At 42.8% G+C, this 102,326-nt stretch overlaps 6 protein-coding genes and 1 long non-coding RNA gene across 12 annotated transcripts in view; 3 read left to right on the top strand and 4 right to left on the bottom strand.

Moving 5' to 3' along the window:
- Nucleotides 1-12,270: 12,270 nt before the first annotated feature.
- Nucleotides 12,271-17,771, bottom strand: LOC139611550 (uncharacterized). 3 transcript variants are annotated; one of them, XR_011686327.1, is made up of 4 exons: nt 16,015-17,771; nt 15,438-15,568; nt 15,206-15,339; nt 12,271-14,792 (listed from the first exon to the last, which is right to left on the bottom strand). It is a non-coding gene; the product is annotated as an uncharacterized lncRNA (long non-coding RNA). The 3 variants fall into 3 exon arrangements; XR_011686326.1 differs by having other exon boundaries at nt 12,271-14,789; XR_011686325.1 differs by having other exon boundaries at nt 12,271-15,339.
- A 9,024-nt stretch (nt 17,772-26,795) lies between these two features.
- On the top strand, nt 26,796-33,802 carry wdr45 (WD repeat domain 45). Its single transcript, XM_071465703.1, has 11 exons — nt 26,796-26,954; nt 27,089-27,204; nt 27,774-27,848; nt 27,939-28,043; nt 28,233-28,338; nt 28,436-28,530; nt 28,766-28,845; nt 28,934-29,142; nt 30,089-30,190; nt 30,279-30,424; nt 31,997-33,802. The coding sequence occupies exons 2-11, from the start codon at nt 27,156-27,158 to the stop codon at nt 32,104-32,106; spliced, it is 1,077 nt and encodes a 358-aa protein (XP_071321804.1). The 5' UTR covers nt 26,796-26,954; nt 27,089-27,155; the 3' UTR covers nt 32,107-33,802.
- Nucleotides 33,803-34,474: 672 nt separating this feature from the next.
- LOC139611234 (L antigen family member 3-like) lies at nt 34,475-36,700 on the bottom strand. Of its 2 annotated transcripts, none has more exons than XM_071465705.1 (3): nt 36,541-36,700; nt 35,600-35,728; nt 34,475-35,504 (listed from the first exon to the last, which is right to left on the bottom strand). In XM_071465705.1, the coding sequence occupies exons 1-3, from the start codon at nt 36,588-36,590 to the stop codon at nt 35,390-35,392; spliced, it is 294 nt and encodes a 97-aa protein (XP_071321806.1). In that variant the 5' UTR covers nt 36,591-36,700; the 3' UTR covers nt 34,475-35,389. The 2 variants fall into 2 exon arrangements, with proteins under 2 accessions (XP_071321806.1, XP_071321805.1); XM_071465704.1 differs by having other exon boundaries at nt 36,508-36,632.
- On the top strand, nt 36,269-56,740 carry LOC139611232 (cGMP-dependent protein kinase 1-like). The gene is made up of 22 exons (XM_071465702.1): nt 36,269-36,408; nt 37,563-37,649; nt 38,697-38,933; nt 39,721-39,859; nt 39,944-40,010; nt 40,105-40,204; nt 42,391-42,504; nt 46,748-46,853; nt 46,948-47,011; nt 47,172-47,249; nt 49,646-49,740; nt 50,510-50,575; nt 50,704-50,778; nt 52,241-52,337; nt 52,430-52,569; nt 53,376-53,465; nt 53,595-53,736; nt 53,822-53,985; nt 54,722-54,844; nt 54,935-54,997; nt 55,099-55,165; nt 55,245-56,740. Exons 3-22 carry the CDS (start codon nt 38,708-38,710, stop codon nt 55,341-55,343), a joined length of 2,115 nt encoding a protein of 704 aa, XP_071321803.1. The 5' UTR covers nt 36,269-36,408; nt 37,563-37,649; nt 38,697-38,707; the 3' UTR covers nt 55,344-56,740.
- Nucleotides 56,741-60,539: 3,799 nt separating this feature from the next.
- Nucleotides 60,540-65,998, top strand: stc1l (stanniocalcin 1, like). The gene is made up of 5 exons (XM_071466218.1): nt 60,540-60,738; nt 61,432-61,574; nt 61,669-61,776; nt 61,874-61,977; nt 65,213-65,998. Exons 1-5 carry the CDS (start codon nt 60,624-60,626, stop codon nt 65,502-65,504), a joined length of 762 nt encoding a protein of 253 aa, XP_071322319.1. The 5' UTR covers nt 60,540-60,623; the 3' UTR covers nt 65,505-65,998.
- Nucleotides 65,999-70,319: 4,321 nt separating this feature from the next.
- Nucleotides 70,320-87,047, bottom strand: fgfr1b (fibroblast growth factor receptor 1b). 3 transcript variants are annotated; one of them, XM_071466216.1, is made up of 18 exons: nt 86,416-86,838; nt 83,752-83,900; nt 80,577-80,732; nt 78,283-78,384; nt 78,020-78,192; nt 77,807-77,930; nt 77,205-77,395; nt 75,242-75,386; nt 74,960-75,150; nt 74,727-74,872; nt 73,750-73,871; nt 73,550-73,660; nt 73,275-73,465; nt 72,788-72,910; nt 72,637-72,707; nt 72,380-72,517; nt 71,451-71,556; nt 70,320-71,184 (listed from the first exon to the last, which is right to left on the bottom strand). In XM_071466216.1, exons 3-18 carry the CDS (start codon nt 80,686-80,688, stop codon nt 71,110-71,112), a joined length of 2,121 nt encoding a protein of 706 aa, XP_071322317.1. In that variant the 5' UTR covers nt 80,689-80,732; nt 83,752-83,900; nt 86,416-86,838; the 3' UTR covers nt 70,320-71,109. The 3 variants fall into 3 exon arrangements, with proteins under 3 accessions (XP_071322317.1, XP_071322318.1, XP_071322316.1); XM_071466217.1 differs by lacking the exons at nt 83,752-83,900; nt 86,416-86,838 and adding an exon at nt 86,900-87,047; XM_071466215.1 differs by lacking the exon at nt 83,752-83,900 and having other exon boundaries at nt 86,416-86,837.
- A 13,698-nt stretch (nt 87,048-100,745) lies between these two features.
- kctd9b (potassium channel tetramerization domain containing 9b) overlaps nt 100,746-102,326 on the bottom strand; it is a 5,016-nt gene continuing 3,435 nt past the window's right edge. Inside the window, exon 12 of the mRNA XM_071466706.1 lies at nt 100,746-102,090. Within this exon, the coding sequence (XP_071322807.1) occupies nt 101,974-102,090 (117 nt within the window). The 3' untranslated portion in view covers nt 100,746-101,973. The remainder of the gene's footprint in view (nt 102,091-102,326) is intronic.

The raw sequence follows: 102,326 nt of genomic DNA, 5'->3' as shown, positions 1-102,326 counted from the left end.
CAGTTTTATATCATTACAGCTGTTTATTATTTAAATGTCATTTATTATCTGTTTATTCAGCAGCTTCCACAGGAGGAGTCAGAGGTGTCAAGAAATACATTGACAAAATCTGCTTATAAATTCATTACAAACTGGTCTCAGGCTTTTGAACCCTAAAGTTTGTGGTAGTAATTTAAATACTGAGGCACCAGCATATGAGACGCAGCTGGAGGACAGGACGGAGCTGGAATTCAGCATCATGTGTTGGATAAACGACCCGAGTCTGTGCAGAACTACAGCAGCAGAACAACTAATACAGAAACTTTAACATTACACACATTTTAATACACACACACACACACACACACACACACACACACACACACACACACACACACACACACAGACAGACACAAGACTGTTGCCACGAACCCAACAGAGACAAACTAAAAGCAAGCTTGACAAACATTAAATGATGATGGCCATTAATTCCAGATTACTGTACAGAGCACATAAAAGTCATCCATTAAGGTCAGCCAACATCAGGGCGGAAATGAAAGCGGTTGCCAGTATTATTAACCACAGCGAAGTGAGATCTATCATGAAAGAGAAAGCAGCTGAAAATGCCAAACCCCAACTCTAACAAACACAATTAATTTCTGTTTACGGCTACAGATAAAGATGAAACGCACACAAACATGGAAACTGACTCACACACATGACTTTTCTAAGCCTGATTTTGTCTATTCTGATTAACTATTCACGTTTCATACACTGTATGTTTTTCTGTTACTACTAAGATCTTTTTTTTCCCCCGTGACGCTTCTGTGGGAAAATAGTAATAAGTCACAAAGTCAAAACATTAGCTTCAGCCGGATCCATTAGATGGAGAGGAGGAGGTGAACCAGTCGGAGGAAGAGGCGCGAGGGGAAAACAGAGGTGAAACATGGGGGAGTCAGCTGTGAAAATTAGACCTAAAATAAGAGGATAAAAGGGAGCTGGTGCAGTATGGATTTAATAGGATGCTGCAGCAGAGAGAGTGTAGTGAACTGTATGAAACAGACAGAAGGATTAATGGAAAGCATTTGTCCTGACTGTTGTGAAAAATTATGTTATTGAAAAAGACGTAAAAATGTTCAGAGTAAATGTCTTAAGGGTTAAAGGTCATTTCACTGGAGGGAACAAAAAAATAAATAAATACAAATAGTCATCAACCTTGAAAAAAAAAATCTTGCTCTTGTTACATCATGCTGTAACAACACACAGCAGTGATACGATGTTAGAATAACAAACCTGTTTAAACCTTAAATTAACCCTTTTTCCCCTTTTTTAAAGGAGCTATTTGTAAGTTTTGCTATCGCTACATAGCTAACGTTAGCATTAGCAACTGTTTACTTACCAGTCTAGAAGAGGGGTTACGAGTTCAAACTTCAGTCTCCAGAGGTGGAAATCAACCCTCTTGTTTTGCTTCTATTTCTATCACTTATTTTCTTCTACTGAAGTTAGCATGCTAACCAGCTAGCCTTGGCCCAGTCGGACTGTCTCGTGGGAATGCAACGGTGGCTGAAGCTCTTGTCAACACTGGTAAGTAAACAGCAAAACTTAAATATAGTGTCTTTAATGCATCAACAAGGACTTACGTGATAGAGTGGAGGTTCTTGAACACAACCCTGCTGCTGACACAGCCCCCGTCCCCGTCTCTCTCTGGTCTTGGTACCAAACCTGCAGACACTCCTTATTAAATTAGTGCAGCAGAGGAAGCTGCTGGTATGGACCAATGTGTGTGATATAAAGTTAGAGTAAAGAACACACACAGGTGGTCAGGTCAAGCGTTGTCAGACAGGTGAGGGTCCAGAGAGAAGTCTGCTGTGGTTCAATATATTTTATATTGTTTTAAATGATAGTTCATGGTTTTAATAACCGTCAGAGTGATACCACAGCCCTGAACATGAAGCCTTTTAGTCATTATTCCCCCTGAGGGAAATGATCCAGAACAAAAGTATAAATGCAACACTTTTTTCCCATTACGAAATAAAAAATCTAAGATTTTTTCTCCACACACACACAGAGGGTTTATTTATTATATTATTTACAATAATAAATAATATAATAATCTGTCAAGATCATCATCCACCTGACAGGTGTGGAACATCAGGATGTTCATTACACAGCATGATTACTGCACAGGTGTGACCGGGGAGGTCACAATGAAAGTCCACTTTAAAATGTGCAGTTTTAATCACACAAAACATTTCCACAGATGTGGAATGTATTGAGGTTGTGTGCGTTTGGCTGCTGATAGAGGCCTCGAAATGAACATTTCACCTCCACAACAGACTGTGTCTGTACATCCAGCCTCCCGCTCACCACACGTCACCCACCCAGCAGGGTTAAGATGATCTGGATCTGTGTGTACGACAGCGTGATCCACTTCACACACAATCAACAGCTCTGTATGGAGGAGATGTGTCGCACTGCATGAGGCAAATGGTGGTCACACCAGATAGTGACTCATTTTCTGACCCCCACTCCCCAAAAAAAATTTTAAAAATGCAAAAATGCACATATGTAGCCTAAGTCATGTGAAACCCACAGTTCAGTACCTAATAAATGTCTTTCATCAAAATAAAAGTCCATATTTTAAAGTGGCCTTGTGTTGTGACCAGCCCAGGTCACACCTGTGCAGGAATCACGCTGTGGGATCATCACCCTGATATGACGCACCTGTCAGGTGGATGACGATCTTGACAGAGGAGAACTTCTTACTGACACAGATTTAAACACATTTGTGAATGTCTCCTGCAGTGCGACACATCTCCTCCATTCAGAGCTGTTGATTGTGTGTGAAGTGGATCACGCTGTCGTACACACAGATCCAGATCATCTTAACCCTGCTGGGTGGGTGACGCGTGGTGAGCGGGAGGTTGGATGTACGGACACAGTCTGTTGTGGAGGTGAAATGTTCATTTCAAGGGCTCTGGTGGACAATGAGCAGCCAAACGCACACAACCTCAATACATTCCACATCTGTGGAAATGGTTTGTGTGATTAAAACGGCACATTTTAAAGTGGTCACCCGGTCACACCTGTGCATTAATCATGCTGTGTAATGAACATCCTGATGTTCCACACCTGTCAGGTGGATGATGATCTTGACAGAGGAGAAGTTCTCACTGACACAGATTTAAACACATTTGTAAATGTCTCATGCAGAAAAAAATCTTTTTTTTATTTCAACTTGTGAAAAATGAGAGTAAAAACAAAAGTGTGTATGTTTTTCTTCGGTGAATCTGCCGTCTGGACTCCTATAAATATCATATTGTAGATGCTGCTGCGTTTTTAGTCAAAACAGTTCTTTATTTGCAGAATTGTCCAGTGTTGAGCTTCTTTTCTGACAATATCTTTGTTTTCTGGCTCAACTTTATGAGTGTTGCTGTCAGACTGATCCCTGTGACCCATGTTTATTGCAGCACTTTCATTAAAGTATCCTGTGTGGAGCTGTAGTGACAGAGCTGAGAGTTTCATCTGTGGCTGTGACGCTGTAAGGAGGCGTTGTGGGTGGAGGGTCGTCCACTTCACAACTTTAACGCAGCACCGCAGTCCCACTTTATCATCTGAGTAAAGTTTATGAGCAGAGTTTTGGCTTCAAACTGTGTAAATTTGAAATTTAAATTGAGACATGAGCGCAGACTATTTCGGTCTGAAGGAGCACTGCTCACACTTAAAGCCAGTTAAACTGAACGTGTGAATTTATGCACAGAAAAACAGCTTTAACCTCGTAAGACCTGTTTGTGGGAGTTTTAGGACACAGCTACCAGACAGTCCTCTGAGATTATTCTCCTCTTTCCACCAGACGTTCGTTCATCTTAATTGATGTATTAATTATGGATAATCTATTTAGTCTTTATTGCTCCTTTTTCCTCTCGCCTCTTCTTTTGTCTCCAGGAAACAGCCGTTTACAAATGTCTTTTTCTCTCCTGCAGTTTCTGACACAACAGGCACATCAGACAAATGATTCACTCCCCAGGAAGATGGGCGCGATTTTTAATAGGCCGCCATTAAGAGCACTGCCCACACCCTATGATGTTCTTCTCTCCCATGGGACCTTACGTGGGTGCTTTTAATTCTGCTTCACTGTGGAAAGCCATTGTGCTGCTGTCTGTCACTGTGACTGGTTCCATTCAAAGTAGGTAAACGCACCGCAGGAGCCAGAGAGCTGCCGGAGTATAAACCTGCAGACACGTCACGCCGCTGACTCCCAACACTTCAAACACACACACTTTACTTTTAATGTGAAAGCTGGGTACACTCGCAACATACCAACAACTACCCTCAGTCTTTGGCCTGGGAGCTTGGGGAAGTAGTGACCACACTCACAGGGCTGGTTGCTTGGCAACTTTAACCAACCAGTCCTCCAACCTGGACTTGTTCCAACACTGACCCATAGCAGTGTCTCCTGAAATAGTACCCGTGCAGCGGCAGGTGTCCCAGACCTTGGTCATTGTGGTTACAACACAGACTGTAAATAAAATGGGGGGGGGCGACTCCTCTGGTTGCAAACAGAGTCTGATTGTATTGAAGTCTATGGGAAAATGTCTCCACTTCTCACTGATTTATTACCTCAGTAAACGTTTTCCTGATGAGTTTATGTCTCAGTCTCTAGTTTCAAGTCTTCTTCAATACAACATGATGTCAGTTTTTAAAATTGTTATTATTATTATTATTGTTATAACTATTTGGCTTCAAAACAGAAGTTCACAAACCACTGGGTGACTCGTTGCATTGTTCGTTCCAGTGCTCTGATACGACCTGTAGGAGAGTAGAACATACAGGTGTACCAACCTTCGCCGCCATGGCCACTGTCATAGCTTGTTTAGGTCTAGGAAAAGATTATGGTTTGGAATGAACTGAAATCAAAGGCCTCCACTCTGCTGAACGCTGATGTATCTGCAGCTATTTGTAGGTACGTATATGTTTTATGCATTTCAGCTGAAACTGTTTGTAATGTAAGAAACTGAAACGGCTGACTCACCTCCTCACACACAGGTGACAGAGTGCTGCGAACTACAGATGAACAAATGTGCTATGCAGTGGCAGTGGTATTAGATTCACACACACACACGCACACACACACACACACTCATCACACTTCCTACAAACCTCGACTCTCCGTCTCCCACACTCTAGTAATTTGCCAGCTGCTCTTTGGAACCTTTCTGGAACAAAAAGACAGAAATTGCAGGTCAAAGGCAACAATTCACACTGGATGTTTCTTCCCTCTGTGTAGTCTGAGTGCTTCTAACCAGAAAATGCTCTCACCACTTCTATTTGCCAGTTGTTTTTTTTTATTATCCCTGCTTTCACATTACATAATATTTCAGTCAATTTCCAGGAGGAGCTTTTGCAGAAGAACTCCTCACGCTGCTGACACATATAACATGCTTTGTATGCAGATGAGATGGGTTTTCATCTAGTGATAAAGTATGAGAGAGATTTGTGTTTGCTTACAGTCACGTGTCAGTGTGTTAGTGGTCATCAGTGTGGTTTTACATCTACCTTGTGTGCACTAAAAGACACAGCTGTTCTGATCATTTATTTATGTTATGTGCATGCTTTTCAGTTCACTCCTCAGGCTATATTTACAGCTACTTATGTGCTTATGTGTGTGTGTGTGTCCATTGACACGCCTACGGCTGCTTAACAAAGCACAAAATATTACAGTGGTGCTTCAGCATCTTAAATTACATAAGGTTGAGTAACTGACATCAGAGGTTAAATAGTTTTCTAGTCTGAGTCAAACTCCAGAAACACAGCAACAAAGAACAATGATATAAAAGTTTTATAAATGTTAATTTCTTCCTTTATATAAATTTATATAATCTAGCAAGGTCATTTACTCCATTATCTTTGATTGATTATCAGTTCTAGCATCTCTTTAGGAGAATTATCTGTAAATAAAAACAGCTCAATAATTTTTTTTCCTAAAAATGCGGAGAGGGAAGATGAGGAAGACTTTTTTTTTTTCCCAGAGTAATGTCTGCAACCTCCAACCAAGGGTTGGGCAGCTTTTGTGTCGCCCAAAGAGGGCAAGTCACTCATTGCTCCATCCATCTGTATTTTCCCAGAACAATTTTCTTTTTTCACACTAATCAGTTGCAATTTAATTGACCAGTAGTTATTAGTTCATTTCCTGGTCTGTAATTTGTAGTTTCTTCACATATCAGACAGATCAGATTAAGATTTTGCAGGGACGATCGTCCCACCTTCCTAAACCATCTGCACACCTGTGTTGCACATCAGCTGGGAGGAAGAGAAGTTAGACAGAGGCTACACATCACACAACACAAGTGTAAACATGTTGACAAAGTGAAGCAGAGCAGAGGATGTCCCATCTGCAGCCCTGCCAGAGAGAGCCGGTCACGTCGTGATTAACTTTAATGTGGCCTCCAGTTCTTGTGAATGAAGTGAGAAAATCACTGAGCCAGTTCTAATGTGTTGCTTGCATAAATAAATGAGAATGAGGAGCAGGTCATCTAAAGCATCTGAATAAATAATAAACAAGCAGGACCGGCAGTGTCTCCATCTGTCCCCGCTGAGACAGACCTGCAGTGAAGTCTGAGAGCGGCATTGTCCTCATCACTGATTGGTCACATCGTGGATCTAATAGCAGTGATTACATGGACCACTGAATACTGCAGCAGTGAAATAAATCAGTGAGGTGTAAACAGACAGATGTGCTGTGCGCCTTCAGAGAACATCTGTCTGCCTGGTCTCACAGCTGATCCGACGTTAATATCTGAGTATGATCCTCAGATCAGGACCTACCTGGATTCCTCTAAAACGAGTACAGACAGAAACTGCACATCAGAGTCATAAATAAATTACAGTACCATGAAATCACCTTGTGAACCTGCCTATAGAACCATCCCAGTGTTTGAATTATGCTCCACATTAAAGCCATGAACGCTACGTTAATGCAGGTTTGTGGGTTCGTTACTTTTAGCGACTCCTGCACAGGATCAGGTTTTATGGCCTGGTGGAGCTGGAGGCTGCTCCTTATTCTCCTACACTGGGATTTAATTATATACACAAGTTTCTACAGAATAAAGGGGGAGTCATGTTTATTTTCCCACCACTAACCTTCCATGTGGCTCGTCCCATTTGCACCATGTTTAGGCCTCATTTTCAGAGGCAGAACAAAACTTACGTCGCCTCAGTGAACCCAACACAAAACACAACAAACCTCTGTCTCATATTGTTGATGAGAGAGATGTGTTTTGGTCAAGCATGAAGCATGACGCCAACACTAAAGAGCTAAAAACTACAGTTCCTCTAATGACCACTAGAGGCTTAACGTTGAGTGTAATTGAGGGCGTGGCCTCTTTGAGTGACAGGTAAGTTGGAGTTAGACACTGTCAGGATGGCAGGATGGTGACAGTGGAGCAGCTCACGCTGACCCTCACAAACCTGTGGGTCACATCCGTCTTTAGTTACAGTCTTAACACTCACAAAATAACAAAAAATTTACTTCAGGCTGGAGAGTCTGTGTTATACACACACTGCCTGCATCTGAAAAAAGCCACAGTAAGGCAAACACACACACACATACACACACACACACAAGCAACAAGGGCAGAAGGGACGCACACTCCCTGAGAGCTGTTTGCGATCAGCCTGTGGCTGTCACCAGGATCTACGATGTGTGTGTCTGTGTGTGTAGTTCACGTCTGACCACTGGTTGTCCATTTGCTGTCATGCCCACACATAAAGATATTTTACGGACTTGTATGACCCAGCACCACACACCGAGGGCCGGCTACGATCCACAGACGATTTCCCTCCTCCGTTATCTCCACCAACACAGAGCAGATCTCCATAATAACAGAGGACGGTTCAGGGCCAAACGTAGAGCAATTACCCAACCACAACACCACAACGCACTCAGGGCTGCAGTTAGAAGCTAATATTCCTCCTGCAGCTGACAGTGTGAAATGTGCAAATGCATGAAGAAATAAAGCAACATGAAAAATGATCAGAAATATCCATTCATTACTGAGACTGCTGACCCAGCTCGCAGAGGCACACAGTGAAGAAAATCACTGAGGAATAGATTCAATCTCTCTTTATCTTCCCTCAGCCCTCCACCGTTATCTTTTCTCATCTTTACAATCTCTTTCTCTCCCACTGCTTCATCTGTTTGAGTTATTCTTTCATCACAGCAATCATTGATAAGGTGCTGTAATATAACGTTTCCTCCTCGGTCTCGCTCCTCAGCTTAAACCCTCCCTGTTTCTCATCACACTGTTTAACCAACTATCGTCATGACTGTAGTTGAGGGAGCCAGTGGTGCAGCTAGAGGAGAGGAACAGGAGACGCACAATGACCACAAAGAGACAAAATTACTACAAAGCCACACAAAATGAGCACAGAGACACAAAAAGATACACAAAGGATAAACAAAATGATGCTAAAGGTACAGAATGACCATAAGGAGACGCAAAAACAAATGCAAAATGTCAGAAGTTCACAAAATGTCTACAAAAAGGTGCAAAATGACCACTAACATACACAAAATGACCATAAAGAGATGCTAAATGATGCAAAATAACCACAAAAGTACACAAAATGTCTACAAAAGGTGCACAATGACCACTAACATACACAAAATGACCATAAAGAGATGCTAAATGATGCAAAATAACCACAAAAGTAATCAAAATGTCTACAAGAAGGTGCAAAATGACCATGAACAGGTGAAAAAACATTACAAATTGTCTCCAAAGATCTGCAAACAGCCACAAAGAGGCACAAAAAGACCACACAGACACACAAAATGAACACAAAAAGATGCCAATTACCTCATAATCTCTCCATGGGTGTAGGATATTTGGAATTACAAACAGCAGTTATTCATCATTGTATATAATGATTTGTGACTCAAAATATATATTTAATCTAATATATATGTAATGTCAACACATTTACACACTGAGAGTAAAACTCTGGCCCACGTGCTGCTGCTTCCAGCCTGGAGCTGTCACACACAGCTGAAGGTGCGTTTTCCTTCTTGCTCTGCAGGATTAAATGTTTTGTAATAATCTCTTCTAAATGTAAAAATCCATTTTTTAGCACCACAAATTTCCCACGTGCAGCATTCCCCTCGCAGCGGTAATGGATGTGTGCACAATGCAGAGAAAATCGTGGGAGACACACAGCGGTGTTGACCATTTCCATTTAATTACCTCGGCTTTTGAGTGAAGGGTACAAGCTGGCATTTCCACGGCTTTCAAAGAGCAGAGCGAGCAGGCTGAGGAGCTGCAACGCTGCATCCATAAAGACAGCTTTATTGTGTGCCGGCTTTTCTGTGTCCAAAAGGTGAAGCTGATTAGAGGTTTGTGGTGACCTGCTGTCAGCACACAGCTGCTGACTGCTGCCTCTCCACTCTGCTGTGGTGTGTGTTTATGTGGCAAACAGATCGCAGTGTTCTGGGTCCATGTAAATGCTTATCGGTTTAATTTTACAATTCAAAAATCAAAATAGCCAATTGACAGATGCAGAACGTGTCTGCCCCCTGGGACCGTCAGTCCTTCACACGTGTGCAGTTTACAGTGATGACAACGGCTGCTCCAACACCACAGACTTTTTCCTCCTTGATTTGATTCACTGGGAGTCAAAAGCAGCTTCTGTGTCTAACACTGGAGTCATGACACAGTCAAATCTGAAGACTCAGACATGATGCACACATTTTAACATTCAGTGGGACTTAAACTTTCAGAGGATAATATCATTATCTTCACTATCCATCACAAATAAACTCGCTTAGAATCACAGAAGACTCTCCTTAAACTGCAGGATGTTTTCTTCAGTCCAGTGACAGTTGCACTGCAAACAGGAAATAGTTAATTCAGCATGTTTACATTTCAAAAATATAAACAAAAACCAAACAAAGTGGCTCAAGTTGTGGCCCACAGCATAACGAACCGAGTCTGGGACCAAATTATCGGTGTGTGTTGTAGGCTTTGTCTTTTGGATTATTACAGAAAATGAACTGTGTGACAAACAACAGTCGCCGTAAACTTGACCTTTGACCTTTGACCAGTAAAATCTAATCAATAGGTCTGTGAGTCCAAGTGAATGTTTGTACAAAATTTGAAGAGGTTCCTTCAAGGTGTTACTGAGATCACATTCACAAGGTCAAAACTGTGTTTCATGAGGTCACCTCGACCTTGACCTTTGACTTTTGACCACCAAACTCTAACTAGTTCATCCTTGAGTCCATGTGAACATTTGTGCCAAATTTGAAGAAGTTCTGTTGAGGTGTTACTGAAATCTTCAGGTAAAAAGTCATCATCCTCACCAGCTGGTGATCCAGGTGGAAGACAAAGGAATGAAGAAGCTGCATTGTTGTTACTCTACACTGCAGAGCTTCAGTGAGTCCCAGTGTCATGAGTGTGATTGTCAAAATGTAGATCACGAGTTTGTCACGTTTAAAGCTGCAGCAGAAAATTCTTTTGGATTTAGGACCAGTGGGTACGTTTGAGAAACAAGCAGTAACTCTGTCACTGGAGAGTCAACTTCCCTAAATCCAACAGATGTGCTGTAATGAATTCTCAGAGAAAGAAACTTTACTCAGTGTAAAGTGCAGCATCTGAAATGAGCGAGGTTTCACAAAGTGTGGTCAGTCTGGAGGCAGGAGGTGCAGCCGCTGCAGCTCAGCCCGAGGCTACGATGAGGAGAAAGAAAAGAGAGGTGTCAGATCAATACCCGCCTGATGGACAGAGCTGTGGGAGGCTGAAAGCGAGGGAGGAGGAGGTGTGCACACTTCACTCTCACCCGTGGTGGACGTGAGTCAGTCGTCATTAGATCGGCAGTGATGGGTGAGGAGGTGAGAGAGCCTCGAGATGGAAGCACAAAGGTTGGGATGAAGGGAAGAGGAGAGGGAAACGTGGAAGAGTTGGATAACTGTCAGCTGGGACGAGTTCAGCTTCAACAAAACATGTTCAACTTTCTCTTCCTGTTGGGTTTCTGCACAAATGTTCATTTTTGCAAAATCTGCAAAAGAAAATTCAAATTAATTAACATTTTAACCCACAACTGTTGTGACATTTATGACACGGTGGCATTAACCTCCTGTGACCCTCACTGCTCATTGTTTTCCCAGACACCCAGAGCCTGACCACTGCTCTAGAGCTGCAATGATTTGTTGATCAATTGATTAGCATAATGCTAACTTGAGCTACATTTAATAATGAGATTTTTCTTTTTTTTCCCCATTTATCTTATGGGAATCAAACACCGCTCTCCTGCTGACAGACGACCTGTGGGCTCGTTTGTTACAGGACAGTCTCCCAGAGCCACAAGGACCTGACACAGTGATGCACGGAGCTCCAGTCAAAGCTGAATCGATGGAAAACCATGAAAACATGATGGAAGTCTGACATTTCTGTTGGTTTTGTGTATTAATGTGAGGAAGGTTCCCGCCTCCTCATCATCGCTCCACATACATCTGATGGTTTTGTCTCTTAATGTGCGTCATTTATATTTTTATATATATATAAATATAAATATAAAAGTCTGTTTCTATTGCACTTTGTCGAATTTTGCTTTTAAGCATAAAAACCCTTTTTGGATGTTTTCTGATGTGTAGGCGTCTCCACTTGAAGCACAGATTGAAAAAGAGTTGGATGGAAGCCCACCTTCTGTCTCCCACTGTAATCTGCACCAGCTCCACATTTGCATGAATCATGACTATTGTCATCATATGTGAATGATGAAATGAAGGGGGGGCATTGCCTCTCAGCCCGTCTGCATATTACAGATCTTGTTGGGAAATCTGGTCACTGTTTTTTCCCAGACTACCCTGCTGGAACGTATATATTACATCTCCTCCATTTATTCATGGCTTTTCTGTGGCCACAGACATCTGCCAGGTCACTCTGAGAGATGGAGGCAAAAAAGTCATTTAAAATCAACATGCGCAGCAGAGGAAGGACAGATTGTGCTCTCATGCTTCCCTCAAGGAATGGAAAGAAAAGATCCATCTGCTTTTTACTTTGCTGTGACTGTTCTCTTTGCATAGAGGTATTGTATCACTTACAAAGGTTTGGAGGTGTGCATGTTGTCCGTTGTATCACTCACACAGGTTACTGTGAACGAGCCTGTGGCATCACGTTTATCGCTTTTAATGAAATTTACTCTGAAAGTGAAGGAGCTACGAGCGAAGACGCTTCTTCACTTCCACTCAGAGAAGTCAGAGGTAGAAATAACAGATCTCTGTGAGTGTCCCTGTTGCTATGGGTTTGGGTTTAATGACATATCTTCCTGCTAGCATGCAACAACAAAGATGAAGAGTCCGCCACCATGTTAGCAGCTCGGTAAGGCTGATTCCAACAACCTGCAGGTGTTTGAGTCTCTGACAGACTGAGTGAACACACTGGACAACACACTGAAACCCTGCTCACAGTTCTGGAGGTAGACCACCACACAAACAAAGACCTGCAGCTCGGTCTGGATGGAGAGGTCAGAGGTGAGGAGGACCACTGAGCTGAGTGAACTCTGTAAATGAAGCTAACTTCAGGTAAAGACAGCGTCAATCACAAATATCCAACATGTTTAATCTTGCTGATGGTGACTCCAGACCCTGACCCAGACTGGAACAGATCCAGTACAGGGTCCCATTAGTTACAAAGCAGATTATACTGTGTATCAACACTGTGAAAGTATCAAAGCCTCAGTCCACAGAGAAATGCACACAGCCTGTATTCAGAAACTGAGCCTTAAAACCAGCCATCAGGACTTCTGGAACTTTGTGATGTCACAACAGAGCCCTCAGCCCCGCCCCCAGCAACACCCACCTGGACCCACCCTCCAACCATTTTTTGTGGTTTTTTTTTGTTGTTATTTTAACTTTATTCACAAAACAGCACCAAACATGGCCCCCTGTGGGCATTCACCGAGAGCAGCCCCCTGTATCTCCTGGTTTCAGTTTAAGTGAACCCTGGTTATTGCTATAATCTCTGCATTAAATGTCCTAAATGGACTGAGCTGCCCTGAGGGAGGCGCAGACAGTTTATCATTAAATATTTCCTATTAGCTCTGCGGGAGAAGTTAAAAACTCAGATCACATATTCAATCCCTAGGTAACTGCTGCTGAATCTTTAATGCTGAGGTGCAGCGAGTTTGAGCTGAGGGTGTTTCAAGTCCCACTAGTGTGACTCCAGTCCCTGATCCCTCTGAATACTGCATGTCCACATTCTCATTTATTCTCATTTACCTCATTTATATTCTCTCCTCTTCCCTTGTTCTCTCTCCATTTGTGTCCCACATACCGCACATACACAAAGTCTGATTTATAGTTGTGAGGAAAATACACTTTCACTGACCTCACAGGCAAATGTAAAGTATTTAGGTTGGAAATCAAACTTTCCACTGTGCAGAAAACTTTTCTGGAACTCTTTCTATGTATTAATATTTATTAAATCTGCTTAAATCATCATTATACTGGCTCATCCCATTATCTTCTGCTTTCATTAACCTCTCATACGGAGCTGCAAGGAGATGCAATATGACAAGAAGACAATGGGAGAACTCGTGATGGAGGAGAGCACTATAACGTTCTGCTGGTGAGATAATGCAGTCAAACTTAATAAGCTCCCATTAATATTAATATACATTCTGCAGTTCATTGACGCCTACACAGCCACATTTATAAGGACAGAAAGTGATATTCATGAAAAATATGATCCTTTAATCAATCTGCAGGCTTTAATACATCATATTTTTTACCTTTATTTGGGACATGGTGTTCTCGTTTGTGTATTGGAGAGATGCTTTGCACTGTTCGACACCTGCATGTGCATTTCTCCCCCATCATAACTGCCTAGTAAAAGCAAGTGGCTCGGTTTGCATGCCAACTGTGCAAACACAGTAACGAGTGCAGGAGCAATTACAGCACTGTCTGGATTTCATTTACACACCCTACGTGAGTTTTTGATACACTTTTCAACGTGCGCCCTGTCCTCGCCAGGTTCATCTGCAAACAGTAAAAGAAGAGCGACACATGATGCTGAGGACTCACGAGGAGGCTCTTAAGTGACCATCACGTCTCCTGGGAATCAACGTCACGTCCCTGTCTGCCTAATTTGTCAAAAAGGGTTCAAAGTCCACTGTGTCAGACAAATGTCCTCTCTGCTTTGCTTGGTAATTACAGTGGCTGATCAAAATCCTGTGTTTAATTATAGAATGGACTCTAGTAGGGTTGAGTTCAGGGAATTAAGATCCATCCGCTCCATTTTCTTACCTGCAGGATCAAGGGATTGTAGCTCAGTGTGTGTCCGCTTGCACTTCATCACTGCTTCCACACAACTGTCTTATGTAGAGTAATTCAATCCTGGTTGATTGAATGAAATGAAGTGTACCAGTATCAGCAAGTGTGGTTTAATACTCAAGATCAATATCAAGATGCAGAGATACTTATTGCCGCTTGGGGGAATTTGTCTTGTGCTCAGAGCTACTGCCACACAGAACCTTAATAACAAATACATAAAGGCAATGTTACTACAGTCATAGAGGCAGAGGTTCCTACACATTTTCAACAAATCAACTTTAATTAAAATGCAATTGCAACAATTGAACACTAGAAGGACACTCAGAGAACGCAAACCTGCACCAGGAGCAACGTCAAAAAACAGACACCAGACTTCAGAGAAAAAAGTTCAAATTCATAGTAAATGATCTGGTTCTGCCCCAAAGGTTGACGGGTTCTTTCCTGGCTCATGTCCCATCGGTGGCTCGGTGCTTTTTGCATAATCCTGCTGACAAACAAACAAACAGACAAAATCTCTGTTCTAACAGACACATCAAACAGAGCATCAAAGCATTTTGTTGTTTAAAGTCTTGACAGAGGATGGAACAGATGAGTTTTTGTGTTTAGTTTACACCTTGATGCTCTGAGCCAGACGGTAAGAGCTCATATTCAGAGGATGTGAGTCATTCACTATTGTCTGTGCCTCTCAAAGCTCAGACTTGTTGTATAAAGACAGAAGAGAGTGGCATTGTTTCCTCCCTAAAACCTCCATCGCTGCGCATTATACATTCTGTACAACGCCTGTACGTCTGAGCTGAGATTTAACTCTAACTGGCCAGAACTGAGGTTTTGAGAGAACAGGAGAGCTCACACATCCCCGGAGAGACACTTGTGTTGTTAGGCAGGTACTCAGATACTCACAACCTCCATCTGATTTCATGCTGCACACACAGCTGGGAGTTTCCCTCCCAACAGCAGGACACAGGAAAAGAAGCTGGTGATGTCTCTGAGGGGCTGGAGGTCACTCTGGCTGCCGCTCACTCGTCCTTTACTCCCTGGAAAAAAAGGAAAATGATTTACTGCTGATAAAATGCAGAAAATGTCTGTAGCTTAACAGACGTATTTGTGATGAATGGTCGCAGTCAGTGCTAACCTCAGTCACAGATAAATTGTTTCCTGTGGCTGCCTGGCAGTAAAAGCCACTTTGCATTTGCCCAGCTGAAGTGTTCTGAACAGTGAACGGCGAGGCTGACGTCCATCAGCTGAGTCTCACTGGACTACAGGCTGCATTGATCCCAACCAATCCAGCACGGAAACGAACACAAAGGGATAATTAATGAATGTAAATGCACTGAGTGGCTTTTGAAGATAATGGGATTTGATGGAAACATTTAAATTGTTGTTTTTATAGCAGTCTGGTTTACAGTAATATAACCAGATCTGCTTTCAGCTGCAGCTGTTTCCTTACTTTTCAAGCTAAGATGGAAGTTTACAGTTCGGCTGTGTGGCAAAATATTTTTTAATATAACTGAACAAAGCAGACGGACAGTTCAACAGTGATGCTCCTGCTGCTTTAAGGAGCTAATCCTAAGTTTTTTACTATTGCTACATAGCTAATGTTAGCATCAACAGCTGTTTGTGAGTTCAGCATCAAACAGCTGTCTCCAGAGGTGGAACGCAATGCTAACGTTAACTATTGTCTTTTCTTCTAGTGAAGTTAGCATGCTAACCAGCTAGCATCTGATAGCACTCCCTGTAGCCTCCAGTCTGCCCTGAAGACGTAGCTGCTCTGAGGACGTGTTACAACCTCTTGTCTTGTAAACACAACGATGGCTGAAGCTCGAGCGACAATCCCCACCACCTGCTGCCTGGTGTACACAGTGACGCCTTTAAACGTCTGGGTTTAAAGCCTCTGATTTAAAAAGCAAAGATCAAATCCTTCTGTACAGTTACAAATGTAATTTTCCCCTTTGAACAAAGTGATGAGAGTTACACGAAATTATATTACAGCTAATATTAATAAAAACATCAGAAAATGAAAATCACAGTGGGCGCACGCCTAAGTAACCTGAGCCTCCGTGTATTTACATGGCTTCAAAATCCACAACCAGTTTGGTTTTTAATTTTGCCTTAAAAACTATTTGCTGTTGTATCGAAACATGATTTCTGGGAGACAGAGCTGCATGAGGAGACTAACTGGAAATAAAAACTATTATTAGAAAAATAATCCACACTCAGTTAAATATTTTCCAAGATTATAAACACAGCATTTCAGATTGACCTCATCAGGCAGTAAATACTTCTCCCCTCTCTCCCTCTGCTTTGGCAAAAGAAACTGTCCTTAAACAGAAACAACCTTCACTTTTTATCTGCATCACATCTTCATAAGTTTGTTCAGCATCAGATTTGAAAATTATCTCTAGTTTTTCTACGACTTCTTATATCTTTACATTTCCCTTTGTTTAATATCACAGAATTTACCTGCAGGTCAAATCAGCAGTGGACCCACCCGTGGCCTGAGTGTGGAGAATATTAACGTGGTGTATTAAGAGTTGTAGTGGAAGCCAACATTGTGTGTTTTATGTAGGTTCCAACGTGAATGTGAATGGTTATAGTGAGTCATTCAGTAGACCCAGACATCCTGCAGTGAGCAGCTGCATTGTGTTGATGTGCTTGTGTTTCTGTATTTCCAGAACTTAAGAAACCATATGCACATCTCAAAGTCCCTTAAGTGCCCGAATGTGCATCACTGATGATGTAACTTCTAATTAACAACTCAACACGAGCGCTCTCGTCGCCGGAGGTAAACCTCATGATACAGGTTAACCAGGACGATCAGCGATCATCTCAGTGACGCAGGTAAACCCCACGAGACTAAGTTGAACTCGCTTCATGACACAAGCTTTCATGACATCACGAGCCGCTAATTGGCTTCCTGTGTTTTCAGCTGTCACGCAGAAGGTACAGAGACCAGAGCTGCAGCTGAACGAGACCTGCAGCTGCTCAGTTACAACGAGGCCAACAGTTGAGCGGTGAAATGATTTTTATTTGGTTATTGTTTAGAGGAGACCTGGCTGAGGCATAACTCACTGCCTCGCGTGCAGCTCCAGTTTTACAGCCTCTATCTGTCTCTTCCCAAACTTGGTGAGGCGATAAAAAATGAGCTGCTGCTACTTCCACCATTGTTTGGAGAATGTCTTCAGCCTTGGCTCTGCTCTGCCTCTGCAGCCACTGAAACGAGCCTCACAGGGCGGCCACAGACAGCACTTACTCTGGTTTAATGTTTCAGTTTGCAAACACGAGTGAGTCAGTGATAATATGACTTATATGTCAAACCAAGTGTTACTTTTTTAGGATTTGTGCTTATTCTATAAGTATGTCTTCTTATGCAATAGCAATTTCTATCTTCAGATTGATGTTCCCCCAAATACTGCATGTGCCGACTCTGCAGTCTGCTGCTTCGGACGACTGGCGCCTTTTTATTCCGGTTCCATGTCGCTTTGTGGCAAGCATACGCTCACCCACCTGTCACTCAAAAGAGGCCACACCCTCAATTATACATAATTTTAAATGTTTATGTTTATTTTTAATATTTCTGCTGTAAAGTAGGACATGTGAACATGGGAGTCTACAGGGACTGGCTCACTGCTGGAGCCAGACTCTAGTGGTCATTAGAGGAACTGCAGCTTTTAGATCTTCACTGTTGACTTCATGTTTCTGCTCCGGAGGTTGAGGCTTGGTCGGAACAGTTCATATAATATTTTCTCAGCCAGTACGAGCTGGGAGTTAGGGGCGGAGTCAGGCCCTGCCAAGATGGCGACGGTGGAGCAGCTCACTCTGAGCTTCAAAACCGCTCTTCAGAAACCTGCGGGTGAGGTCACAGAGGCTGCGTCCATCTTTATTTACAGTATATGTGTACAGCACTTTACACACACACAACAATTAACATACAACTATGACAGACAGAAATATATGAATATGACGCAACAGCGACGGGTCAAACAACATGAAAGTACGACTCAGAGCCTCTGACAGCGATGGAAAAACAGCCTGAGGTAAAGACCGAGCCCCTCTGCAGCTCAGGGACCTGTACCTGCACCCAGGGGGCAGAACAGTGAAGTGAACACTATTCGAAGTAAGAGTCAGTTTCCCTGGAGAAAACTTTTTACATCACAGATTGTTTATTTGGCAGCGTTATAGAGATCATCATCACCTCGCTTCCTGGATGTGATGCTCATCTCACTTTAATCGTGTTCATCTCTTCCAAGTGAGATTGATGTCATGGGAAAAGCAGATCAATATCCATGTTCCCCTGGGGAGGGAGATTAATGTGGGATGAGGAGCCACTTGAAAGGCAGTTAAGTAGAACACTTCCCCCCAAGGAGATCATTCACATCTTAATTAGCTGCTAATGGGACAGAAAGTGACACAATGTGTGTCTGAAGCGTTCATATGTTCAAATGTGTGTACGTGTGTCCTTGTGTCATATCAGCATTTAATAAGATTGAAGATCCCTGTATGAAGTCTCAAGTGTGCTACAAAGAAGCTCCGGTCTCTGAGAGCCATGAATTAATGATGCCTGGTTCACATCTCAAGTCTTAAATGAGGATAATGTTAGTGTTTGTACTCTGCATGATCTGCCACCAACTACACAGGCATCACAACAGAATCCCATGGAGGTGTTTAACCCACTCGTGTGAATGCTTAGTTTGCAGCGAAGTTCAGCATCTCACAGTCACTTCTGACCACATTTCACTGATCGATAATCACCCTCATCGTCCATCACGGTCTGGTTTTCCTCCACCTCCTCCTTTAGTACCAGGCTGCGTGCTGTGTGCACTGCTGAGGAACACGTCCCTGCCTGACAGCTGTAATCCAGCAGTGTAGTTCTGTCCTCCTCTCAGCTGACGGTTTATTTGTCATGTACATGAACAGTTGGTGTAGTGAAATGCACTGTAGTGTGCTCTTCAGGCAAAAATAAGAATTTGAGAAAAGAAATAAAAAGGATAGAGATTTAATACAAAAAATGATAAGTGCAGCCTATGTAAAAAAAACAAAAACACATCACAACTGTAAAATGTGCAGAGAAGTGTCTGTTTTCTGTCACTACAACTATTCTTAATAAGGATGGTGTGAAAAATCACACAAATTCTCAGAGTCATAACTGTATCACAGATTTTAATTGTTAATAAATGTCAAACTGCAGGATAAAGTTTCACAGTAATCCAGTGATAGTCACCTGGATCTCGTCTTGTCTCTCCGACATGGGTGAAGGACCACCATCAATTAAACCTCTCCAAGACTGAGCTCTTGGTCACCCCAGCCAATCAGTCTCTTCATCACAATATCAACATCAAAATCACCTCCTCATCTTTTACCCCAACCGAGGTCGCAAGAAACCTGGTTGCCATGTTTGATGACCTCTACACGACAAAAGAGAAATCAGGCCTTAGATGTATTGACTCAGTATACCACCCAGCCCTTGGCTCAGGCCGTGGTTATCTCTCACCTCCACCTCTGCACTTCTCTTCTGATGGGCCTCCCTTGATGCACAGTGAAACCTTTCAGATGGTCCAGAATCCAGCAGCAGCCCGTCTGGTCTTCGCTCAGCCTGCATCAAGTTCAAGGCACTGATGCTGCCTTCAGAGAGACTTCTGGGTCTGAACTCAGCCACTCAGCCTGATGCTCCTTCTCCTCCACTGTGCTCCTCTGATGGAGGAACCAGCTCCTGCAGTCTATCAGAGCAGCCATCTTCAGAGAGCATCTCCTCTCCTGACTCCTCCAACACCCTGACATGTCGAACCAGCTCTGACTGTGTAACTTTGGTGCACTTCTTTACTTGACGTTCTTTACATATTAAATTGATGCACAGTAGTCTCAGTCAGACTCTGAAAGCCCCCACTGCAGACCCACAGAGGACATTACACAGCCCTGTTAACATCATATGTAAATTGTCAATATGTCCATGCACCCAGGTGCTATTTTTACACCGTGATTCTGATTCTGCTCTAAACTCACCTGCATAACAGATTACCAAACAGTTTCCTGTTTCCTGTGGAAACGAAAAGAGCTGCCACGTACATCTCTGAAGTGGCCCACTCAGAGATATACAGTACTCCATGGTATTGTCAGGAATATGAGTCATATGCTTATACAACATCCAGTCTTACAGAATCATTAGTGTGTAAAACTGGATAAAAAGGGACCATCTTCCTGTCTTTGTGAGCGCGTCACTCTTGCTCTCCTCTGTAGGCCTGCGCTCGGAGCTGCCGGGGCAAAGCGGCAAAACACCGACTGAGCTCCGACTCAACGGATCAGGCCGCAGAGAAGGAGTGGGAGGACACTCCATTGTTTTCAAAAACAGTTTGTCAGACTGTGTGAGTCAGCTGCTCCTGTCATGTAATGGTTAAAAAAAAGCTTTGTGTTTTTCCTGCACTGAGGCGATGTTTATGAAGGTGATTAACACCGATTAGTGCTCCGGGGAGAGGACGAATGGCATCACACATCTCTGTGATGGAGGGCAGCTGTTTAACCAGCTGTCCTATTTCTACAGCACCGACACAGCACACAGCAGGTGGCCGTAGGTAAAAAAAATATTCTGCCACTATAAAAAAAGAACAGTGATTTGTAGTAACGATAAGAGCTCGGCGCCAGGTCCTCACTCCTGCCAATGCATATTAATCTGTGAGTGTGCGTGCGTCCATTTGGATGAGTTATTTACATTAATATGTGCTCCAGATATCCTGTGAGCACTAAAATCAGATTAAACCAGATCAAAAGGCTAATTGAGGGTGACATCATAGCTCGTTAGAGCAGAGGAGACATGTAATAAGACTGTCTACTGATATTTTACACCACAACTTAATCCTTGATTGTACTTCCTGATCCATGTGTCCTGACCCTGAGCAGCTGTGGCTCTGAAAGTCAACACCGATTTGCTGAACTATATGATGTCAAGTGTGCAAGAGAAAGCCCATCTCCAAGAAATTAAATTTATATAGCTGCTACTACGTTACAACAGCCACTGCAGACCCACTGGGAGCATATTTATGTCTCTAGCAGCGGTGGGTGATTTTAGTATCACCTGTACTGGGCAGTGATTTTTTATCCTATCTATTTTTAGCCCCATTTATTTTTTTTTATGCCCCCACGCCAGTGACAGGCAGCACCAAAGGCTTTATGTTTTTGGGTTGTCCATTTGTCCCATTGTCTCAGTAGATGAACTGATGAGATTTAGGTGGTCAAAGGTCAAAGATCAAGGTTATGGTGACCCCACGTTGTTGTGAATGCAATATATCAGGAACATCCAGAGGGAATTTCATTACATCTGGCACAAACATTCACTTGGACTCAAGGATGAACTGATTAGAATTTGATGGTCAAAGGTATCATAGGTACCATATTTCCTGCATCGTGACTGGTTGTATTTACTTTCCTAACATTTAGCTGAACCATCTTTGGAAACCTTAACTTAAGTGTTTTTGTTGCCTTAACCACAGGAGATTCATGGGATTCAAGATATGTCACCATCCTCCCATTTCACCTCCCTCTGACTTGGGTGAAATACGAAAATGTGGCACATTGCATGTGAACATAATCTAGGCAGCAATCACAATGTAATTTGGAAAACAAATGAACAGTATATGAATGTAATTTTCAGGAGACGTGGTTGGCAGGATAGATACTGTGCGTGAGGCAGTATAGTAATCACAGGTAATTTCCTCCTCTGCCTTTAGGCAGAACAACACTCAGACAGAGATGAAAATGTCTGTCACTCAACAGGAAATAGGTACGATAAGAAAAGACTCTGGATGGATGGATGGATGGATGGACTGATGGATGGATGGATGGTTGGATGGACTGATGGATGGATGGATGGTTGGATGGACAGATAGATGATGGATGGACAGATGGATGGATGGATGGATGGACAGATGGATGGATGGATGGATGGATGATTGGATGGATGAATGTAAGGTTTGGCCCCTGTGACCACTATCGAAGCTTCTGCATTCATGTTGTTTTTCTGCTGACAGGAAATCGTCATGGCAACATGAACACTGCACTGGTTCTAGAGGAAGATCAAGGGTTGATTGATCCTTTGGTGACCACAGCAGATTTAGCTGTCATGATACCTTTACATGGACCAAAGTGTTCAGGGGTCAGGGGGAAACCTGACGTCGTTCAGGTTAAACAATGATCAGGATTCCTACTGAGGGGTGTCATGATTTGCCATTTTATTATTGAATTTGGACACTTTCTTTGGACTGTAATGGGACTTTGTTTGGATTTTTGGTTCTTCCTGTCTTCCCCTTTGTCTTTGTCAGTTTGTCCTGTTTTATTTCTGTTGTTTTTATCATAAAGTTTGGTTCAGCTTTGCCTTTTTCCTCATGTGCCAGTTTGGTTTTCCAACTGTTCCCTTGTGCTTTTGTTGCAGTTACTCTTTGTGCTTCCCTTTTGGATTTTTCTGTGTTAGACCCCATAAACAGTTTTCTTATGCTTTGGCTTTTGTACAGATTAAACAAATGAGCTATAACATGAGATTTAGAGGTGCTAAATGTGGACAGTTGGGCAGATTAGGATCTGAACATCTAACTCTGCCATGAAATAAAACAACATATTTTCCAAAATGTCAAACAATTTTTTAACTAAATCATCAAACATAACCACAAACTGATTCTTTTTGCTATTTAGTGTATTTTTCTTCAGAAACATTGAAGGAAAACAGGAGTTAAGATTAATGAAACCAGGCAAAAGGATACGTTTGTGAGAGCTTACAACAGAAAAGGAAGGAGATATAAGCAGCAGTGCAAACTTGTCTATGGCACAGTGAGGAGTCAGAACGAAAGCTTACGTCTTAATCTTCTCAAAATTTGGTATTCAGTTTTCTAAATTAGCCTCTGGCACTAATGAGACCTGCAACACTGTGGATGCCTCAGAGTGCAGGAGGTGAAATTCAGATTTTCAGAAGTGGGATTCTTGTTGTCTACTCTAACTGGAAGATAACACACTTGTTAAGACTCGACCTTTGGCAATTACTCAATAAAATGTCTCATTTCTTTTCTCTCCAGCATTAATCATCAAAGACTATTAATTTATTTCCACAGAGCTCCGTTTGTGAACTTGCTTTTTGGCCTGTTTCCATTTTCCTCCCACCTCATTCATCATTTTTACCAACAGTTCTCCACTTACTTGTTCTTGTACTTTCTGTCCATTGAGCATGTACTTTTTTCCATGGCATAAATCTTACAGGAACAGTCTGATGGACCATATAGGGCAGAAGTTTTCAAAGTGTGAGAGAGTTGAAATGGGAGCATGGTGGACTCTGTGAGGAAAGAGGGACAGACGCATTCAGGTAGTTCAGCTAATTGCCAGGTTTCCGTTGTGCAAAGTTTAACCAAGTTTGGAAAAAATCAGCATAAAGAAATGCACACACACAAACACACACAAGAGTGTCCTTTGCATCTTATTAATGCTAATGTTTTGGAGACTCATCACAAAACTGGATAGCTTTCATCATTAGCAACAAATGCTCTCTGTCCAAGCAATTAGCTCAGTCCCCAAAGGTTGGATCTTACTAATTAAATTGGCAGCCAAACGCTTGAGCTCGCCTCAAACAAGGCGTGCAAGAGGCTACAGAATGTGGCAGATGGCAAACCAGGAAAAACTGCAATCTTTAACTTCTCAGGGTTTTTATTAGAGGTGTTTGATTTGTTATTCAGAAAAAGTCTGAGTGCTAACAAGATCATCAGTGATTCATCTCAGGTCAACAACTGAATATATCTGTATCTTTAAGTCTCTGCCACCAGAGCACAAGGGTATGTTTGATTTTTATTCCATCATGTGGCCTGTTTTCTATTATTTCAGTCATTCACTAAATTAGAGAACATTCAGCCCACAGCATATATCGCCTGCTGTCTTATGCCCTGATCACACCAAAAGGTTGTAGGCTTACTGATAAAAACACAAGCTGGACAACAACATGCTAGTGCTAGTCAGTCACAGCTAGCTGGCTCAACACTGACCGCTGACGGACTAATCTGTGACATCTCACATGTACATCTCACAAAACGTTTACTCGTGAGAGGAGTTTTTCCTCATGGTGTCCAGAGTGGATGTTTACAGCCTGCACCTCCCTGCTACACCCTCGACCCACATCCTTCACACATTAAAACAACCTTCACATGCTGCATTTACTGCAATTATAACCTCAAAACATTAATTAACTTTGCCAACATGTAAAGACTGAACCACAGAATAATGAAAATGAACCTGCAGCAAATTCTGACTGATGACTGCAACCTCAAACATTTCTCAGATCATTTTCAAGTCCATAGATCAACCTAGATTTAATCAGCTCCCATGTGAACGTAAACACAAGGACATGATCTGAGTGTCAAACTGGAAGGTAATACGTCTAGGTTAAGACCAAAGAACTGACAGAGGGTTCAAAGAAAACGGTGTGATACTGGACGTGTAATAAACATGAGGTACTGAGCGGAGGGGGCCGGTTTATCTTGTATTTGCTGTTCATTAGCTGGTTTATTATCAGAGACAGCGCACATTAATCAACATTACTGTAAAAGCTGATTAGGACAGGATAATTAGAAATACAGGACAAACAAACAGTTAAAGCTGATGCAATAAGCTAGCAAAAAAAAAAAAAATTTTAAAAATGGCCCAAGTAGTGCTACAAAAGCCTAAGCGTCCCATAGATGGGTCGGGAATGAGGGGCCCATTGTAGCTGATATTGCACTTTAGTGGTTGAAATTCATAAACACCGGTTGATATGGAGCCGTTTTGGCAGGTTGTTGTTCCAGTGTTGTTGTTGTCTTTAATCATACACATGAATCTTTCCTGTCTCTACCGTCCATAACATATGACGTGAACCTCAAGTTATCCAGACATCCATTTATCATGGATTTCAATTTGCGCAGGTCTTCTCCACCCTGAGGCCATTTTTATTGGCCTTTTTGCAGGGGGAAAAAGATGAAGGAATCTTTAATGGTGCAAGAGCAGCAGTCTGTAAATTTTCTGAAATGACCTATTTGGGTGACATTAAAACAATAGAGATGCTTTGCTAAATATTATAATGCACTACATATCTGATATGTGGCATTTGGGTGTCATCAAATCACCTGCTCCACTTTCAGTCAGTTGAGTTCAGTCTCTGCTCTTGTTTCTGCAGGTAAATCAGTCTGTGTCATGATATTATGGTTAAAAACAGGCCACAGTAAACTGAGGGGGGTGAGAAATAATGTAGCAGGTTTGTGGTTCTGTAATCATCTGTGCATCTGACAAACCCACAAACAGGTCACAGTGTGTGACCTGCTGTTTCTGCTATTTTCAGCTCTGCACTGTACTGTCATAGGTCATGTTGTTCAGCTGAGATCGCTGTGTTACAGCACTCTGTTGATCTTTAAACAACCTTTCTAATTTAATGAATAACAGACTGTAAAACATTTTGTTTACACTAACATTTTTTTATTTTGTCCCTTGAGAGCCGGCATTAGTCAGGACCTCAGTATACCGGACGCTGGAGCTCTGAAAACTGTCTTTCACTTTGGACACACACTTGTACGCCTGGTTAATTAAACCTGCAGTAACTTATTGTCCACTTGTTTTCAGTAGTGATAGTGAACACAATAGTGAACACAACACTGACATATCATCAGCTTCTATATGTTGAACGGTTTATTTCCACATCCAGCAGTTACAGATCCACATGATGATTCGTGTGTTGTGGTGTTTTTGTCGCCTGATGGATCTCAGTGCAGTGCTCCCTCTCTCATGGCTCAGTGTTTGGTCTCCAACTCTTGGGGGAAATTTCTGGCTCATTAGCTGCTAAATGCTCCACTATGCTATGAGTGTCTTTTTTGAAATATATTGAGCATGAGATATATGGTTTTTTTTTAAAAAAGAATTTTAATTTCATTTTATCTTAAGATAAATGTGCAAACAAAATGTTAACTTGCATAGTTGGTGTTATTCTCTGATTTGTGCGTTCATATTTTTGAACATATTCTGTCCAACATGACGGTAACAAGCTTGTGTCTGGCTGATGCCTCAGAATCTCACTGTTTATTTGCTGTGTACAATGTGACAATAATAATAATAATAATACACTACTACCTTCCTGTAATTTATAAATGTTAATAAGACATTTCAGTGATAGCATATATATATATATATATATATATATATATATATATATATATATAAATATAAATACAAATATATATATTATTTTTTCAAGGAAGTGAAGCATTTCTGTAAAAATAACCTTGTAAGAGGAAAGAATCTTGAGTAAATATACAAAAAATAATTAAAAGAAATCTGTTAGTGTCTTTAAAATGATGTACCTAAGGCCAGCCTGTGTAAGTTATTAGCTTTACTTATTTCCAAATTATTATTATTTTCTCTTAAACGTGTTTGTATTCATATTTATTTGATGTATTCCTTTATTTTAATTTAATTTTAACCGTAGAAAAGAGTTTTTAATTTTTTATACAGGGGACAGGAAGACAACCGGAAACACGTGTCGATGACGTCTCTGTCGGAAAAACAAAAACAAACCTTCGTCTTGCAACATCAACGCTGTCGTGTTTCGCTCTGTTTTCCAGTTTTCCGTTTTTAAAGCCTCGTGTCGACTCGACTCGACGTGTTCATGGTGAGAACTCACACATTAGAAAAGGAGACCAGCTGCGTTTCCGCCGCTTTTATCCGATGCTAATGCGCAGCTAGCTAACCCAGCTAACGTTAGCGCAGTGTTGCTCAACCGTCTTGTTTTTGTCTCTGTCCCAGGTCGTCGTTCGGGGCCGGTGAAGCTGTAGTTGACCGGTACCGGCTCGGTGACGGTGGTTTAGCGGCCATGGCTCAGCAGAGAGGAGTCAACAGCCTGCAGTTCAACCAGGACCAGAGTAAGCAGCCTGCGGAGATGACGGAAGTCTCTGTTTCTGCTGAGGCCACTTCACCGTCAAACACATCTCACCTGTAAACCACCTGAGCCAAACGCAGAGGTTTAACAGACAGGTGGCTGTGAAACCTCCGCCACAGTTCCTTAGGTCTTTATTAAACCCTGAGAAGACAGAGGTGGTTAATTCACTCTGACACCCCCAGGTTTAGTGTTTTACTGTATTTAACTTAGCTGGGAAAATGCTTTTATAAGGTGAATTAAAAGCTGCATAAAGAAACTTAAAGACACAATCCAAAGAAATACAGAAAAAGTTGCCCCAGTTTTAAACCGAAGGAAAACATCTGATATAAAATTGAAATTAAAAAAAAGAAATTACATTTAAATTAGTTTTATTATTAGAAACAGTGCATTATCATAGTCCTAAGCTGCTGAATCATGTTGCCACAATTATAAAATCTTTTAAATATTAACTTTAACTTTTTTTAAATTTTGACATTAACTTTAACAGTGTACCCTGACTTGTTGAGTTTACCTATTTCAGTCTTGTCTTTCTCCCTTTTCACCAATCACAAGGCTGTTTCTGCTGTGCTATGGAGACGGGGGTCAGGATCTATAACGTGGAGCCCCTGATGGAGAAGGGACACCTGGGTGAGTGGACTTTACTGCTTTTTTTCTACATGCAGTTACTGTGTTTGAACAACTAAATGTTAGACTTACTTCTGTCCATTTGGTTTTCAGACCATGAGCAGGTGGGCAGTGTGGCCCAGTGCTCCATGCTGCATCGATCCAACCTGCTGGCCGTAGTTGGAGGAGGAGTCAATCCCAAGTTCTCAGAAATATCAGGTAAGTTCAATGAAGACAAGAACTGATTCAAAACTTTATTTAAATTCCCTGTAAAGGCATGCACCGGTGATTGTGTCTCGCTGGAAATGGCCACATATATTTTGTTAAGATGAAAGAAAGAAGAAAATCCTGTTTTCCGTTGCAAGTGTGAGGCTCCATATTTTTGTGTAAACAGCTGTTTAATTTCAGTGCTGATCTGGGACGACGCTCGGGAGTCACGAGACCCCAAAGACAAGCTGGTCCTGGAGTTTACCTTCACTAAACCTGTTCTGGCTGTTCGCATGAGGCATGACAAGTGAGTGTAGTGTCACCGTACACACACACTCCTCCTGTAGTTTGTCACTGTGCAGCTGCATGAAATTAAACTGTTGTCATCGTCTTTGTTTCACCAGGATCATCATTGTGTTGAAGAACAGGATCTATGTGTACAGTTTTCCAGACAACCCTGTCAAACTTTTTGAGTTTGACACCAGAGACAACCCCAAAGGTAAAGAGTCTTTCTCTTCTTCTGTTTATTTTTTTCCATCATTAGCTGCTGTTCAACTTCAGAAATTCTTTTATGATAGAAAACTGAGAAAAGCAGGAAATCCTCATATTTGAGAGGCTGAAAACAGCATTTTTTTACCCCTTTAGCATGAAGATATTTTTGCTAATTGCAGTATTTCTCTGTTTGACTGACTAATCAATTAATCAACTAATCTGAATGTAACTCTTTCCTCCAGGTCTCTGTGATTTATGTCCCAGTCTGGAGAAACAGCTGCTGGTCTTTCCAGGTCATAAATGTGGCAGCCTGCAGCTGGTTGTAAGTTCCAAGTTTTCGTCTTAAGAAAATATGTCAGTTGTTGTAATTTAAATTAATCTAAAAAAAAAAAATCTATTGTTTTTTTCAGGACTTGTCCAACACCAAACCTGGAACATCATCTGCCCCTTTTACCATCAACGCCCACCAGAGTGAGATCGCCTGTGTGGCTCTGAACCAGCCCGGCAGTGTGGCGGCTTCGGCCTCTCGCAAAGGAACGCTCATCCGCCTGTTTGACACCACGACCAGAGACAAACTGGTGGAGCTGCGCAGAGGAACAGACCCGGCAACCCTCTACTGGTACACACCGAGGCAGTGATGGATTCTGTGTGTGTGTGTGTGTGTGTATGAGTCCTCAGTGTGTTGTGTCCATTTTGCAGTGATTGGTCAGCTGCATGTAACTTGAACCTTGTGTAAAATCTGTGGAATGTCCCTTTAAAAATTTCCTCTGGCAAACTAATAGGAGGCTTTTATTTTGAAGCAGCTGCAGGAAATGAAAGGTGTGAGCAGGCTTTGTTAGTGCATCTGTTCTTCAGTAAAATCATGACCGGCACCATTTGATCAGTGGACCACTTTAAATCATTACCATTAAAACCAGTGGAGTAATGAGTAGTGGAGAGGCAGATGACAGGTTCGTACTGTGGTTTACGAGGACCAGCTCACCTCCAGTACCTCAGCAGCTCCTCTGTTACTTGTTGTGCTGTGAAAATGATTTGCAGCATAGCAGCAGGCCTTGAGCGATCGTGTCTGTCTGACTGGTGTTGTTGTTTCCCCTCTCTGTTGAAAAGCAGCAGCGTTTGTGTTTGTTAGGGGTGGGTGGGGGGAGGGCTCACATAAGAATCATGATTCTTACCCTTTATGATCCTGAATCGATTCATGGATGCTAAAAATCCATATGTTGTTAATATGACAAACAGTGGGACTCAGAGCAGCACCTCATCTTCTCCAGAGGGAAGCTGTTGGTTTTAAATATGTAATAATTACCACACACATGAAGTGATGTAGGTCAGTGAACTTCCAGCAGTTAATCTCACTTTTCTTTGTATTTTCCCCTTTGGTCAGAAAGTGATTCTTCATCATGAGCAGTTAGTTTAGCTGCCAGATATGTTTCCTGTTACATTTCAGTGGAGTGGGAACCTGAATGTAGTGAATCTGTCTCCATGTGTTCCGTGGGTTGTTGAGTTTGTGTAGAAGTTCAGTTCTGGCTCTAAATGTCTTTCCTGTTTGCTTCGTTTATTCTCTGCAGCATCAACTTCAGCCACGACTCCTCCTTCCTCTGTGCCTCCAGCGACAAAGGCACCGTTCACATCTTTGCACTCAAAGACACCAAACTCAACCGCCGCTCAGCGTAAGACCGACGTCTGTAAACCTCTTCCACCCCCAGACTGAGCGTTTCTTCACCTTAATGAGTCTCTTTGTGCCTCTTCCTCCCACAGACTGGCTCGTGTTGGGAAGGTGGGTCCTGTGATTGGTCAGTACGTGGACAGTCAGTGGTCATTGGCCAGCTTCACTGTGCCTGCTGAGTGTGCCTGTATCTGTGCTTTTGGAAAGAACACGTCCAAGAACGTGAACTCTGTCATCGGTGAGGGTCACGTAAAAACACTGATTCATACTTCAGCTGTTCATGACACATAATCCTCAGTGGACAGGTGAAGGAATCAAATATGAAACAATAATATATGACAAAATATTGATCATTTAGTGATTATTGTTACTTTTATAAGATAACTAGTAAATTCTCAAATATGGACAGTGACCTTTATTGACCTCAGACGCAGAGAGAACCAGGATTTTATTTGAAATGAGCTTACATTTACAGGTTTCCACATGTCCTTGAAAATCTGGAAAACCTGGAACATGGTTAACCACTTTTCCAGTTGTGGAAAACACATGGAAAATGAAAGAAATAGTAGGCTACTATTTGTGTCATTGATCAGGCAGCAATGTTTAATATATTTCATAAGAAAAAAGTGAGTCAGGTTATAAATTCAAGTTGATACATTTCATTTACCAAAATAATTTCATAATGAATTAAGAGATGATTTCATAGATGAATGAAGCCCAGTATAAACTGCACTTCTGTGAAATCAGACTTCCACAGACAGGAACATGTTGGTGTGTGAGGTGATTCCTGTCCTGGAAACGTCCTGGAAAAGGATCTGTAGAAAAGAGAGGGAACCCAGATATATCATCAACATAATGCGGAAATGTGATGATGAAAATGTTGATACGGAACATATCAGTAAGGTTTTGACTAATAACAGTACTTCATTTTTTCACCAGGATGTCACAGGTTTGGTTCAGGTGTAGTGTTGGTCCACAGTAGAGAGACAGAGCTCCAGTCACAGGAGACTGAGAGGAAATCTTCACCCTGAGAATCTGCAGGTTTCAAGTCTGGAAAAGCTTTGAATTCAGTTCCCACCAAAAACAGACGGAGAAAAAACATTAGGTCTAAAGTTTGAAAGGAGACAGTTCATCGACTCGTCATGGACACGTTGATTTTTGCAAAAACTTCAATTAACAAATAGATTACTATTATTATATATATATAATATTATCATTTTGTAGGACCCCCTGACTGACAGAGTTGTTTATGTCACTTCACAGAAAACCTCTGTCTCAGGGGCCTCCTGACCCCTCAGGCCCCTGGCCCTTCATATATGGGTTTAGGTCAAGTTAATAGATTCCTTTTACTATGAGGAATAATTGTTATGTACAGCTGACATAAATGTGTTGTAAATGTCAGTATAGTTCATGTACTTACACAACTTTAGGCCTTAAAGTTTGAATCATTTGACTGTCAATCATGTGGGAAACACTGAGGAAATCTGTTTATCTTCTCTTTGATTGAAGAACTGTTAAATCTATTTCATTAACACCTAATTATCTTTTATTAATGTCAACATGTTCATTCTCTCCAAATGACTTTTATCATCATCTGTCTTCTCCTGGCTCACTTCAGATGTGGCGCCGCTCCAGTGTGACAGTATCCAGTCATCGCTGGGCCAGTCACGGCGCTGCACGCCAGCAGCGAGAGCTGTTTGTGCCACAGACACACGAGCTCCAGATCGTGTCCTTCACTTTGTTGCATCACACCACTCGACTCAGTGTTCCTTGTTTGTAAAGTGATTTTTTTTATCCTCCCCTCTTGCAGCCATATGTGTGGACGGGACCTTCCACAAGTATGTGTTCACCCCCGATGGAAACTGCAACCGAGAGGCCTTCGACGTGTATCTGGATATATGTGATGATGACGACTTCTGAGGCCGGAGAGAGAAACCAGTTCAAAAACAGTACTGGAGGACGAGGACGAGGAGGGGGATGAGGATGATGAGTGAAAATAACTGAGTTAATGCTGATTGATCTGTTTTTGAGACAGATGGAAAATGGCCTGAGACATTACCAGAGACATGTGGACGAACTCAGACTGGATGCTGAGGCCTGTGTCATCAAGTCCTGTGTGTTTGTCTGTAACAGTGTGGATATAAATACAGTTTTCTATCAGCCTGTAACCTTGTTGCATCATGAGTCTGAGGGGCTGACGTGTAAACGTCCCTTAAATGATGAATACACTTCAACCTCGGAAGCTCAGTCTTTTGTGACTAAGTACATTTATTTGTGTAGCACCTTTAAAGAACAGATGTTACGACAAGCTTCACAGCTACATAAAGAAATAGGCTAAAACACAAGTGTACAATAATAAGATGGTAAAACTGTAGAAAAACAAGTGGGTTTTGATTTTTACTTGTGAGCGAATCCTGGCTGAAGTCAGACTGACAATAAAATTCATTTTTGCTAAGAAATCAGCAGCTTCGTCCCTGCTGTTTTTCTGCACTTCAGAAGAACTGTTTATTTTTCTGCTTTTTTGTTCTCCGGGAGAAGCAAACTGTGAAGTGTAGATAAGTGTATTGAGTCACATTTGGATTTTTATCTGGACACGAAACATTTGAAATAAGTGTAATTTTCTTTTAAGTTTCCAACAAAATTTACAGGAAACCAGCAAAAGAATGACACAACCACACAATGATTACCGTCAGAGTTAAAGAGAAAAAGATTGAAGCCAGTTTAACAATGAGTCATATTTTCTGTGTTGCAGGTGGTTGGAGTGGAACTGAAGCCCTGCGACTAAAGATCATGTTAATTATGGATTAATTCCTCATTATTTTCTCAGTTGGTCTGATTCATTATTTGGTTTGTAAAGTTTCAATGACGCCTTAATTAAGATTATTTTATCAAAAACCCTTAAAATGATTAAAATAAACTACAATTAGTAAAATAATGAAATCCTCATATTTGAGAACCTGAAGCTGTGACTTGTATTGAAGGAGTCACAGATACATGTGGGTTAATGTAAACTAGAAACACAAAACACAACTTTAGCAAATAAACTTTTCACCACTGATTGAAATTCCTTTGTTTCATAAGGCTGAAAAAACAACAGATTTGCCTTGACCTGAAATGACTTGAGCTTATTTACTTTGTTGTTTCTCTGCAGCTTCTCTGTGTTTACTCTGCAGATGTTCCTCCAGATGTGGCCCTGTGTCCTTTATTAAACTTTACTGAATCACACTGACCCACCTCTGGTACCTTGACATTTTAAACGCTGACCCCGCCCTCGCTGTTACTGTGATGCAACCTGAGGTTTGCTGCTTCTGTTGTCTCACAGTGGCCGTTTACATTCGGCTCTTACAGCCTCTTGTCATTTGTGCCAGTGGGACGATGTTCAAATGTCAGCGACGATGAGTCACTTGTTTGGAAACAAAACCAAAAAATGCACTTTTAATAAGTCACACTCAGAACAAATATGTGTTGATATCAGAGCAGCTGATAAAATACAATCAATTCTCTATATTCACTCTTTTCTTATAGAGTGAATTTTGATAATTTTCAGTATGTTTGTTTTAGGTTTTTTCTCTGTGCTCATATTTGACTCTTTAAACTGAATAAAAGTAAAATCTGATTTGGTTTAGTGAACTTTTTTGTGCTTTATAATATAACCTGATGCTTTAATTGTGGAAAAGTAACAAAGTCAACCTCTGCAGGATGAAAACATCCTGATCATCTCCAGGTTTCATTAGGACTCTGCCAGTCTGAGGCTCAGTGTGAAACTTCTCTTCCTTTATTACTCTGTCAGTCAGACGGAGGAGTTTATGAGACGCTCTGAGAGATAATCAGTCGATAGATTGGACACGTGCCCACATCCTCAAAATAACTGTCTGACTATTCTGATAAATGAACGTGATGTTTTTATCCCCTCTCTCCTGGATAAAGACACATTTCTGAAACCAGCTGTGGGTGAGCTGTTGGTCCTGCAGCGCCCTCTGCTGGTCAGTCACTGCGTCACCACAGCCGCTGATATTCACTGGTTCATCACTGGATGTAATGATGTGGTTAATCATGTATATTTACAATAATCCTGTTTTCACCTTCTGGCCAATTACATGTTTCTTGAAGTTATAAAAAAGATAATTACTCCTCTGGATCATCATTATCATTATTACTGTTTTAATTACTTTTAATGAAAACTGTACAACACACAAACTGAACTGAACTTCACCACCAAACATCTCACTTCAAAGTTTAAGGCAGCAACTAATTATTACTTTTATTATTGATTAGTCTAACATTTAACCAATTCTAAGTGTTTATTAACCGTAACCCTCCACAGGAGGAGTTAACAAATATATTAATAAACAGTTATAGACCATAAAACTACATGATAGTGGAATAAACCATCAACTTAATGTTTTTGTATAAAGTGTTGTTTATTAATCTGGGAATTATTTTTCGATTAACTGTTCATCCTATAAAATGTTCGACAGTAACAGCTTCAGATGTCGTGTTTCATTGATTTAATCTGACAGTTTGTTTACGCTCCAGTGCAGCTGATGTCTCTATAATCTGTCAGGAATCTGAAGATAATTACAAAAATAAAAAGACAGTAGAGATTTTATTTTTACACAGGAAGTGCCCCTCACCCACTTGCTTTTCTTGCTTTTCTTCACTGTGATGTCTGAGCTTCAACATAAATCTTAGTTTAACACCTGGATTTATGACATCACAACTAGTTTGGGGCCCAATCAGGGCTCAGTATGAAACTCTAAGAATGTGATGTGGAAACTTGACTTTTTAAGTAAAGTAGGAGACGTCTTGTGTCCAGTACTTAAACTGAACATTTACAGATTTATACCTTCTACGAGGAGTAAATGTAATTTTAATCATTGTTATCGACATAATCAAACTTTTTTTGTGGAGAAACAAAATCAGACACAAATTATCATTCAAAAAACAGTACTTAAATGTCTGGAAATAAAACCCAGCCCCAGTCTCACCACCTGTTCCTCAGTTCCAGTTAAAAAAGAAAACAGATTTTACTGTTTACAACAAACTAGAACGCGGTTTCAGCTGCCAGTTAATCACACGTCCTTTATAAAATCTCACTGTCAACCCGCTCCAGGTGCCACACCTGAGTCGTGTCCCAGGATTGAAAAGTCCAGTGGAGGATGTTGAGATCAAAGAATCAGAGTCCTGAATCATCTGTGATGCTTCACTGAGAAACAGGGGGCCCGAACATCTGCATGGTCTCCACGACGAGGGACAGGTGATCCAGGAACGAGTTCACAGACACTCGGAGGATTCGAGCTTCGTCTGCGCTCCACCTCCTGAGACACAGCGACACAGAGGTGAAATAAAAAGACACAGACACCAACACTTTGACTGTGAGCTAAAGCTGAGGAGCAGGTACAGTGTTTCTCACACAGACAGCGTGCTGCCCGCCACCGTGAGCTGCTTGCTGATGCCACCTTTCCTCGGCTCTCGGTCTGGGGACAGGGAGCGCAGAGCGATGTCAGCCTCACGAGACGATGGGAAGGGGACGTCCAGAGAGCTGCAGGAGGGTCAAGGATGATTTCTGGAGATCACTGAGATCTGGGCAAAACTACCAATTATTTTCTCGATCAATCTTTGGTCTCTAACATGTCAGAAAATGGAGAGAATTTCCCAGAGTCCAAGGTAACGTCCTTAAATTGCTTTTGTTCAACCAACAGTCTAAAACTCAAATATCTTCAGTTCACCATCATAAAAGATTAAAAAATATTCATATATGCGAAGCTGACATGGAGACCTTTGTCACTGGTTTTCAAAAAATGACTCAAAACAGATATTCGATCATCAAAATCATTGCCAAATAATTTTCTGTTTACCGACTAATCAATTAATTGGCAAGTCACTGCAGCTTTGGACAAGAGCCTCAGGGAGGAGAAAGAGCCACATGATTGGCTGCACGGATGAGCAGGTGCACAGGTGTTCCCAGTAAAGAGCTCAGCGAGGGCACACTTTCAGAGGACCTCCTTATTTCTGCAGAACCTGCTTGAGAATAATCATGTTTTGAAGTTGTCTTCAGTATCACAGTGACCCAGTGACAGCTGTGTGTACGTCCACGGCTGCACCATAAACAGGAAGTGCTATCAGCTAATTCGGCACACTTCATTTTCCAAAATGTAAATAAATGTAGGCTAACAACAGGTGTGGTGTTGTAGTCCACAGCGGAACCCAGAGAACACGGAGGTAACTCATGCTACTGGTTGAATGGTTTAAGTTACTGTTTCATGAATTAAAGTCAAAACAGGAAATTTAACTAAACTCTGACACATAAACAAGACTCACAGGTTAACATCCGCAGCTCGTACTAAAGGATACAACTCCAGTTTTCCTGATTCGTGGTTTGTTTCTCCGCCCGACGCCGCCATCTTGGCTGTTACTTTGAAGTGACCGGACAGGAAGTCAGAGCTTTTCTTCCTGTGCGGAGGAGACGTGATGACGCACTACCGCCACCAGGCGGCGGAGGGATACAGCTGCAACACGACCGCAAACCAGGCGGGAGTGAGGGGAGATAAAATAACACCCAATATGATCAAAGCACTTTTATAAGTGGAGGTGGAAAAAATATTCAGATCACCAATGTCACGATGTGAAAATGTACTTAAATCATCAAAAGTAAAAATACTCACTGTACTGAAAGGCTCCTTTGAGCCTCCAAGGTCCTGAGTTAAGATATCAACATTATCATTTGAATTAAATAAATAAACAAAGAAAACAAGAAATGAAGGAAACGACTTTCACTGACATTAAAAAGTTATAGGCCAACATTAAAACTTAAACTATGTAGGAGAATTCTGCCAAGAAGTGCACCAGTGCAGCTGCAGCAGCCGCAGTGTGTGCTGTTCACAGCCCAGGGGTCAGAGTTCAGGTGCAGTGAGGAGCATTTCAGGGTCATTTGAAAATACTCTCTGAGGTCACGTTTTAACAGCTCCCTCCTCCTCAGCTGAGCACAGCAGTTCATCTCGAAGCTGGAACTGGTCTTTTTTTACTGGTGTTTTTAATTGTAATGTCTGTGCTGTTCGTTGGTTTTGCTGCATAATCTGAAGTCTGCATCTCATCAAAAACAGATTACACATCAGAATATTTTACTTTTCCCCCGATTTCAGCTTCCAGACTTTCAACTTAAAAGAGTGGAGTGACTTTTATTTTGTAGTAGTGCTGTCAAACTCAGCTGTGCCTCCATCCTCTGACGCTCCCTCCCTCTCTCTCCCTCTCTCTCTCTCTCTCTCTCTCATTAATCGCTGTTGTTGGTCTTATTTTAATTAGGACAATAACGTCATCTCTACGTGTTCATTTCTAAATTGTTCTAATAACCTGTGCATGAATTTGTTTCTCTGGAGAACCTGGTCGAGCCACAGCCCGGAGCGACGGGGCGGACTCCTCCTGGTCCAGCGGCGTGTCAGCGGTCGGTCCGTGCAGCTGAGCAGGTGAGTACGTGATCAGTCAGTGGGCAACTGTGATTATTGACTATAACCAGGGTATCAATAAATAATTGACTGGACACCTTTACTGGGACAAATCGAAGTAGCGGGGCAGAGGACAGATCAGATCAGGACTGAAATCTCGCTGAAGATGTTCAGTTACAAGTTCTGTGTTACAATTGTTAATTAATTAAAACATGTACAATCTGGAAAATGAAGGAAGAATTAAAAGTAAAATTAGTCAGTGCAGAGACTGATCATTATAATTATCTTATAATGACTCATGCATTAATGTGTCTTTACTGTTGTAGTTGGTTGAGGTTTAATTATTTCTCTACGGGTCTGAAACTACTGATTTTGCTTGTGGACTAATCTCCTGAATTTTATCTTAATCGATCCAGCTGATTGCTTGGTTTACGTTTGTTTTTGTTTGACCAGTTGCAAAAATATTAAAGTGACAGGGTAAAAAATACATTAAATTAATAATTAATAAATAATAATTATTTAAATAATGACAGGAAAAAACTAAAATGAATTAAATAATTATCAAATAGCTATTTGATTAATCAATTAATCATTTTAGCTCTACCATACATTACTTTATGCCAAATAAGATCTTTTAAAGTGCAATAAAAAGCACAACATTTCCCTCTGAAATGAAGTAGAAGGGTGATAAAAAGAAAATACACAAGTAAAGTACAAGTACCTCAACAGTACTTGAGTAGATGTGCTTCACCTGTTTCTGGGGAACAGAACAGTAGAGTAAGCCTGGGAAGAAGGATTCACCTTTTCTGGCTAATCCAAGGTAAGTTTATTTGTACAGCAACTTTCACTCACGCCAAAGCAAAGAGAAGTCGACTGTCGTATCATTTCAGTTTTCATGTCCTCGGACAGTCTCTCCTGGAGACGTTCACAGTGTTGAGCTCAGCTGTTCACAGGAGAAGTGGCAGAAACAGTCGAGTGAAGCATGAAGAAAGGAGCCGTATACACAGGCTGCAGTCTTCACCTGTCCTCTCTCATCCCCACAATCTCCCTCCTGTGTCTTCTCTCCAGTACATCTGTCAATGCTCGTGTACATGGCGGTGTCCAAAAGTGCAGGCACTCTGCGGGATCTTCAGCTGGCTCTGCAGCTGAAGATCGAGGAGCTCCGGCAGAGAGACGCTCTCATCGACGAGCTGGAGCTGGAGCTGGACACTAAGGATGATCTGATCAGACATCTGCAGATAGAGCTGGACAGGCATCGCAGCGCCTCACAGCGCGCAGCCAACTCTGCAGACGCCCCAAACACAGGTGTGTCAGCGCAATTACCACACCTGCCAGTTCAGGTGGATTTCAGAACAGCTTACACGGCTACAAAATAGAGTAGGGCTGGAGCCAAAGCTATTACACCTGCTCAGTGTTTTCACAGTTATACACAGGGCTTCAGTATCACAGCGGAGACAACTCTCACAGTTTTGGCCTGATGCTGTCAGAGGCTGACAAAGCAAATGTAGAGTCTAGATTAGTTTTCTTGTTTGATGAAGTCAAAGAAGTGTGGGTGAGCTGTTACACACAGATTCATAGTTTCTCAGGATAAGTCCAGCACCATCAAAGCCGTCTCTACATTTTTATTTTCAGCAAAGTCCAAGTATCTTTTCCTCTGAGTAAAAACAATCAAAGCTTGACTACAGTAAAGCAGGGAACTGCCCACGGGTCCCGGGAGTCCCAGGTTTGATCCACACATCACTTCTGTCTACACAGTTTGATTGATCACGAATCTGTTAGAAATTTGCTCCACTGAAGTAGAATATCAAGCATGTTGGGTCCTCCATCCTCCATCTTGTTGCTCCAGGCTTGAAGAGGGACTCAGAGTCTAGTTTTAAAACCTGAACAGTTTTAGTTCATCCTGTTTGCTCATTTTTTCTAATGTGTGTTTGAAGATATTCCCAAAACCCAAAGATATTCAGTTTACAATGATACAGACCCACGACATCGACAGGTGTTGTACTGGGCCATTGTGGTGAAGAGGGTTAGGGCGGACAAACATCTGGATGTGTCTGACTGACAAACATTAACTGTGGTCTCTCTGGATGTGTAGAAGGAGCAGCAGTTCAGGTACCAGCAGCACCTGATGAGCCTCAGCGCACCAAGAGACAGGCCATCTCAGCGGAGCCGACAGCGCTGGACCCCTCCCAGCTCACTGACGTTACCCTCACTAGCTACTGCAAGACACAAGAGTAAGTACAGGGAACCATAAGACACACTAACACAGACACACACTGACAAAGAATGATCGTTTGGACCTTTTTGTGTGTTTGCAGGTCCAGTGAGCTGATCCAGAGGGCTCTAATGGACAACGACTTCATGAAGCATCTGGAACATGGGCAGGTAAAGACACACCTGTGCTGCTTTTTAACGGTGCATCATCCTTCTCGTGAGTCTGATTTATAAAACCACCCCACTTGTTGGCTGATGTGTGCAGATCCTCACCATCATGGACTGTATGCATCCCACCAGCATAGCCAAAGGCTGCTGCGTGATCCAGGAGGGAGATGACGGCTCGACAGTCTACGTCCTGGAGGGTAAGGCTCTCTGAATGAGATAAATGGGATAAACATCTCTGCATAGTGTCGCTCAGTCAGAGTCAGCACATGCACCAGTTGGTACAGGTGTCACCAGCAGGTCTACTGCACATGGACTGAACACTGGCTGTAATGATGGTGCTAGAATATCAGTGTTATTTAACAGTATCTTGGATAGTCAATGTTACTGTTATTGTTGTGCTAACAAGCCAGCATGTTATCAGTTAGCTCACTAGGTCACCAACCAGCCCTGTGAGTAGTCACTATGTCACCAAGTTTCTACAATAGCATACATGGTCAAAGTCAGTCAGTTTTTCAAAAAGTCAAGTTTTCAAGAAATTAAAGCAAATACAGTCTGTTTGAACTAATTCAGACACAAACCATGTAACAAACTGCAATGTTCACCCCTTCAGTGGAGTCTATTTATTTTCCTTATGGTGTCATACAACTGAAAAAAGTTGTCACGATCCTAAAGCAATGCCAATGGGCTGCATATCACAAGCTAGCTGTTGGACCCTCAGATTTGCTCTGGTTGTAAACATAGACTGTAAATAAAGATGGACACAGCCTTCGTGACATCACCCATAGCTTTCTGAGGGGCTCAGAGTGAGCTGCTCAGCTGTTGCCATCTTGGCAGTGCCTTAAAGATGCTCTGTTGTGCTTATACACTATACATTTTGAATTTAACCTAAAGTCATTACAGATGCAGTATTTCATTTTTCTTCATATTCAAACAAAAGTTTGAATTTCGAATGTAAAGTGACAGCCCCAGTGGGTGCACAGACAGATCCACTGCCACGATAGCAGGAAAACTATCTTCCATCTAGACTATAAGGCCTGTTCCGCTCAATGGGACAAGACTAATCGGAGGCGAAACGTTGAATTGGACTGATATGGGCAGACAGCCCATTTGTCTGAGCACAGACAACATGAGATTGCAAAATAGCCTGTACCATCCAGAGTAAACAGAGGCTCCATCTGAGACATTATGTGACACAAAGTAAAATGTGGCTAGAGCCTGGACTAATGGAGAAAATAGCAGGAAGAGACCACATATTATGCCAGTGGATGAGTTGATATTGTGGTGAAGTCACTGTCTGGTCTGTGTTGTGTGTAAATGCTGCTCATACACATAGATGCATGAACACATGAACAGAAACTTGCAGTGTGTTTGGCTCCATTCAGTCATATATTCCTGACAACTTCATTCCTCTCTCGTCAAAATCAACTTGTTCTTCACTCTCAAGGACAGCAAGTCTTTCACACACTTGGAGTGAAAGGCGCTGCTGCTGTGTTGTGTTGCTCCCTCGTGACTGTCGACAAAAGAGCTGTTTAAAACACCTCTGATGAACAGACACTGTTCATTCTCTCTCAGCTCCTGACAGAAGTCTAATCATCTCTTCAATTCACTGTTTTCCTTGAAGCTCTTTTGTCAGGATTGATTTTTTTTCATCATGTTCTCTACTCTCAGTCTGTGCATGTGTGTATAATAGAGTTGTAGCATGTATTGGTGTGTAAGTGCATGTTTTATCCGTGCTAGCAATGAGCCTTTGTCAGTTGGTTGGTTCACTACTTTGGTCCAGATTTGGGTATATTATGGTACAAACATTCGTGGTTACCAGATGATGAATCCTGCTGATTTTGATGACTCCCTGATTTTTCCTCTGCTGCCACCATGAGGTTGATGCCATTGACTTTCAGGGAAATGTCCCAACATCCTCTGGATAGTTTGCCAGTTTTGTGGCCAGAGAATGAATTGTAAAATAAACCTGACTTTTCATCTAGTGCCATCATCAGCTCAAAGTTGAATTTTAATACTTAAAACTCAGCTGTGGTTTGTGTTTTGTCCCAATATGCAAGTCCAGGGTTAAGTGGAATCCTTATATAGCGCTTTTCTCGTCTTATCGACCACTCAAAACGCTTTACAATGTAAACCACATTCACCCATTCACACACACACAGTCATACAGTGCTTACAGCTATAGAGCGCTTCTACCATTCCCACACACTCACACACTGATGGAACAGTCACAAGAGGCAATTTGGGGTTCAGTATTTTGCCCAAGGACACTTCGACACACGGACTGGGGATTGAACCATGACCTTCTGATTAGTAGAGGATGACACAAAGCCACTTGTCTTCCACACCATCAGCATAAAAACAAACTTTTCATGTGTGTCCACAGAGGGGATGGTCGAGGTGACCAAACAAGGGAAGAAACTGTGCAACATCAGTCCAGGAAAAGTGTTTGGAGAACTTGCCATCCTGTACAACTGCACCCGCACAGCGACTGTAACAGGTAGACACACACACCTTTTACACACTTCACTCACCAATTTGATGTTCAGAAGAGGTGAAAATGGCTCTGTCAGAGGGATGTGACCGTTAACCTGCCGAGGCGACATAAACACATTATTATTACTGAGAGCAGAGTGTCAGCGACCACCCCTGTGAAGGCCTCTACATCCATTAATACAGCTGGAAATGAAATAAATTCAGGCTGTGGAAATGTTTTAATGGTGCAGGAGCAGTTATTCATTCAGTGACAAATGGAAACCGCAATAAAGGTTGACCACAAACATCACGCCCGCTCAGTCTAATTTTCTCCTCTGATTGATAAACTCCCGTCTGTCTAAAAGTCTGCCTCAGCTGCTGCTTTAACTCAGGAGCACTTTTAAAAGATTGGTTCACCAAAACACACAAAACGTTGTTTCTCACTTACTGCCTTTGGAAAGCCACGCTGGGTTTTTTTTCTGTCTTTATATTTGAGTTTCAGCAAAACTCTTAGAGACAGATAAACCAGATTTCTCAAAAACTGAAAAATTGTGAATTGCCAGTTTTGGGCTTTGGTTTTTCTAGGAATCACACAAACAGGTTACAACATACAGCATGTTAATCAGTGAGCTTTAGAGGTGATGGTAGATGGATTTCATCTCTGGACAGAGATTCCAGTATTTATGCTAAGCTAAGCTAACCAGCTGCTGGCTTTAACTCTATATTTACTGGACAAACATGAGAGTGGTATCAATCTGAATATGTAACTCTAGGCAAGAAAGTGAGTAAGCGTGGGCCTTTTTCCCAAATGTCAGATTTCCCTTAAATAGTCAGGTGTGGTTTCTTATAAGGGGCAAGTTATTTGGTGACCCCCAAAATCATATTTGATTGGATACATTGATGTGAAGGAAGAGAAAAGAGGGATTTCAATACTAAAACACATCCCCTTTGATACATATTTACCATAAAATAAGAGATAATTAACGCACGGGACAAGAAAATATGTTTTTTTATTTCACCGTGTCTTAAAGGGGAAACTCTTAGTGCTGAAGAGATTTTTCTAAAAACCTGCCTCAGACCTCTCTGCTGATGTCCCAGTACTCAGCCTCTTTACTCTTTGCAATTCAAATCCTTTTATTTCCCTGGCTGACAGAAGAGCAGAAGATGATGGACTGGCTTTAAATACAGCGTCTAACTGATTTCTGTGTGTGTGTGTGTGTGTGTGTGTGTGTGTCTATCACTTTGATGTGCTGGAGGGATGCGGAGACCCTGAGTGATAAAGCTGTGTTTTTGTTACATTTGACAAAAATGTGTTTACGATTCTCTTGTCCCTGATCGTGTGTCATATAAAAAATACCAGCCAGCTCTTTACAGTCAGGCTCTGCACTCACCTTTTCTCCTCTCTGTCTGCCGCTTCTAATCAGTGTCCTTGTGTCCCTCTGTCATTCAAGCGAGAGCAGAAAAACATGTTTATAAGCACTACAGAAATCAGACAGTCTCTCCATCACATTTCCAAGCAATTATCAAGTTTAGCTCAGAGCTCAGGAGAAGACTGTGTACATGAAGGAAAGAGGAAGAAAATACTGGAAAGACTGGAAACTAAACAGTTTGACGCAGTGAAAGAAATCATCCTCTGACTGCTCTGGTTTCTAGTCCCTTCAACTGCCTCTTACAAGCATTAAAGCTGCACTAATCAATATTTTTACATTAACTCATTATCAATTACAAACTGTTACTAACTTTGTCAGAGGAAAGGCTTCTGTAGAAGAGCTCAGAGCTAAATCAAACTAAAAGTTGAAGTTTAGAGGTGGTGACGGTGAAGTCATGTGACTGTGGTGTAAGTTGACAACCAAATACATTAGTGTGTTGATGTTTGAGCAGACATCTGGACCTTCTTATTTCTTGCTCCATCTCAACACTCATCTAGTGGATGAGCAGAGTGAGTCACCAGGCTTTCAGTGATGCATTCTGAATATTTTCCCGTGAAAAAAAATCATGGGGAAAGTGCTACAAGTTTACAAACTCATCCCCTGATTCAGACCAGAGCAAATAATCTACAGGTTCGAAAACACCCTGCTGCAGCAGCTACATGTTCAATGAGAAATAAAATCTAATTTTTATGATTTTGCATCTCATACTTTAATACAAAAGAAGAATCGAAATGAGAAATAAAAATGAAAAATTGAATTTTCTGGCTGGATTTTGGAATAAATTCGAAACGTGGATGCCGTGAAACCCTGAACACATCAATAATACAATTTTTTGACTTTAGGAAGCTCTTCCAGAGCCACAGAGAACATTATTGAACTATTTATACAGGCTAAGTAGCACCCTGCATGAAACATAAACTGATCTTCATGTGTACAATTGATGAAGCCCTTTCTGTAAAATGAGCAATGTGAAAAGCTCCTCGCAGTCAGGATCCAGGCTTCTGTGTGGAGGACGAGGTCCATACTGGAGTGTGGATAATGAAAACAGTGTGGGGGAAGGTCAATAAGCGTTTCGAGAGGGCCAGCAGTAGCCTAATGGGTTTACATGTAAATAAACATGATGGATGTAGGAAGACATGATGCCTGATGTTGCTATGGCAACATGGAGGTAGACAGGCAATTAAACTGGAATCTCTTAGAAGTCAGTCATAGAAAACCAGTTCAGTGTCACCTGTCATACTGGATTTAAACATGTGTCCTTTATAAGATGAAGATTTTTAGATACTGTGTTGTATGACAGGTTGTTAAACATATGATAGAGAGAAGATAACAGTTATTTAAAAATGTTCACAAATCAAATGCTGCCACCATGTTTGTGTGCGCTTGAATTATTATCTCTGTGAAGGCCTGCCTGCATTGTGAGGACATTTTGACCAGTCCCCACTATTTCAAATCACAGTTTGAAGGTTAAGACTTGATTTTAAGGTTTTTGTTGTGATTTGGCACCATACAAATAAAAATTGACCATTGAATCTAAAACCCTGATATATCTGATTCCTCTGAGTCATAGAGCGTCATTGTTTCCAGAAACTGTTAAAAACACATCAGTGAGTCACATTCTTACACTCGTTGACATGTTCCTTCATCACACACACCACCCTGCTCCCCAACAGGTGCAGTATTTCCTCCTGTTTGATAAAAACTGCTGTGATCTGCATGAAATATGAAACTATTTATTTGTTGGGTGTTTGTCAAAATTTAAGTCTTCAGGAGGAATCAAGGTTCTGTTTTTGGTCCTCTTTTATACATGATGCTGCTCCACATTGTAACATACATTTTTATGCAGATGATACCATTTTCTCTTCTCTTAATCCGCTTTTTTCTCTGTTGTTCAACACAAGCTTGTTATACATGTTAACAGCATGAAACGTATTTTTTAACATCACTGAAGGGTACCTGCCTACTGCCCTTATAGGGTTTTCAAATGAAATTAACAAACAAGACAAATATATCAAAATGTTGATGACTCACTTTCTTTCTTCCTTTTTTTTTTGGAATACATTGTGTCTATGATTCGACTTGTACATTTGGGCAGTCCCACACCATGTGGATGAAATACACAATAAAGGTTGAAGGTTACTGAAGGTAACTAATGAGTGGCCTGTGAGATCATGGCTCCATTTGACCTAAGCAGACATAAGTTAATAATAAAATATATGAGAATAGGGACCATTACATTATATTACATTTTGAAATATATTCTCTAGAGATGAGCAACAAATCCTCCCTGTTAAGGTTGGTTAGAACCAGAAGGCTTTTCTACAGGCTGACTCACTTTCAGTATCAATACTTCAATGTCTTTTTGTGCATGTAAACTGTGTGTTTGTGTCACTTTGTGTGTTTTTGTTCATGCCTGTACTGTGCTCATACAGGTTGTGAAAACCCCAATGAGACTTCCTGTGTAAATAAAAGAAACATAACATTATTTATTTTTAAGTTAGTGTTGACTCCACTTTTATTTCCCAGAGGTTTGGGGGATAAAGTGGATGTTACAGACTCTCAACCCTGATGAAAAATACATAGAAATAAGGTTAAAAATCAAAGGAGAAGAGGCTTTTGTTTTTGCTGTGGCAGCGAGGACTCCTCTTGTGTGCATTAAATTCATAGGAACCTGAATACAAATGAAGATACAACCTACAAACCTCAATGAGATGATGAATAATGTATGTATTTATGTTTGAAAGATTTCCGACATGGTGTTAAACACTATTCACACCCACAGATAATGTACAGTGTTTGCTTTTAGCCTTGTATTTCTGTCTGTCTGTCTGTCTCCAGCCCTGACTGACATCAAGCTCTGGGCGATTGACCGACAGGGTTTCCAGACCATCATGATGAGGACAGGTCTCATCAAACATTCCCAGTACACTGACTTCCTCCGCAGGTACAGATCATTCACATGCACACCACTTCACTGTTTTTAAAGCTCTCACCACATGAGGATGACTCACGTCTCTCACTCTAAACTCTGCTCCCAGCGTTCCCTCTTTTCAGTCTCTACCTGAGGACGTTCTCAGTAAACTGGCTGATGTTCTGGAGGAGGTGATGCTTTCCAAACACCCGCTCGCAGACATACTGTACAGTATCTGTTTCTGCCATCTGTCCCTCCATCTGACAAATACAAATCGTTAGAAACACTCTGTTCTGTAAACTGAGGTGCTGTGTACGCATGATTCAAACTGATCTCTGTGCTCTCCCTCAGACTCATTACACTGACGGTGATTACATTATCCGTCAGGGAGCCACCGGAGACACATTCTTCATCATCAGTGAAGGACAGGTGAGGAAAAATGATGACAGGAGAATGAAAGAGAAGAGAACAATCAACAGGGAGGGAAAAAGAAGGGAAAAAGGTGATTACAGAGCTGGGAGGTCAGGTAGTCAGGTGGATCCAGAAATGAGATTACCAAGTAATGTTGAAATGACGTGTGTTAAAACAGTAGAGAACTGATGGGTTAAAAGCCCACTGGTTGTTTTACACGTTTTCACCATCACCAACAAATTATTGCAGGTCATCGACACAAACCGACCCCCGTTGTTCCCGACGTAAACATGGTGGCTGCCAAGATGCCGAGCTCTGTTGTTTTCGTGAATTTGCACAAAGATTAGATTAGATTATTAATCTCTAAAGGTGAAACAAGTTTGGTCAACCTGAACATCGACAAAGATACACAACTGTCCTGTGAGAAACGAGCCCACAGGTCTGTCAACAAGACCGATCGTTAGGTTTTGTTGCTAGGCGACATCTAGTGGTCGTAGTGATGATGACAGGAGCAAAGGGAAAAGTGCGGTGACGTAGTTTATAGAGCGACAAAGTCCACGTCAGGAGGAGGTTGGGGTGGATGGATGAATATGACCCAGGAGAGCGGTGTTCGATTCCCATGTGACAGGAGCAGCTTCTGTTGTTTCTATCATCCATGACCGTCCGTTGTTATTATTGTAACCATGACAACAAAGATCATCTAATGTTGAGGAAGAACTTATTTTAACCCAAATCACCATCTTTTCCTAAACCTGACCAAGCCATGACCGTTATTACAGTAACCATGGCAACGAAAGCAGGTTTGCCCCTGTCAATACAGTCTGTGTGTTTATTGTAACCAAAACAACCAAGGTCCGGTACGCTTGCTGCTGTAGGGGCGCTATTTCAGGAGACACTGCTCTGGAGTTGTTGAAAGATACAGAAACCAGACAGATTTTATTTATTAATTCAAACAGGAGTTAAGTTTAACTCAGAAGAGATGCATCTGAAAACTAGAATGACTCTCAGTTTAGGCCAAACAATCCTACACATCCAGATTATTGCCTGGATCTGTAGCAAAGTGCATAAACTCATAGATCTGACTTTTATATTACTTCCTGAGAAATTGACGTCACAATGAAAAGAAATGAAAATTTCCTAGGTCTAAAATTGCCGTCCCCCCGCCCCTCCACCAAGTTTAGTGCAAATAAGTTCGGTACTTTTTGTGTGTAATCCTGCAGACAAAGAAGCAAAGAAACAAACAGAGACAAACAGAGGTGAAAACACAGCCTCTTTGGCAGAGGAAACAAAAACACAAAAAGATTAGGAGGCGGCGACAGGAGAGAGATGACAGAAAACAAACCAGAGAGATACAACAATGACAGAATCAAACTCAGGACACTGTGGTTCATGGCGTCTGAACCTTTGAGCCTGTGTCTTCCTCCACAGCTTGACTTCAGAATTGAATTGAATGAATATGTTTTCTTTTATTTATAATGGTGGTTTATGGCGACCACAGGGGATCAACTCTAACCCAAAAAATTACAACCAAAATGTGAACAGACATGAAAGATGGAGTCCAAGTGAAATATATATCTAATCTGTTACAAAAGCACCACAAGCAACTTGCCCTGATCCAAGGTCAGATTCTGTGCATCACAGTTCTGTGAGATTATTTTACTCTGCTGCAATCGGCTCATAAAACTTGTTATGGGAGGAAACAAGCTCAGTTCATTTTAGTGCACTGCAGGAATCAATTTACAGGGTCTTAAATTTTTCTCAAGATCACAGTGACAGACCGGGCAGCTTAATTTATTAATTTATTAATTCATTCATTCATTCATTCATTGAGTTGCCCTGTTATCAGTTAGGGATCATTCTCCATACGGATGCTGTGAATCCCTTGTCAGCTGCCCAAAACTGTGCACTGGTGAGATACATCATGTGCAGCTGGAAAATCAAATCCAGCAGATAAACAAGTACAAATGTTCACTGTGAAAGAGGATAATGTGATAGTGGTTGTTTGTGTTGTCAGGACCAATTTAAAGGCAACAACATGGAGAACTTTCAGGACAGTCTGAGCTCATAACTGCAACATGTGACTGCCTGAAAAAATGAAAGATAAAAATTCACTGTTTGCTCTGGAAACTGAGCAGCAGTGTTCACAATGTGAAACTGTGGGACTGAAATATGCAAAGCTATAATTTTTCCAGCTCTTTGAGAATAACAAGTATGACGACTGATGTCATTCGTCACTGTCTTACGGCAGCCTCACCACACACTTCCCAACTGTTTCTGTAAAGACTTTTATTCCTCCAGTCATCCAAACATTTTAATTGCAATGTATTCAGTGAGGACTGGGGGAGGAGCTGAGCTGTGAGCTGTTTTTATTTTTAGCTGGCAGCCGTGAAGGTTGTGATCTGTGATCTCCACAGGTGAAAGTGTCTCAGCAGAACTCAGCCAGCGACGAGCAGGTGACTGTGAAGACTCTTTCTAAAGGGGACTGGTTCGGAGAGCAGGCGCTGAAAGGGTGAAGCACACAAATTATCCACCAAGAATCATACGTCTTCATTCACATTTAAAGGTCCAATATTATCCATATTTTTTTTAAATTATAAAGCAGGTGTGAAGTGTTGATCTCCATCAGAAGATATATTTGTGGTTTTAAGAACCAAAAACCATCTCAGTGTAGTTTTACATCTCCTCTCTCAGGCTTCTCTCTGGAGCTCTAGTAACAACAGGTCAGTCAGCCAATCAGAAGAGAGGATCTGAACCTCTCCTCTGATTGGCTGACTGTTTTCAGAGTGATCCATTAAAAATATAGCAGATTTCAGGAAACCAAATCCTGCAAGGTTGGATGGTGGGTCCAGGTGGGCGGGGCTTGGGGCGTGGCTGAGAGTGGTCGCTGCTTTGTTGTGACATCACAAAGTTCCAGAAGTCCTGACGGCTGGTTTTAAGGCTCAGTTTCTGAATACAGGCTGTGTGCATTTCCACAGGCTGTGGACTGAGGCTTTGATACTTTCACAGTATTAATATAGAACCTAGACCTGCTTTATAATCACAAACACATGGACATCTACCTTTAGACTGGATGGAGCTTTAACACATCCTGTGTAATAACAAGATCTTTTCATTTATAGGCTCATTTATTTCATAAATTAAAAACTGAACTGAACTTTGTGTAGTTCATAAACATATACATGACACTCTCACACACATTTTAGTCCGACAATAACACAATAAACAGTCATATACAGAAACTCTGTATTTCATCTCTCATTTTGTTCTTTCTGTTGCAGGGAGGACGTTCGAACAGCCAGTGTCACAGCTGTGGGAGACGTCACATGTCTGGTCATCGATAGAGAGTGAATGGTTTCCTTTGTTAACCATAAATATTAGTTTTTATATGGCGGCAGAGTCTGTGACACACTCGCCCTTTAAAGGAACCTTTGTGTAGCTGGTTGGTTTAGCGACTCATTTGTTTGTGTGTCAGGTCTTTCAAGCAGCTGATTGGAGGACTGGAGGATGTGAACAACAAGCAGTACGACAGCGATGAGGTCAAGGCGAAGTGAGTTCAGTGCTACAGTTTAAAAAGTGTTTGTGCTTATGTATTTAGAGGTTTATGTAAGAGCTGCTGTAGGAGGCCGGATGTTTCAGGTCAGACCTGCAGCTTGTTATGTAAATGTTTTTTACTTCAGTGCAGGTCTGAGCTGAATGAACCACTGTGAGAGCCTGGCCAGGCAATGCATTTGTCAGGCAGTCCACACCACACACTTGCTCTTTGTGAAATGCATGTGAAAAAGCTGAGGGTGTTGCTCATGCTCACACAGCGACATCATCATAGATAAACCTCTTGAATCTCAGCCTGAGGAAGAATCACCGTGGTGATACTGAAGCACAAAACCAAAACTGACATTCCAGCACTTTCCCATCAACAGTGCAGTATTTTAGCTCTTAGGTTTGTGTGTGACCTCTGAACAAGTCGGCACTTTTCCCAATAAACTGACATATGACTTTTTGTATTGCAGGTTGTTTTGTTATCATTTTTGTACATTGTCAATTTGATCATTTTTTACAAAGTAGTTTGAGTTACTTTTACTTAGTTAACTAAACCAGTTTTCTCTCTGCTGTAGCTTTGGTTCAGTTCAACTTCTTCCAGTGTAAACTAATCGGGAACTTGCAAAGCTTTGCTCACAAAGTATCTTCCTCAAAACTGTGTCTCTTGCCATCACTCTGCTGATGGACGATAATTAAGGCCTCAACAGGAAAATAAGTTTCAAACTCAACCACTAAAACAGGTGAGACCATTCTGCTATTTACACGTCAGCCCCTCCTCCGTCCGTCCTAGAAATTGATCAGGTCAATGAATTTCCAATCACTTCAATGAGCCGTGTGTTTTCACACCTGAGGTTGGTTTGCTCTGGTCTGATTCAGTTGATGAATTTCAGACAGAGAAAAATTCAAGTGAATGAAAAAGCATCGCTACAAACCACGTGAGAACGTTCACTCCTCTCATTGGTCAGATCGTCTGTCGGGAGCAGGAACGTAAACACAGGAAGAGGAACTGTAAAAGCACCGATCAGGACTTTAATATTAATAACGCTGCACGATGTGTAGAACCAGCAGCATCTCTAACGTCAGTCATGTTTATTCATAAATTTAAAAATATTGAATCAGGACTCAATCATAGAAACATCCTTCTCTTTCTTCTTCTTTTGTTATTTCAGTCCCAAGTTAATCTTGGCTCATTCAGAGGAAATAAACAGCTACAGGCCTGTGCAGCCACAGTCCCACTTATCATTATTAGTCCTGTTATCATCCTGAGTCTCACAAGGACGTGAGACTGTCCGACTGCTCCTTATGTCTCTTCTGTTCTTTCACTAATGAACAAAGTTTAATAGTCTGTTTGTGTTATTTCACATCCTGAAGCCAGGAGGCCACATGTTTCTACATTAACTGTCAAGAGACACCGTGTGTTTTTCTTATATCTAGTTGACTTCTTCACATTTGTTCTCCTCTGCTCCCTGCAGGCTGCAGGCGGAGGCAGATTTCTTCTCCAGTGTCTCACTCAGTGATTTCAATATCATCTGCACCCTGGGGATGGGAGGCTTCAGCCGTGTGGAGCTGGTGAGTGTACGATGGTCTGTAGCAGCTGCTGATTTGTAGTCATGTGTTATTCATGTCTTTTCTGTACTGAATGTGTGTGTTTGTGCGGTCAGGTGCAATTAAAGAACGATCCCAACCGATCGTTCGCCCTCAAAGTGTTAAAGAAACGTCACATCCTGGACACGAGCCAGCAGGGCCACATCCTGTCAGAGCGCCGCATCATGATGGAGGCTCACAGTCCGTTCATCATCAGGTCAGACTGCAGTTTTATGTTGCTGAGGTCAAGCAGGATCTATTCAAAGGCTTTTAAAAAGACAATTCTTCACATTTAGGAGGATCTGACCAGTGGCGTCACTTTTTCTTTGGTTTTAAATTACCACCCTGGAAAGTCTGTGCTCACTTTAAGGCACAGGACACTGAGGAGATGCAACAGATCCACTGTTGATGAGTCCAGTTCTTTGTAAATGAGAACAGCAAGTAAATTACAAGCTGTGAGATTTCAGATTTTTCTGACCTGAATACACATATACCTGAGGTCAGTCTAAATCCAACATCCACATTCATGCATTATGCTACTGCTACACTACAGCATTTAGCATTGCCACCTACAGCCAGTTTCACATGCAGATACAAGAGCACCAAATGTGGATTAATCCTCTGCTGAAAATAGTCCCCAACAAATGCTCTGTTTCTTCCTGTTTGTTTGAGAAAAGCTACAGTGAGCAGCAGTTTTAGGAAACTAGAAATGAAACCATGTTATATGCGTTTGTAAAGATTTACGTCTTCAGTAGGAGCCAATGGGCTCAGAGCTGAGAGCCACAGAGAGAGGAGAGAAGTCAGAAGGTGTAGAGAATTGACTAACATCCTGGCATCAGCTGTAGTTCGAGGCACTTCTGAACCAGAACCAGAGGACAGAACCCTCCATACCCAACACTGCAATATAACATAAATCTAGAGTTATGTTCTCCTCTATTGGATTCATACTTTTTGATTTATTTTTGCAGAATAAAAGCCATCCCAAATTTCACTTTTAAACACACACTCTTTGTCTCCCGGCAGGTTGTACCGGACTTTCAGAGACCCCAAATATCTCTACATGCTGCTGGAGGCCTGCCTCGGAGGAGAGCTGTGGACCCTGCTGAGAGACAGGTGCATGGACACGTTGGAAAAGTTTCTGTTGGGCCTCTGACCCACACTGTACACGACAGTTTCATTAGGTCTGGGGTCTGTGTGCTCATCAGAGACGTCAGAAGTCTTCAGCCTTTGCCTCTGTTACAGGGGCTCATTTGATGACGGCACCACTCGGTTTTACACGGGCTGTGTGGTCGAGGCTCTGGCTTTCCTGCACTCCAGAGGAATCATCTACAGAGACCTCAAACCGGAGAACATCATACTGGACCACAGAGGATATGCCAAGCTGGTGTGGACATGGTTTCCAGATTTATCAAATACTGCAGGTCAGAAATTTCACACAGAAACATTCAGTGTTTGTTTCTGTCCCACAGGTGGACTTTGGCTTTGCTAAGAAGGTGGGTCTGGGGAAGAAGACGTGGACCTTTTGTGGGACTCCTGAGTATGTGGCCCCTGAGATCATCCTGAACAAAGGCCACGACAGTTCAGCTGACTGCTGGTCTTTGGGGATACTGGTCTTTGAGCTGCTCAATGGCAGGTACAGCTGAAAATCCACACTTTTTACCTCAGAATCACGTCTGAAAGCTTTTCAAGACCCAACATTTTGTTGCCAGTTCTGCAGGCGTCCTTCCTAGTGACAGGTTATCGCCACATTTGTCCCTCCAGGTATCACATCTGTCCAAAACCAGTGACAGGTCTAATCTGTTCCCCTCAAACTTCAGGGTTTAACCCATCCCAGAATGCACTGCAGGAACACCTCCTCCATGGTGGTGTACATGTCAGTCAACAACACTGAACAGCTGCATTTGTCAAATTTGCATCTGTTCTGTATCTTCCTCACACACAGATACACAGTGTGTCAGTGGATTCTGTTCCCCCTGGACAGAGCCAACTGTCTCCCCCTGGTCCAAAACCTTTTCTCTTCATCGATCTGTTTCTTCTCTCTTAGTGAGGAGGTGTATAATTCAGGAGCTCAGATACAGTAAAAAAAAAACTGCAGCTGCTGCATCTTTTCCCACAGTTCTTTTTCCAGGTGTGTGCAGACACATGAGGCTGACTGAGTGCTGCTTCCAGGTGATGGGAGGTTTTCCCACCTGCTGATGCAGCTACTGCAGAACACCTCTACACTCCCATCCATGCTTTGTATGAATTAGTGAAAATCTGATAGTTGAGTCTGGTTTGAGCCTCCATCATGTCTGAGGTTAGGGAGTAATTAAGGTCTGTTCTGGTTGGTGAAATAAATCTGTTAAAGCTTTTCCACTCTCTGACTCCAGTCCTCCATTTTCTGGCTCGGATCCGATGAAGACCTACAACATCATCCTGAGAGGCATCGACATGATTGAGTTTCCTAAAAAGATCACCAAGAGCGCGGCGAACCTGATCAAACGTCTCTGCAGGTTGTCAGAGCTCCTTTAACTGTGCAGAGACAGTGAAACCGGTTTTTCATGGGTAACTTCTTTACATTCTGTTTGTGTGGGTGCTCCCAGGGACAATCCTTCAGAGAGGCTGGGCAATCAGAAAAATGGAGTGAAGGACATCCAGAAACACAAGTGAGACAGTAAAGATATTTATCATGTCATGTCACCCTCACTCTGAGTGCTTTCAGTGGGAGATGAAACTGTAGTCATGGCAGCACGTCCTTGTCCTTCAGGTGGTTTGAGGGCTTCAACTGGGACGGCCTCCGCCAGGGAACCGTAGACTCTCCCTTCACGCCCACAGTGGGTATCCTTCAGTGTCTCTGTCAGCTACAGAACACACAGATGAAAGCAGTGGTAATATGCTGTGTTTCTCCGTCAGGTGGACGGGCCGCTGGACAACAGCAACTTCGACTATTTCCCAGAGGACACCGACGACCCCCCTCCTGATGATGAGTCCGGGTGGGACCTTGAGTTTTAACAGGAGGACTGAACGAAGAAAACGGCGGGAACAGGGTCCTTCAGAAAGAGGAAGTGAAGCCATACGAGAGAGGACAGTTTTTAGTTTCTTGTGAATGTTTGCATCGAAAGTTAAAGGACAGAACAAGACTTTAAGATTAAAGGTGGAACACACCGAGGAGCCACAACATTAAAACCAGTTACCAGGTTTAATGTTGTGGCTGATTGTGTACGAACAAGTGTGTCAGCTCAGCAGCCAAACAGGGTGAAGATATATTTCCTCATACTCAGAACATCAGGAACAATTAGCTCTGTAGTGAAATGGAAGAACTGCGTTGTTTCTTTATGTCCATGTTTTCTACACAAATCATCAACAGGTGAGGATGCTGAGTTTTTTTGTTTTTTTTTAATGATATGTGTTCAGCTGTCAAATGCACTGAACTGAATCCAGCCACTGATAGCCTTTAGCAAGGTGGGCTAATTCTAACTTACACCTTTACAAAAACAGGACGTTAAACATTATTTTAAAGTTACCATTAGAATCTGTTCAAAACATTTGAACGTACCTGAGCTGACGACAGATCAGTAGAGCATCAAGTATTTATGAAGTCAATACAGTCGTATATTTTTATTTGTTTTGTGTTCAGCTGTACTTTTACTGTCGGTGGCACATTTTTTTCTGTTTCCAACAAAACATCATGTAATTGTGTAAAAACATGATCTTCTCATCTTAAACTGAATCAGCTGTGGAAGAGCCGGAGGGAGACGATGTTTTTTTAAACCACTAATGGATCTGAAATCTGCTTCCAACATCATTTCAGCAAAATCAGTGGAACATAAGCTGGAAATAAGAAGCTTGATCCATTATTTTGAATGATGGTGAATCATCATTGTGAACTGAACGTGTCCCTGTGAGGACAGGAGGTTTGACAGGATGATGATTTGTTTCTAGCGTTGCTGTTGACACTTTAATTGAGTGTTAAAAAGGTATTTTCTGTATTTTTCTCTCTAAAAACACACATTGTTTTTTCTAGAATGAAGCTTCTGGTTTATAGTTTCCCAGTTTTGGGCCATTTTCTGAGCATCTGACTAATCTGTTGATTTACCCCCAGGCTGCCTCCTTGATGGTTTTGTCTGTTTGTATAATACGCTTCAGTATGGAGGTGGTTCACATATTTCTACTGTTACTGTGCTGAAACCCAGTCTCAGAATAGTTTCTCTGCACTGACAATAACTTGCCCTTGGTTGTGGATTCTTGGACGTATTTCACTATGTTCAGTTCCAGTATCCGTCATTCATCATGATTTCAAATGAATCAGGGAATTCATTAAAGATTAAAACAATATATTTGACTGAGGTAAACACTGAAATTTACAGTGTAATGTCTGAAATTAAAGTACAGAACAAATAAAGTTTTTTTTGACTGGTAGTGTAAATGGAGCCGTGCCAGTTTAACAAGCCTGAGTTTTTCCTTAAGGTGATAATTTTTCCCACATGCTCTGGTTTGTGGGGGTTGAGTGTGTGCTAAAGGGGGGGGGGGGGGGGGGGGGGGGGGGGGGGGGGTCATGAAAACCAAAGTGTGCGAGGTGGGAGATGTTTATCAGCGTGTGTTGACCCTCGGGCTAATGAAGTCAGCAGAGCTGTGCGAGGTTCACTGGTTCCTGTGGAGAACCAGGCCATGATGGAAACGCAGCCGCCTTCACTAACGACTCTCTCACAGTTTACTGGTGACTGACAGAGATAAGACACACACACATTTTTCCACATCTTCAACAACAACAGTGCATTAGCACCTCACAGCTCCTTGTTCTGCTTTGATTTGATTGAGAAAAGCTTTGTGTTGAGAGTCAGATACTTTACACTGTAAAACTCAAAGAATTTCAATCAAATTTTAAGTCACTCAATTAAACTTAATTTCTTAAAGAAATAGTTTGACACTTGGGAAAACTGACACATACTTTAATTCATAGTTAAAATGTACAAATATCTAATTAAACCTACACTGTAGTGTGTAAAATATTTACTGGTAATATTTAAAAATATATAGGCCTATATAGGGACCTAAATTAGAGTGTAACCAATATTTAAATATTATTTTTTATGTCTGACTATAGATGTATGTGGCTCATTGTCATCTGTGTGTCCCTGCATCTTTCCTGTGAACTTATTTTAACATGAAAGTATTTTGTATGTCTCTTACTAAAGATTGTTGCTGCTCATTGTCATCATTGTGTCTCTGTGAGTTTATTGCCTGCAAACCAAATTTCCTTCAGGACAATAATAAAGTCTGACTGTTTGAAATCCAGAGTCCATAAGGTTGTGCTGGTGGTTTGGTGGTCTGGTGGTGGGATGGGGTCATGTTGAGATGATGAATCTCTCAAGAATAACTTTCACTGCAGAACTACAGGAGTGACAATGGATGAAGTAGCTCTTTCACAACCAGAACTATTGTTTTAAAGAAAACTGTTTGTGCAGTGCAGCATTCATCAGAAAATCCTTGAATAGGATCTTTAAACACAAAGAGATTCCTGTTGAGTCACAGAGAAAGTCTAAGGCTGTTCTTTATACTCTGCGCTCCACACTGTGGATATTTGACCGCAGTGTAAACGCTGCATTACTGCTGATTATTTTACAGTGCATCACGGTGCCTTGTTTTAGTTTGATATTTAAGAACATGTATTATATATTTGCATATATGCATATTTATGTAATATAACAAAGTGCATGTAATCTGAGATTAAAATGAAAATTTGTCATTTTAACATTAAAGCTTATGAGATAATTAACTGCAGAACTCTGCTGCAGTCAGTCCTCAAACTGCCTTTAAAGAAAAAAATAACTGGATGAGAATTTGTCTATAAACTCTGTAGTTTAACTAATCCAGGTGAACAGGTAGTTAAGTTAATTTAGTTCTTTGATTGATCTTTGATTTGATTTAGATTTTTTTTTAGAGGAAGTTATCTTGAATAACAGCGTGGTCTTACACTGAAATTAAGGCAAAGTGAGGAGAGTGGATAATCAGCATTTAATGACTGGCTGATGTGTCACTATGGTGACAGACAGCACATTTTAATTTAGTTGATTTAAATCTGAAAACTATAAAAACTATATATAAAATATATATAGTTATGTATAGTTATAATATATAAAGTAACTATAAAATGAAAGCTCATGAACATACACACATACTTTTTCCTTCATATAAAAAAACCTAAGCTTAAAAATTGAAGGCAAGATAAACACCACTGGATAAAAGTGCTACTTCAAGATAAGGAGAAAAGGAGCAGCATCAGTGATTCTCAATATGCCTCTAAAAATGTATAGTTTTAATCTGAGAACTGGTTTGTTCGGGTCCATCTTAAAAAGTTTGTCTTGACCCAGTTCAGTGTGAATGAGCTGCAGTTTTTTGCAGGTTTGGGTTTAAAAACTCAGACAGCAGCTTCAGATAAACTTTAAATAAGCTCTGAAAAAAAACCTCTTTAAAAAGGCCTGTGTCAAATCATCAAATCAGGCTGGAGTTCAATTATTATGAAGACCAGGGCCCAGGAGGGGTTAAGGGGATCGAGGGCTCAGACTCAGAAACCTCAGAATAATCCAGAATTCAGAAATCTCACGAAATAGTCTCCTGAAACATCTGACAGAGAGCTGAGGAAGATCTGCTCAGTTCTTCAGACTTTATACTTCACCACATCTCAGAGGGAATATCTGACTCTCAGCTGCAGGCACAGATTTTACATTAAAAAACATTTGATTACACACAAGAACAATACAAAGATGAAACCAGTGGATTTTTGGTTTGTGATGTCTTCAGTGTGAAGTTGTGTCTCTGAGTTGTCAGCAGAGATATTTGCCCTCTAAAAGTCTCACATGGTTTCATTTAAAACAAAAAAACTATTTGAGCCACAAATGGATGAAATTATCAAAAACAAATGTTTGAGAAAAACTGAAAAAAGTTTTTTTTCTGTCTTCTCCCATGAATCCTCTGACAACTCCTCAGATTTATCTGGTGACCCTGTGGGGGGGTCCGCCCCTAGATTAGGAAGTACTTTTATTGTGATACTTCAACTACATGAAGTACTTTTGCACTTATAATCTAACTTCAGGAAGAACATTTACTCTTATATTTCAATTACAGGAAGTACCTTTACTGTGATAGGCCTACTTTAACTACATAAAGTACTCTTACTGTTATACTTTAACTACAGGAAGTACTTTTACTCTGATACTTTAACTACAGGAAGTATGTTTACTGTGGTAGGCCTACTTGAAATACATGAAGTACTTTTACTCTTATACTTTAACCACAGGAAGTACTTGTACTGTGATAAGCCAACTTTAACTTCATGAAATACTTCTACTCTGATACTTTAACTACATGAAACACTTTTACTCTTATACTTTCATTACAGGAAGTACCTTTAATGTGACAGGCCTACTTCAATTACATGAAGTACTTTTACTCTGATACTTTAAGTACTGGAGGCTGAGGATGTATGTGTATTTTAGTTGTATATGATCATAGATGTAGGACTTTAATTTGTCACTGAGTATTTGTACATGACTGCAGAGGTACTTTTACTCAGGTACAGGAGGCAGGGCCCCCCCCCCGGCTCCTCCCGGCTCCTCCCCCCGGCTCCTCCTCAGCTCAGGGCCCCAGGGGACCTGTGAACCGTCCTCCTGTGTTCACACTCATTGATCAGCTCTTTCCACTCGACTGAACCACTACACAGGAAAAGCTAGAGACGTGATCCTGCTGTTTTTAGAAAGTGACACATGACTACAGATAAAACGCACATGTGGCTCAGAAAGCTCAGCGGGTCGTGTCTTTACTATCCGGGCTCGGATCACACTGTAGGGGTGGGTTATGCTGTTAGAAAGCACCGTAAAGCCGCTTTATGGATGCAGCCTGTTTTATATGATGGTTTTTTTATTTCCTGGTTGTAGATTCTTCTTAATAAAAACCGCGCTGGTCTCATTTAAGCGTTTATTAACCGAGCCTGTGTAATATGCAGCCATGTTAACAAACTAATTAAAAGACAAGGTCTAAATTTATCCCGTGAGTTCACTGCTGCTCGGAAATTCCGTCGTGTCTCCTGTGGAAATATCCCATTAGCTCCGTGGGTTAATTACACCCGAGAATAAACCATTAACTGCGCCCCCGCGGAGCGCTGCGCTCTGATTGGACAGCTCCAACCGGGCCTCATATAAATACAGCTGTGGAGGCTGTGGCGGGACAGACAGGACCAGGAGGGAAGACCTGACTACACCACCACCACCACCACCACCCTCACCACCACCCAGCATGCTGCCCGGCTCCGCTCTGCTCCTGTCCCTCACCCTCGGCTCCGCCGTCTGCTTCGAGCTGCTGCCGGAGGAGGCCGCTCCCCGCCGGGCTCGGTTCTCCGCCAACAGCCCGAGTGAGTCCCGGTTCTGTCTCTGGTTTGAAAAGTTTGATTCTCGGCGTTTCCCTGTGGTTCAGCGGTGTGTTGCATAAACTCAGTCTGGAACACATGATTTACGCTTTATTTAACTTTGCACAGCCCGTGTTTCTGTCTCTTTGAAGCCTTTGTTTTCACCTGCAGCTCCAGCAGCTGGTTCACAGCTTCCAGCCTGGACTCAAACCTGCTCACGTCTCATTTGTTCATGTATTAAGAACCAGACCAGAACTTTACTTCTGATCATTTTCCAAAGCATTTTTTGGTGTTGGCGTCACTGGTGGTTAACAAAGTGTAGTTTGAACTTTAGCTGCAGACTTCAGTTAACTGTCATAAAAACATGAAAAAGACAAATCTTCACATTTTAATGAATCAAGTTTTCAGAAATGGTTTTAGATTCATTTTAATTTTGCCCGTCAGAGGACGTGCAGGCTGCCCTACCTTACCTGAATGAAGCACTTCTTATCTCCTGTGAATGGTTTTCAGATATAAAAATATTAATTTAAAGATGAAGAATTAAACATCAATCAGTCTTTACACTCGAGATAAAACACATCATCTATCATAGGGACACTGTGATTTTAAGTTCCAGTCTACACTCTTGTGTGTCTGTAAGTAAACCTGTGTGTGTGTGTGTGTGTGTGTGTGTGTGTGTGTGTGTACCTCTGTTTGCAGCTGATGTGGCCAGATGTTTGAACGGTGCTGTAGCTGTGGGCTGCGGCTTCTTCTCCTGTCTGGAAAACTCAACCTGTGACACTGACGGGATGCATGAAATCTGTGAGCTCTTCCTCCACACAGCTGCTACGTTCAACACAGAGGTCAGTCTGTCCCTCTGTCCATCTACCTGTCTACCACCTGTCTGTCTGTCTGTCTGTCTGTCTGACTGTCTGACCTGTGTCCGTTGTTCTGCAGGGTAAAACTTTTGTCAAGAAGAGTCTGCACTGCATCTCCCAGGGAATCTCAGCGAAGGTTTTCCAAACCATCCGCCGCTGCAACATCTTCCAGAGGATGATCGCTGAGGTTTGTAAACTCAGAGAAACTCAGCGTGAAGACAACACTCCTCTGTCTTCTCTCTTCATTGTGCTTTTTCTTTTTGTCTTCAAAAAAAAAAAAAAAGGTGCAAGAAGAGTGTTACACCAGTCTTGACATCTGCACCGTGGCTCGTACCAACCCTGACGCCATCGGAGAGGTGGTCCAGGTGCCGACTCACTTCCCCAACAGGTGAGGACTCAACAATGATATATAATAATAATTAAATAATATACAGAGGCGTTAACAGCTGAGAGGAAAGAACTGATCCAGAGTCTGACAGAGTCCCAGATGTGCTGTGACAGAGGTTAATGTTTGCTGCATTATCTACACCTGATTGCTGCTGCTGTGATTCTCTGAGCTCCTCCAAACAGAAGAGCCTGTCCTAACAAACCCAAGTGTCTCTGACTAAAATGGCTTTAAACGACTGTTCTGAACCCACTTCAAGACAGTTATGTAATAATTACACTAAGTCATAACAACAAACATGTGCTGAGGCAGCAGATCTGTAGAGAAACATCTGGAGGAGATTCATGAGCGGAACTAAAATAAATAATAAAAAAAGCCTCCGTAAAGCCAGAACATCCTATTATTCATCATTGATAGAAGAAAACAAGAATAATCCCAGGTTTCTGTTCAGCACTGTAGCCAGGCTGACAGACAGCCACAGCTCTGTTGACCCATCTATACCTTTAGCCCTCAGTTGTAATGACTTCATGAGCTTCTTTACAGATAAAATTGTCTCTGTTAGAGAAAAAATTCACCATCTCCTCCCCACAGCTGGCTCAGATGTACTGTCCAGTTCAGCAGCCTCAGAGTCAACTGTAACTGGCTTATATTTTGACTGTTTCTCTCCTGTAGATCTCTCTGAGCTCACTTCAACAGTTTCTTTATCTAAACCATCAACTTGTCTTCTTGACCCCGTTCCAACAAGGTTGTTCAAAGAGGTTTTTCCTTTACTTGACACCTCTATATTAAGTCTGATTAACTTATCTTTATCAACTGGTTATGTACCGCAGGCTTTTAAAGTTGCAGTAATTAAACCTCTACTTAAAAAGCCTACTCTTGATCCTCATGTTTTAGCCAATTATAGACCTATATCCAACCTCCCCTTTATTTCCAAAATCCTTGAGAAGGTCGTTGCAAACCAGTTATGTGATTATTTGCACAGAAATGGTTTGTTTGAAGATTTTCAGTCAGGTTTTAGAGTCCATCATAGCACAGAAACTACTCTGGTTAAGGTTACCAATGATCTCCTCATAGCCTCAGACAATGGACTTGTCTCTATACTTGTCCTACTAGATCTTAGTGCCGCATTTGACACCATCGATCATAAGATTTTATTACAGAGACTAGAACATATGGTCGGCATCAAAGGAACCGCACTAAGCTGGTTTAAGTCATATCTGTCAGATAGACTCCAGTTTGTTCATGTTAACAATGACTCCTCTATCATAACTAAAGTCAGTCATGGAGTTCCACAAGGTTCTGTGCTAGGACCAATGCTCTTCAGTCTATATATGCTTCCTCTGGGAAACATTATTAGGAGGCACCAGATGAATTTTCATTGTTACGCAGATGACACCCAGCTGTACTTATCCATGAAGCCAGGTGAGACTAACCAGGTAGCCAAGCTTCAGGTCTGTCTTAAGGACATAAAAATCTGGATGACCAGTAATTTCTTACTCTTAAATTCAGACAAAACTGAAGTTATTGTAATTGGCCCAAAACACCTCAGAGATACACTATGTGATAATATACTGACTCTGGATGACATCACCTTGGCCTCCAGTGCTACAGTCAGAAACCTTGGTGTCATTTTTGACCAGGACTTGTCCTTTACTTCACATATAAAGCAAGTCTCTAGGACAGCCTTCTTCCACCTGCGCAATATTGCTAAAATCAGACCCATTCTATGTCTAAAGGATGCTGAAAAACTAGTTCATGCATTTGTTACCTCAAGACTGGACTACTGTAACTCTTTATTGTCAGGATGTCCCAAAAATTCAGTAAAAAGCCTCCAATTGATCCAGAATGCGGCAGCACCAGTACTGACAGGAACTAGGAAACGAGATCACATCTCTCCTGTGTTAGCTTCTCTGCATTGGCTCCCTGTAAAATCCAGAATCGAATTTAAAATCCTCCTCCTCACCTACAAAGCCATTAATGGTCAGGCACCATCGTACCTTGGAGAGCTTATAGTTCCCTATTTTCCCAATAGGACACTTTGCTCTCTAAATGCAGGTCAACTTGTGGTTCCCAGAGTTAGTAAGAGTAGAATGGGGGGCAGAGCCTTCAGCTATCAGGCTCCTCTCCTGTGGAACCAGCTCCCAGTGTGGGTTCGGGAGGCAGACACCCTCTCTACCTTTAAGATCAGGCTTAAAACTGTCTTGTTTAGTAAAGCTTATAGTTAGGGCTGGCTCGGGTATGTCCTGACCCATCCCTTAGTTATGCTGCTATAGAGCTAGACTGCTGGGGGATTCCCATGATTCACTGGGCGCTCTCTCCCTATTTCTGTCTCTCTCCCCCTCTCTCTCTCGATGACCTCATGCCATTAACTTTGTTTCCTTTTCTCTCCCGTAGTTTGTGCTTCTCCTCTCTCTCCCTCTCTCTGTCCTCATTCTGCAGGTCTCTCTGCCTCGGGAGCAGCAGGATCCAGATCCACCACTACTCATCTTTACTATTAACCACTGTTACCTGTCATCATTATTATTGATAACACCATTACCTACACAGCTGTTCCTGGTCTCTCTCTCTCTCTCTCTCTCTTCTCTCCCCTCTCCTCCCCCTCCCCCTCTTTCTATCTCCTCCTAAACCCAACCGGTCGAGGCAGACGGCCGCCCACCCTGAGCCCGGTTCTGTTGGAGGTTTCTTCCTGTTAAAAGGGAGTTTTTCCTCCCCCCTGTCGCCAAGCGCTTGCTCGTTGCGGGAACTGTTGGGTTTTTCTCTGTAACAAAGTAAGGTCTTGACCTTACCCTGTAAAGTGCCTTGAGATAATGTATATTATGATTTGGCGCTATACAAATAAAATTGAATTGAATTGAATTGAACTTCCTGCAGCTTTGAAGGATGTTTCCTATCATATATTTTTCATTTTTTTCATTTTGTTTTGTCACTTTGCTCCTGAATAACAGAGGATTTTTATAACACAAATGTTTCATCCCATCAGCTGATTATAAAACTTTTCACTCGTTAGTGATCTCTGTGATTGTCTCTCATGTATGTGCTTTTTGTGAAAGGGGTGAAAGTAAAGTGTCACCTGATCTTTTAGTTCCTGACATTTTCCTCTGTGTGGTGCCGACTCCACTCGTCTTCTTTGGTTTTCTGTCAGGTTACAGTTGAGGACAGGACCTGGTACCCGGTCCTTGAGCTGAGGTGATACCAAAAGGTGACGTGAACCTGCCTGTGTGTGTGTTTTGTTGTCCAGATACTACAGCACTCTGCTGCAGACCCTGCAGGCCTGCGACGAGCAGACGGTGGCGGCGGTGAGGGCCGGCCTCATCGCCAGGTTGGGCCCCGACATGGAGACGTTCCTCCAGCTCGTCCAGAACAAACCCTGCGCCACCGGTTCGGGCTCCGCCACTTACAACAACCCGTCCAGCTGGAGAAACATGCCCGTGTTCAACATCCAGCCCGGCTTCAGAGGCCGGGACCCCACCCACCTGTTCGCCAGGAGATCTGTGGATGACAGCGAGGGGGGGGTTAAAGCCGAGAAGTAGAAAACAAACATACACTTGCAATCACGCACATTAACATGCAATTATGTCTTACTATGATTACCTTTTGCAGCCAAGGGCTTTAGATGGTGATTTGGGGTAATAAAATAATAATTATTACATGTTTTGTTAATATTTGGTTGATTCTCAGTCCATCGACCTGATGAACTGAGCAACATGTGGTAGAGACATTTAAAAAGAGGCCGATTACAGTTAAAACAATTGATATTTATTTTCTTAAACAAGTTAATTTATGAAGATGACATAATGTTATATTTAATGTAGTGTGAGGGAGAAGAGGCTGTGGATGTCAGGAGAGGCTCTCATGCTGGTCGTGGGGCCCTCTGTGACTCCTGTAAGGGGCCATGTCGCTCGTCTGAGATTACTTTATTAGTTAAAGTTGTATGCAATATTTTACCGGGAGGTTCCTGTGATGTCAAACCTGAAATGTGGAAGCCGACTTGGCTCTTTGTGCTAGAAATAAATGATATAAATCAGTTTGACTTGTGTGATTTTCTTTATGTTATTTACAGCAAAGTTTCCCTCCATTCAAAATATAAAATTATTCAGTATTTGAGTGAACACTTTAAAGCTTCACAGTCTAAAGGTAGATGTCCATGTGTTTTTTAATTATAAAGCAGGTCTAGGTTCTATATTAATACTGTGAAAGTATCAAAGCCTCAGTCCACAGAGAAATGCACACAGCCTGTATTCAGACACTGAGCCTTAAAACCAGCCGTCAGGACTTCTGGAACTTTGTGATGTCACAACAAAGCAGTCACTGTCCTCAGCCAAGCCCCGCCCACCTGGACCCACCATCCCACAAGCCTGAGAGAGGAGATGTAAAACTACACTGAGATGGTTTTTGGTTCTTAAACCACAGATATATCTTCTGATGGAGATCAACACTTCAGATAAAACACTGGAGAAGTTAAAATATGGACCTTTAATATTTCAATAAAAATTAATCAACAAAGCAAATAATACACAAATAAACAGATTGATTAATAGACTGTTGCTTATAAAAGCAAGTCGAAGTGGTAATCTTCATCTGTGTACTTAGAATAGAAAAGACCACTTACTAGCTTTCTCTGGGGCTTTCAACCTTATCTTACGGTCTTCAGCAGACGGGGGCAGGAGTTACCATGCTGCCATAAATACAACCACCTGTTATCAGGTAAAGACACAGATACTCAGGACTGAGCAAACTCCAACCACTGATGAAGACCATCAGTATTTTAACTCCCCATAACAGCTTATTGTTGCTTCGCTGTACAGAGAGATGACTGTGCTCTTTATTTGCACATTCATCAGCTGCAGGTGGAAAGTTTCTGGAGTTTTCGGTGATGGAGGAAACATCTAAGATGATGTGTATGTTCAGGATCTCTAGTTTTCAAACAGAAAACTTTTCCAATCCAGAAGATCTGTCTTAAAACACCTCTGTAGGGGATCTTTAAGATTTATTTTTCTTAAATTACTGTTGTAAAGTGAAGAATGGATTTAACGACACCCAACTTCATTAGTGCAGTTTGTCCAGTTAACCACCAGGTGGCGTACCTGCACATAAAAAAAGATCCTTCAGTATTCTGTTTTCTCTAGTTTTTAATGTATTGTTTCAGCAGGGATGTTTAACTCTGCAGCACAGGCGATAAACAGCTCATCAGCATCACAGTGTTTACGAAACCCTGTTTGTCTGAGACGCTGTGGCACCACAGCAGTTTTCCATTTACTGAGTCACGGAAAGACCAGAGCTGAGCCCGAAAAGCCACACGAGGGCAGCACTGTGGATCATCATGGTGATGAAACAGTGAGAAACAGGAACCAACCTGAAAATGTCTCCTGCTGACGCCGTTCCCTCCACTCACATCGGCTCAAGCTGTTCTGCAGTGTCACATAAGTTATGGTATTTGCCCTCAACACAAACATTAAGGATTAATCCGCCGCTGAAAATAGTCCCTATCAAAAGCACAATTGCTGATCCTGTTCGTTTGAGGAAACTACAGTGAGCAGCTGTTTTATATGGAAGCTCTGAAAGGTGAGTGAATTTTTTAAAATCTGAACAACCTGAGAGGCAAGTGAATTTGGGAAGAAAGAAAAAAAATTTAAAATGAGCCTCAACAAAAAACAAACAATAACAAAATGACTTGCCTCTTGGAGGTTGTCTTCACAGATGGAACAAAAACTTCAGGGGTTGTTTATACACATGAAAAAAGCCTTTCAGGGATTTCATGGTTTTAGGAAATTACTGAGACTTAAAAAAAACTTGAGTGGAAACAGAAAATTAAAAATAGAAAACAAACTTTCTGTTGTGTGAGAAGTGAAAGTTGTAAAATCCAACAAAGTGCAACAAAGAGGAAACACCAGCTGTAACTCACCTGGATGAAGGACAGGTAATAAGCAGCAGATACTGACACCGTGCAGGTGAGAGTCAGACCTCCTTCACTGTATCAAGGTAAATATTTCATCACTCCCCAGTGTTTGTCCAGGCTTGTTGGTCCGGTCGTGGAGGCGTTAAGTGACACCACGATGGATCTCACTCCACTCGGCCATCTGTCCACATGGTAATGGCTGACCCATAATGGCTCCTCACCTCAGTGTTATGGCCCATTAACCTCCATCAGGCGGGGTGAGAAAGACAACCATCCTCCCACTCTTTACATCCTGCAGAGGTGTGTTTACTTCAGCAGCTCGGTGGGGGGCTCAGAGCTCTGAGCGTTGGCCGAGGTGACGCTGACAGCAGAGCAGACGAGCTGTTAACAGCCACGTTTCCAGGAATTACAGCTGCTGAATGGTCGAGAAAAGAAACTGCTCTGCACGTTTACTGGATCTTGGAGGAAAACAAACGTTAACCTTAAACATCGAGTGCAGACACAAGTGCATACACACAAATAAGCAGAATTAAGTAAAACCCAGCAAAATAAAATGCTAGCTGCTCTGTGTGGCTGCACAGCTAGATGCTAACATGCTAACAATCACAAGTCTAGCTGAGGCTCATGGGAATGTGACATCTGTTGCAGGTATTTGGTCATAAAATTGTGTCACAAATTGACACTTGTTGGCGAAAAGTTAAAGAGGATCCAACCATGAAACTGAAGAATAGGTGTTGTCTGTTGCTTTAAGATTTAAAGACACTCATTCTGTAATTGCCTCAGATCCAACAGAGATGTTCACTGAGGTCCTGCAGGAGCATCTCTGTGTCTCTGGAAGTGATTCAGGTTTTCGGGGAATCCACAGATCTCTGAGGTGTTCCTGTAGAAAACAGGAAAGAGAGGAGAGGACGCCCGAGGCTGTTCAACCTGATGCAGCTCGGTAGGAGGCTGTAACACAATACACTGCACACCGGTTGTGTGTTTGTAGTGTCAGCCAGGAGCTACACAGGGAATGACATGTCACAGACAGAGCTACATGATGTATGTTCCTGTTGTAGCTCCCTGTGGGAGGGAAACGCTGCCTCAGGCTGCACACACAACCAGAGGAAGGTGTGTGTGTGTGTGTGTGTGTGTGAGTGTGTGATAGATGATGCAGAGGCCCTGGCCAAGTCTCCCTTCCCACAATTCATCTCCTTTTGTCCAACATATACAGACATATTCAACAAGTAGACAGTTCCTGTTGGAGACACTGGGAGTTATGCTTCATCAAGGTCAGTCTCACACACACACACACACACACACACACAGGAAAACAGCTAAATCTCTTTCTCCTCTTTCCAGTTGGCAAACAACAAAACTTAGAACAGACCGCGTCCAGGTGAGGAGCAGTTTGCTTCAAAGAGGTCGAACAGCTTCAGATCCATTTCTGCGACTTTACAGAACCACTCTCTGCTGTGATTGGTCGGATGTGTCCAGGTGAGAGGAGCCAGGGATTGAACATGGAACAGTTTCTGTCACTTCTGAAAATCTGACGGTGTACCACTATCTCCATATTTACCTGATTATTGTCTGGCTTCTCTCTGAGCTTCACCTGTTTCTTCTTTTCTTACCTTTCACAAACCTTTCCCGTCTTCCACGGGTTCTTGTGTTTGAGTGAATCATCGTCCTGACAGCCCTGCAGAGACCTCTGGTCACGGTCACAGCCTGCCGCAGAGAGGGCTCAGTTTCCCGCCGGACACCGTCAAACATCAAGCCAACGCTCAGCAACAACTTCCACAAATTAAACAACAACATGTGTTTGGTTTAAAATGGCCACCTCGCCTACGTCAGAGAACCACTGTCGTCGTGGTTATGTTACGTTACGTTCACTCCAGAGTCGCCCGTTTAACTTTGAAAACTCCGGGATGACGTTTCGGCTCCTGATTGGCTCTTATCAGCCTCAACCACCAGCGGTGAAAGCAACATGGATGAAGAATTAAAACGTTACTGACCTTGTTGTCTTTGCTAGCAGCTGTTGTTCAGTTCAGGTCTGTATTTAAACTCTAAAACTGCCTCTGTTGTTCCACGTTTGTCGCATTTTGTGCAACTAACCAACTGAAGAGCAGACAATCCGCTTCCTGTTTACACCGGCACACGCATGCGCAGTGTACGCTGTCCGTTTTCAGGTGAGTTAGAGGTTAGAAGACTGTAAATAAAGATGGACGTCGCCTCCGTCCACAAATGGGCAGAGAGGTGGGGCGTGTGTGGAGCCCACCTGTCACCTTAAATGTATTAACATATAAAAATCCAGCCCGTGCAGGTGTCATGAAGGAGGAAATGATCTCTAGAGAGCAGAACAGTTTCTGTACCAGGCTGTAAACATGTTGCTGGAGCCAGACTCTAGTGGTCTTTAGAGGAACTCTCTAGACACTATAGTGTCCATTTAATCAACATCACAATAAAACCCCAGTAAAAATTCAAAAGGATTTTAATACTGTTAATCAGTTATTATACACATTCACCTAGAAGCATGTTGTGTAACTGCAGGCTGTAATCAGCTGGAGGATAAGTGCAATGTTGAAGTGTAACACTGGCATCATCTTTGGCAACATGACATCACTGTGGAGGACCAAACCTGATGCAAGGGATGCTTCAAAATAAACTGGGAAATAAATTAATGAATAAAATGCACAAGAAATAAATCTATAAATCTGTGATATTTTATTCCTACAGGGATCATGGAGGCTGTTGGTGGAAAATAAATCCAAATAAAACCATAAGGTGAACATGAAGTTTATTTTTCTTATAGATTTATTTATGCATTTTGTGTATTTTATTCATTCATTTAGTTCTTTTTCTCCCTTTACATCTCTAATAAATCCAGTTTGGTCTTCCATATAACACATTATTTACAATATTCACACTGAGGACATTATTGTCATTAACATAACCAAAGCTCGTTTCATTGGGCTGCGCAGGAACAAAACCCAGCTCTCTCAGTCCTCTGTCAGAGGGTGAACTCAGTCTTTTCACCCTGTGTGAATGAGCTGCTTCCTGAGGCCTTGCTGGGGAGTCACACAGTCCAGCTCAGTCCAGCTGTTCTTCACATCAGGCTGCTGTGATGGATGACGGTGAAGCAGCTTGTCTGAGCTCCTCTGCCCAGCGTCTTCTGGGACTTCTGCCGCCGCTGCCGCCACCAACCCGCACAGCAGAGGAAACGGGATAGAGGTGGTGCATGAAGGGAAACGGTCCCAGGACGACTATGTGGAGTAACAGGAAACAGAGGAACTGACCGGAGAGTACTGGACCAGAGGAACGGCCAGGTCCAGGTACTCCTGAGGAGACAGAAACAGAGGATTAGAAACTGTAGATAATCTAAATATATTTATTATTGAGGTTGTAGTTTAAATCTCTGTTGAACTGAACTGTATTATATTGAGAGGTGTTTCTAATATTTTGCCCAATACATTTACAACATGAGGGGGTGAAATGTCTTCAGATATTTATTCTTTTCATGTCAAATATCAGTACATGTGAGAGAAGCTGATAGATAATTGATATGTAATATCTGTGTCTGTTGTAGTGAACGACACCTGGTTACCTGATTTGCCATGAGGGAAAGTGTTCGGTCTAAATCTTCCACCAGCTGCTGGAAAGTGGGTCTGCGAGAGGGGACGGCGTGCCAGCAGTCTCTCATCATCAGGTACCTGACAAGACACAAAGCAGCGTTAGAGAGGGAGAGGAGTGTGTGTGTGTGTGTGTGTGTGTACCTGTATGGCTATCTTTGTGAGGACCAGGTTAACATGTTTGCAGAGTGAGGACTTTTTTTTCAGCCATGACTTTCTGACAGGGGGTGAAGACATGGTTTTAGAGCTCAGGATAGAATTAGGTTCAGTTTAGGGTTAAGATCTGTCCACAACAAGAATGATTACCATAAATATATTGTTTTAAAAGTTGTTCTAACTCTAGTGGATGGCTCAGTCCACACCAGGACTATAAGGACGATGGTGAATGATGTTGTTGGAATCACTTGCAGAGCCATTTGATGAACGATAAAAATACTGACAGCCAGTTAAAATACATCTGAATACACAGACAGGGGGAGCATGTGTTCTGCTCTTCAATAATTATGTTACTGGGTCAATACAATGACCTCCGCCTGTCTGACAGTCTGCTGGAGCCACCAGAGCAGCTTCACCCGAACCTGCTCCATGGTGAACATGTCATGGTTACAGACCGTTATCGTTCATCAGTGTGGATGTTCACATCGTTAGCGTTATTGTTGTTGTTACTGTTCTTGGTGTGGACGGTTCTTCAGGGTTGGGCTTGGACATTTAACTGTAAAGGCTGAGGTTAGGGAAAGTGTCCTCACAAACATGTTTTAAGTCATGTACACACTCACAGACACACAATCTGTATTTGAGCTGAAGCTGTTTATGAGCCTAAACACAGACTGACTGGGACCCTGTTTACAGTCAGTGTCACTGAAATGACACTGTGGGGGTGGGGTGTTGGTCCAGGTGTACTCACAGCTCCTGAGTGCAGGCGGAGGGTTTCTCCATGCGGTGTCCCTCCTTCAGCAGCTTGAAGAGCTCCTCCACAGGGACCCCAGGGTAAGGAGACCCCCCGAGGGTGAAGATCTCCCACAACAAAACTCCAAATGACCACCTGCAGCGGCACAGAAACATTACTGTTGTGTTTTGTGTGTGCGTCCATTACATCAGTGTTTGTTGTAGCTGTTACCAGAAAAACGACCAAACAGCAAACACAGGTTTTCAGAGACTCACACGTCACTCTGGTGTGTATAGATTCGGTCGAACAAAGCCTCTGGAGCCATCCACTTCACCGGCAGACGACCCTGTGGGAGCAGGAAAACCTCAGTCAAACCATCCTGTTGTTGCTGTTCTGTTAATGTTGTGCGTCGTCTTGTTGTCTTACGTTAGTGGTCTTCTTGTAGTAGTCGATGTGGTGGATGTCTCGAGCCAGACCGAAGTCCGCGATCTTCATCACGTTGTCTTCTGTGACCAGCACGTTTCTGGCTGCCAGGTCTCTATGGATACACTGAACATCAGAGAGGAGACAACGTTTACAACAGCGTCATATTGTGACTCTTAAACAAACCAGCTGACACATACATGAACGTTCCTGTTCACTGTAGCTTCTCAAACAAACAGGAGGAAACAGAGCATTTGTTGGGGACTAATTTCAGGGACAGATTAATCCACATCTGTGTGTGGGACTGAAGCTGTGTCCCAATTCAGGGGCCACATCCTCTAACGGCTGCATTTGAAGACTGATGGTGTCACTGAAGTCTTAAGTGCGGCCAAGAAATGCGTCCCCTCTTTTTCTGGGCAGTGAAGGCTCCAACAGGTGGATCCTGTCATAACGTCATAAACAAGCTGAACATGTTCCTGCAGAAACCAACCTTCTTCGAGGCGAGGTACGCCATCCCTCTGGCCACCTGGTACGCCGCAGACACCAGCTCCCTGATCTCTAAACTGCCCAGCGAGGCCTGCCTCGGGCCGCTCCAGTACTCCAACCCCACCGGCCGCCGGGCTCGGAGGTACTCCCTGAGGTTCCCCTGCGAGGCGTACTCCACCACCACGTACAGAGGGCCTGAGGGAGCAGCAGGTGGAGGAGGAGTCAGGTTTAACATCTGTACAACACATCAGCACCGAGACACTGTAAACACACACTCACCGTCCTGAGTGCAGGCTCCCAGCAGGTTGATGATGTTCTTGTGTTTACCGATCATCTTCATCATTTCCATCTCAGAGATCAGGTCAGACAGGTCCTTCTCTGTGGCGTCCGCTGCAGCACGTTCACACGACATCAGCTTCATGTTCACGTTAAGACTTTTTAATCTTGTGGTTACGAATTAAAGTTCAAACTTCTCTCACCTTTCAGCATCTTCACGGCCACCTTGGTGAGACGCGTCGGCTTGTTTCTGTCGATCCCCACAGCCTCAGCCAGCACCACCTGACCAAAGCAGCCTTCTCCCAGAGGCTTCCCCAGTGTCAGCCTGAGGAAAACACACACACACAAGTCAGTGTACAATGTGGACTTTGCTTCAGCTGCAGGATGCTACATGCTGGTCTTTCAGTTATGATCCTCATGAAGTGAAGTGTTTGGAGGTTTTCATGTCTGTGACTGTGAAGACGTGAACTGCAGCTGATTTCACCTGCAGCCAATCAAAAGCTTTACAGAACATCAAGAGAAGATACATGAATCCAAATACATGCACTGAACCATCTTTCAGATTCTAAACAGTGACAGAGAAATAGCCACAAAAATGGCAACAAGTGAGTATGAGATGTTTGCAGCTGAACTGGTGGTTGTAAATCGACTTCATGAGAGGATCAGGTGTACAGGTATATACAGGTGTTCTAAAAACAACAGGAAGTTGGTTATTGAGGTCAGTCAAATCCAAACACACATACATGACACATATCTTCAGATTCTCTGTGATTTCCACGTTCATCACAAATAAATGCCCAAAAACCCACTTTGAAAGACTTTCCTTATAGTGTTCCTTATAAGTTTCCTTCAGTGTCACAGTGAGGCAGTGATAGTTATCTGTACATCCACAATACACTGCAGACAGCAGCTGATCAAAGCTGATTCGGCAGACTTCATTTTCCGAAATATAAACCACACAGACAACAAATCACACTGGTACTGATTACCTCAGGACACAGAGGCACATCAGTTAGCTCCAACCCAGCTGTGTAAACATACTTTAAACAAAAGTGGGAAAAGCCGCTAATCTCAATCAGAGGCTTCAATAGTCAGTCAGTGAGAAACTCCACAGGCTGGCAGCTTGTCGGTGGACAGTGAGTGAAAAGCAGAGAGACAGGTTGTGTTTAAGCCGCCGTACCGGTCTCGCAGCAGCTCCCACACCGGGTCGTAGGGAAGCTCGTACTCCGACACTCCTGCCAGGATGGTGGTGGCTGCACTGGAGAGGCGAGACTGACGCATCAGACACATCCCTGACTGCAGCGAGGACGAGGACTCCACGGACACCTGCAGAGGAGGCGGGAGAGGAGACGTGAAGGTGTTTGTACTTTCTGATCCACAGAGAGGGAGCGGAGACGGGGGCGGACTCGTTACCTGTCTCCTCAGGGGGATGCTCTTGGCTAATTTCTGCACGGCCAACTGGCTGCTGAAGTCGCTCTTCTTCGGGGCACAGCAGAGTCTGCAGATGACGGCTGTGGCAATGAGGATGATGATGATGAAAAACCCGAGGCAATAGATGAAGATCTCCAAGTATGTCTGGGAGGGCAGCAGGGAGGGGGGCAGGTCTGGGGTGAGAGGAACCAGAGACAATCAGGTCTTCACAGAGAGAGAGAGAGATGATTAAAGTGTCTGAGGCGTCTGAATATCTTTACCCACCTTCCACCACAGTGAGCCACGCTGAGTGGTGCGAGACCCCGATCGAGTTTCCCGCCAGACAGGTGTACTCCCCTGCATCGTCCAGAGACACGTTCCTCAGAGTCAGCACCTCCATTTCTTTATCTGTCGTGTTCAAACCTGCAGTCTGAGGAAGAGAGGGACACACTTCATCACAGAGAACAGTCGACACTGACACCAACAGCCCAACACCACAAAGGCTCAGCATGTTCAGAGAGTTCAGGGGTGAACTGACCATTTCTTCTTACTGTGGCTGCTCAGTTTAAAGTCCTCAAGGATAAAACAGGTGATTTGAGCTGCAGCTCACACACGACATCACTGCTACAACCCAGCTCGTTATTGAGGAAAAGGGAATAAACATAAACCAGATGTGACCGGTGTAGCAAATTTATTTGGTAGTGAACCTATGATCTCATTTCAGAGCTGAGGTTGACAACATGTCGCTGTCAGTTCTCGTTCTCTTGACAAAGCAGAGAAATGAAAGAGAGGAAGGAGCAGAAACTTGCCAGTCACATCTCTGTCTGAGGTTTCTAGATCAGTATAAAGTCAAATCAGAAAGTTTCTACAAATGATCTGTTTCCACCAGCAGGAGGAAAACACAGTGGGTCAGTCACTGTGGACAAACAGGCAGCGAGATTCGGTTTCATGCTGTTCCACAGATTCACGGTCGGTGGCGTTAACAAGCGAAGAAAAGCAACAAAGCACCAAACAAAGGCAAAGAAGAAGAAAATGGCCACGCCTACAAACATAATGAAAACAATCCATGATTCCAATATTCAGATGTGGAAATGCCTTCAACATGTTACGCAGGATATGTCATTTGTTTTGAAACGCTGGACGTAAACAGAAGCTTCGTCTGTTTACAGGAAAACTTGACCTTTAATTTGTAGGAAGATGTGGGAGATAATTGAGGAAAGTTTCCACGCTGCAGCTGTGTGTAAGGACTCCGACAGTCACGGTTTGGAAATGACTGAATGACTGATGAGATTCTGTTTTAAATTTGCCCAATCACCAGACACTCATTGTGTTCAGCCTTTCTTCTGATTGGAGAAGGAACACAATGAGACGTGCGAGGCTCCTGGCTCCACGCCACACTGCCAACCCCACAGCCCGGGCGTTCCTCATCATGAGTCCACAACACGGCACAGATGTGGTCTGACTCTGCTCTGTCACAGAGAAATCAAACCAGTGCCATGCAAAATAACAACCGGCTCAACCACCACTGGGGAAGGTTTTACAAATACAAGTGAACCACACCAGATCCACATGCTGCTGCCTCCAGCCCAACAGTCACTTCACATATAAAACTGATACAGACTAAAGATTGAGGAATTAACATTGTTTTAAACAGTCATGTTTTCCCATAGTATCAAATTTAAATATACGAGCACCAGGTTTTAAAGCTCCATCCAGTCTAAAGGTAGATGTCCATGTGTTTGTGATTATAAAGCAGGTCTAGGTTCTATATTAATACTGTGAAAGTATCAAAGCCTCAGTCCACAGAGAAATGCACACAGCCTGTATTCAGAAACTGAGCCTTAAAACCAGCCGTCAGGACTTCTGGAACTTTGTGATGTCACAACAAAGCAGTCGCTGCCCCAAGCCCCGCCCACCTGGCCCCACCATCCAACCTTGCAGGATTTGGTTTCTCCGAGTGTTTAAAATCAGCTATATTTTTATTGGATCACTCAGAAAACAGTCAGCCAATCAGAAGAGAGGTTCAGATCCTCTCTTCTGATTGGCTGACTGACCTGTTGTTACCAGAGCTCCAGAGAGAAGCCTGAGAGAGGAGATGTAAAACTACACTGAGATGGTTTTTGGTTCTTAAAACCACAGATATATCTTCTGATGGAGATCAACACTTCAGATAAACACTGGAGAAGTTGAAACATGGACCTTGAAACAAACCCCCCCTCCCAGGTAAACCTGTTCACTCTGAGCCCACCTTGAGGACGAGGACGTAGCGGTGTCCGTCAGGCCCCTCTCTGCTGCCGTTGATGGTGATGTGTTTGAGCCACTGGATGTGAGGCTGCGGGTCACTGAACACCCGACACACAAACTCCACGTTGCTGCCAACGACTGCAGTTTGGTTGGCCGGCAGCCCGGCCTGCAGGATGGGCCTGTGAGGAGAGCGCTCTGGAAAAGACGGGTTTAGAAAAACATCAGAGGTGAACGGGAACACAGGAATCTGACGTACTGAGGGAACGTCCACAAGAAGCCAAGGATCAATTAAAAAAGAACAGATCTGTTCCAGCCTCGGTCTGTTTGAGCGTTTCCTCATCAGTCTCCAGAGTGAGTCAATCTTAAAACACTCGCTTGGTGTTTTAGTGTTTAAAGGGAACTCACTCGTTTTAATACTCACAGAAACAAGTGTTTGATAACATAAAGTTTTTATGAGCTGGAATCAAACAGCTGAGTGCAGGTTTAACAGGTGAGACAGGTGAGACTGAAGCTGGCGGTCGTTTACCAAATGGCAGAAGAAGAAGAGATGTGGGTGTTTTCCTGTGTCAGTGTGAACTGTGTGTTTTCACAGTGTGGACTTCTCACCCACTACATCCAGCAGGTAGGTGTGTTTCAGGCTCCCATATTCGTTCTCCACCACACAGGTGTAGTTCCCTTTATCCGATGGGACCACTGACTCCATGATGAGGGTCCACATGTGGTCTCTGATCTGAAAGATGGAGGATCAGTGGAGACGTTAAACAGCTGACTGGACGTCTGCTGTTCCCTCTCTACGTGAACACACACAGACACACACACCTTGAAGCCTCCGATTCTCTGGTCCTTCCTGAACTCTTTCCCGTTCTTGTACCAGCGCAGAGACGGGACCGGGTTTCCCGTCGCCTGGCATCGAAACTTCACCGTCTTGCTGGCAGGGACGGCGTGGAGCTGCTTCTCCATCTTCTCCGGCATCACCCACTGAGGCGCCAGCGCTGACGAGGAGACACCAGCACGGTTACAAGCTTTCAACACAACAGCACCACAACACAGGAACAGAGAGAGAGCTAAAGTCTGAGGCTTACGCTGCAGCTTCTCGTTGCTTGTAGACAGCTCATTGGACAGTTTGTTTTCCTCTGAGGATGACTCATCGTCTTCTTCATCTTCAGAGGATTTTACTGCATCGGCTACAAAAGAAGTTGGATGTTTATAAGCTTCTCAGAAAACTGTGGTTGTGTGTGTGTGTGTGTGTGTGTGTGTGTGTGTGTGTGTGTGTGTGTGTGTGTGTGTGTGTGTGTGTGGGGGGTGGCTTCCCTCCAACAGACAATGACAGGAGCTTGAGGGCTGACCTCTGACCTCTCGGCCCGGCTCAGTGAAAAGGGGCGGAGTCTTCGTGCTCAGACAGGAGCTGTCGCCACAGCTCAGTGCTGCACCTAACCACTTCCAAAACTTCAGAGACCTCCTCCCTATCTGCTCGGGCCATTAAACACACACATCCCTGCAGACTCCCCCTGCTCTAACAGGACTAGTGGGGTGGGGTGGGGAGGGGTGGGGGGGGGTCGGGCTAAAACTTCTATCTCACATTTTTAAACCTCTCCCTGAACCAGGAAATCCTGCTGCGCCCTTCATATCTGAACAGAATGAAACAACTCATTTCATCGTTTATAATTGAGGGAGGGGCTTTTATTGTGGAAACGTTGGCAGATATTGTGATTGATGTTATTTTTCTTGGGTCTTGTACTAAATAATCATGTTTCTTTACATCTGCAGGATATGATTTATAGTCCAAGGCGTTTCTGCAGCTTCACTTAAAAAACTGCAGCTCCTGTGATTTGGATTTTGCACTTGGTCATATTGAGATTTTCATAATATTTCGATTAATTGTTGACCTCAGGGAGTCAAAGATGACAACCTGCACATTTTTCACTTCACTTGGTGAAAATGAGTCAAATGGTGAAACGTTTTCACAGCTGCAGTCGATGATTAGCGGGCTGGTTGTATTTAGAGCTGCTAGCATAGCCGTAGGTGGCGATAATGTTTAATCTCATAGTGTCTGCCTCCAGCTGATGCATTGATCCTGTCAGCTGCTGATCAGTAAGGTGATCGGACCGATGACCCGCTGCACATCCTGAAGCCATCACATGTGACTCTGCCGAGTCAGACCATCCTCCCGTCAGCAAAAATACCCAACAGCCCATAACTCAGAGTGTTTCTGGAGTTCAAGTCAAAGTGAAGGTGAACGGGTATAAAAACACTGAAGCTGAGTCTGTGAAACCACTGAGAATGAAGATGATGTGAAATGTGCAGCTTCTGGTCAACACATCAAACAGGTTATAAAAAGAGCAGCGAGCCTGCTGAGACGGGAGCTGAGGTCACAGCACTTACAGGAATATGTTGTGTTGAGCTGGACTCAGAGTGTGAGGGAGGGAAGTGGTTTGATTTCAAAAAAACATAAAACAGTCTAAACGCGAGAAACTGAGCGAGGGAGGCTGCAGCAGCTGATGTGAAAAACAAGACTTTATGGGCTCAACAACAACGGCATCACACAGACTCACACTCAGCTGGAGTCCAGATGGCTGGAGCAGAAAATACAAACACACACAGAAGGTATATGCATACGCACACAAACACAAACACTCGGAGGAAGGAGTACGAGTGTCTTCTGGAAGCACTGATTACCCACAGAGTCTGAGCGGCCCTAACACGCTCACACACACTCAGACTGAGTGCACGTGTAACTGCGTTACTGCGTCTGGACAGGATATACAGACCGTAACCAGCTCCCCGAGAGCCAAGCCCCGGCTCCACCATGAAAAATCTGCCTAACCGGTTTCAGATGCTACAGAGCCAAAAACAGCCAAAACCTCCAAAAGTCACTTTCCTCTTAAAGAAATTCTCTCATTGGAAACTTTTATAAGCTTTTATATAATACAGAGTAAAACACAGCGACCACAGAGCTGAGATCAGACATGAAGGAGCCTCAAACAACAGAGCAGGAACAAACACAGCAGATCAAACAGCTTCAAACAGTAACTGTGAATTTACATCAGACAAACACTGAGGTCAGAAAATATCTGAAATCAGAGCTGCGGTGATTCATCCATCGATTTCCATCATTATTCAAACAACAAGTCCAAACACTCGCTTTGTTTTAAACATCTGATGTAAAACTGAATGTGTTTGTGTTCAGACTCTATGAATGACAGTGGACAACATTCACTATTATTTAACATTTTATTGAAAAAAACAGTTGATTGAACACTATGCAATAATCATAATAATAATAATAATGACGACACTTAAGATTCACAGATAGATGTTTTTCTTGCTGAGCTCTGCTGGAGACACAAACGGCTGAGGACATCTGTGAGTGTGTTACCTGTGTCGGTGTCCTCTGTGGCCGGTCTGGACTGGGCCCGAGGAACCTGGACCAGCAGAACCAGCAGGATGCAGGAGAGCAGCAGCAGGAGGCAGCGGGGGGAACACATCATGTCCTAATGCATCCACGGCCTGGGACGTCCAGAGCGGGAACACACTGCAGCACAGACACACACAGCGAGCTCAGACTTCTGCACTTTACTGAAACATTTTCACAGACGTGAGGCAACACCCTGGGATTTTTTTCACTTTTCTCTTATCATCAAAAAATCCTGTGAAAAAAACAAAAACCACCAGTGAATGAAAACCAAATATTTTCAGTTTCCTGTTGTATGATGAAGAGAAGCAGCAACAGCTGGAGCATTGACTGTTTGACTGACAGGATTAAGTGAACGGAGCTGGAAGAAGCTGATCTGGTTGTTTGAACATGAAGCAGGTGGTGATAATAAAAACTGATGCTCTGTATTTTAAGCCTCTTAGTTCAGGTCTAATAACAGAGGGATCTGCTGTCCACAGCTGCTACAGACCTGTTAGTTTTATAGTTTTTACAAATTCACAAATCAGCTGCCGTGGATGAAATTAATCAATTGATGAGAACCATCAATCGTTGATGTGGCTCATTCTCTGGTTCCAGCTTCTGAACATCTTTAACTGTTGTCTGGACAAATGTTCCATTGATCTCTGACATTTTATAAACTAAAAGATTCATCGATTAATCAGAAAAATTATCTACACATGGATCAATAATGTCAATAATAATTAGATTCTTTTGAGCATCAGAGGAAGTTTTCTCATCAGGCTCTGCTCACTTTACACCAGGAGAATAAATGAACATACAACTGCAGCAGAACTGTTTGTCTCCATGAAACATCTCCTGATATTTGTGCATGAATTCAAATTCAAATTCAGTTTAAATTTGGATGTAAACTACTGACAGTGAAGACGAGAGGGAATCACCCGGGGCATGATGGGAAAACACCCAAACACTCTCCCCTCACCCACCCCCCCCCACCCCCACACCCCCACCGTGCTGCTCACACTCCTGCAGCTGTTTCCCACAGTGGTTGAAGACATGGTGACGTGGTCCCATAACCCCCCCCCCCCCCCCCCCCCCCCCCCCGGTTCACCTGTGAGCACTACACATCTGTCAGGTGTCAAACACAACATGTGGACGGACACACAGACGTGCACGCTGCCTGAAACTAACACAGACACCATTTGCTGCATGTGTCAGCATCAGCGTGTGAAATGTTCCTGCTGCGGAGAAACGTCCTGGTGTGAGGAGAGAAATCAGCCACGGAGCTGCTTCCCACACACAGCGAACCTTCACCTCTGTTATCAATTCATCCGCGGATCAATCAATTCATTGTTCGACTGTGTCCAGACTCCAGGTGACGTCTTCAGATGTCTTTGTCCTGAAACCTCAGATATTCACTCCGCACTGACGTGAAAGAGTCAAACCTGACGCTGGTGAAGCTGCGACTGAAACATTTCCTGCTGATCAATAACAACTGTAACACCGGCTCCAACAGAACTGTGAGCAAGAACATGACCTCAGAGTCGAGTCCATTTTCATTTATATCACACAAAATCACATCAGAAGTTACCTGAAGGTACTTTCCAAACAGAGGAGGTCAGAGTTCAGAGTTCAGAGTCATTTTCACCAAACGCTCTCAACAGCAACTTTAACTCCCGACTTCAACCTGAAGTGTCAGCTGTTGACAGGTTTCATTCATTAAATGTCACTGAAGGGGGGTGAACTCTGACCCTGGACTCTCTGCAGAGCTCCTGCTCAGCAGACGACAACAGGACACGTTCAGTGGTGTCAGTCGTGTTAGTCACAGCGGTGCTTCCAGCTAAATGCTAACACACGAAATATAACAGGGTGAACGAGGTGTAATCATTGGCCGATACTGAGGCTGATGAGGGCATCAGTTCACCAGTGTATTGTAGAAATCAGAGTTTTGATCTGATGATGACACTGACGACGTCACGGGAACTGATCCTTGTAGGGACTGGAAATGTGAATCTTCCAGGACTGACGAGGACAGTGTAATAACACTACAAGCGTCCTCGTCTGACATCAAATTCAAATTCAAATTCAAATTCAGATTCAGATTCAAAGAAGACAGGCAGAGTAAACAACAACAACACCTGGAAGCAGCAGCAGGTGCAGCAACAGGAACTATGTCACAGGAGGAAACTGCTCAGTTCATCCTGAGGGACACGAAGGTCTCGTCCTATCAGGCGCCAGCAGGGTGGAAACCTTCCTCAGGTACGTGACACTTCAGAACAAGTGAAACACACAACATAAACTCTGAGACCAACACACAACAAACTGACATCAGCTGATATCTCAGTCCTTCCACTCCATCGCCCGCGCTCTGGACAGGAAGTGACCTTGAGTTAGAAAACGACCTGGACTGATGGACAGTAACTGCAGGAGGACGCTCATCGTCTCACCAGCCTCGTAAACAAGATGAACACTGATTGACTCAGACACTGAGAACCAGAGGACACACAGATGAGTGTGTGTGTGTGTGTGTGTGTGTGTGTGTGTGCTGGTGCCAGCTTCATGAAGACATAATTAATAGGTTCCACACTTGGACGCCGGCGGTCTCTTAAATGAACGAGTCTGTTTTACGTGAGGGTCAGGCTGCTGCACACTGACTCTCTCTGAGGCATTCTGGGAAATGCAGTGGTCTCCCTCCCACACACACACAAACACAAACATACTCAGCAAACACTGCGACATGGAGCAGATTCAGACGCAGCATCGAGCTGCAGAGTGAACGCTGTCGTTGTTCAGAGCTGAGGCGCTGGAGGTCACCTGCAGGGAGAAACCTCCTCAGTCACCTCTTGCATCTCAGGACAAAACAGCTCGAGATGTAAATGAATTCAAGATGGACTGAAATCCAGTTGTTCAAACCAGCACATCTGGAGGCTGGAGATGAACTCGAGCCAGATGTCTCCAGGACAAAATCACAGTCTTCATTACACAAAGTCTCAACACATATGATCAAATACAAGGAGCTGCAGTGCAGTTTATCTGATCCCGATCAGTTCAAGGTGTGTGTGTGTGTGTGTGTGTGTGTGTGTGTGTGTGTGTGTGTGTGTGTGTGTGTGTGTGTGTGTGTGTATGTGTGTGTGTGTTAGAGCCATTAAGATGATAAAACCTTTGTCAAGTAGTTGGCACTACTGTAAGTTCTTCTTCTGGTGTTTTTATCAGAACAGCCTCAGGGGAACCTCCTCCTCCTCCTGGACTGGAGCACTGACCCTGGTTTACCTGTGTCACTATGATCTTTATGATCTGACCCCCGAGACACTGAGAACAGATATGAGTGGAAATGAAAAGTTTATCCACATACTTGAAATACACTTTAAATAACAAGAGAAAAACGACCTGGTTAAAAAACTCAAACCTGAATTCACTGATTTGTTTTGTTCTCTTAGAGGCTAAACTTCATTTTAACAGCTGAACGTTTAAAACATGAAAAACTCTCAGGATCAGTTTGTGTTTATCACTATTAAAACATTACTGTCGGCTGATGTGTCATTTTTGGACTTGAGTCACTATCAGCCTCTAAACTGCAGCCGTGGTCAGGCTGGAATAACAAAGATGAATGTTGCTCCTCACATCCTCACTGAGTTACACTTTCGCCTGAATCCGTCGCTGTTGATACGGAGGTGATTTCGTGTGTGTCAGCGTCTCCCAGCAGCAGCCGTCTGTGAGCACACTCTCACTCTCTTTAATCCTCTGACACTCTGTTCCTCAGCTTTAACAACCATCCTCCTCCTCCTCCTCCTCCTCCTCCGTTAAACTTCCCGTGCTGAAGCCTTCACCCACACACCACATTCTGCAGCCGCCCGGCAGCTCGAATAGTTGTCATATTAACACACCAACGACTGATGCCACCCGTCAACCGGAGCTGGAAAACATCGGCCAGCAGCAGCAGCGAGAGACCAACAGGAAGAGAGAGGCAGAGGCCGTGAACCTCGGGGGGGCTGGTTAAAGAGGCGAGGGGTGCAGGGCAGCATGGGTCTGACAGATGTGGAGGGTGGGCTGGTGGTTGGGAGGACTCCCTGCTGTGGGCACGCTGAGTGGAAAAGTGAGTCAGACTCCCCGAGCGTGCTCCACATAGTTCAGCCCTTCAGCGTGACACTGCGACTGGAGGTGATTTAGCAGCTCAGCCGAGCAGAGACACATCACGATCGGATCACAGTGACAGTGACCGTGCACGTGAGCCGAGCTGCTGCTGCTGGGAAATGACGGAGCAGGGGGCGGAGCCATGACATACGTCTGAGCCTGAACTACAACTACAAGCTGCTGTCAGACAAATAACATATTCAACTCAACCAGAGGAGGAAGTGTTCAGATCACTGACCTCAGTGAAAACAGCTGAAAGCCTCCAAGTATGTTTACTCAGGTGCTGTAGTTAAATAAAGTTTCAGGTATTTCCTCTTTATTCTACTTTTTACTTCTCTCCACTACATTCACTTCATCATTTTAATCACTGCTGAGGCTGAACGATGATTATTTTGGCAGATATTGTGATACGAGTCATGATTTCAGCTGGAATCATCATTTTCACTGAAAAAATATAAAAATGCTGAGGATGTGATTTTCGTTGGGTTCTGTACCAAACACACACGACTCTTTACGTCTGCAGAATATGGTTTATAGTCGGGACGTCTCTGCAGCAACACAGCGCTCCAATGATCATCTGACATATTTTACCTTTATCAATAAACTGCAGCTCCTGTGGTTTGGATATTGCACTTGTCCATTACTTGTTCAGCCCCAGTTACTATTTCCTTTTCAGTTTTTACACATCATCAGCTTTTCCACGGTTCAGTTAAAGTTTAAGACTTTTTTAGATCTTTTTAATTCAATGTAAAAAAGAATTTAAGGCCTTTTTCATCAACCAAAGTGTGAAATACATCAATGACAGGCAGCAGGATGATGAGGTGTAGAGTTATTCCTGATCAATAAAACCACCTGGAGCTGGATGAGCAGCAGAGAACAGATAAGTGGACGAACAGATGAACAAATTTACAGATTTATGTAACGTCCACATATGAATTTTAAAACGATGGTGCTGGAGATTCTCCAATCAGCCGTAATCAAGCTGTAAAATCTGATCTTATAGATCAAACTACTGCAGTAAACAGAGGATAAAAACTTCACATTAACTCTGCAGAACGACAACAACTAACAGCTGCTGGGTGAAGTCCGATGTGTTTGACAGTAGGTGTCACTCTCATGAGACATTTCTCTGCACCGTGTACTTTTACTTCTGATACTCTGAGTACATTTACCTGGTAATACTCGAGTACTTTCACTTGTGAGTGCAGTATTTTTACAGCGGTGTATAGACAGCTGTTTACTGAGCTTATAAAATGTGATACATCACTGCAGTCAACACCAACCCCACCCTCACAAACAGCTCACTCCTATTACCTTTAAATACTGAAGTGAATAAAGATCACAAAGGCCTACGAACTTTCACTTCAGGTGCAGTATTTCTACTGTTTCAGCCTTTACTAAAGGACGTGAACAGATTATTGCTTCTACTCACTTTACAAAATGTGATTTTATATAAACAACATGTGATAAAGTTATTAATGAGATTCATTCCTTTCCCAACAGTATCAAAGCAGTTCAGATGAGACCAGAAACACCAGTAAATCATCCTGTAACAGAGCAGTCGGTGTTGACTCCCAGTCAGTGACTGTAACTGAGCCCAGTGGAGGAGCTCAGCTGGTTCCTGCGGCTCCAGCTTCACCAGGGCCCGGGGACCCTTCACGGACCGCGGGATTATCAGGGAAACCCTCCGTACCTGTGCGCGGTGAGTCCCGGTCAGGCGGGAGGTTAGATCCGAGGACGCGGAGTCACAGCCGGACTCACAGGTGACCCGGGCCGGCTCCGGCTGCGCTGCTGTCCCGGGACGGAGAACCACCCACTGGGCGCAAGTTTCCTACATGAGTCGGCTCGGTGCGCAGACGCACCTCTAACCGGAAGTCTAATAGTTGATGTATTAAGGTGCGAGAGGCGCTTCAGACGCGGGTCCAGCTGCGGGTCCAGCTGCGGGTCAGTCCGACGGGAAAGCGCCGCTCGCTGGCGCCGCAGTGAGAAATACACCGAGCAGCAGAAACGCTCCTCCTACACACGGCTCACCCCCTCCCGCACATCAATGCCCCGCAGCCGCCGATTTATTGACTCCCTCTCCCGAATGGCGCAATCCCCCAGCCTCATGCACGGACCCCCCCACGAACCATGCACCGTGAGCGCGCGTGCACGTGTGCGCGTGCGCGTGTGCTCACCGCCCCCTCTTGTTGTCTTGCAGGAGCAGGAAGGGAATGATTAGTTTCCACTTGATCACGTTGGTTTATCAGGGCCCAGAAAACTATGGAAGCTCGCTGAAGACAAAAAGTTGGCAGGTACCAGCTTCACCTGGACAGGTCTGGATTTCCTGAGCGGCGAAGTGGGAAACCTGCCCTGGGCCCCAGAGCCCTCATTTATATCATCATGTTGTCCATCCTCCAACTTCAGGCCCTCAGATATAAGGAGATATATTATGATCATATATCCTCTGCATATATGAACATATTAGGTTATAGCATATATGAAATACCCAGTTTAAAATGTGTATCTGTACATATATTATATATATATATTGTAATAATTGCTGCCCATCAGCCAAACATCGGCCAGACAAAATATTATTAATATTCATTATTATTATCATAATTATTTTGAATTCAAAACTGTACCAGTGAAACTGTAGTTTTACCGTGTTGTGACCATGAGAGCATGTTCCTGGCTTTAGTTTCTCTTTAGGAATAAGGAAGAAGGTTTATTCTGTAATGTCCCATAAACCTGCGTGGGAGGAGCCAGATGTTTGGCAGGACACACAGATTCAAACCAACCTGGTGGTGGAGCTACAGGAAAACTCAGAGGGATCTCAAACCTTTGTGCCAAACCATCCAACAGATAATTTGCTGCACACCTGAGAACGCTGACCTGCAGGAGGCTCTCAAAGAAAAGCACCAGGGTCACCCCAGCCAGAGTCAGAGGGGTTTATCCCGAGCGGAGCACGAACCTCTGCACAAACTCGAACAGCAATCACATCCAAAGGTTGTTGAGATATTTCAGTCCGAGCAGACACAAGCAGACGTTAGAAACTAAACTTAGGCCTCTTATGCAACTAATTGTTGCTTATGAAACAAAACGTAAAACATGAGAAATTAGTCGAATCAGTCTGTGACCTGAAAACAGAGGAGAGAGTTTCTCTGGATCACTTTCCTCTGATCATAATCAGCTGTTTAGACTAGCTAGCCTCCGTTACATCACTGCCCAGCACACACACACACACACACACACACACACACACACACACACACACACAAACACACACGCACACACACACGCACGCGCGCGCACACACACACACACACACAGTGGCTGTCCCACAGATGGATTCCTTTGTGAATTCATTGGCTGATTGGCATAATGTGTGTTTGAGAGTGTCAGGCTGTGAACAATGCTTCTGAGTGTTTCTCTCTGGCTGTTTGTGAGTGCACAGCTGAGCACAGAGAAACTATTGTGTGATTGTTTTCTGTCACACAGACATTTCTGCGTGGCTGATCTTTCACTGCATCTCTGACATTTTTCATCCTCAACATTATGCATTTGTTTCATTTAACTGAATCTCCAGTTCATTATAAACATGGGTCTAAATCCTTACACTCCCACAAACACATGAATCCAGCACATCGAGAGCTAAGTAATGAGTGTAGATACGTGTTATTGTGTCAACAGTTCATATGTCATCAGGGTGAAAAACCAGCTTCATTAAAGACAGACCAGACCTGGTGAACATGTATGAGGATAAAGGTTCACACTGTCATACTGTCTCTCCTCCAGGACAGTTGGTTGTACAGTAAACAGTAATGCAGGTAGTTGTGTGAAGAATGAATGAATGAATTTCTCAGTAAACATCAAGTAAACAACTTTTTAAGATCACGATTGTGAGAGAAACATTTGGCCTCAGGATGAGAGAAGAGGTCAAAGAGTAAAATGTTAATCTTTTGAGGAGTATGTGCAGCTTTACGCTCGGAAACTTTCTGACCTGATGAAAGGGCAGGAAGTCACCACATCCACGGGGAGGATCCTCTGAGGACACTGAATAAACAGTGAATTTCAGGGTGAATTTCACTCTGTTAGAGCTGGAGAAACAGCTTCGGCTGCAGAACACCTCTTTTTTAATATATCACATAGATCAAATATCAAATACAGTATTTGATATGTGTCACTTGGACACAGACACAGTTGATTCACAAAAAACTTTCTGAAAGTTTATGAATGAGGAAGTTTGTCAGTGATTTCTGCTGATGTTGGACTGAGGCCACAAATAAAAATATTCTTCTGTTCATCATAGAAACAATAAAGACTTCGGGAACATGTGGATTACATTAGGATTAAAGAAGAGAGGAGTCTTGAAGCAAAATAAATGTTTTGGTTGGATTAGATTCAACTGTTAATGTCCAGGGACGTTATTAAATCAACGTGTGGTGAAACAGTGGAGGATAAAAATGGTCTGAGGATGTGGGTTTGATTCCTGTCGGGCTGTGGGTTATGAGGTGCTGCTCTGGATCTGAGAGCACTGTGTTGTTTTTTACTGTCTTTTACTCTGTGGTTACGACATATTGACACTTCAGAGGTTCTGCTGTGGTGGTTTTTCTGCACCTGTAACAGGACAAATCCAAGTGCAGGAAGGGACTTTGTTCTTTACAGAACGCGACTGTTTAACTTATTACTGCTGGTTAATGAAGAGCCACTGACAGGCTGGACATGTGAGGACAGAGGCAGAATCGAACAGGCTGACGTGCACATTGTTCGTCTGGTCAGTTTATTGTGTTTTTTCACCTTCAAAATATTTCTAAAGTCTGACCATTTCTCTCTGAGTGACAGAAAGACTGATGCTTTTATACCCAGCAAGCTTGACCACTGTACAACCAGTCCTCCAACCTTTTTTTATTTCTAATATAGAACATAGACCTGCTATATAATCAAAAAAACACATGGACATCTACCTTTAGACTGTGTGAACCTTTAAACAACCAAAAACAGACCAAACCTAATGGACTTTGGAAGAAGAATTTGACTCTAACACACCCATATCTGTTTTCCAAACATGTACTGTTGTGGTTTTTGCTGTCCAACCAGGACTACGCCTCAATCCAACCAGTTTGTGCTTTGTAGTTTTTCTCAAAACCACCAATCTCAACCTCATGGTGCAGCTCGAGGAAAGTCAGGGCGTCCCCCAAAGTCAGAGCGAATCATCCTCAGGGAACCAGGAATCCTGGTAGGAATGGCGTTCCTACCTTTGTCGCCATGGTTACATGACTTGGTTAGGTTCAGGAAAAGATGGTGATTTGCGTTAAAATAAGTACTTCCTCAACATTAGATGACCTTTGTTGTCATGGTTACAATAATAACAATGAACGGTCATGGATCATAGAAACAACATAAACTGCTACTGTCACATGTCCTGTTACAGGACAGTCTGGATTAATTGGTATTAAGGGGCCAAAAGTGAGATAAGAAAACTTTCTGTGCACCTTCACATCACTAAGACACGAGACAGGTCAGAGAAACTGCTGTAAATAATGTTTCCTACCCAGAGATCCACAGCTTCAGATTCTGTAAACATGTCATGTTACAAATTGTACTAATAACACAAATCACATGAAAAACATGAATCAGTGATGATTTACTCTGTGTGAAGATGCATAACATGAGCAGAGAGAGCTCCACTTTTTGTCTAAATGAAAGAGAGGACTGAAGCCTCTCTTTGTACGAGCTGCGTGTCTCATTTAGGACCACTCCAGTGTGATGGATGAACTGTGATGGGGGGGGGGGCTGTTATTTCCTGTTTTGCTTCCAGCATCCATCAGTGAACCGATGTAAAGTTCCCACACTGTATTTATAGGTGTAGGATGGTAGGAGCCGTCTTCACTCATTTCTCTGCCTGGGTTTCTGTAAACGCAGCGAGCGACAACACATTTCCCCGTGTTGTTGCTGTTGTGAGTGAAGTTTTTATCTGAGTGTAATACGACCTGCGCTTCTTTTACACTGTGATCTGTAAAATTCACCATCCATCCTGAAAGTTATACATTCCCATCGCAGCCATCTATGATTTTCACTCAGGCTGAGCAACATACGGTGTCACATTACCACAAGTACCCCGACATGCTACTAAACACTGTTAGCGTGTGTCGCTGTCTGCATGAAATCATGGATTGAAAGATTTATTTATTTATTTATTTATTTTTACTGGCTGAGAGAAACATCCTGTTATTTAAACCTGCAGCAAATGATTTGTGTGAACACAAAGCTGACATTCATCCAACAGTTACACAGCAACATGAAGTGATTGAGGGCATGGCCTCTTTGAGTGACAGCTGGGGGAGTATCCTTGCCACAAACTGGCATGCACCAAAGTCTCGGTGCCACACACATGCCCCGCCTCTTTGACCATTTTTGGATTAGGAGGGAGTCAGGGGCGGAGTCAGGCCCTGCCAAGATGGCGACAGTAGAGCAGCTCACTCTGAGCTTCAGAAACCTGAGGGTGATGTCACAGAGGCTCTGCCCATCTTTATTTACAGTGTGTGGTCGCACTGTTTTCACTTCGTCATTTCATACACTGTTATTGTGATACATCTGTCACAGTCGACTGAAAGAAAATGCGCAGCTACTTTTCTGAGTTCGTGTAAATGTGATGTTTTGGAGATACGTGTTTTCACAGGACAGTGAGGCAGCCACTCTCCACTGCATCTCTCTTTCCCAGATGTCAGCTTTTACTGTGTAACTTACCAGTGGTTTCCATTCACAAAGAAACCACTTTCTCCTCAGTCACAGAGCCAAACACCAGTTTCCACTGATACATTATAGCACATAAGCTTAATGGCTGCTTGTTAATTGGCTGTTTATAATAAACAGAGCTGATTGCCTTCAGCAGTTTTCCTTGGCAGCATGCAGTTTTCCATAAAACTAAATAATCCTACCAAGTGATACAACCACAGTGGCTGCCAACTCACACATGAACACACACGTACTTTAGTTATGTGACCAGATGGGTGACACCATCCCAGGAAAACCCAGGTTAAAGTAACAACAGTAGAGTGAAGAGTCGATCAGCTGCAGTCTCTCACAGCAGAGTTATATTCAGTCATTACTCTGGACATTCCCTACAAGAGCAGATGTCTCTGTGAGTCGGTGAGCCAAAGCCACAGCATCCCCAGCCCCAGCCCAGCGCTAACTACTGACCCTGTTAAACCACACAGTCAGACCAGTCTGGACCCACCCAGACCAGGAGCCGGAGCCAAACCCCAGACTATGGACAGACCAGGGCAGAGCGGAGCAGAGCCAGGACGTGCCAGGCCAATAAAAAAAAAAAAGCACATTCCTGGTCACCAAACCAGGCCTCAAGACTTTTAACTCCTGCAGCGCTCTGCAGCAAACACAGGTGCTCTTCTCATCAGATTCAACTAACTTTATTTGTTCAGCACTTTTCAAACAGAAGTCCCAAAATGCCTCAGTGGAGGAAGAGAAGACAAAGACTGAGAGAGAAGAAGAAGAAGTTCACAACCCACAAAGTAAAGGCTGCAGAATCAAACCAAAGGAAAACTAATGGATCTAAGATGCTGTTTAAAGACGTGACTGCTGATTTTTTTTCTTTGAGACTTTGTGGGAAACTGTTCAGTCGAGGAGCAAAAGCTTCATCAGCTTTAGTTTACAGCCACAACCTGAGGCTCCTTCCAGAGGTCACTGCAACCCCTTTAAATACAGAGGAGCCTGAGAGTCTGATGATTTCTGTGGAGAGTAACATTTCAATCAGTCCTGAAAGTGACAGGGAGGGAGAGAGATTGTGGTCTGTGTCTGGTTTTGATTGATCCGGCGCTTTGGTCCAGACTGAAATGATCTCGACAACCACTGGATGAAACACCATGAAATTTGGTTCAGACGCTCCTGGTTCCCTGAGGATGATCGGACTTTGGTGGATGCCAAATCAACATCTGCATTTTTTTACAATGGTTTTCACATGTTTGAGCAAACGGACCAGTCAGAGTTGAGTATTTGTGGACAACAGTATCTGGTCCAATAGAAACATTTGGGCTTGAAGCTGACAGTGACTCTGCTCAGCCCCGGGTCCTGTTTATCTCTCCTCCTCACTCTCTCTTGAACTCTCTGTGGTGAGCTGTGGTCCAGTGTTTGGGGCTTTTTCCAGGTCCACTTCAGCTGTGGAAAAGCCCAAAAACCATTTATGCAAATCGAGTGACCTCGAAGGCCGAGCCACGTCTGACCAGCTGAGTTCGCGGCACAGACACACAACCCTCCCGTCCTCTGTATCTCTGTCGGTGTTGCGCGCTGCTAAACGCAGGATCATCCTGAGGCCTCCTGAGGTTCAGTGTGTAATTTGAGTGAGATGTTCAACCTCACTGAGCTGCAGTGTAATGACAGAGTTCACGTCGAGGCTGGGCAGTGTGATAGTGCACCGTGATGCTTGTGTGTGTGTTTGTGCAAGTGATGGCATGTATTTAAAGAACTGCCTTCAATCAAGTGGAGAGTTTTATACCCGTCGGTGTGATAACGCCCTGTGTGGTCTTTTACTGCACATGTGTCTGTAATTGAGTTGAGAACATGTGTACGCACGCACATGTTTGTGTGTGTGGCTGTTTCTAGGAGTTCTGTGTGAGCGCATCCTCCTGAAGGTCAAAGAGGCTGCGGCCGCTGGGAGATTGTTGTGGAGCTGGATGGAGGTTTTGGTGGTGCCTGCGTGGGACACAGACTCCATCTAAATCTGTCAGTCAGCAGTGGAAGAGTCTCACAGTTTCTGTTGAACTCAGTGTGTCTCCTTCAGGTCTTACAGTTATATTGCATGTACTTCCTTCCTTATAACACATTTGCAAACGTGTTTCCACATTTCTTGGCGTTACCGCCTCCTGATCAGTGCATCAGTGCTCGTGTAGGTGACAAAGTGATGCTACTAGTGTTTAACTGCAGATAAACTTTGACATTTAGCTGTAATATGAAAAGATGGAGCAGATGTTGGTTCACTATGTTTTTAAAAATGAGTTTGAAAGAGTGGAAATTTCATTGAAATACAGATTCACCATTTTTACCCAATGATTTATGGTTATTTATATTTCTCTTCTAAACTTTCTGTATCTAGCAGTAGATTAGTATTTTGTAAAAAGTGTTTTGTTTTGTTTTTTAAGATGATGGCGATGTTATTTTGTATCTATGGTCATTATCTAGGTGCTGATTGGTCCGATGGTCCCAGCTCCTGACAGATCAGATCTGTGAGTCTGTTTCTCAGAGGCAGAGAAGAGAAGATGAGCTCTCATGTTTTATATTTTGCTTCAGTCAAAAGACAGTTTGTGAAACTCAGTGTCAGTGTTGTGCAAATCTTCAAAAGTTTATTTCTCAGGAAAAGCACACACGCACACACACACACACACACACACACACAGTCTCCTCCCTCCATAAAATAAAGAGAGAGAGTCTGAGACAGACGCACCACAAACTCTGGAATGTGGAGTTTACATGGGCAGCTTTATTTGGCCTGAAGAAAATGTTCCCTCATTGAGCTCAGAAAGCCACATCCCTCACACACACACACACACACACACACACACACACACACACACACACACACACACACACACACACACACACAGTTAGACACACGCCCATACACATGCACACCCACCCACATAAAGAATATCACCATAAAAACACCCACATACAAAGCAAATGTCCAAAATAAAGCTCCATCTGTTATGAACATCTAATATTTCTGCGTCTTTACTCTGGAGCAGAGGATCAGGACTCTGCAGGTTTTCTGTGCAGCAGCTTCATCAGTCTCAGCTGCAGAGGGAAGCCCACGGACTGGTCAGTTATTTACAGCATGCTGTACAGATATAAACAGGCTGGATGAATTTATAATGATGGATATATGGTGATGTCACAACAAATCACTGCAGGTAGCAGCATGACCGGATGCTGGACGGATCAAGCTGCACGTTACTTGGTAGGACATGAATGTGGATTATACACTGTGTGAAGATTATGGCAGAGATTCAGCGTCAGGCACCAAGACATCCTTATATGACTGAAGTGCCAAAAATGCTGGATCCTACATTTCCCATGATGCAACCTACTACTCTGCAGTCTTCTCTGCAGCAGATATAAGATGGATTTGTTTCCATGTTTTGTGCAATCACATGTTTCACTGCAGTTGTTTACACTGATGTAAATAAGCTGTTAACCCTCATACTCATGTATGCTGTGCAGTAGGTGGTGATGTTGCACCTTAACGCTGGTTCCCATCCACAGGAAAATGGAAAAGAAGAAGAGCACACAGTGACTAGCTAGCTGCTAACAGTGTGAGGCTACTGCTCTGTGCAAAATGATGTGGGATCAGATGACAGATGAGAACGAAGCAGTCGATCTGCACCCAGAAATATTTAGGAGAAAAATCTGATGTCACCACAGCCCTGTTGACCAGTTAGAAATAGAATGAAAAGATCAGGACCTCAGTGTGTCTGTTTGAGGTCTTTTAAAAACTTTTGCATCATCTATACATCAGTGATCTATAGATCTTATCGCAGATGCTGAACTGGCACTGTGGAGCTGTCTGTCTGTTTTAACTCAGTCTAGAGATTTAGGAATAAAAATAGACATAACCCTCAGGTTAATAATGATTTAGGTGAGGTTATCTTACAGAGAAACAGCTTGGGTGCTGGCTGGATCCACTGGTTGTGATGTGGACTGGCAAACGTTCAGACATCTTCGAAATGCATGTACTTACATGGTGAAAAGGGCTAAATCTGCCTACTATTTGAAACATCTGTCTGACTGTGGTAACAACGCAGCACAATTCTGGAAAGTGGTCAAATCTCTTAAAGGCATGACCTCATCCACCGTCCCACAACACATTATACTGGACCCTGAAGTTGTTAATGATAAAGTGATCATTACAAATCTCCTTTTTATCAGATCAAGCTCTTGTTTGATCAGCTCAGTTGTGTGGATCAGACACTTCAGGCTCATGATAATGTCTTCATCACTATTTCAGAGGAAGAGGAGTCTTACTTCCAAGAAGAGTTTCTTTTTCACGTAAACCAAATTCCACCAAGCTTTGTGTAATTCCAAGTGCATGAAAAGCTCTTTGAGTGCAGAGCAGTTAGACTCCTGTCTCTCCCTTCTTTGCTGAGCCTACAAATTTTTAATTTAATGCTCTTCTCTGTTCCAAAGTTCAGTTCCAAAAGTCTGGAAATCAGCATTAGTGACTACTGTTGGAATCTGTTGGCAAAAGATATTTTAAGTTCTTATCACTCTGGGTTTATTGCTAACTACAGCAGCGACTGTGGTTTGAAATGATACAGGCTCTGCTCTTGATATTGTGCAGTTTTTGTTTAATGATGCATTAATTAATTAAAGCATTTTAACACAGTTAATCTCAGACTACTTCTGGCCTTGCTGGGCTTTGAGGAAGCGGGCTTTAAATGGTTTCAGGACTGATGACGCTACATCAGAAAGTGGTGTGCTACATGGTTCAGTCTTAGGCCCGCTGTTGTTTACTTTATATATTAATGATATTTGTGCCTTTGCAAAGCACAGTTTTATGCAGATGATACTATTCTTTATGCTTATGGGCCACGTGTGGAGCAAGTTGTGTCAAATCTTCATGCATGCATTTGACTATGTGCAGATATCCTTAAAGGAACTATATATATCAGTTTTGCTATTGCCACATAGCTAATGTTAGCATAAGCAGCTGTTTGCTTACCAGTCCAGAGCAAACTTTGTAAGTTCAAGATCAAACTTCATTTCTTTACAGCTGTCTAGTTGGCAGTAACCCTCTTGTTTTAGTTCTAGTTCTATCATGTCTTTTCTTCTGCTAAAGTTAGCATGCTAACCAGCTAGCTCCAACCCGGTCGGTGTCACTTTCCAATCCTGAGTCACTGTTTTTCCATCATTTTATTGTTTTTATTGCTGTATATCCTTCTTGCCTGTTCATTATTTGTTTTGTTGGACTCTTTCATCATCTTGTTGTTGTCATATTGTGTATCTCACTCCAGCCTGTATGATTTCAGAGCATTGCTGTAAAGGAGCTTAATTCTCAGTCATCTTCCCTGAATTAACGATGGTTGACATATTAATAAAACAGACAGTTTGACAGTTTCTACATGGCAGACAGATGTTCTGGTCCCAGTGATGTCAGTGGAACAAACGTGACAGTGACTCATGTGGTCATATGAGCTCATACCTGAGTGGGCTGCTGTCATTACAGCACAGAGACAGACATGTGGATGGATCAGGTTCGATTCAAGCAGCTGACACTGTGGTGAACAAGCCCTGTTAGTTTAGTTTGTTTTTAGGTCAATTAGAGCTCAGGGTGGGAGAGGTGAACACTGACATATTTTCCATGTAGGACTATAATAATCTTACATTACATTTGACTTGATGAAAAACAGCAACATCAAAATGAAGCTGTTTTAAGGAACTTAATCGCTCAAGCATGGCTGGATTAACCTGGTACAGGGACCCTGGGTAAAGATTTACTGCTGGGCCCCTGTGATTGGGTCCACTGTAAGCACAATATAAACTACTACTAAAATAATAAAAGTCTCAAAACTATGTTTTGATGCACACCCCTCGACAAAAAATTATTGCAGGATCACATCATTTTGCAGGTTTTGTTTATCTGGACTGTAAAGATACAGATTCCCAGACAAATTTTCAATAAGTCAAATGAAATACAGTCAACCTGGATTTCTCAGGTGGTTGCCCACTTTGCCGTCTTGTACGTAAAAACAGATTAAATGTGGTGTTCCACAAGGATCAATACTAGGACCACTTTTTCTGAGTGAGTACCTGCTACCACTTCAACCACTTATCTCTAAATGTTAATAGTGAGGGTCTGCAAACAATTTTCCACAATCTGGCAACCCGAAGGTTGTTCTTATTATTGTCTTACAACTGATCCATAAAGCTTTACTAACTAATGTCTTAACCATTAATAAATACATTAATTACAGCTTATAAAGCTTTTATAAATGGTGCCCTCCAATGCTTATGCAGGTTTCCTGTATTTGGCATGTGCCCTGTTTGTGACTGGATAATGGTGCAGCAGCTGATGTACCAGACGTGCAGACAATTCCAGTTAAGCTTGAGACAAACCTGAGGACTGGCAACAAAAACTGGACAAACATAAAGACTGTTCTCACCGACCTGCACAGATGTTTTAGTCTTTGACAGTCAGGAAGGAGCAGAAACCTTTCACTGAATAAACACAGCAGACGACACACTGAACCACTGATCAGTAACCACTAGAGCTCCGGACGTAGACGACCCCACAAATCCACAGAGAGACCTCCACCCGTCATGGAGGCCAACCAGCAGCTTGTACTGTTTCTGTACAGAGACATTTGTGCTGAAAAGACCAAGGAGAAGGAAAAAAGCTGAGATCCTGGTTGAAGGTGAGCAGGTCTGAAGAACCTACAGAGGGAACTGGAGCTGAGTGAACTTAGCTAAATGAAGCTTCAGGTGAAGGTGTTTATTTACTGGTACGTTTCCCTCAGCCGATGCATCAAACCTGTTTAAAGAAATCACATATTACACCCTACATGATATCTGCAGACAGCACCAGCTAATCCAGACGGGAACAGACCCAGTTCAACCTGGTCCCACCATTGAAAAAATGAGTCCCTGACTTTAGCTTGTTGGCTTTTCTGACCCAGGTTGTGTATTTTGCTGGTTTGGAACCTCCTAGAGAAAGACCCTCTATCCCAGCAGTGCAAACATCCCCCTGCATACACCACGTCTGAAGCCCACCAGTGTTACTGACCAGACTGGAGTAAGCACTTTCAGCCCTGAGGTGAGCAGAAACCAGCCGCTTCAGCGTAAACACTTCCAGCCCACAGTCATTCACTTTATTCTCTCTTACGAGCCAACAGCCCAGTATAGTCTGTCCAACCATGAAGTGAAGCAACTCAGTTTTTCTGCCTGTTTTAGGGTCAGAATTGACATTCTCACTGAAAATACACCCTCCAGTTTCCTATAACCCACAGTGAGTAAAGCATGGGGGCGAGTTGTTTGGCAGCTGTCAGGATGTTTTGGACCAGCCAGGCCACTGCTCAGCTGATGGTGGTTAAATTTAAAATGATGAAATTGAGTAGAAAAAAGCTGCAAAATTTCCCATCCATCCTTTTCCTTAAAGCATATTTAAATATTTACAATGAATTGAATGTTAAAAATGATGAATCGCTCTCCTGTGTCATATTCATCCATCCACCCCAACCTCCTCCTGACGTGGACTTTGTCGCTCTATAAACTACGTCACCGCACTTTTCCCTTTGCTCCTGTCATCATTACTACGACCACTAGATGTCGCCTAGCAACAGAACCTAACGATGGGTCATAGTTACCTGCTGACAGACGACCTGTGGGCTCGTTTCTTACAGGACAGTCTCAAAAGGAGAGTGAACACTGGACTTCTGTCACGTTGCTGGATGATAAACAGGTGACACGTTCACTTTAACATAATGTGACAAAATGTCAGTGTTGTGTTTTCAGCCTGTTCTGCTGCCCCCATGTGGCCAGAGATCACTCACTGCAGCTTTAAGGACTGAGCTCTGCCTGTTTCGTAACTGACAGACTGCGGTTTACAGATGTGTATTGAACTATGATTGGACCAACCGGTATCGTCTCTTAACCACCAACCACCAATCAGGCCGCTCCACCCACAGCCTGATTTCCCCATGTCACCACCACCTCCACCACCACATCATGCTGCTGAGGTTGGAGCACAGCTCCACCACGGTCTCACACTGATCCCAGCTCTGTTTTCTGGGGCCAAATGTTTACATGTCCCTGTGTTTACAGTCCAGGCCGGAGGCGTGTGTACATGAATAAACCACAGATGTAAACTGCAACCGCAGCCAATTCTCCATCTGCTGCGGGTGTCATCGAGACAGAAAATAACTGAAGCTGGGGGGGGGGGGCGGATCTGGAGGTTTGGCCTGAAGTTCACGATGGTGTTTTCCATCAGCACCTGAGGAAAGAAGTGCTGGTACTTTAAGAGTAAATCTGGTAATGGTCTAAATTTTTTTACTTATCATTAAATCTCATGTGCAGACAACAAATGTCTCCTAACAACTGTGTGTTTATCAAACCCTGATTTATCTGAGCCTCTGCCTTCATCACCATAAACAAACACTGTAGTTTATTATGACTCAGTCCCACACACACACACTGTCCTGCTGCCCCAATACTCACAACAGCACCAAATGTGGATTAATCCGCTGCTGAAAATAGTCCCAATAAATGCAGTTTCCTCCAGTTTGATAAAAACTTCACTGGCCAACTGTTTATTGAAATTACAGAGCATTTTTTTTTTTTTTAGATATCCACATAATTTAGATAGAAGTTACACTCTCAAATATCCTATAAATTTATACATATAACACAACACAAAACAGATGTGATTCAGGTCGCTTTCACCAGGTGATGTAAAAGCAGCGTAAATAAGACAAACGCTGCTGATCCTGGATTAGTTGTCTGTCTTTGAAACCTGGATTTATTAATCTCACTGTCTGTTTGCTTTGATGCACATTTACCTGACAGCTCCAGTCACTAATCACTTTGTAGCTGAAGATTTTTCCTTTACAATATTATTGGGTTTTAAAATATGATGCAGTGTAGTAGATCACACCAGTGGGCTGTTGCTCCACGTTCATGTTGGCATGAAACACTGAGAAATCTGCACTTAATCACAGTGTCGGTCCCTGAGACAACACTGCCCTCTGCTGGGGCGTCAGGGCACAACATCCAGCAGCTGTGCAGAAAGTGGACGGACGAGTTTAGGATAAAAAGAAAAAATAATCTGTCTCAACAATACCATAATAACATCAATATAATGAGTAAACTTCACTGACCTTTATATTTATTCCAAATGTTGAATTAGTTTAATATAAATGAACACAACTGAATCACAAACTGATGAAACAACACGTCTACATCATCTGCTCGACTCCTCACTCGTTTCATACTGCAGAACTAGTTACTGTGAGTTCAGGAAAACTTCAAAACAACAGAGAAGGTTGAAGAAGAACATTTATTAAACATCTGGGTCATAAAATAACCAAAGCACAGCAGAGGAGAAGGAGACAGTTCAGCTGTAGCACCTCATTTTTCACATTTCACACCAGTTCACAGGAGACGTGACACTTAACATTACACACACACACACACACACGCTCAGTAGAATTCCACATTTACTAAAATATAGATTTAATAGACGTTAACCGAACATCGTGTATAAAAACAGCAGTTTAATGAAATGAACTTTCAGCATGATGCTCACACATCTGACTTTTAACCTGTCATATAAATACATATCTAGACAGATATAATTGTGTCTTTTTATATTGAACTGATGCACAAAGTATTTTATTTTTTATTTTTATCACAGAACAATGGCGACGACAAGCAGGAGCTTCAGGGAGCTCCTGTTATTCACTGTCAGAGGTAACGTGGAGGCGGAGCTCCTTCAGATACACGTCATTTCACAAAGACTCAGTATATTCTATTATATATATGTCTTAGTCTCAAACAGCCTGTTTCACTGTTACTATCAGCATCCTCTGAAAAAATACATCAACTCTGTCCAATTAAAAAAAACTACAATCTGATTTTCTGCAGGTTGTTTCCCTCAACATCCACGTTTACATTTATATGAGGAATAAAAAGGACAAACTGTCACAGAAAGTGAACTTCCTGTTTCTATCTTTTTCTTCCACTGTCAATATTTATATTAAAGAACATTTTCAGCCTGAAGCTGAAGAATCATGGATCAGTGAGACTGTTGCTGTGCAGTAGTTAATTTTTCCACAACTCGGCGTGGAACTGACGACATTTAATTAAAATGTATTTGAAACGACTTTAAAAACTAAATCAAAGAGTTTTGAAGGTTTATGAATATCATAAACCAAACTACATTCAGAAGCTCAGAGCTGAACCTACAAAAACATGATGTCACTGCTGTAAACTCACACACGGATGATTTACAAATCTGATTCTTTTAGACAGTTCAGCAACATGTTTCTGTCTGTGATGGAGGCAAAAAAAATAAAGGGTAGAAAATCTCAGCTGTTAAACACATGTTGACACTTGTTGGTGTTTGGTTCAGAGCAAAATATGAGGTTTGGCATTTATGGCGGGGGGGGGGGGGGGGGGGGGGGGGGCAGAGAGAGAAAAGTGTCAGTATTACTGACGGATGTGTTTCATGAGTGAGTTAAAGCACTGTGTGGAAGACTGTGGCGTTTTACCGCACACTCTGAGACATGTGCAGAGGAGTCAGCATCTCTTCAAAGATGGCCCCCTTCACATTGGAGCCTCTCAGGTTCGCCTCCTGAAGATCACATCCTGACAAGTCGCAGTTCTGGAAAATTAAAAAGACCTGAATGTGTCACAGATCCTGGACCTGGCTGGTTTTCAGATGGTCCTGGAACCTATGACCAACTGAAAACCTCAAACTTCTCAGCGGTGTGAAAACCTAAGCTAATTATGTTCTGTGTTTTTACTGAGGTTCATTTACAAGTTGAAATGAGCTGCAGCTGCTGCCATGTCTGCTCTGCTCAGGGCAGATTAGATATTTGCAGATAACAGATCAGGTCC

Source organism: Trachinotus anak, unplaced genomic scaffold, assembly GCF_046630095.1.
Source record: "Trachinotus anak isolate AG129_WGS33_773 ecotype Australia unplaced genomic scaffold, CSIRO_AGI_Tana_v1 ptg000028l, whole genome shotgun sequence".
NCBI lineage: Eukaryota > Metazoa > Chordata > Actinopteri > Carangiformes > Carangidae > Trachinotus > Trachinotus anak.
Note: the sequence above shows the minus strand (reverse complement) of the source record. Positions and strands in the feature narration are given on the sequence as shown.

Coding starts and splice junctions, on each gene's coding strand:
- fgfr1b (XM_071466217.1), bottom strand. CDS start 80,688: ATGATGTGTTCCCCCCGCTGCCTCCTGCTGCTGCTCTCCTGCATCCTG. Junction 75,151..75,241: donor GTGGCTCACTGTGGTGGAAG/GTGGGTAAAGAT, acceptor CTCTCACCCCAG/ACCTGCCCCCCTCCCTGCTG. Junction 74,873..74,959: donor GCATCCCCCTGAGGAGACAG/GTAACGAGTCCG, acceptor CCTCCTCTGCAG/GTGTCCGTGGAGTCCTCGTC.
- stc1l (XM_071466218.1), top strand. CDS start 60,624: ATGCTGCCCGGCTCCGCTCTGCTCCTGTCCCTCACCCTCGGCTCCGCC. Junction 61,575..61,668: donor CTGCTACGTTCAACACAGAG/GTCAGTCTGTCC, acceptor GTTGTTCTGCAG/GGTAAAACTTTTGTCAAGAA. Junction 61,777..61,873: donor TCCAGAGGATGATCGCTGAG/GTTTGTAAACTC, acceptor AAAAAAAAAAAG/GTGCAAGAAGAGTGTTACAC.
- wdr45 (XM_071465703.1), top strand. CDS start 27,156: ATGGCTCAGCAGAGAGGAGTCAACAGCCTGCAGTTCAACCAGGACCAG. Junction 28,339..28,435: donor GTTCGCATGAGGCATGACAA/GTGAGTGTAGTG, acceptor TTGTTTCACCAG/GATCATCATTGTGTTGAAGA. Junction 29,143..30,088: donor GACCCGGCAACCCTCTACTG/GTACACACCGAG, acceptor TATTCTCTGCAG/CATCAACTTCAGCCACGACT.
- LOC139611232 (XM_071465702.1), top strand. CDS start 38,708: ATGCTCGTGTACATGGCGGTGTCCAAAAGTGCAGGCACTCTGCGGGAT. Junction 42,505..46,747: donor CCGCACAGCGACTGTAACAG/GTAGACACACAC, acceptor GTCTGTCTCCAG/CCCTGACTGACATCAAGCTC. Junction 54,998..55,098: donor AAGGACATCCAGAAACACAA/GTGAGACAGTAA, acceptor CTTGTCCTTCAG/GTGGTTTGAGGGCTTCAACT.
- LOC139611234 (XM_071465704.1), bottom strand. CDS start 36,590: ATGGCGGCGTCGGGCGGAGAAACAAACCACGAATCAGGAAAACTGGAG. Junction 35,729..36,507: donor CGAGCTGCGGATGTTAACCT/GTGAGTCTTGTT, acceptor ACCCTCCTGCAG/CTCTCTGGACGTCCCCTTCC. Junction 35,505..35,599: donor GCGGGCAGCACGCTGTCTGT/GTGAGAAACACT, acceptor GCTGTGTCTCAG/GAGGTGGAGCGCAGACGAAG.